Raw genomic sequence first — 144,179 nt, 5'->3', positions numbered from 1 at the left:
TGGTGAGGTATCATCTAGTGTCATCAGAGCAGGAGATACCAAAATATTTTCACCAGGTTGTAGTAGCAGACACCCTTGAGAGCCACTACCTAATGGTTCTGGCTCCCTTTGAGTTGTGGGTGGGGGGTCTCAGGTTTTCTTATGGTGGCTGTGAGCCCTGTCATGTCTATGGATTGTTTGATGGGAAATGACTTGATGGAAGGAAGAAAGTGGAGCTCAGGAGCTCAGAGCACTCCTGGACATTTTGGGGTTACATTTGTGGGTATGTATGACCTAAGCCTGGGCAAAGCACTACGCTACGCTCGCGTAGTTTGCGAAGTTTGCGCTACTTCGCACTACGCGAATTGCACGTAGCACAGTGCAAACACGCGTAGCGTAGTGTTGCGTAGTGCAGCGGTCATTTTTTGCTTGCTCGCGGTCCTCAACGTCAAGTTGGCGACCGCGAGCAAGCAAAATGACATCCCGGCGAGACTTTTTCCGCGAGCATGGAAAATAAACCTTCCGTTGAGATTCCCAACGCGAGGAGGTTAGGTTTCTCATTGCGAGTGGTCGCGTATGCTTGCGACCGCTCGCGATGAGAAACTACCAGTTCGCGTTGAGAAAGCCGCCGCTCGAGTAAAAATCTACTCGAGCAGCAGAAAACTACAGCTCGCACTGTGCAAGATGCCGTTTTCAATCATTGCACAGTGCCGGTTGCTTGTCCGCACTGTGCAATCATTGAAAACGACATCTTGCACAGTGCGAACAGGGTACTACGCAGTTCGCGAAGTGCTACGCGTAGCTCGCGTAGTGCGAAGTGCACTTTGCGTAGCTACGCGAAGCGCTACTTCGCGAACTACGCCCAGGGTTAGTATGACCATGTGGTTCATGGCTTTCCAGAAATGAAGTCAAGGAAGGCTTGAGCCTGGAAGAATTTCCCAGACAGCAGCCAAGAAAGGGAGGGCAGGTGGTGTGGGAAACCAGCCTTTGAAACTCTTATTGTACCTGGGGGTAGGGCACAACAAGAGGAGGCCACCTCAGAGTTTACCAGGGAGGATATTGTCTGCCAAATAAATCTGTATGAGCTTACTGGATTTGCAAGTACAGAGTGAGTCCTCTAGGGAGGAGTTTTGCAAGGTACAGAAAGAGTACGCAGCCCTAGAGGGCATGGGGGGTGGTAGGCTGAAGCCTAGGCATCTGGTGACACCTCTGGAAATCACTTTATTTACAGAGAGAATCACCTTCTTTACAGTGAGCTTTGTTACATGGGATACCAAGGTGCCGATCACGATCCTGCAAAAACCGGGTACGAACCGTCGGACGGAGCACAATCTCCGCCCGACGCGTACCCGGTCGTCAATTTTCACAAACAAGGAATTACGATTCGCACGGGTACACCATTACCGTACGAATCGTAAAAAAGCCCGACCGAACAAAAAAACACCTACCAATGCGATCCGGGAAAGCGCCGACCTGACGTCGGGACGCTCGCAGCCAGCCATTCACGACCCAGGAATCACGATTCGCACCGACGTCACCCCGCACGGTGAATATTTTGCGGCAGCCAAAAACTGCCGGGAAATCAGGACGACGCGAACAAGGACCACCAGTACGCGACGGACAGACGACGACGCGAACAAGGAGGACCAGTACGTGACGGACACACATGACGACGCCACCAAGGAGGACCCGTACGCGACAGGACGACGCGATCAAGGAGGACCCGTACGCGACAGGACGACGCGAGCAAGGAGTACCAGTACGCGACGGACAGACATGGACCCGAACCTACGAGTCATCCCTGCCCTCATAGCAGTACACCTCCTCTACAGGTTACGACGCAGACGCCGCAGAAGGTCAGAATAACTAAGGGAGGGGGGAAAGTGGGGTGGGGTGGGGGTGGCACGACCAGGGCAGGCCACAAAACAACCACATAAGTCACACACCACACATGGCCTGGACATACCTGACTCCCATGCCCTGGTCACCACGAGGGGGTGGGGGCGTGTCCTGATAAGCCAGCGACCGCCACAACGGAAGTCCGTCACCACGCGAACCGGCAACACAACCAGACAGGTACGTCCCGTACCCACGCCTGAAGAGCGTGGGTACGAGTCGGACCACGCCCACACACGTCACCCCAACAATGGCGGGACGGATCGCACCCACGTGGCAAAGGCCTGGGTACGGGCCGCACAAACATCACATAGCGTGGGGACGGATATGTACGGACCCTACCCCCACCCCGTATGCAAGGAGCGTACCCCCAGCCCAACAGTGTAAGTACGACCCGTACCCCCACCCGCGTATGCATGGAGCGTACCCCCCATGCCAACAGTGTAAGTACGACTCGAACCCTCACCCGCGTATGCAAGGAGCGTACCCCCCAGCCCAACAGTGTAAGTACGACCCGTACCCCCACCCGCGTATGCATGGAGCGTACCCCCCAGCCCAACAGTGTAAGTACGACCCGTACCCCCACCCGCGTATGCATGGAGCGTACCCCCCATGCCAACAGTGTAAGTACGACTCGAACCCTCACCCGCGTATGCAAGGAGCGTACCCCCCAGCCCAACAGTGTAAGTACGACCCGTACCCCCACCCGCGTATGCATGGAGCGTACCCCCCAGCCCAACAGTGTAAGTACGACCCGTACCCCCACCCGCGTATGCATGGAGCGTACCCCCCATGCCAACAGTGTAAGTACGACTCGAACCCTCACCCGCGTATGCAAGGAGCGTACCCCCCAGCCCAACAGTGTAAGTACGACCCGTACCCCCACCCGCGTATGCATGGAGCGTACCCCCCATGCCAACAGTGTAAGTACGACTCGAACCCTCACCCGCGTATGCAAGGAGCGTACCCCCCAGCCCAACAGTGTAAGTACGACTCGAACCCTCACCCGCGTATGCAAGGAGCGTACCCCCCAGCCCAACAGTGTTAGTATGACCCGTACCCCCACCCGCGTATGCATGGAGCGTACCCCCCATGCCAACAGTGTAAGTACGACTCGAACCCTCACCCGCGTATGCAAGGAGCGTACCCCCCAGCCCAACAGTGTAAGTACGACCCGTACCCCCACCCGCGTATGCATGGAGCGTACCCCCCAGCCCAACAGTGTAAGTACGACCCGTACCCCCACCCGCGTATGCATGGAGCGTACCCCCCATGCCAACAGTGTAAGTACGACTCGAACCCTCACCCGCGTATGCAAGGAGCGTACCCCCCAGCCCAACAGTGTAAGTACGACCCGTACCCCCACCCGCGTATGCATGGAGCGTACCCCCCAGCCCAACAGTGTAAGTACGACCCGTACCCCCACCCGCGTATGCATGGAGCGTACCCCCACCACACCAGTGTAAGTAGACTCGTACCCTCACCTCGAATGCATTGAGCGTACCCCCACCGTGTATGTTCCAAGCGTACATATCCTGAAATCGGAGGTGTGTGTGCAGAGTCCACCCAGCAGTGCCCTGAGACAGGAGGGGTGTGTGCAGAGTCCTCCCAGCAGTGCCCTGAGACAGGAGGGGTGGGTGCCTATCACTCCCAGCAGTGCCCTGAGACAGGAGGGGTGGGTGCAGAGTCCTCCCAGCAGTGCCCTGAGACAGGAGGGGTGTGTGCAGAGTCCTCCCAGCAGTGCCCTGAGACAGGAGGGGTGGGTGCAGAGTCCTCTCAGCAGTGCCCTGAGACAGGAGGGGTGGGTGCCTATCACTCCCAGCAGTGCCCTGAGACAGGAGGGGTGTGTGCAGAGTCCTCCCAGCAGTGCCCTGAGACAGGAGGGGTGGGTGTGGAGTCCTCCCAGCAGTGCCCTGAGACAGGAGGGGTGTGTGCAGAGTCCTCCCAGCAGTGCCCTGAGACAGGAGGGGTGTGTGCAGAGTCCTCCCAGCAGTGCCCTGAGACAGGAGGGATGTGTGCAGAGTCCTCCCAGCAGTGCCCTGAGACAGGAGGGGTGGGTGTGGAGTCCTCCCAGCAGTGCCCTGAGACAGGAGGGGTGTGTGTGGAGTCCTCCCAGCAGTGCCCTGAGACAGGAGGGGTGTAACACATGTGTGTGAGGCCAGAATTATCCACATGCATACTGGCTACAAGGGAACATGTCCCCATGAACTCATGTCAACAGACTCCACACACAAGTACAGTGATCACCAAGGATGCCACGATTGTTGCAGGTGGAGACATGGCCCTGCATGCATGGCCAAAGTAGAAGGGCTCCGTCACACACACAGCTCATGTAGACACAGCTCTGCGCTAAACATTGGGAACACCCTGCAGGGAAGAAAGCTGGGTACACAGAGGAAGGAATACACCCTGGGACAAGTGCACCATGCAGTAACTGCTTACATGAACAAAGAAAGTTAGCCAACACCTTGTGATGGCACACAGATCCCAGGGTCCCACCAATGAGCAGTACACTACTACACATCCCACACACCCAAACCCTTACACACCACCCAAAACCATGTAGCAGCCCCACCAACACCAATACCAGCATAGCAGTAGTGTGATAATGAAAAAAAAATTAAGCTTTATTCAGCATGAGCACAATGTCCGTGGATCGCAGGCAGTTCAATCTTCACAAAGCCCATAGGGCAGTCAATGATTCTCAGCTGGATGGGGGACACAGTGGGATGCGTGTCCCCTACCTTGCCTGCACAGTCAAATGGCATCGTCTTCCACACTGGTGAGGGCATCAGGGGGGGGGGAAGCAACAGGCACCGCAGGGACATCAGGGCAAAGGGGCGGCGTTGTGGGTGCAGGGATGGAGGACTCCACCACAGGGGGTGGGGCAGGGCCAAAGGCGGAGGCCAGGATGGCACTACACACCTTTGCAAGGTCCTCCAGGGAGTCCCCTGCACCCGAAGGGACCTCAGGCCCCAAGGAGGGGGGGGGGGGGTCGAGGGATGGGTCGCAGCGCCACTGGGGGAGGGTGGAGACAGGGGGGGAGACTCAACCACCCTGACCGGGGACCTCCTTGACCGCTTGCGTGGTGGTGTAACCGTGGGGCTCAGGGACAGAGCGGCCATGAAGGAGTCCTTGGGGGAGATGTGGCCAGGAGAGTTGAGGGGAGGGGATTTGGAGGGAGTGGACTGGGTGGAATGCGGACTCCCACTATGGCTGCGTGTCACACGTTTGCCCCCCGACCCAGTGGGTGTGCCTACCTCACCCTGTGTGTGCGTGTCAGGAGGAGTGCGGTGGACCTTCCCTGCTGGTGTGGTGCCCGTGTCCATTGATGTGGGTGCATGCCGACGTCTGGGTGTACGTGGGACAGGCATGGGAGTGGGAAGTGTGGATGGGGCAGGGGTAGGTGGGGGGAGGTCGCGCTGCAGGAGACCCACTGCTGCAGTCAGTGTGGAGTCTATGGACCTCAGCAAGTTGCGTTGGTCAGCCTGCGATGAATGAATGCCCTCCAAGAAAGCCTCGATGTTGGTGAGGGTTTTGCCGTGGGCATGGAGGACATTAAGGATCGCAGCCTGACCAACCTGCAGTTGCCGCTGGATGTCCACAGACTCTGCATTGGCGGCAGCAGTGGAGACAGGGGCAGGGGGTGCGGTGCCTGGCAGGAAGGAGACATGCTGTGACCGGGCACGCTGGGAAGGGACACGAGCAGGTGGGAGGCGGCTGATGGAAACTGAGGGGGCGGTGCGAGGTGTTGTTCCGCTGTCAGCTGCTGGTGCAGCCTCCGCCCACTCGGAGACATCCTCCTCGGACCTGTCAGCTTCGTAGTCTGATGTGCCAGTCGACAGGTCCTCGGCCACACTCTCCTCCGCCTCTGTCCCACTCGATGTGCCAGACCCGATGTCACGGCTGGCACTGGTGCTCGGTCCCTCCGCCTGGTCTGTGTCCATGTCTCCCTCTGTGTCCCCCGACGATGCTGTGGGCAGGGTGGAGAGACAGAAATTAATCAGACACCTGTACACATCTGTCACATGAGTCCAATCTACATAGGTAACATTGCATAGCCTGAAAAGGAAGATCCCTAACATCTACTGAACAGGGTACCGATGTAGGGCATGAAACACACAGTTGGTTGAGCCACCATGCCACTGAAATACCATGGAGAGCATGAGACAATAGCTAAAGACAGGAAACGGAGTCTGACATAGCACCCAGGCCCTGGGGACAATCCAGCACTGCATCTGCACCACACAGCGTTGGCGAAAATACCGATGACCAGGGACCATATCCATGAACTTGAGACACATGCTGCATAGGTAATGCTGAAAACATGCCCAAGATGACTCGGTCACTGCACATTGCGTGTGTGTCCAGACACATCACACACTGCCCAGACCCAGCAAGTGGAAATCAGGATTTGACACATAGGCATTGCCCGCCCCAACAAGACCCTACACGAGGCAAATTGTTGAGACACAGGTGGCACCTACATCTCATAGTCTGGGTGATACACACAGGGGCAGGCAAAAAGCAAGATTGGACGCCAAACAGCCAAGGTGCGCCTGTACAAATAATGAGGTACCAGTGCCCATCCTCAGATGAGTATAACAAGACACACAGGCACTGGCAACTGTGAGTATGAAGAAGGACAATCAGGTCAGGCTGCACAGTGGACACCTGTACAAAATAGCACGTCAATATACATGGTGACAGGGGACAATGGCACAGAGCACAACCTACGCTGTAGACACTGAGATTGGCCACGTTTATGATGACACATACACCACTGAGGAAGAGCTGCCCCAGGGGACAGTAGTGGGCACACAACTACATGCTACTGAATGGTAATGACTGCAACACACGTCACCATCCCTGCAATATGTGTATCGCACACTCATGCACATCATGTCACAGGCCACTATATAGGACATGCGCGCTGTAAGGCATGACACATGAGAGACCAACTCCCATGTCTGGAGTCAGCATCAGTGCCAACTGACATGGAACCCACATGCAGTGAACTTGACAGTGCACAGGCAAGGTCCCACAACCTGTTACACACCACCCCCACACATGATGCTACAGTCATTGTTCTCGTGGACAAAGCGCCAGCCTACATTACCTTGTGAAGGAGTGACTACACACAGACCAGGGAACACATTGCAAGGAGGGGAAGGGTGGCAGGGGCACAGCGCTATACTGGGGCAAACAGGATCTGCACAGCACCTTTAAACCCTGCCAGTGAATTCATGCTACTGTGCCCTTACAAATGCCGGTGACACACAACAAACACACATGTACCTACCCACTTCCGGCTGCTGCATCGCCTGTAAGCGCCTCTCCAGGTCTGGAAAGACCACCGGCAGCACACGCCTGTGGAGGTGGCTCAGACGGCGGCGGCCGCGGTTCTTGTGGCTCTCAGGTGAGTCCCCCAGCAGGACCCGTGCAATCCTCCGCGTCCAGCACCGGATATCCTGCCAGCGTTTCCTCACCTGGGGCAGGCTCCGCCTCCGACCATCCACACCCCTCACGGCACTGACGGCGGTCAGCCAGATCTGCTCCTTGGCAGTGGCGCCTACCTGTGAGGAGGAACAAGTGACACCACATCAATACACCAGCCACATGTCACAGAGAGACATATGGGTACAAATTAGCTGGTTACAACAAGGCATGTCATGCAGCCAACGCATTGCACCTTTGTCATAGGGACATCATCCCCTGGTGAGGGAAAAAGCAGTACGTGCCACAGTGGGTACACAGGTGGAATGATGGCAATGTCACAATCAATGATCAAGGCTCACACTGTGCATCACACCCACCCCTCCTGTCTCAGGGCACTGCTGTGAGTGATAGGCACCCACCCCTCCTGTCTCAGGGCACTGCTGTGAGTGATGGGCCCCCACCCCTCCTGTCTCAGGGCACTGCTGTGAGTGATAGGCCCCCACCCCTCCTATCTCAGGGCACTGCTGTGAGTGATAGGCCCCCACCCCTCCTGTCTCAGGGCACTGCTGTGAGTGATAGGCCCCCACCCCTCCTGTCTCAGGGCACTGCTGGGAGTGATAGGCCCCCACCCCTCCTGTCTCAGGGCACTGCTGGGAGACATCAGGCACCCCCCCCCTGGGACCCCCCCGACAGTACATGGCATGTGTGTTACACCTGGACGCAATGGCAGAAGTCACAGTCACAACATAGGGACAGTCTGTGGCAGTGGCCTATGCACTCACCTGATACCCTGGTCGCCCATACAGCATGGAGTACTGTGGGAGGATCACATCCAGCAGAGCCATGTTCTCCTCCAGGGTGAATGGCTGTGTCCTCTCCACAGCCCTTGACATGGTTCCAGGGAATCAGTAGCAGCAGCTGGGTCGACGAATGCAAAGATGTGCAGGCAAGTGCTCCCTCATGGGACCTGGCTGCCTTATATGTGCCCTTCTGCCCAGTCTCATGCACAGGAGTACAGAGTGATTGGTCACTCACATTTGCATCCTATGTTTCCACCAATCCCTTCAAACCTAGCAGTCTGTGGGTTCTCTATCGGTTTCATTCTCCTGCATGATGTCAGCCCCACAAACACATTGCAACAAAGTAGAAGAATTCCAACTGACTTCTGCTGTGCACCTTCCAGAACAATTTCGAATTTTGAACTTGGTCTCCATGACAACCAGCATGCATGTAGGCCTTAATACTTGTCCCCTATGTAATTTGGAGCATCACACACAGGTACGGTGCGTTTCGGGGCCCTAGGGCACCCCAAATGCATGGCAACGGCCCGTACATGCATGCCTACGCTCTCCATCACTATGGGTCTGCACGCGTATGCGTACCCGTAGTGCTACGGACCGTACAAATGCCTGTACGCTCGCCATCACGATGGGTACACATACGGCAGCACTCCCACAGTGATTTGGGAACATGCACAGGCCCTCTCAGCAGCAGTACGGCGGTTTTTACACATCACTGTGGTGATAGGCGACACACATGTAGGAATAGGGCGGACATACTTGTCCATGGATGGACATACTTGTCCAGGAATGGACATCAAGGCATCGTCTGTGCATTACTACATGTGTGGGGCACAGGTGTCACAGGCTGTGATGTGGAACATGCCTCCTGAGTGGAGAAGGCACCAGATGTATGATGAGATGTGTACATGTGTACTGTGTGAGGGTGCAATGTGTGCCAGGCATGCCCTTGACTCCTTTGACATGTGTGCATGTGGGACTGCACACTTGGGGTGAGCGTCACTGGCATGGCACGGACACCAACACACGGAAGTGTCCCATGATGCCCGGTACAGGGGTCATGACACATGACTTGTCACTACCCACAGTGCACAATGTGACTATGTCATATATGTGTCCGGGATTTACATCAGGTTGATGTTGTAGCACCCTCAAAAGCTGCAGCCGTTGCAGCAACCAACATGTGGCTGTGTGTAGATTGTCATTGCACACTGTTCCCAACACCATGCCACATGTGTTATCGGATGTGAGGTGCACATGTATGCATGGGACACGGAGTAGCGTGACAAGGCCATGTCAGCAAACTCACAAGGAATGTGTGGTGAGTCATGACATGTGCACCTTCATGGCAAGGTGTGTGGGCTGGACTAGTGTAATGTCATGTGACCTGTGGCTCCAGTGTTCCGCTACCAGTCTCTGCAATCGGCATCACACTTCTGCTGATGTGTGGGTGTATGTCACTCCTGTCTTGCGTCTGGCAGTGCACTTGCACTGGGACACAGCTATTTCCATGGCGTGGCATGGGGAGGTTCTCAATCACCGTGTGTAGCTGGGTCTTGGAAGGAGTGTCACGTTGCATCCATACGTGTCCTGGGCATGTAGCACATGCCTGACTCCCTATGTGGCATGTGTGTATTGCCAGATTTACATGTGCTCAGTAGACATGAGTTGTTCTCGTAGTGCACTCACTCTTCCTTGTCACTTCCAAATAACTGCAGAGCGCCTCCTGTTGCCCGAAGAATTCCAGACTTGGCTACCATGCAGGAGAATGACAGGATCCGGCTCTACCGCTTCACCCAACCGTTGATTCTGGAGCTGACGGCGAGACTGGCACCACACCTGCAACCGCAGCACAGGTATCCTACGGCACTGACACCCCAGCTGAAGGTAATGGCTGCCCTACATTTTCTGGCCACGGGTACCTTCCAAAATACCATAGCTCATGTTGGTGGCATGTCCCAGAGCATGTTCAGCGGTGTGCTGCATGATTTCTTGGAGGCCATGTTGATTCACCTGGATGACTTCATCAAGTTCCCAACCCCTGAACAGATGACTGAGGTCAAGCGTGGATTCTATGCCCTGGGAGGGATGCCCCATGTCATTGGGTCCATAGATGGGACACTTGTAGGTTTGGTACCACCACACGCACGGGAGGTGGCGTACCGCAATCGGAAGCACTACCACTCCATCAATGCCCTTGTGGTGTGTCTGTCCAATATGGTGATTTCACATGTCTGTGCTCGTTTCCCAGGATCAGCACACGATGCCTACATCATGAGGCGTAGCGGGATGCCTGATATGATGATGCAGCTGCGCAACGAACGGGCATGTGTTGTTGGTGGGTACAGTCTGTCTGTCCTGTATTCTGTATAGCCGACCAGCACGACCGCTACACCAGTTCTAATGATGTCCATGTGCTTCCCATGTAGGGGACGCTGGCTATCCCAACATGCCTTGGCTGCTGACACCTCTCCGCAACCCCATCACGCCGGCCCAGCTCCGCTATAACACCGCCCATGGCCGGACAAGGCGAGTGATAGAGAGGACGTTTGGCATGCTGAAGAGCCGATTCCGGTGCCTCCACAAGACCGGCGGTGCACTCCCTTATGCCCCGGCGAAGGTCTGCAAGATCTTCATGGTCTGCTGCATGCTGCACAACATGGCAGTTGAAAGAGCTGTGCCACTCATCCTGAATCAACATGACGAGGACCATCCACCCGTGGAGGACGAAGGGCTTGGCAATGGGGCTAGTGATGTGGAGGATGTGGAGCCGCAAGAGGACATCCGGACTCGGCTCATACGCGACTTCTTTGCTTAGTGGTGAGTACCAGGGTCTGAGTGTGCACGCATTGGTCCCCGTGTGGCATGCGTTGTGATGTGTGTCTCCACCTGCATGTATGGCACGTGGGTCAGAGGTGTGTGTGGGTGTGTCACTGGAGTGATGGTGGCAGTGATGGTAGTATTTCCCCAGTCATAATTGTGACCTAGCATGTTGTCATCCATACATGTGTCGAGTTACTGCACATGCAAGTGGCTGTGCTTTTTGTGGCTGACTTCTTGTGTGTCTCTCTTCCCCAGGTACCTGCGCATGCCGTTTGCTGGTTGCATTGTTGTGGCACTGCTATTCCTCATGGACATGACATCGTGGGCTGACTCAGCGTTACAGGCACGGACACGTTTGGAAGTCTCCATGGGGTAAGGGATGCATCTGGGGTGTATTGGGTGTGGCAGTTGTTCACGATGTGTGCACACTGCCCCGGTCGGGGTTTGGTTCCTCTGCAGACATGTGGCATCCCCATGGGACACGACATGCAGCTGGGTACACCTGAATAGATGGGCTGCCTGGTTGTCAGTCATCAGTGATGGGATAGTGGATTGTGATGATGGCATCAATGTGTGTGACACTGCCCTCGGACACATAGGGTTAACATTGTCTTGACATGGCGTGGGACTTCCACATCAGCGGATGTATGGTGTATGGCAGGCTCTCCGTGAGCAGCTGTGGGTGTTTAGCTGTTAGCCGACGCTTGTGTGCCAGTTCCATGGCTATCACGCATTTGTGCTGCAGAAGGGGGGTGCCAGTGTTGGAGCCACATGTTACTCCACATGATGTGTTCATGTGTACTTCAAGTTGCCTCTGCAATCCCAAAAACATGACTAATAAAGGTGTCCCTATGCCTCCAAGGTGCCTCTTCTCAGTCAATGCTGGTGTGTTGGCACGGTGCATCCTGCATGTCTGGCATGGTATTCCCTGATTGTGGCTATGTGTCAATGTGTCGAGTGGCAAGATGCAAGCTGTGTGTGTGTGTGCTGAGACTGTGTATTGGGCATGATGTCCATGACTGTGTGGGTATTGTGACATGTGCCATCCCCATGCATCCAACGTTGTCCATGACCCCATTCTCTGCATCCACCGGACTCAAGCTTGCAGGACATGGTTCTGCCACCTGTCTACACATACCTGGGTGCCCCCCAGGACACAGGCCAGGATCCCTGACCTCTGCGCATGACTGTTGCTGTACTCAATGTGTCTGTCAGCACGGTTGTTCGGCCACCCCCTCAGCTGGTTCTGACCATCACGGGTGTGTATGGTGCTCCATGTCTGTCTTGCCTAATAAACTGTGACCCATGTGTCCTGTGCCAGACTCAGGCCCCAGGGTGTGGATGGTTGAAGTGAACAGATGACTCAGGCATGTTTAGACTGTACAAGACACATGTTAGGTAATAATGCTACCAGCAGGCATCTACTCTTAATAGTGTGATTTATTATTGTGGGGGGGGGGGACAAAGTGAGGGACTTTCCGGGATTAGGGAATCCAAAGTTCAGTAGGGGAGTTGGTGTCCTTGCCATTGTCTTTGTCAACATTGGTCAGCCAGTGACCAGCAGGGCCATGTGGCAGAGAATGTCTCTTGATGCTGTGATGCTGTTGCTCCAGTGGGCCAGGTGCCAGGCCAGGTGTCCTGGGAGATGGTGATGTAGCAGCCACCCTCACGGTCCTTTCCGTGGACGACCCGGCTTCCTGCGGGGAACCTCAGCAGCAGGCTGTGACGACGTCTGGGATGCTCCGTCGGATGTTTCCTCCTCCTCCTCATGATCCCTCCCTGTGGGTGGTGATGTTCTCCGCCTTCTGGCACAGGGAGGGTCGGCCATGGTGTCGGCCATCCGACGGAGTTCAGCGTGAATCCCCTGGGATGCCGTCACTTGCTCAGCCTGTCTGTCCTCCATCCTCCGTTGGTGTACCTGTAGACAGGCTATTAGCTCCGCATGTTGCTGGGCCTGCTGGACCTTGATCCCCTCGAGGACGGACACAACCTGGGCCATGCCCGTGGTGTCCTGCCGGTATGAGTCCAGGATGTTACGGACATGGGAAAATACCGGATCCCCAGCCAACTGGTCAGGCTCGCGCCTCCGCCGTCCTCCACTCCCACCACCCCTGCCCACTTGCGTCTGGCCTGCACTTGTGGGAACATCGGGTCTCCGGGACCCCTGAGGGGTGGCATTGGCGTTGTCGCCTGCCTCCTCCTGGGTGCCCGGGACACCGTGTCCCTCCTGGCGAGCCTGGCTGCATTGTGGTGTTGGGGCAGGGATCCTGGGTGTCTCCTGGGATGTGGCAGGAGTGGGGGTGGTGGTTGGCACGGTTGTACCTAACGCAGGTGCTGCAGGTGGTTGGACACCAGAGGGGCCAGGTCGGTCGGGGTCGTCCGCAGAGTGGTGAGAGTGGTCGCTGCCGGTGGGATCGGTCTCCTGCAGATCCGGGTCCTGTGAGTGTTCCCCCCAGTGTTGGGGGGTGCAGCACGACGTTGACCTGTGTGTGAGAGAGAAAATGTTAATTTTGATCCATGCAACATCCATGTTTCATCCGTTACAAAGTTGGCACATTTCCTCTTGGAATTAGGATCTGTCTTGCATTCCACTCACAGTGCACTTGTGCATGGGTGTGTCCCTTGGGCACCAATTTGGCCCCTTTAACTATGTGTGGCACAGTCTTACTTGCTGCGTCAAGTGTGACTGCAGTCAGCAGTGGAGTGTGCATGTGTGGCGAGCCATGCATTTGCGCCTTCCTTGTAGCACTGTACATGTGCACATGGAGTGGATCCACACACTTATATGATGCAGGTGGCTGTCCTTGTGCTCGTGTACAGGTTGTGACATGGCCCTGCGTTTTGCCATGATGAAGAGGGGGGGTTCTGGCACTGGCCACCCTTGTCTACATGCACGCAGTCCACCTGCTGACGAGCAGACATTCCCACACACCAAAGGACTGATTTGCTCTCCCTGTGTCTCCCTCCTTCTCTGTCCCCCTCTCCCTCCCTCTCTGTCCCCCTCTCCCTCCCTCTGTGTGTCAGCCTCCTCCCTCTGTCCATCTTCCTGTGTCTCCCTCCCTCTCTGTCCCCCTCTCCCTCCCTCTCTGTCCCCCTCTCCCTCCCTCTGTGTGTCAGCCTCCTCCCTCTGTCCGTCTCCCTCCCTCTCAGTCCCCCTCTCCCTCCCTCTGTGTCCCCCTCTCCCTCCCTCCGTGTGTCACCCTCTGTCACCTTGGCCCAGCTTCCTGGGCACACACTGTTAGCAGATCTTTGAGTGGCCCTTGGCCTGTTGATGTGAGTTTGTTTCTGATCTCCAGGCACCCATTTTGTCTGCTGTGTGTCTGTGCGCTGCTGCTGTGGTGGTGTGTGCTGCCACTCTTTCACAATGTTGGCTGTTCATTAGCTGCTGTCATGTGCAAAACAGTGCCTTCACCCCCATGTGTTGATGCAAGGCGTCCGCCATTTGCTGGCAAGTCATTCCTGTGTTGGGACACAGTGTTTGTCTGGCTGTGACCTAGGCCATATGGGCAGAGGGCATTGTTGTCTGCTTTGGAGTCGCACTATGTGATTCTTGGTGCCCAGCCTCCCGCCATCCGGGTTACCGTGTCATGTGTTGTTGTCTTCTGTGGCCTGTGACTTGACATTGTCCAGCTGGGTGCATGGGGCATGGTGGCAGCAGTGGCATGTGCCTGCTCATGGAGTGTGGTTGAGTCATGCGATGGCTTGTGGTGGTTGCGTGCCTGTTATTAATTTTGGTTGTGGTTGCAGTTCCCCCCATGTGAGGTGCGTTGTTTGTGTACTCACCCGGGTCTCGGAGTCCTTCTACTCCTTCAACTGCCTCCACCAGCAGTATGGCCATCACCCTCTCCTCCCAGGGATGGTACTGTACGGCTCTGCGGGAGGGCCCTCCTCCGGTGGCGTTGGCCTGGTCGTGTTCCTCCTGCCTCTTGGCTCTGACCCTCCTCCGCAGATCGTACCACCTGTTCTGGCAATCCTGCTTGGTCCTCCTGGTGTCCGCAACAGCATTCACAGCATCGACAATGGTCTGCCACATGGCTGTTTTGGCTGCCTGGCTGGTGCTTCTGACCAATGTTCCAAAGATCTGTGGCTCGACTCTGAGGATTTGATCAACAAGGACCTCCAACTCTCGGTGACTGAACTTTGGATTCTTGGTAGTGGGCATGGTGAGGGGTGTGGGTGGGGATGGTGTGGGTGTGGGGGGTGTGTGGATGTTGGGGGGGTGTGGATGGTTGTGTGTGTGTGTGAATGTGATGAGAGGGTGTTTGTGAGGGTGGTCGTGTGAAGGTGTGCAAGTGTAAGATGTGGTGTAGCTTGTAGTCTGGTTCTGTGGTGTCTGGCAGCAGTGAGTCTGTTGCAAAGGCTCATGGTTTGTGTGTGTGGGCCCTTTTCATTGGTCCATGGGTGGGTGTGGCAGTGTTTGAATTTTGGGTGGGTGTGTTATAAGGAGTGGTGGTGTATTGGGCCTCTGTTTGTTTTTGACAGTTGCAGGTCAGTGATAGTGTTATTTTAGTGGTTGTTGGCCATGTTTAGTGGCTGTGTGCCTTTCGAATGGTGTAGTATTGTGTTGTTTTGTTTTGTCCTTGTTGTGTACGTGCGTTTTGAGCGTGTGTACGGTGTGTACATGGGCCATTTGGTTGTACGATTATGTCCTTGTGTGTGGCTTTGTACGACTCGTACATGCGGTTGTGATGTTGGGGCATGGGGTGCGCTCCGTACTTAGGAGGTTGTGTTGGGGGTGCGCCAGGAACGTACTGGGGTGTAGGTACACGGGGGGTATGACACGTACTGGGGTGGGGGTGGGGCTCGAACGTACTGGGGTGTACATAGACGGTGGTACGACACGTACAGGGGTGGGGGGGTGTACATTGACGGTGGTACGACACGTACAGGGGTGGGGGGGTGTACATTGACGGTGGTACGACACGTACTGGGGTGGGGGTACGACTGGAACGTACTGGGGTGTAGGTACACGGGGGGTATGACACGTACTGGGGTGGGGGTGTGGCTCGAACGTACTGGGGTGTAGGTACACGGGGGTACGACACGTACTGGGGTGGGGGTACGACTGTAACGTACTGGGGTGTAGGTACACGGGGGGTATGACACGTACTGGGGTGGGGGTACGACTGGAACGTACTGGGGTGTACATAGACGGTGGTACGACACGTACAGGGGTGGGGGGGTGTACATTGACGGTGGTACGACACGTACTGGGGTGGGGGGGTGTACATTGACGGTGGTACGACACGTACTGGGGTGGGGGTACGACTCGAACGTACTGGGGTGTAGGTACACGGGGGGTATGACACGTACTGGGGTGGGGGTGTGGCTCGAACGTACTGGGGTGTAGGTACACGGGGGGTACGACACGTACTGGGGTGGGGGTACGACTGTAACGTACTGGGGTGTAGGTACACGGGGGGTATGACACGTACTGGGGTGGGGGTACGACTGGAACGTACTGGGGTGTACATAGACGGTGGTACGACACGTACAGGGGTGGGGGGGTGTACATTGACGGTGGTACGACACGTACTGGGGTGGGGGGGTGTACATTGACGGTGGTACGACACGTACTGGGGTGGGGGTACGACTCGAACGTACTGGGGTGTAGGTTCACGGTGGTACGACACGTCCAGGGGTGGGGGTACGACTGGAACGTACTGGGGTGTAGGTACACGGGGGGTATGACACGTACTGGGGTGGGGGTGTGGCTCGAACGTACTGGGGTGTAGGTACACGGGGGGTACGACACGTACTGGGGTGGGGGTACGACTGGAACGTACTGGGGTGTAGGTACACGGGGGGTATGACACGTACTGGGGTGGGGGTACGACTGGAACGTACTGGGGTGTAGGTACACGGGGGTATGACACGTACTGGGGTGGGGGTGGGGCTCGAACGTACTGGGGTGTAGGTTCACGGTGGTACGACACGTACTGGGGTGGGGGTACGACTGGAACGTACTGGGGTGTACATAGACGGTGGTACGACACGTACAGGGGTGGGGGGGTGTACATTGACGGTGGTACGACACGTACTGGGGTGGGGGTACGACTGGAACGTACTGGGGTGTGGGTAGACGGGGCTATGACACGTACTGGGGTGGGGGTGGGGCTCGAACGTACTGGGGTGTAGGTACACGGGGGGTGCAACACGTACTGGGGTGGGGGTACGACTGGAACGTACTGGGGTGTGGGTAGACGGGGCTATGACACGTACTGGGGTGGGGGTGTGGCTCGAACGTACTGGGGTGTAGGTACACGGGGGGTACGACACGTACTGGGGTGGGGGTACGACTGGAACGTACTGGGGTGTAGGTACACGGGGGGTATGACACGTACTGGGGTGGGGGTACGACTGGAACGTACTGGGGTGTAGGTACATGGGGGGTATGACACGTACTGGGGTGGGGGTACGACTGGAACGTACTGGGGTGTAGGTACACGGGGGGTATGACACGTACTGGGGTGGGGGTACGACTGGAACGTACTGGGGTGTAGGTACACGGGGGTATGACACGTACTGGGGTGGGGGTGTGGCTCGAACGTACTGGGGTGTACATGGACGGTGGTACGACACGTACAGGGGTGGGGGGTGTACATGGACGGTGGTACGACACGTACTGGGGTGGGGGGGTGTACATTGACGGTGGTACGACACGTACTGGGGTGGGGGTACGACTGGAACGTACTGGGGTGTGGGTAGACGGGGCTATGACACGTACTGGGGTGGGGGTGGGGCTCGAACGTACTGGGGTGTAGGTACACGGGGGGTGCGACACGTACTGGGGTGGGGGTACGACTGGAACGTACTGGGGTGTAGGTACACGGGGGGTATGACACGTACTGGGGTGGGGGTGTGGCTCGAACGTACTGGGGTGTAGGTACACGGGGGTACGACACGTACTGGGGTGGGGGTATGACTGGAACGTACTGGGGTGTAGGTAGACGGGGCTATGACACGTACTGGGGTGGGGGTTCGACTGGAACGTACTGGGGTGTACCTAGACGGGTGGGGGTATACATATACGGGGGGTACGTGTCGGACGTACGGGGGCTGGGGGGAGTGTTGGGCACGTATGCGGGCACATGTCTCCATGGTTGCTGTAGGAGTTTGGTGCGGACGGTGTTTTTTCCATACGGTTGTAACCTCGGACGCACGGGATGGATCGTGATTCCTCGGTCGGACTTGGATTTTCACGTTTGTAAGGTAAATCGTCCGAGGACGTGTCGGACACATTTTCCGACCCGAGGACGTGTGGGGAATGATTCCCAGTGCGGTTCGTATGGACTTTTTACCATGCGAATCGTGATTGCCAGTTCGTACGGCACTTGTACGATTCGTACGGTAAAAAGACCCGATACGAGTCGCACGGGGGAATTTTTTACCGGATCGTGATCGGCACCCAAGTGTATTGGTGGCCCCCAAGTGTTACACGGCCTTCCTACTGGGCCCGGCTCACTAGATACCCCTGGCAGTACATCCTCAGATATATTTTTCAGGTCATGTCCCACCAGCCAGGCCACTCAGAAATCCGGGGAAAAAGCTGAATCTCCCCAGAATCCCTTACCTGTCATTGAAAGGGTGGGCATTGGAATTGTAGGGACCTTGAACCTGAAAACTGCCCTGGTCAACAGGTTTATCCTGGTTTTGGTGGACTATGCCACTAAATACCCAGAGGCAATCACTCTGAGGACAGTGACTTCACCTGCAGTGGTTAGATCCCTGATGGGGATTTTAACCCAGATGGGGTTCCCAAAGGAAGTGGTGTCTAATAGGGTACCAACTTCATGTCAACATATACAAAGTCTATGCGGGAACAGCGTGCATTAACCTGCAAGTTATACACACGTCAACGTTCCTCAACCAAAGGGCTTGTTAAAAGTTTTAACAAGTCCCTGAAGGGCATGATTATAGGTCTGGCTAAGCCTATGTGGCAGCAGTGGAATGTCATTTTATCATGCCTGCTCTTTGACTATAGAGAGGTACCACAGAAAGGAGTTTGGTTCAGCCCATTTGAACTCCTCTATAAACACCCTATTAGGGATCCTCACAGTCTGGTTAAGGAGGGGTAGGAGAATGTTCCCAAGAAACCCCTTTCCCGCCCCCCCCAGGATGTGATTAGTTACATACTAGCATTCTGCAACCAGATGCAACGGTTCTGGAAGAACACTTCTGAGAACCTAGAAACCAGCCCGGGGGTCATGAAGATCTGGTAGGACCAGAAGGCTACTCTGGTAGAGTTTCATGCTGGCCCGAAGGTATGAGTAATGGAACTAGTGGAGCCTGGGGCCCTTTAAACCCACTAGACAGGGCCTTATGAGGTGAAAGAGAGAATGGGGAGTCCACCTACCTGGTAGACCTCTAAATCCCCAGGAACCCCCTAAGGTTACTCCATGTCAATTGCCGCACACCACTTTATGAGAGGTCTGAGGTCCCCATTCTGCTGGTGATGGATGATGGAGAAGAAGAGGAGAGTGAGCCTCTCCCTGACCTCTTGTCATCCAAAGAAAAAGGTGTCTACCTTTCTCTTCCCCTGACCCCAGGACAGCAGAGGGACTGCAATCAGTTGTTGGAACAGTGTGTCTTCCTGCTCTTCCTCACCCCTGGATTTACACACCTGTCTACCCATGACGTAGACACTGTGGCAGTCAATCTGTCAACACCAAGAATTATAGACTGCCAGACAAGGTGAGTGTCAGCAATAAGGATGAGGTCATCCAACATGCTGGAGTAGTGTGAGATTGAGCACTCCAGTAGTCCCTGGTCCAGCCCAGTGGTGTTGCTTTCAAAGGCACCCCCTACCAGGTGCCACAACAGAATTCACGTTCTGTGGGGACTTCTGTAATCAGGAACAAAGACTGATGGACACCCTAGCTCCCAAGAAGATGAGCTCATAGACTGGTTAGAGGCTATTCAGTTCCTGAGTACTTTTGACCTCACTGCAGGAAACTGGCAGATTGCCCTAACTGAGTTGGCTGAAGAGAGATCAGCATTCTCTACCCCAGAGGGCCAGTTTCAATATAAGGTAATGCCCTTTGGACTCAAGAATGCTCTGCAACCTTCCAGTGGTTGAAGAATCAGGTCCTGTCTGGGATGGAAGTCTTCAGTGCTGCTTTCCTGGATGACATAGCAGTACAAAAGGGGGTGGCAAAGTGAGCAAGGGACTCACGTCTGAGCATACCCTGCCAACTTATGGTGAACAAAGCATTACAAAAGGGGGTGGTGATGGACGGAGCATCAGAACCAATCAAAAACACACACACCCGGTCAACAGATCTGGGTTTGATCCATCACCGTTCTTTAGCCCACTGTGCCGCCCCAGTTCAGACATGGCCATATGCAAAACAGTCTGACCCTGTGCCTCATGGGAACAGTCCAGCCCGAACTGCCAAGCCATGCCTTCCCTAGACCGGAAACAAGCTTCCTAGGACCGGTTTCTGGCATTTCAACCGTCTTCAGCCAGGCTTGCTTGAATCCAGTGGCAAAGTGAGCAAGGGACTCACGTCTGAGCATACCCTGCCAACTTATGGTGAACAAAGCAGTACAAAAGGGGGTGGTGATGGGCGGAGCATAAGAATCAATCGAACACTCACACCCAGTCAACAGATCTGGGTTTGACCCATCACCGTTCTTTAGACCACTCTGCCAACCCAGTTCAGACATGGCCATATGCAAATCAGTCTGACCATGTGCCTCATGGGAACAGTCCAGCCCGAACTGCCAAGCCATGCCTTCCCTGGACCGGAAACAAGCTTCCTAGGACCGGTTTCTGGCATTTCAGCCATCTTCAGCCAGGCTTGCTTTTATCCAGTGGCAAAGTGAGCAAGGGACTCACGTCTGAGCATACCCTGCCAACTTATGGTGAACAAAGCAGTACAAAAGGGGGTGGTTGTGGATGAAGCATCAGAACCGATCAAACACTCACACCCAGTCAACAGATTTGGGTGTGATCCATCACCGTTCTTTAGCCCACTCTGCCACCCCAGTTCAGACATGGCCATATGCAAATCAGTCTGACCCTGTGCCTCATGGGAACAGTCCAGACCGAACTGCCAAGCCATGCCTTCCCTGGACCGGAAACAAGCTTCCTAGGACCGGTTTTTGGCATTTCAGCCGTCTTCAGCCAGGCTTGCTTGAATCCAGTGGTAAAGTGAGCAAGGGACTCACGTCTGAGCATACCCTGCCAACTTATGGTGAACAAAGTTGTCACCCTGAGTGGGACGGGTATGCTCAGACGTAAGTCCCATGCTCTCCATGCCACTGGAATCAAGCTATCCTGGCTGAAGAGGGGTGAAACCCCGAAACCGGTCCTAGGATGCTTGTTTCCAGTCCAGGGAGGACCTGGCCTGGCAGTTCGGGCTGGACTGTTCCCATGGGGCACAGGGTCAAGACTGATTTGCATACCACTGGGTCCAAACTGGAATGGCATGGTGAGCAAAAAAACGATGGATTAAGGCCCAGATCTCTGTACTGGGGTGAATGTACGACATTGTTCTGCATTCTGTCCATCAATAGTTCTTTTTGCATTTTTCCTGGATGACATAGCTGCAAGTCTTACCCCTCCCATCGAATAACATTGGGCTACCTTATTACATTTAAAACATGATAAGTTATTTTGGGAGCAGAGCGATTGTTGAGTTTGGTGAATAAATAATAGCAATTTAAAACCCTCTTTAATGATAAAGTCGAATTTTAAGTTACATTTCTGAAAATGCCAATTTTAGGATGTTGGAATCTTCTTGTCTCAACCATTTGCTGCCTACAGCCTGAATACTGGGTGAAATGACTAGGTGCAGCACTTGGTCTTTGTGTCCTCCTCCCACACAGTGTGACCTAGGTTTTGTCAGGATGGGCCATCTCTGTCAGAATGAGGTTGTAAACATATACCTTACTTAATAATTATGCTTCAGTCATACAATTAACAGAAATAGCGTCCTGACGAATGCTACTACATCTTAATTGAGTGTGCAATGTGGACAGAAACATGTTGACTTTCTAAGTGGGTTGAATTGAGCCCCACCTCCTTTTACCTCTACAATTTCGGAGCTAATAAAAGTTGCTTTATCCACCAATAGATATTTTTAACCTTGATCTATATTTACTTCCCTGGGCAGTCAAGCCCTATACCTTAAAAAAGATTAAAGCTCATCAGGATGCACTCATCCTGTTACCAAACTCAAAAGAAAACCTGACAATCTCCCCTACAGTAGGGCAGCAGTTTGCATTTGGATTATCCAAGACTGATGCAAGGAGGGACCAAGTACTAAAGCATGCCACCCATTGAGTGGATGAGGGCTTTCCATCCTGAAAATTAGAAAACTCTATAGATACAACAAAATCAGTTTCCCCACACCTAAGCAAGGAGTACTCCGTGTGATTACATACCAGACATTCCATGGGCTTGTTTTGGGGAATTTCATTACGTAATGACATTATGTACCAAGAAAGATGTAAAACTTTTAATACTGGAACTACAGTGCTGCATGTTTTTTTTTTAAATTAATGTGTGCTATCAAATATTCCAATGCAAACACTTCCTTGTTTCGTTGTGCAACCATACACATTATGGCGCTCAATAGTGTGACCCAAAATGTTTGACAGAGTTGCCAGATCTGTCAAAAATATAGACCTTGCAGGAACACTGTAGCTCACTAATGGGTGTGTCACTGAGATAATCCACCAAGCAAAGTCTCCTGGGAGAATACCAGTGAAATACATTCACAAATCAGCACAGTAAATCCAATTTCAACATGCATTTCCACACAACTCATAATTCACATTATTTTCCCAACACGGATAGCATGAGAACACATGTGTGTAAAGTTTAAGTCCAGGCCATGTAAATAACAGGAATTATTACTCTCAACTCATAATGAGGGTCTTTACGCTTTACATTTAATAAGCTGTAATTCCAATTAGGAGCAGGTAGCTGTGACGTTTGGTGTTTTGGCATTTTAATGGATAACCCTATTTAATGATAACGTAAGGTTTTTATTAAAATTTTGAAAATGCCACTTTTAGAAAGTTTGGATAAAACTTTGGACTAATGCTGGTTTACATATGAAATTAATGGTTTAAATTGGAACACGTGAATCTATGACAGGGAAATGTTCCCCATTCAGCAGTGCAGCAGAGATGGCGCGAGAGGAGTGCCTTGTTGTCAATACTTGTTGAAAACACTGTGACTGGGACGGATCACAGCATCTGACCGCACGCACTACAGGAAGTTTATTCTAAATTCGAGGTATCCACAGAAGGGAAGGAGTGCATCCTCTATTTCTACATATATGCTTCGCAAAAATTTTCCGCCCCACAGAGATTTGCACCCCAAAATGATCAATCTTTATAATTTGAGTCAAGGCACGCAGATCGCAGCAGAGACAGTAAAAAGTTGGAGTGGACTCCACTGAGTTTGCATCATCATAGAAGATATCTTAAGGAACAGTTCGAGAAAGTACTGATTAGTTAACAATGAACCGGATGGATTTTTGTTTCACAATGGTTATTGGTTTTCACTTTTTTTCTTGTAATTGAAAATGCTTGTCACAGTATGTTTTATGTAAAAGTGTACATTTGGGGTTAGCACGTTTGGGTTGTGTTGCAGAGGTTTTTGAGGGCTGGGAGGAGTTGGCAGGGGAGTGTTGGGTTAGTGGTGCGGATTCAGTGGGTTTAGTCTAGGGCACTGTGGGTTTTAAACTAACGTTTTCTTTGCTTGTACATTCGAGGATTTAGTTTAGTTTCATTACGGATTTACGTGGGAAAGTGCATTGTGGGAACTGGAGTCTCGGGATTGTTACATGGGCTATTTAGGCACAGCTGAGGGGTGGTAGGTCACGTGTTTTGAGAGTTCGAATGATTGGTGAATGGAAGCGTGTGACGTTGGTTTAAAAAGAATGGGAGCAAAGGGCAGTGGAAGATCATCATTTTCGTAATCTACGAGAGAGGCGCATGAGGAGGCTAGATTGCTGATACCACCTTTTTGAGGTAATGCACAGCGTTAGGTTTGATGTGGATGTATGTGGGGCGGGTGAAGAGGGGTTGTGAGATTAAGAGGGGTTGGGTAGTTTAGGTAAAAGGTGAGGGGAATGTTAATGACTCAAACGGGAGTATGGGTGAACTTATTCAGGGTGATGAAATTCATTTTAATATCTCTTTAGGTCTGTTGTTGATTGTCAATTGAGCTGTTTTTTTATTTTTTGCAGTAACCCCTGACGAAGAGTCATATTAGACTCGAAATGCATTGGGTAAAGAGTTATGAGTTTACTTTGGACGGATATATCATTGTTTGGAATACGTGCTACTGTGAAAAGCCTGGATGGGCGCGCAGTATCAATGAGAAAAATTGAAAATAAAAATCCAAGGAGTGATATAACGCTGTCTCTGCAGTGATTGTTTAAGTTTGGATAAAACTTTGGACTAATGCTGGTTTACATATGAAATTAATGGTTTAAATTGGAACACGTGAATCTATGACAGGGAAATGTTCCCCATTCAGCAGTGCGGCAGAGATGGCGCGAGAGGAGTGCCTTGTTGTCAATACTTGTTGAAAACACTGTGACTGGGACGGATCACAGCATCTGACCGCACGCACTACAGGAAGTTTATTCTAAATTCGAGGTATCCACAGAAGGGAAGGAGTGCATCCTCTATTTCTACATATATACTTTTAGAAAGTTGGCATTTTTCTACCCATAGACAGTTTGTGTGTGCAGCCTGACCTGGGTCACATGACTGGGTCTAACTGACAATCAGACTTTGTGAATTCCTCCTAGACAGTCACACAATAGAGGGATTAGGTGCACCTACATGGGCCTTCTGTTGGCAGGATGGGAGGGTGGAGCTGAGCAAAACCCCACTTACAACTGAATGGCCTGTGCTCTGCCTTCAGACAAAGGGCATAATGGCCCCAAATTATCACTTCATCCAGCTTGGAGCCTGGGCATGGGAGTCAGGAGATTCCATGCACTTCACAACCACTGTCTTGAAGCTTCGATCACCTTCCAGAAAGGGGGCACCAGGGTATCAAAAGGGGACCGAAGACAGAAACTCTTCAGTACACTTCGGGACCTGTGGATACTTTGACAGGAAGAAGGACTGCTATGTTGCTGAACGGAGTGGGTCAGGGCAATCATTACCTAGACCATTTTCACTCAAGCCAAGGAATCTTACATTTTTTGGTCAATTCCTATTCTCTAACCCTCCGTTTGCTTCTAAAAACTAATGGCCATAAATAGTCAAGGGACAAGAGTTTAGGTTTTCTTTAATTTCAGAGACTGTTTTGTTCGTAGCAGTACTTCAATCTATAATTTGCTGCAACTTTCATTTCCTTTTGTTTTTGCAACTTTTAATTACATGCATTCATGAAAGGCATTGACTCACTAACCTTGTTAAATATTTTATGGAGGATCAGACAAGCAAAATATACATTTGGATACAGCAGATTCTTTTTGGTTGTTTTAGGTTTTCTAATTTTAGAAGAATCTTTAAATGTTATCTCAGTATTGATAGGTTTGGTTCTTCGAATAGGAGAAGAGAAACAGGGTCTCAAGGTTTAAAAGCATCTAAGCCCCTTAGGGTGCTCTCAAAAATACAAAGTTAAAATGCCTAGAACTCTGAATAAAACAGTTCTATTAAAACAACAAACAACAAGAAAGTGTACAAAATACATGGCAGTCAATATAGAATTTGGAAGCGGCAAAACCTTTAAAGCACTGGTAATGATGTTGTATCAGTAAAATACAACTTAAAGCAAGAAATGGCAGCCAGGTGCAATTAGCCACCAAAGAACATGTATCTGAGATTTTAGCTGTCACTGACAGACATGCAAGTTAAGGACATATTCTTCAATCAAACTCTTTATTTCAGGTCCACTTCATGAGTATACAGATAACAGATGCGAATATCTAATTAAAAAAACAGACCTGCCAGTTCAGCATCACATTAGGTGAGACAACATTCCCTCTCCAGGATGCATGCATTTATTTTTCAAAAGTGGACCTCAGAAGAAATGATGGATGTCTAAGCGCAGCATGTCAGACTCAGTGAAATCATTGAAAAACATCCCAGGCACCGTTGAAGTTTGCCACTAGGAAGCTCCAAGTGTTTGCAGACTGAAAGCAGTGCGGTTCACAAACTTCAATTGAAGGAAGTTTTGGCATTGCAGTTCCACTCCGAGCATGCTGGCTAAGAAAAGGTGAAAGAAAAAAGGGCACCCAGTATTTCAGTGGAACCAGGGTATTAAAGGCCATAAACAAAAAGGTTTTCCAAAAGGACTCATTCAAAAGTAATGTTTACATCACATCAAGGGCTATCTTCTTTACTTGCCCTACAAACTCAATTCATGTGTCAAAGAAATAGTGAAATGAATAAATAAATCATTTATGTGTCACATAAATAGAAATTATACAAATATCAATTCAGACAACAGCAAGTAGGTCAATCAATCAAACAAGACTTGTATAGCATGGCTAATCACCCGTAGGGTATCCAGGCACTGAGGATATTACTATGGAGGTTCAGTCAAACAGCAGGGTATTGAGTCCTTTCCTGAATTCCAGCAGAAAGGGTGAGGTCCAAAGGTGGAGAGGGAGCTTGTCCCTGGCCATGAGGTAGGAGAAGGAGTGATCTCTGCTGTGGCTTTGACTTATGTGAGCTGTGTGAGTGAGGGAAGGGAGGTGGAGCACAGGTTCTTGTGGGTTGGTGGAAGTTCAGGTGGAAGTTCATGTATGCTGGTCCTTGGTTGTGTAGGGCTTTGTATGTGTGAATCAGCATCTTCAAGTTTCATACCTTCTGAATGGGGAACTAGTGGAGCTTCCTGAGGTGGGGGTGATGTGGGCCCTCTTGGGGAGGTTGAGGATGAGTCTGGATGCAGATTTCTGTATGGCCTGTAGTCTCTTCAGGAGAAGTGAGGTGATTTCTGTGTGGTGTGTGTAGCCTTAGGCCAGCGGGCTGGTGACTAGGGCTTGCGTAAAGGTATGTCTTGTTTTGAACGGGAGCCATTTGAAGATCTTGGGGAACATGAGAACAGTGAGGAAAAAGGCAGAGGAGACTTTATTAATCTGGTTTTTAATGGTGAGCTTGCTGTCCAGGATTATGCCAAGGTTACAGGCATGGTCTGTTGATGTGGATGTGGGTCCTAGTTCTGAAGGCCCTCAGGAGATGCTCCATGGGGAGGTGTAGTTCCTCCAAAGATCAATACTTCAATTTTTTGTGTGTTGAGTTTCATGCAGTTGTCTTTTATGCGAGCAGCGATGTTCTTCCTACATCTGTGGAAGGAGGCTCTCATGGAGGAGGGCTCTTTTGATAATGAGAGAATTAACTGAGTCTCGTCAGCGTAGGAAATGATATTGAGGCCATGGGTTCTGAAAATATTGGTCAGGAGGGTCATATAGGTTTTGAACAGGGTGGGACTGAGGGATGAGCCTTGAGGGATGCTGCAGATAATGCTCTTGTGTTCGGAGATGTAGGAAGGAAGGTGGATTCTCTGGGTTCTACCGGTGAGGAAGGAGTTGATTCATCTTTGACATTTCCTTGAATTGGAGTTTCTTGATAAGGATATGGTGGACTTTGTGTCAAATGCTGCTGAGAGTTCGAGGAGGATCAGGGCCGCCATTTCCTTTCAGTCAATGTAGGATCTGATGTCATCCATGGTGGTGATGAAGGTGGTTTTGGTGCTGTGGTTTGCGCAGAATCCAGTCTGGGAGATGTCCAGAAGGTTGTTGTTCCCCAGGTGTTTCATGAGATGGCGGTTGATGGCTTATTCACAGACCTTGGCGGGGATTGTCGATCCCTTGAACCCTTAAACCCTCCAACAGCATCTGGACATAGTTACACACAAGTGGTGGTAGACCATGCCACTAGAAATACAGAAGCCATTCCCCTTAGGACCACCACAGGTCCTCTGGTGGTAAGGGCCCTCCTGGGAATCTGTTCCAGGGTGGGATTCCATAAGGAGGTCTTAACTGACAGAGGTACCAACTCCATGTCAAGTTACATCAATGCAATGTGGAAAGAGTGTGGAGTAACTATACCTTTACCACACCTTACCATCCACAATGCAAAGGGCCTATTGAAAGGTTCAACAGGACCATAAGGGTATGATCATGGGACTACCAGAAAAGCTCAGGCGAAAATGAGATGTCCTGTTACCCTGCCTTCTCTTTACCTACAGAAAGGTCCCACAGAAGGGGGTTGGTTACAGCCCATTTGAACTTTTGTTTGGGCATCCAGTTAGGGGTCTCTTGTGTCTAGTTAAGGAGGAATGGGAGCAACCTCTCAAACTTCTTGAACAGGACATTGTGGACTATGTCCTCGACCTTCGTTCAAGCATGGCTAAGTACATAAAGAAGGAAAGTAAAAACCTCGAGGCCAGCCAGGAACGTCAGAAGGCCTGGCATGACCAAAAGGCTGTGCTGACTGTTTACCAAACAGGACAGAAAGTGTGGGTGTTGGAGCCTGTGGCCCCGGCAGCTCTCCAAGACAAGTGGAGTGGCCCCCACACTATCTTTGAAAAGAAAGGGGAGTTCACTTACTTGGTAGACCTATGCACTCCCAGAAGTCCCCACAGGGTACATCATCTGGACCGCCTAAAACCTTTTGTGGATAGGGCTGACACAATCTTGCTCATGGCAACTGATGAGGGACAGGAAGAAGAGAGTGACCCTCTCGCTTATCTCCTCTCTTAGAACCCTGTTGATGGGTCAGTTGAAGGAGTAGCCTTGGCAGGCAGCCTCATTGCCCAACAGCAAGCTGATTGCAGTTCAAAGGCATGTTTTCCCTGACTCCCAGTCAAACCACCTGATGTAACCATGAAGTGGACACATTTGATAATCTGCAAGTAAAGAACAATATTTACAGACAGTCTGACAATGTCAGAGATTGTATCAGGACTGAGGTCCAGAAAATGTTTTGATTGGGGGTCATTGAGCCTTTAGATAGCCCTTTGGGCTAGACCAGTAGACCTGGTACCCAAACCTCACACCAAAGATGGCAAGATAGAGATGAGGTTTTGTGTGGACTACAGATGCCTCAATGCACTCACTAGGACTGATGCCCATCCTATTCCTAGGGCAGATGAGCTCATAGACACTTTGGCCTCAGCCAAGTTCTTGAGTACATTTGACCCCACTGCTGGATATTGGCAAATCAGACTGTCTGAGAATGCCAAGCCAAAAACAGCATTCTCAACCCCCAGTGGGCATTATCCGTTTACTGTGATGCCCTTAGGTTTGAAGAATGCACCTGCCACATTACAGAAGTTGGTGAACAAAGTTCTCACAGGTATGAAATCCTATAGTGCAGCCTATCTTGATGATATTGCTGTCTTTAGCTCCACCTGGGAGGATTACCTGGTCAACCTCAGTAGTGTTTAGGATACCTTGCAAAAAGCAGGCCTCACTATCAAGGCCACCAAGTACCAGATAGGGCAGAGCAAGGTTGTGTACTTGGGTCACCTGGTAGAACTTAATCCAGACCATCATGGAATGGGTTGCTCCCACTACCCAGACTCAGGTCAGAGCTTTCTTGGGCATGCCTGGGTACTACAGAAGATTTGTTAAGAAATAGGGGTCCATTGTGAGCCCTCTTAATGATCTCACATGCAAGAGAATGCGACAGAAGGTTCTGTGGACAGCAAGCTGTCAAGAAGCATTTGATGACCTGAAGCATGCCATGTGAGCTGCTCCCATTCTGCAGAGTTCTGATTACTCCAAACCCCTCATTGTCCAGACAGATGCTTCTGAGATAGGGGTAGGAGCAGCTGTGTTATTACAACTTAATGCAGAGGGCCAGTACCAACCATTAGCTTTTGTAAGCAGAAGGTTGACCCCCAGGGAGAAACATTGGCAATCTATAGAGAGGGAGGCCTTTGCTGTGGTCTGGGCCCTGAAGACTTGTTTGGCACTCACTTCATTGTTCAGACAGACCACACGTCCCTCCTGTGGCTTAAACAGATGAAGGGTGAAAACTCCAAACTTTTGAGGTGGTTCATTTCCCTACAGGGGATGGACTATACAGTAGAACATAGACATGGGAGTAACCATGCCAACGCAGATGGACTCTCCAGATATTTCCACTTAGAGAATGAAGACTTAACCGGGCAAGGTTAGTCTCATCTCCTTACATTTGGGGGGCTTGTGAAGGAAAGTAGGATCCGCTTCTTTCATGGTTATCCCCACTTTTTGCTGGTGTGATACTGTTGTTCTGACTAGTCTGACTGGGATCCTGCTAATCAGGACCCCAGTCACTGTGCTTTCCCCTTAAATTGGCTATGGTGAGTACCTTGGAACATTCCTAATTGGTTGCTGGTGTACCCTAGTAAGTCTGTAGTGCATGGTACCAAAGTACCTAGGTCCTAGGTATTATGCCACCCATGAGGGACCCTCCATACTCTGACTCCAGGCCCTCCATTACAGCCTGTGTGAGTTTGTGCTTGTTTATGTTTCCTTATCTCTAACAGCACTGCACTTTGAGCCTCTACCTTTCAGTCCTAAAGGTAGGGTGCTTGGATCTAAGTGTGAGGGTGCCCCTGCATGAGGACACCCCTTCAACATTCAGAGTTAATTCTCCCATGTTGCAAGTGAATCAGCCATTATAATATAAAGAGTGGCCATGTCTTATTACGTGATGACCATCTCTAAACTGGCTGTAACGAACCCTGGCATGTTTGGTATCAAACATGTTCAAATCATACCCCCACACCGTAAACGGTGTGGGAGGTATGATTCCAAGCACTGTAAAGCTCCTTCGGGAGGCCCTCAGTGCTTCCGGTACCAGTCTTCCAGAACCGGACAGCAAGCTACAGCTGCTGCCGACCTGAGACATGATTCTGCCCTTCTGCTGCTGAGCCAAGCTCGAGCAGAGCAACGCTGAACAATAGATATTCTGTCACAGAGAGGTGTGACTACCTCCCAGACAGGGTTTAATGTATTGGGACAGGGTGGGGACGCTTGCCTGCGCCACTAAGTCTACTTGAGGGAAACATTTGGGCCTTCCTTGCATAGTTCAGCTCAAACCAGTTTGGGGAGCCATTGGCTCCAGCTCTGGCGCAAAACTGGACAAAGGACATGGGAGTATCCTCCCCACTGTCCAGCCCCTCCTCTTGGAGAGACTCCTGGTGAATCCCAACCCTTTCTTTAGGGTACTTAAGGGCCTACCTAAGAGTGGGTCCCTAGATTCGTCGTAGGATTCGGTTCAGATCAAACTCTATGTACTCTTTAACCGTTTGGATATTCTGACCAAGTCGTGCAGACCACGTCGGACTGACCACAGTCGCCTTTGGAACCGAGACTGCAACCGGGAAGACTCCGTCTGCTCCTGATCTCTACGTTCTGGAAGCCTGCTGCACCATCAGTGTCCGTGCTCCATATAGGTCTCTACCAGGTCCTGTAGACATCCACAGACATCTGAAGGAATCTCCCTTGAAGTGAAGGAGTCACTCCCCTGCATCTGCAGGCACCATAACACAAGCTGACTGATTACTGGTCCTGGGGGCATATGTATCAAACGATTTTTTAATCGCAAACACTGCGATTCGCAAAATAACAGCGTTTGCGATTAAAAAATCGGTAATCGGGATGTATGAGACAAATCCCATCGCAAAATTAAGGAATTGCTAATTTAGCGATTTCTTAATTTTGCGTAAGCATTTAAGAAATCGCAAATTGCGATTTCTTAAATGAGATGTAAAAAGCACCCAAGTTGTGCAAATTACCCTTAAGAAATCGCAAATTACCACCAACTTCCAGTTGGTGGTAATTTGCGATTTCCTTTCAAAATGCACTTTTTTTTAATTTTACAAAGTGCCACGTGGCGCTCATACATGCCCTTAGGGCATGTATGTGTGCCATATGCACACACATGCTCATTTCAGGGGTGCATCAGGGTGTCATCATGACACCCTTGCACCTTTGAAATTATTCCCAAATTGCGATTAGCAAATTGCGATTCGCTATTTGAGAATTACTTCCCATTCATTCCTATGGGTCTCCTGGCCCATAGAAATGAATGGGCAGGTATTCCTTAATTGCGATTTCGCAATTTGCTAATCGCAATTAAGGAATTTTAAGAAATCGCAAAAAGTTTGCAATTTTTTAAATACATCCCGTTTTGCAATTCTCAAATAGCGATTCTTTAAAAATCGCTATTTGAGAATCGCAAATGGTGATGTTGATACATATGCCCCCTGGTCTCCAACCGGGTCGCTAACACAGGTGTTGGTGCTACAACTTCCTTGAGGCTTACACCTTTTCATCTTCCACCACGTGTGGCCCACCGGACAGCGACCCCCTGGATATCGGCATCCAACGCAGGACAGCTCGTACACCATTCCTGGTTGTCCTCAGCATCACCAGGTCCACGTAGCGGCAGAGAAAAGGGCACAGTCAACTTTACAGCAACAGCCGACATTGGTGGGTACTCGACTCCCGTGCCTCCTTGTCACTCCTGAGTGACATAGACGCTGTCCCTTCTGCTTGCAGGTTCTACTCTTTTTGAATCCAGGCTTGAATTCCACCAGACTCTTACAGCTTCTTTGCCAGCAGCATCTTGCTTGAAGTCCTCCTTTGGGGTCTACAGCGGTTCCTGACGTCAATTCGTGCTAATGCAACTGGCTTCCCTATGGCAGGTAACCTGGTCTCCTGGTATCCATGGGTGGGGTGAATCTTGAACCGTCCATCTTCCACGGGGTGTCTTCCAAGTGCTCTGGGAAGGACCTTTTTTCCTAAGAATTGCAACCCCGACTTCCCCATTGACTTACCTTTAGCACACATCTTAGTTTGAGTGAAATAATCAGTCGCTTCAACTAAATAATGAGTGTTATAATACAATTGAAGTCCTAGGATAAATCCAGTCTGATCTTTCCCAATCAAATAGGGAGTGGCCACTGCTCCTCTTAATGCTAAGATTTTCATAAGAATCGTCAGAAAGAATTGATGTCTTATTATCTTGAAGATCACCCCTTTCCCACTGTCCCTAACCCCCCAGCCGTCGCCTTAAGTCACCTGGTCACGGCTTCTCTCTCCACTTCCTTACAGTGCGATGCTTGCACCTTGGAGTCTCAGTTGGTTGAAGCCAGAGCCCCCCCAGACCAGTTCTACTTATAGTTCCGAACTGATTTAAGCTAGTTGTGGCTCAGGCAGCATAAAGTACTTTCTTACAAAGTACTTTAGTTACCAAAAATTGGATTTCAATATTTAATCAGATTTTGAAAAGTAGGGAGATAATAACTTTGAAAGATTTGCTAGCATTTCCCTGATGGAGATATAAAAGTAAATAATGTAATCACACCTAGGCCTGTCTTACGGGAAATTTAATGGAAGTTAAACAATTAAATAATTTTAGATGTTCATTCACTGCGTGTCAGGCACTAACCTGTTTAATGGTGGATCTTCGAGTTTCTTGATCCCAGGTCCCCCTGACACCAAACGCTTTTACTGCAAGATCCACGTGTGCAGGGCAAGGGTGCCTTGAGGGAAAGTAGAATGGGATGGAGAGAGAGAGAGAGAGAGAGAAGTGGCGGGAGGATGCCTGGGTGTCGCGGCTTCTACTTTGTCTATGTCTGCTTTGTATGGGTGGTTTTTCTGAGGCATCGTGTTCTGTAATTACAAGCAACTATGTTAAATCAAAAATGGGTTTCCCTCCTCATCCACTACATTTTCACCTCTTGTCCTTTGTATGTCACCTTTCATACTTTAGGTGGTCTCTCTCTTCCCTCTAATGGCATAAAGCGGTTTCTGATGTGGCCTGTAATTACAAAATCCTATTAGTGTGTGAACGTTCTTCTTTCCCTGTAATAATCCCCTGAAACCATACCTACCAATGATATATGAATGAATGAATGAATGACTGAATAATCTAATGTATGTGTAATACTGTGAGTTGTACCTGCTTTAGCGGAGGAACACTATCTTTATGTTTCATGCAATGCAGCTGTGCTCACAAGAGCTGGGGCTTTCAGAAAACACGGTTGGACCCCGTCAGTTGCTGTATTTGGCTGCGCCGTGTCGCAGCTCAATTTGCCTGGAATAAACTTGCGGTTTCTCAACACTATTTGCCCACGTGTTGTTTACCACATTTCATGGCGACGATTGTATAAACGGAGCTGGAGCTGCACATGAACACCAGCAGAAGGAAGGATTCAGTCGAAATGATTTTGAGAAGAGTGACAGACTTGATCGTTGTTGAGATCTTCATAAAGCGCTGAGCGCAGCTTTCGGATTTCATGCCAACAGTTTTTTGAGGTCCAGGTCAGACTCATTTCTTTTGATTTGTGAGCTGCTCGCTGGAGCGAGGTCTGCAGCCAAAGGGGCGTCAAATGTAAAATTGGGTAACACCCATTTTGGAGAGACTGAACCGCTCGCTGCCTATCAGTGTGAAGGGGGGGGTGGAGGGGGGTATACTGCTGCACTGCACTTCACGGTGCGATGTACATTGCAGCAACGCACAGCTACATTAACGAAAGGTAAAGAGCATTGGCAGTTAGTGCTCTGGTATTATATCAAGTGCACACACACTTTGTACCAGAGTGGTCTGTATTTCAATGTACAGTAACACACACACCTGGGGTTAGCGTGCACTAGTAATGTGAGGAGAGAGAGGGAAAACTATAAACCTCTTTTAAACAACTTTACGGTTCACAGTTGGATTTAACGCACATGTCAAGGCCATCCTGTGACAATTACATGCACACTTTTAAATAGCATGTTACTTTCTGCCATGGTCATAGTGACCTCACAGGTTTTGAAATTACTGTTCTTAGTCAGTACTGTTTCTTTTTGATACTGAAGCAAAATGAATTAGTCACTACATCTATATATTAGGGGGCAGATTTATAAACCCCTTGCACCTCAATTACACCGCCGTTGCGTCACTTTTGTGACGCAGCGGCGGCGCAAATCCTGCACCATGGTGCCGGGTACTTACAAAGTGACGCATCTGGGAGATGCGTCACGTTGTAAAGCCCTGCGCCACATGTAGGCGTTCCTGCGCAGGGCGGGGGCGTTCCGACGCAGGAACGCCACCTAAAAGTGGCTGAGTGAAATCTACAAGATTTCACTCAATCACTTTTAGGACAATGCTGCGTCAAAACCCTGCGCCTGCCTGAAGCAGGCGTAAGGATTGACGCAGCATTAACAAGATAGGGCCCCCCAGAACATTGCTGGAGCTGCGTCGCGCTTGTGACGTAACTCCAGCAATACACCACTTTTACGGCACAGATGCGTCACGCATCTGTGCCATTTTTGCCACATGGTGCGCCGCGTTGTAAATGCGGCGCATCCATGGTGGGGAGCTGTGGCGCACAATAACTGGCGCATCCGTTCTGATATACAGGGATGCGCCAGTTATTGTAAATATGCCCCTAAGTGTGTGTCAGAAATGTTGGGTGTTTCATACTTTTATATTTGATTGTATCATCAATGTAGTTGTGTTGTTTCTGGGTTTTTTCCCCATTTCTTCTCAACTCTTGCTTTTAAAAGTTGGCAATACAGGGGCAAATTTACAAGCCCCTTACGCCAGAATTGCGCCGCCGTTGTGTCACTTGTGTGATGCAGCGGTGGCGCAAAGCCAGCACCATGCTGCGGGCTATTTACAACGTGACGCATCTAGAGAGATGCGTCATGTTGTAAAGACCTGCGCCACATGAGGGCATTCCAGCACGGGAGGGGGCGTTCCGGCGCAGGAACGCCTCCGAAAAGCGGCTGAGTAAAATCTACAAGATTTCACTCAGTCACTTTTACGGCCATGCTGCGTCAAAACCCTGCGCCTGCTTGAAGCAGGAGTAAGGATTGACGCAGCATATTAGGGATAGGGGCACCCCGAGCCTTGCTAGAGCTGCGTCGCGCTTGCGACGCAACTCCAGCAATGCGCCTCCTTTCCGCGGGGGGGATGCGACACGCATCTGCCCATCCGTGCGCCACGGTGCACCGCATTGTAAATGCGGCGCATCAGTGGTGGCGCACGGGTGGGCAGATGCGTCAAACTCTTCTGGCACATCCCTGCTGATTAGCAGTAGTAGTAAATCTGCTCCACAGTATGTAGACAACATTCAGTCAGTGGCTCTACCACCACCATTTTTGGAGTCACGGAGCGAACCACCTGTCAAATGGAGGAATTGCTTTGATGCGTTTCAAAGGTACTTAGAAGTTATTGGAGCATCAAGGTCTAGAGCAGAAAGGAAAAAAATCATTTTTTTGTACATTCGATTCGGTTTGAGGGCCGCTCTATATTCAAACATTTACCAGAGGTGACATGGCCTGAAGGCAAAGTTATCAATGAATACATGGACGCTATTAAGAAACAAGAGACAAGGTTTGATGTACATCCCCGTATAGTCGTGTTATGTTACAAATTGTTTATGAGAAGGCAAATTTCAGGGGAAAATGTTGTTATCCATGTTTCAGCACTTTGAAGGTTGGTGGCAGAGTGTAACTTTGGGAATTTTACGGATAAATTGGTTTGTGATGAAATTATAAGTCATGGTACAAACAAGGCTATCCAACAGAAACTTTTGTCCTTAGGAGATTCAACGTTGGAGGAGACATTACGTATTACCAAGAGCATTGAAACGTCACAGATTTCAGTGAAAGAGATGGAGGATAAAAGTAAAGTTGTGAATGTTGTGAAAAATAGAGAAAGTAATGATACTAGAGCTAATAGCGGCAAAGATACTAGGGAATAAGTTTATCAGGATCTTTGAACAGGAGCAATTTTTTGTCAATATAATATTTGTCATAGAAGTGGCCACTCTGCACATGTTAAGGGAGGTAGAGGGTGCCTGGCTAAGTCTGCCTGCAGCAGAGTATACAATAAAGTTGGTCATTTTGCTAAGGTATGTCAAGGGTACAAGTAAAGCTCAGGAAAAGGGGTTAATGTCGTCATGGACAATTCATTTGACGGATCTGATGGTTTCCTTGATAACATACAGAATGATCTACAGGACATGATAGTGGTTGTTGGTGAGGTTCAGAATCCTCAGAGTGTGTGGATCTCCATGTTGATGTGTTGGTGGGGAGCAGAGTGATGAAATTGTTAGTCAATTCTGGTGCAAGGAAGGAGAACCAAGCTTGCAGGATTCTTTTTAAGAAACCATGGATTTCAGAGGAAGAACCGTTTCTGGGAAGATATATGTGTCAAATAAAGGGTTGTCTATTCTGGGTTGGTATCATTAGGGTCTTTTCAAAATGGTTCTGAGACCTGACACTAAAGACCAGGTGTTAGATATGGGGATCGCTAGTTGGCGGCGGCTGGCGCCGATGTTCAAATGGGGATCCTTCTTCCTAAGTCAGAGTAAGGGGCTACACCATTTGATAACCCCTGCTCAAACCTGTGGTAACGTACCACGAGCAGACAGGCCTTTCTCAGAGGCAGTGTGTGAAGTATTTATGACCATACAAAATAACGCAGTGAAGACACTACAAAGGGACACCACACAAGTAGCTTTAGAAAAATAATTATCTTTATATAGGCTTAACAAAAGCCCAAAAGCGATCAAGAAACCACAATGCACATAATTACAGATTCACTTCAAAAGCAATAGAGGCACTCAAAAAGCGTGTGGAACGAACTTAGTTCGAGGCCTGGGTCCACGTGACCCGGTGATGCACAATGTACCTGAGATTTAAAGGGGCAGGGCACGCAGCCTCACAAGGAAGCCGCAGTGATGACAGGCAGACTCGCAGCGGCCACAGCTCCCAGCTGTAGCGGTCCGCGGCGTGCACTCATGATAATCCTGGGACGGGGCTTAAAGGCGGGCACCTAGCGGCACCCGCAGGTGATAATAAGATCCTCGAAGTGGTTACAAGTGCGGGCACTCAGCAGCACAGCTCCTCAGCTGCAGCGGCCCACAATTGCGATAGCAATGATTCTCGTAGGACGGCAAATGCGGGCACTCAGCGGCACAGCTCCCCAGCTGCAGCGGCCCACAATGGCGATAGTGATGATTTTCGTAGGACAGCAAATGCGAGGACTCAGCGGCACAGCTCCTCAGCTGCAGCGGGCCACAATAGTGATAGCGATGATTCTCGTAGGATGGCCAATGCGGGCTCTCAGCAGCAACAGCTCCTCAGCTGCTGCGGCCCACACTTGTGATCACGATTACTTTGGTAACACAGGCAAATGCGGGCCCTCAGCGACAACAGTTCCTCAGCTGCGGTAGCCCACAATAGTGATCACGATGACCTTGGTAAGACAGGCAAACGCGGACTCTCAGCGGCAACAGCTCCTCAGCTGCAGCAGCCCATCATAACGATGCGATGACTTTCAGCCCGCGTTCCCTGCAGTAGCACCAGAGGCTCTGTACTTCTCAACAGAGGCCTCACCTGCGAGTAGAATCCCTCTCAAATAGGAATCCGGACAGCTGATGGGTGAAGTCTGATGTCCCTGAGACTTCAGCAGGAGGCAAGCTCAAATCAGCCCCTTGGATAGTTGCTTCAGCAAGATGGATGAAAGTTTCAAAGTCCTTTCCCTCTCGTTACACGGACAGAGGATCGTCTTGACATCCAGGAGTAACACACCGTGTAGGGGTTTTAGCACGGATCTTTATACTCCAAAATTCTTTGTTCTCAAAAAGTCATAAGTCACTGAACCCAGCCAGAACCATGTTTGGTGTCATCCTGGAGCACTTTATTTACGAAACTACATCCTGCCTTTGAGGGAGAGGGGGTCTGCCATCAGACGCACAGTGGGAGGGGGAGCCATCATTCACCTTGCCAGGCACAGCCTTGCTCAGATCAAAGGGTCACCCCTCCCCATACTCCAACTGCAGATCTCTCTATTTAATCCAGGTCGGTCTCGGCCTGCCCTGACCCTCCAAAACAAGACAGCCAATACACATAACAGCAGAGCACACGGGAAGGCTTAGGCAATAAAATAACTAGTTCCCAAAAGTGGTAGTTTTCAATACAGAATGTAAAAATAATCATCACTAAAAGATGCACTTTAATATTTGGAGCTCAGGCATACTAAATTCGACTTTCCTATCATGTTCCTTGGGTCAATTAGGATTATACCAATTCATACAGTCAATTTACAATAGGGAGCATTCGCGCTGTGGTACTGAATGGCAGTGGCACAGCGCCCAGAGCATCTAACACCAGCAAACAGACAAAAGTGAAAAATGGAAGGGAGACCCATGCCAATGGTGCCAGGTCTAACACGCGTACCCTCCAGCTGAAATGTGGGGAGAACTGCCCACCCACTTGGGAGTTCTCATCACAAAGGCGGAAAAATCAGGAAAGACCATCAGCATTGGCGTGTTCTGTACCAGGGCGGTGTTCCACCGTAAAGTCCTTACCCTGTAGGGAAATGGACCACCTCAACAACTTTGGATTCTCTCCCCTCATCTGCATCATCCATCTGACGGGCCAGTGGTCTGTCTGAACCCGAAAGTGAGTCCCAAACAGGTATGGTCTCATCTTCGTCAGTGCCCAGACCACAGCAAATGCCTCATGCTCAATTGCACTCCACCTCTGTTCCCGTGGAAGTAACCTCCTACTAATGAAGGCTACAGGTTGGTCCAGGCCCTCCTCATTGATCTGTGACAGAACAGCCCCCACACCATGCTCGGAAGCATCTGTCTGGACAACAAATTCTTTTGCAAAGTTGGGCGCCTAAAGTACCGGTGCTGTGCACATGGCAGTCTTCAGGGCGTCAAAAGCTTTCTGACGGGTGTCAGTCCAGTTCACAATCTTTGGCTGCTTCTTAGAAGTCAGCCCAGTCAAGGGTGCAACAATGTTGCCCTACTCCTTGACAAACCTCCTGTATTAACCCGTGAGTCCTAAAAAGGCTCTCACCTGTGTCTGGGTCTTTGGGGGCTCCCAAGCCAGAATGGTTTCAATCTTGGGCTGTAGGGGCACAACCTGGCCACTCACCACCTGGTGTCACAAGTACACCACAGAACTCTGCCCAATCTGGCACTTACTTGCCTTGATTGTGAGGCCTGCCTTGCGCAGGGCCATCAACACTTCCCAGAGGTGGCGCAGGTGGTCCTCCCATGAGGAACTAAACACTGCACTGTCGTCCAGGTAAGCAGCACTGAAATCTTCCAGCCCAACCAACACCCTGTTGACCAACCTCTGAAAGGTGTCAGGGGCATTCTTCATCCCAAAGGGTATCACCCGGAACTGGTAGTGCCCATCTGGGTGGAGAATGCTGACCCCTCCTTTGCCCCATCAGTCAAGGCGATCTGCCAATACCCAGACATCAAATCAAACGTGCGGAGGCACCGTGCAGCCCCTAGCCGATCTATGAGCTCATCAGCTCTGGGGATGGGGGTGCGCGTCAGTCTTCATGACTGAATTGAGACCTCGGTAGTCCACGCACAACTGAAGTTCTGGGGTGGCACCAGGCGCTGCAGCTTTTGGTACCAGGACCACTGGGCTGGGCCAAGGGCTGTTAGAGGACTCAATCAACCCTAAAGCAAACATTTTGGAGACCTCCTCCTCAATGCATGCCCTGACCCGGTCATTCACTCGGTAAGCCTTGTGCTTCACAGGAGGACTCTACCCAGTGTCTACGTCATGGACACACCAATCAGTGACACTAAGCACCAGGGAGAGCAGATCACTGAATTGCCCCAACAATTGGCGACAATCGCTCTGCTGCTCAGGGGTCAGTGTGGTGGAGAGAACCACACCCTCCACTGACCCATCTTGCTCCTCTGCACGCAGGAGGTCAGGAAGAGGCTGACTCTCCTCTTCCATTCCAGCATATGTGGCCAGAAGCATGCCCACTTCAGACCTCTCAAAGTGGGGCTTCAGGCGGTTAACATGCAGAACCCGCAATGGGTTCCTGGGAGATCGCAAGTGCACCATGTAGGTAACAGGACCCTTGTGCTCCACCACCTCAAAGGGGCCGGTCCACTTATGATGGAGCGCACAGGGCTCCACTGGGGCCATGACCCAAACCTTTTGACCAGGCTGAAACTCAATCAGAGTGGCATTCTGATCGTGCCAGTGTTCCATCTCTTCCTGGCTGGCTTCCAGATTTGCCTCAGCAAGTTTTCTGAAACGCCGAGTCTGGTCCTGAAGGCCAGCATGTAACTAAACACATCCTGGGGAGGTTTCCTGGGAGATTGCTCCCAGCCTTCCTTGACCAGACTCAGAGGTCCTCTTACTGGGTGACCATAGAGCAGTTCAAAGGGACTGAACCCTAAGGACTTCTGTGGCACCTCACGGTAAGCAAACAGCAGGCATGGCAAGAGGACATCCCACTTATGCCTCATGGGCTCCTCTAAGCCCATAGTCATGCCCTTAAGGGTCCAGTTGAATCTCTCAACCAGCCCATTACCTTGGGGGTGGTAAGGAGTCGTAAACTTGTAAGTGACCCCACACTCCTCCCACAGAGACTTCATATAATTGGAAATGAAGTTAGTGCCTCTACCAGACACCACTTCTCTGGGGAATCCCACACAGGAAAAAATCCCAATCAGTGCATGTCCCACCACGAGGGCCGTCACTGTCCTGAGTGGGATGTCTTCAGGGTACCGGGTGGCATGGTCCACCAAGACCAGGATGAACCTTTTGCCTATGGCTGTCTTGGGGTCCAGAGTCCCCACAATGTCAATGCCCACTCGCTCAAATGGGGTACTAACAACTGGAAAGGGCTACAGGGGGCCTTGATCTTCTCCCCACTCCTCCCACTTGCCTGGCAAGTTTTACATGTCCTGCAGTGAGCATCTGAGCTCCTGCGCATCTGGGGCCAATAAAAGTGGGTGACCAGCCTCTCGAAGGTCTTGGTCTTCCCCAGATGTCTGGCCAATGGTACATCGTGAGCCAACCCCAGTAGGAAGGCTCTGAAGCGCTGGGGTACAACCAGCACATGTGCTGACCCAGGCTCAGCAACCTTAGGCTTGCTGTAAAGAAGGTAATTCTCCCAATAGATCAGATGTGACCCTGACTGATCACCTGCTGCCAGGGCTGCAGCATGCTGCCGCAGCCCCTCAAGAGAAGGGCACGTTCTCTGCTGTTCACAAAATTCCTCCCTGGAACATCATCCTGGAACACTGCCACCCCTTTGACTTCCTTCAATAGTTGATACATCACCCTTTGGAAAACCACAGCAGCTGAGGGTAAGCTGAAATGCATTCTACAATATTGGAACATGCCCAAGGGTGAAACAAAAGCAGTGTAATGTCTTGAACTAGGTTCTAATACATCCTGGTGGTATGTTGAAGCAAGATCTAACTTGCTGAACCATCTTACCCCAGTAATGAGTGCTAACAAATCAGATACCTTATATAGGGATGGGAATCCACCCAAACAGCCTTGTTCAAGCTGTGTAAGTCCACACACATTCTCTCAAACCGCCATTCCATGTTCAAGCAACACCAACGGAGATAACCATAGTGACGACTCGATAGGTTCTATGATGCCTCTATCACACAATTCTTTCAACTCCTTCTCTAGATCCCCCTGATGGAAAATGGAACGTTGCATAACTTGTGCTTGATGGGAATAGAGCCCTCATTTACCCTGACCCTGTGGCAAAATTCCTTAATAGTACCCATGTTCTCCGAAAATACCAAGGGAAATTTTCCTTTCAACTCCTGAATATGGTCAACCACAAATGCCTGGAACCTGGTGTTAGACCTGGCACCATTGGCGTGGGTATCCCTTCCATTTTTCGCTCCTCTGTGTTTGCTAGTGTTAGATGCTCTGGGCGCTGTGCCACTGCCATTCAGTGCCACAGCGCAAATGCTCCCTATTGTAAATTGACTGTATGAATTGATATAATCCTAATTGACCCAAGGAACATGATAGGAAAGTCGAATTTAGTATGACTGAGCTCCAAATATTAAAGTGCATCTTTTCGTGACGATTATTTTTATATATACTGTGTTTAAAATTACCACTTTTGGGAAGCAGGTATTTTCTTGCCTAAGCCTTCCTGTGTGCTCTGCTATTATATGTATTGGCTGTCTGGTTTTTGAGGGTCAGGGCAGGCTGAGACCGACCTGGATTAAATAGAGAGATCTGCAGTTGGAGTATGGGAAGGGGTGATCCTTTGATCTGAGCAGGGCTGTGCCTGGCAAGGTGAATGATGGCTCCACCTCCCACTGTGCATCCGATGGCAGACCCCCTCTCCTTGAAAGGCAGGATGTAGCCTCGTAAATAAAGTGCTCCAGGACGACACCAAACTGGTTCTGGCTGGGTTCAGTGATTTGTGACATTTTGAGAACAAAGACTTTTGGGGTATAAAGATCTGTGCTAAAACCCCTACACGGTGTGTTACTTCTGGATGTCAGGACAAACCTCTGTCCATGTAACGAGAGGGAAAGGACTTTGAAACTTTCATCCATCTTGCTGAAGCAACTACCCAAGGGCCTGATTTGAGCTTGCCTCCTGCTGAAGTCTCAGGGACATTAGACTTCACTCACCAGCCTTCCGGATTCATATTTGAGAGGGATTCTACTTGCAGGTGAGGCCTCTGTTGAGAATTCCAGAGCCTCTGGTGCTACTGCAGAGAACGCAGACTGAAAGTCATCGCATCGCTATTGTGGGCCGCCGCAGCTGAGGAGCTGTTGCCGCTGAGAGCCTGCATTTGCATATGTTACCAAGGTCATTGTGATCCCTATTGTGGGCCGCCACAGCGGAGGAGCTGTTGCCGCTGAGAGCCCACATTTGCCTGTTTTACCAAAGTCATTGTGATTGCTATTGTGGGCCACCGCAGCTGAGGAGCTGTTGCCACTGAGAGCCCGCATTTGCCTGTGTTACCAAAGTCATCGCTGTTGTGGGCCGCCGCAGCTGAGGAGCTGTTGCCGCTGAGAGCCCGCCTTGGCCGTCCCACGAGAATCATCGCAATCACTATTGTGGGCCGCTGCAGCTGAGGAGCTGTGCCGCTGAGAGCCCGCATTTGCCGTCCTACGAGAATCATCGCTATCGCTATTGTGGGCCGCTGCAGCTGAGGAGCTGTGCTGCTGAGTGCCCGCATTTGCCGTCCTACGAGAATCATCGCTATCGCTATTGTGGGCTGCTGCAGCTGAGGAGCTGTGCCGCTGAGTATCCGCATTTGCCGTCCTACGAGAATCATCGCTATCGCTATTGTGGGCCGCTGCAGCTGAGAAGCTGTGCCGCTGAGTACCCGCATTAGTCACCACTTCGAGGACCTAGTTATCACCTGTGGGTGCCACTGGGTGCCCGCCTTTAAGCCCCGTCTCAGGATTATCGCGAGTGCACGCCGCGGACCGCTACAGCGGGGAGCTGTGGCCACTGCGAGTCCGCCTGTCATCACCGCGGCTTCCTTGTGAAGCTGCGTGCCATGCCCCTTTAAATCTCAGGTACATTGTGCATCACTGGGTCGCGTGGACCCCGGCCTCGAACTAAGTTCGTTCCACACGCTTTTTGAGTGCCTCTATTGCTTTTGAAGAGAATCTGTAATTATGTGCATTGTGGTTTCTTGATCGCTTTTGAGCCTTGTGTTAAGCCTATATAATGATACTTATTTTTCTATAGCTACTTGTGTGGTGTCCCTTTGTAGTGTCTTCACTGCGTTATTGTGTATGGTCATAAATGCTTCACACACTGCCTCTGAGATAGGCCTGTCTGCTTGTGCTACGTTACCACAGGGTTGAGCAGGGGTTATCAAAGGGTGTAGCCCCTTAGACTGACCTAGGAAGAAGGATCCCTATTTGGACATCGGCACCAGCTTCCGCCAACTAGAGATCCCCATTTCTAACATTGCTGGTCAGCAGTGAGGATCAGGACTTGCACTTATGATCCACATACAATAACTGGTGTACGCTACTAGTGAGTGTAGGCCTAGGCGCAACCACATACGGTTTGATTTGTTCTATTGTTGATTGTAATTGCCAGTTATGTCTACAATGGGTAGGCCAACGTCCAATGCAATCTTTGAGGAAGACAGGTTAGAAACCTACACTTCCAAACAGCTAAAGTCTTTTTGCAAGAGATTCACAGTCCCTGTTGCGGGTCTCTCTAGGAAGGAGGAGCATCAGAAGGCCCTTAAGGCCTGGTTAAAAGCGAAAGAGTCCGCTAGGAATGAGGGAGAGAATGCTGGAGGGCAGCAGGATGATGAAGTGGATTTAGTGGGAGGTAAAGCACTTTCCAATCCAGGTACTAGTGTGTCCTCAAAGGGTCTGTCTCCAGAAGAGATGGAGGACAGGGAAATAGATAGGAGGCATAGTTTGGAGATGGCCACATTGGAAGGTCAGACGGACCTAGAGAGTAAAAAGTTGGATATTAAGAATAACAGGTTGGCATTTGTACTTGAGAAAATGAAACTTTAGCATCAGAGAGTAATGAGGGAGTTGGAGATCAAGGCTAAGAGTTTAGAGATGTCCCCCTCTAGTGGCAATATACCTTTAGTACCTACCGAGAGTAGAGTTTACATACCCAAGGATGTCATCAAGGATTTCCATAAGAGTGATCATATTGGGCAATGGTTTGCCGCATATGAGATATCCATGGTGTCCCACCGGGTCCCTGAGAAGGATTGGGGAGCGGGGTTGTGGGGATGTTTTGTGAGTGAAGGGAGGGATACCCTGTTGGATCTGCCTGAAGAGAAGAGGATGGTGTATGCCCATATGAAAGAGGCCTTGATGACGCGATATTGTTTGTCCCCAGAAATGGACAGGCAGAGATTTAGAACCTGTAAGAAGTTAGAGGGTACCACTTGGGTTGAATATGTGTCTTTTTTTTGCAGAGCAATGGATCGCTGGGTAAAGGGTAGCAAAGTGGAAACTTTTGAGCAATTGTATGATTTGTTTGCATGGGAGCATTTATCTAGTAACTGTTTTCCAGAGCTATGCCAGCACCTTATTGATAGCAAGCTAACTCACCCTAGGAAGCTTGCTGAGGAGGCGGACCGCTGGGTGAGCACCCGGGTCCGCAAGGGTCTGGTGGGAGACTTCACCAAAGGTGGGCAGGGTCCCCAGCAGAGAAGTGGGGGGGACAGGGGTAAACAGAGGGAGTTCCAGAGAGGTCCCCAAAGTAATTTCCATGTATAAATCTGAGTTTGGTGATTGGGAAGTACACCATAGCACTGAGGGGTACCTTGCACATGGGATTCATGGACCTAACGTCAGCCTTTGATCGGGTGAATCGATCCAAATTGTGGCAGATTTTGGGTGATCTGGGTATGGAGCCGAGTTTGGTATCCTTTTTACATTTTGCCCATAATAACACAACAGCGGCAGTGAGATTTAAGGAAGACGGTAGTTTAACGGATTCCTGGGAGGTTAAGCAAGGGGTACAACAGGGGTGAATTCTGGCCCTTTTACTTTTTACACTGTATATAAACAAACTTGAGTGCCACCTCATAGGCAGTACTCAAGACATCCCTATGAGCTGGGACCAAATGGGTCCCAGCACTACTGTACGCAGATGATGCAGTGTTGTTCACAAGGACCGCCATAGATCTCCAAAACCTTTTAAATGTTTTTATTGATTTTATGGAGTCACTTGACTTAGCGACCGATTTTACCAAATCACACACAATTACAATGGGTAGTAAAAAGGCCGCTAGGACAAGCGTTTTCTGTAGAGGGGGGTGAATTTCTCGAAAGTGTCCACTTTTCCTTATTTGGGGTTTTATTTGAGAACAATGGGACCTGGGCTGCACAAAGGCATTAAAAAAGAATACTTTGGCCAGAGCAGTCGGGCCGTATGGGATTTTGCTAAAAGATTGGGGTCAAAACCAATACCTGCCCTACTCAAGTGTTATAAAGAGAAATGTATCCCTATGGCATCATATGGGTGTGATGTATAGGGTTACAAGGATGTGAGGGATATTCAGGGGATTGAGAAAAAATGTATGCGTGGCCTCCTTGCTCTCCCCTCTAGTACCCCTGCCTTTATTTTACATGAGGAGCTTGGCTTGGGGTACATTGCGGATCATATCGCCGCTGCACCACTGATGCGTTGGTTGAGTATCTGGTCTAGTATTTCTACCACCTTGAAACAGATGGTGATAGTGGAGTGTATCGCCCTTGATGGGGCCACCCAAATTCCGTGGCTAAAATATATCAGGGAGCAAATGATGCTGCTTGGGTATATTATACCAAGATCTTTAGGACCAGCAGCAATTAAGGATGGCAAAATAAAGTTTTTGGTTAGGCAGCAGGCAATCAGGGAGGTCCTGGAATTAGCCAAAACCTCGGTGAGAAGGTATGTCACCATAAGTATGACTCCACAGCTACTGCCCTATTGGCTCTAGTACCCAATGTGCAACATCGTTTTGTTTTAACTAGATTCCGGCTGAATCAGATACCCTGGATTTTAGCCTTCCCTAAGGGGTATACACGGCCAGGTACCCTAAAGTCGTGCCCCTGTGATAATATCTCGGAAGCAGACACTTTGTACTTTATTTTCTTCTGTGAATTTTTTGCCACCTTCATAAGAAATTTATATTGCTGCTATTGAGAGAGGCTAACTTTGTTCAAGTAAGGCCTGCTCTACTATTCTTACAAATGTTACCCTCCTCTTTGGTGCGCTTTGGGGTTGCAAGCTTTCTGCTATGGGCTATGAGATCTAGGAAGGAGATGTCCCTGTAGTAGCTACATGACAACCTTTTTAATTTGGTTATTGCACTATATACCCTTCTTAATACTTTTAATTAAGGTTTTTTTTTTACCAAGCATTTACTCCTATGCTACTCAACATGCTGCATTTTTAATGTAGTGATATTTGGCGGACTTTTTATAACGTGTTAACTATTCCAATTTGGCTAAAGTGATTAATTGTTGTACTTGCAATATTTGTATGATGGGGACCCTTGTAATGGATATGTGCACTTTCCCCCTTTTAATGTATCAACTGTTTTGAAGTTTTTATATGTCTTAATTGTGTGCTTTTATGGCTTTTAGTAGCCAAATAAAGTATTTTTGACTTGACTTGACTTGAGAACGGTTGAGGCAGCATGTCAACCATTTTGGAAAGTCACTGATGAGTTGACAGTCGAGGATGGTTTGCTACTCAGGGTAGATAAATAGGTGCCCCCTGTAGGGTTGAGGTTTAAACTTTTCAAATTGGCTCATGATCGACATCTGCGGTGCACATTTAGTAAGCAAAGGCTGAGGTTGACAATTTGGTGGCCGTCAATGGACCGAGAGGTGGATGAATTTGTGAGTAGGTGTTCTATTTGTCCATCTCATCCTTGGGAAAAAATTGGCATTGATTTAGTGGGTCCTTTCCATGTCCTTCCCAGTTCTTGTCACAATGCTTTGGTTATAGTTGACTTGTACTCTAAATAGCCCAAAGTCAAGTTTGTGTCTGAGCCTAATGCTAAAACAGTCATTGAGGTATTGAAGGCCATTTTCATGAGCGAGGGATTGCCACAGTTTTTAGTATCTGACAATGGAGTTCAATTTGTTAATGAAGAAGTGAGTAGATTTTTGAGATCGGGAGATGTCAAGCACTTAACTTCTCTTTATCATCCCCAGAGCAATGGTCAGGTGGAACACATTCATCTAGAGGTGGTGCAGTGCGTTCATTGGACCCTTGCGAACTGCTGTGTAGTGGAGAATGCATTTGAGAAATGAGGTGGTTCAGAGCATAAATGTTTCCAGATGCAGATTGGCAAATGAGTTCAGTATCTATCCCCAACGTTAAGGGACCAGAGTAGCCGATATTCTAGGCCGGGTATGAGATAAAGAGCTTGTTAAAAACAATCAATTTGGTCTGACAAATAAAAGGCAATAATATTATTTTTTGCTTTTCATGCAACAGACTGGATGGCAGAGCCTAGACATTTCCAGATTCAAATTAGCCCATAAGATCAATTTGTTCTTCTAAAGTAGCCGATGTTGTGGGTGAAGGCTAAATTTGTTGAACGATCTGCTGCTCCTTATTGAAGGCGTGGGCAGTGGTTGGTAGTTGGTATATTTTATTCCTGCTACTTGTCCTTCAGCAAGGAGTGAAACTGAAGTTTGAATTTCCAAAACTTGCCAATGTCCGCCACCGTTTCCATAGTGTATAAGAAGTGGAGAGCCTCTTTGGCTGAGCAAGTGCCCTGGTTTAAATAGAATGGCCTTAATAGGGTGTGGCGGAATTGGTGAATAGCCAGGAAACATAGTAATATATGAGCCAGTGATCCCCTTCTGTAACCACACAGTTTGCTGCATATGATGTTTTCAGATGTTTTCCAGGCCAGGTTAGGTTTTCTAATTGGGCGTGCCACCTGTCTTGTACCAAGTATTTGATTTAGGGAGCGTTTTCCCATGTCCTGTTGGAAATGGAGCTTACCTGACTGATTTATTTGAGGTGTTATTAGGGAATGGTGTAAGGCCCTTGCCTGGAGGTCTTTCATGTGCAATGCACATGAGCGGAGGTACAATTGCTTTTGTATTGCCAATTTAATGGCGATGCAAATAATGAGTTTGTATCCCAGTTGTTCAACTTCTGGTTTCTCTCAGCCATGCTCCCAGGTGGTTGTAATTTTGTACGCATTCAAGCCTTTGTAACCACAGCCACCATCTCGTGGCCATTTTTTCAGATCACTATTTTTGATTTGCTTGCATTAGCTGTAAGTTTGTTCTTTGTGTTATATGTATTCATGGCACTGAGCGCCTTTTGGAGAGCGACTTTCGCATGGTCTAAAAGATAGAGATCTGTGTATTTCATGAGGTGAAGTTTGCAACAGATATGGCAGGCTGGGGTCTGCCATGTACAGGTGGAATGGAAGTGGGACCAGCACACAGCACTGTTTTAGCTCTCTGTGAGTGATGATTTTAGCTGTTGATGTGTCCCCCGTGAGCTTGGCCCTTACCCAAATCCTGGTGTAAGGTGATATGGTGGCACAAAGTCATTTGGGGCAGATGTTCCACCTCTCTAATTTCTGCCAGAAGATGTTCCGGACTACTCCATCAAAGGCTGCAGAGTAACCGATAAAACAGGCGAAGATGGGGAGAGATGTATGGGTTACAGCTTGTTGGGCTAGAGGCGAGATGGCAACAATTTTCTTCACTGTTGAGCCTCCAACTTGAAACCCTGTTTGATAGAAGGGTAGCAGCTCCTCGGTGGAAGCCCAGTTTGCTAGCTCCTGCAGTAATATACTGGTGTAGGCTTTGCCCTCAATGTTCAAGAATGCAATTAAGCGATAATTTCAGTTTTGTCACCCTTCTTGAAAATGGCCGCAGGAGAGAGCCCCTCCCTGAATCCCGAATGTCTTCAAAGAGTCTCCATTCAGCATACAGCGGGGGAAGCGCTGAGGCCCAAAACTGTGTGTCTTCTCTAAATGATGACCCTGGTAGACCAGTGGAGTGCCACCCTTTCTGATCCTCTTCAAGAATTTGTTGACCTCAAGATCATTCAATACTGCAAGATCCATTGATGCCGCGATTGTATCAACATCAGCTTCCTCTACTTCTCTCCTGGGATCTAATTTGCTCAGGCGGGGTTTGTCACAGGGCTCAGTGCAGTGGGCTTTGATGTATGCAATCCATTTTCCTGCTAAAACTGAGTACCCTCTATTGCAGTTCCCCAAAATTGCTGGTGTTTTTAGGTCTCGTTGAGACATGCAGTATATACTATTGAGTGGAAGCTTTCTGCACTCTCCACCCTTCTTTTTGATTGGCTTGCATCCTAAATACTGCCTTCTGATTGGTTTTAGGTTTCTTAGTCTTGCCTCCTGGTGGCCATCTTGTCATTTGTATCTTTCCCTGGCTATTGGCCCCTTTACTCCAACACTATTTTCTGCCCTGTGTCCCCCTGCCCCCTCCCGCAGTTCGTCAGTTCTCACTCCCCCATCAGCCCGTCCACTCCCGTTCGTGCCTTCTTTAAGGCCCGCACTCCCATTTGTAATGCAATATGTCTCGCGTATATGCGAGTTGTATTGCATTGCAAATGCTTGTTTTAAAGTAGTGCGCATTATGGTTGAGCAGGAGCCCACCCGCATTCTGTGTTCCTTGCGAAGACCGGAAGTCAGGTGTCTTGTGCCTGAGTGTGGGTGGGTCTCCCGTGCACCAAAGAGAGCCCCGCACACCTGCCAGAGGAAGACAGAGCTCACCAAGATTGATTTGAGATGTTCTGACGGCTGCTCTGAGGGGTTTTTCCTCTCTCTCAGTGGCGATGAAAGCAGCCAATTGGGATTTCTCCTCACGCCGAGTCTCTGCATACTTCAACCATTGTGCGCTGGACAAGTAAAACACCAAGGGGCATATTATCAAGCATGGAGTTAAAATTATCACCGCTTTAGCGGCAGAAAACTGCAGCTAAAGCGGCGATAATGGGCTTGATAATATGCACTTGAGAATTCCCATAGAAGCCCATATTGTCACCAAAACATGGGCTTCTATGGGAATTCTCAAGGGCATATTATCAAGCCCATTATCGCTGCTTTAGCGACAGTTTTTTGCCGCTAAAGCGGTGATAATTGTAACTCTGTTTCTTGATAATATGCCCCTAACTGCTCAACACGGGCTGGTGAGCTTGGGTTGCTGTCCCTGGCCCCTGCAATCATAGCGCATGTTGAGCGCCTCATTTTCGCAGGTTTGGTGAAAGTAATCGTGCTTGATAGCTGCGCACATAATGTTCCTGATTGTGTACAAGATGCGAGAGGTGTATCAGTGGGTTGCAACATCCACATTATAACGCTCTTCTATTTAGATTTTTTCCATTTAGCTCTTTTATATGTAGAAAGTGCCAAATATTGACAGTGATGGCTTGAAGGTGTATGGAATCATTTCAGCACTGCTTGTATATGAAACCGTAAATGCTGAGCGGATTGTTTGCCCTCTGCCTGTTCCTGAGGGGGGACACAGCTACCATGTATTGAACGGAGGGCTGGCATAGATTCACGGCAAGCACCATTAAAACCATGCCCTGGAAAAGCTTTCATTTGCTATGCCTTTGCCTCCTCACCAGATGCTGGCACACAGTCTCGCCACCCACCGTTCACTTTTAAATTCTAGTCCGCACAGATCCGTCGGCTCTTTCCTGCTCTCAAAATTCATAAATTATATTCTAACCACAGGCCAGGGGACCAGAACTGCAGGGCTGTTTTTTCATCTGGCGTGTTCCTGGTCATTTGACAGAAATACTGGAGCTGTGCATTTGTACAGCTTCCACGTCTGGACTTCCGCAGCCTTGCACATCAAACGCAGGACGATGCCAAGTGCAGATCTGTTTGCCTGTTCCGGGTGTCTCTGCATTTATAGACCGTTAAAGTTATTCTAGCGTACAAATACAGGAACGCCTTTGGGGGCATATTATCAAGAAACGGCGTTAAAACTATCGCCGCTTTAGCGGCAAAAAACTAAGGGTTGGCGACAATTTCCTTTCCGCTCGCGGAAATTGCAAAAATGCTACATTTTCGCATTCCGCGCGGAACACGAAAATGTCGAAACTTCCGTGATCTGCGAGGGAACGGAAATTGTCACCTAGGCAGGTGTGCTGCTGTCTCCCCATATCTACCATCAACAATATGCTGTCATCCTTGATGGAGCTCTGTGCATCCAGGAGTTTCTCGAGCGCAATCCCCGTGTAGTTCCTGACACCAAGAGCCTCATCTGCTGCTCTGATCCATCTCTGGCCCTTTATAAACAAGAGGCATGTGAACTGCATGGAAGCCATGCACGTTTGGCCCCACCCCACACACCAGTGGTGTGCAACGTCTTCCCGCCCTTTCCCTCAATATGATGGACAGCTCACTCGAGGGACCCCGGCGCCCGTTGGCGCGGTGGCTACGTTACAGACACACATGGTCGCTGTAGACAACTCTTCTGGCCCTTTACGCAGCTGTAGTGTAGGAAAAGCACATACATTTACCCAACGAGGTAGCACTTACTGATTAGCCAGTAGAAAGTACTCCAGTTGAGTAGAGGTATTACACAAAACGGTGCATCTTCTTGGGGGCCCGTTGGCGCGGTGGCAACATTACAGACACACATGGTCACTGTAGACAACTCTGCTGGCCCTTTACGCAGCTGTAGTGTAGGAAAAGCACATACATTTACCCAACGAGGTAGCACTTACTGTTTAGCCAGTAGAAAGTACTCCAGTTGAGTAGAGGTATTGCACAAAACGGTGGCATCTCCTTGAGTAAATATGCAGGGCAGGATTCATTCTGGCACGATGCTCCTGTCACAAAAATTAAACCCCAACAGGAAGCACTTTTATTTGACCTTCAACTCGGGCACCTGCTTTATTAATATCTGTAAGTCTTACAGATATAATTATAAATAAAGCAGGTGCCCGAGTTGAAGGTCAAATTCAGTAACGCATTAATCAGCATACCAAAATCTCCGCGATCACGCAAAATTTCACGTGTTCGCGGAGATTTTTTGCCGTTTCGTGATATTTTGCGAAAGGCACTTTAGCTAATTCCACCCACCCTTACAGAAAACTGCCGCTAAAGCGGCAATATTGGGCTTGGTAATATGCCCTTGAGAATTCCCATACAAGCCATGTTCTGGTGTCAACATGGGCTTCTATGGGAATTCTCTGCGGCATATTATCAAGCAGTTTTCTGCCGCTAAAGCGGCAATAAGTTTAACGACGTGCTTGATAATATGCCCCTTATTTCTTCACTGTTTGTGTTTCAAAATTGTTAAATTTTTAGGATTGGTTTGTAGAGGTTGTACTCCTCCAAACTATTTGCTTCCCGTACTACCAGTTTATTTCTTTTTTATTTGGATCCACCTGGCTTGCATATTATGTAAGAATTTGTGTATGAAATCACTTCAGATATGCGAGTCCAAACTAACAGTTGTACAAAAATAACACTTTAAATAAGCACGTCTCAAGGCAGTGCTATGATGTGCCTAGTAGTTTCAAAGCTTCCATGTTAAAGAACAGCAGATGTTGTAGCACCAAAGACACTGCCTGCCCCCAACCTGCTTCCCCATTCTTTTTTTTTTAAGCACCTTTGTGCGTCAGCATGCGTATTGGCGTGCTCCTACAAAATAACGCAGTTGGCTGCATAATGTTTTTTTTTTTTTTTAAACAATAATGTAAGTCATGCTGCTCCGCTATGGTGCCCGATCAAAACCGGAGTCCTCAAGGGCCGCAGAAAAACATTGGGGCATATTATCAAGCCAGGCGAAAAAATTATCGCCGCTTTGTCGGCAGAAAACTGCGGCTAAAATGGCGATAATGGGCTTGAAAATATGCTCTATGGAATTCCAATTGAAGCCCATGTTAGATGTCCTTCACATTTAACATGGACTTCAATTGGAATTCCTTAGAGCATTTTATCAAGCTCATTATCGCCGTTTTAGCAGCAGTTTTCTCCCGCTAAAGCCGCGATAATTTTATCGCCTGGCTTGATGATATGCCCCATTGTAACCAACCACAGCGAGAATCGAGCCATATTTAGCATAGCATGTTCTCGGTGCATCTAACAAGTGAATTTTATTTTAGAATGAAAGTCTGTATGGTGTGTGAGTGCAGCACTTGAAGGGCTGAGGATATAGCAAGCGGCGATGGAAAGGCTACGAACATCTGGTGTAACCAAACTTGCAAGGCGGACAGGGCTGGACTGGCCATAGCGGGCACCGGGCGTTTCCCCGGTGTGCCGCTAGGGTGGGGGCCGGTTTTGGGCCCCTGGGGGGCGTTTTTGTTACCGGGGGTCGGCATTATCGGCCCTGTGTAACAAAATCGGCGGAAACCGGCCCTCGCAAACTGCTCGGCTGCACCCCCCCTCACTCCAGGGGGGGCCGGCCGAGCAGTTTGCCAGGGCTGGTTCAGGTTCCCAGTCGCCCTGAAGGCGGAAGTCTGACGAAAAGCACAAAAATGTAGACATGTCTCCCATCCAAACAATCTCGTCTCCTAAGTTTGACTGCACGCCACTACATGCATATGTAGGCACTTTTTGTAAGCAGTTGACTTTCTTGAACTTGAGAGAGCCTGTATCTCTGTGCTTTCCCGCCATTCATCAACTCTGTTTTAAAACGGGCGCATCAAACCACCTTTGTAACACTGCATAGTAACTGGGTTATGTATATAGGCCAGGCCTGAGCTGGATCGACTCTGGGCGCTTCGCTGCTGGTAGTAGTCACTGAACAACTTGCTCAGGAAAGGTGAGCTTTGAAGTTTTTCTTGAAGGTGAGGTCTGGGTTCAGTGTGACGCTCCATGGAGTTGGTCCCTAGACTGAGAAGTGTCTGCTGCCTTCCAAGCTGCACTTGTGTATTGCAGCACGTTCCATAAAATGAGCTCTAGCTCTGTTTTCCCTTGCTTATTTATAATGGTGTCTTCCCATGGAAGATGAGTGAGGCAAAAAGTCTAGAACACGACTGAGCAGGCAGGAGACGGTGAAAGTGTATTCCCACAGCTTCCTTCCCCCTACTGTTTGCTTATGTTATGCCACAGTGTTTTATGAAGCACGGTGCACACAGCCAGAGCAGTCGCCTACCTTTGAGCTGGAACACACCTCTAGAAATGATCCAACGTTTAATGAGTATGTACAGGTGCATATGGACCGTGGCCCCAAAAGGAAGCTAGCTGGAATAAACCTTTCAGCTTGATTGAATACCTCTACGTTATCAATTGCGTTACTGGGGTGGTTTTCACATGTGCAGCTACACACACTGTGAGGTTTAATTGTTCTTATTTCCTCCGTGCACTATGGCCCAGGAAACACTGGCAAAGCTACTGGGTTTTATGTTGCCAATGATGGCCATCCAACGGGCGCACCTTGATCCAACCACATTCCATAACTAATAAACATTCCTTGTACTACCTATAGTCCCTTCTAACCTATATCCATCGACCGCACATCTTGCCACTCCCATGTCAAATAACCTCCTGAACCACTGGTCCACCCTGCCCACTGATTCTTACAATCCACTGACCTGCTTCCATATTCCAGAACTCCTCCATTAATATACCCAGGCCCATTATTTAACCCTTCCTTGTCTTTCATTTCAACCTCTCTCTACCCAAGAACACCTCTGGTCACAGACTTATAATGCAGTATTTCTTTCACAGATTATTTATTTATTCTGCTCCCTATACAAGTTCTTTCCAAGTTGTCAGAGGATGTCTTCGAGAACGACAGTGTCACTGCTGGTGCCTCCCACAAAATCCGACCCAGGCCAGCATGCCACAAACTCAGTAAAAGACATTGTAATTTACAATGCCAATAGCTCAAACTCTAGCAAATGCAAGACCAATTTGCTTTGCAAATGCTTGTTTTAATGCAGTCAATCCAAAGATTTTAACCCATTTGGCCTCTTGTACTTTTCTCTTATACTCCCATACAAGATGTTTATGTTTCTTGGCTGCCATCATTAGCTGCTCCTTTGAGATGCTGGTTTTCAATTTTTTATGTGCCCTCTGTTTTGCCCTTAACTTCTGTGTGCTTTTTTTGATCTCGATCACTGGAACCAGCATATGAGTTGCCTCTTTTTTCACTGTAATTGGGGGATTCCCTTTTAGGAGTGCACACAGTTCCAGAACAACCCAGAGCAGCCCATATTGACAGCTAGTTTTTGATACCCAGCAGGCCAGCCTTCCCTGTTTGCCTTCCAGCTCTCAAACTTCCCTATGGCTATGGTTTAACATTTAATTCTCCAACAGTAGTTTGTAGTGCTCCTTGCTGTTGGTAGTTCCCAATGTGCACATGGGATCACAGGTTCTAGATGATACATCGAGGTGAACCAACAAGGAGGTATGATCCCACTCAATGCATTGGATCACATCATAATTTGTGATGCATCCACTTAGACCCTGGCTCAGAAAGACTATATGCCATGGGCCCGATTCACAAACGTAAACTGAGACAAAAGTAAATGCCCTGTGTAAATACTAAAAGTTGAACTTGACAACTTTCGGTATTCACAAAGGGCATTTACGAGCAATAAATACCGAATACCGAAAGTCCTCACAGCTCCATCAACAAACTAAGAGAGGAGCCCAATCCAGACAATATACCACCGGACAGCGCTAAGGAGGGGTCTTCTCCCTCCCACAACATTATCACTTACCCAGGGAGGGAGAAGAATTAAACGATTAAGGAAACATCAGAAACAATCCAAAAAACTGAAAATGAAAATTGGCTCCTTGAAAGCCTGCAATGAAGTCGCAGTAAGAAATTCAACCTGACAACTACTATTAGGCCAAGAAAACCTCCTTTACAATATTTCAAATAGCATTGCAACACTTGGACTTGCCAAAAGGAACTGTCAAATACCCCATGTCTACACGTAAGCTGGCTTAGGTACAGGCCTCCCAGTGTCAGACCAGTGGCAACATCAATCCAGGGCTACCCAGGGAAACACCGTCCCCACACAGGCATGAAGATAAGCAGGGATGCCTTTACCCAGGAAGAACACTCCGTGACATGGGCATTGGCATTGGACAGCCTCCCTCCCACATTGCAGGGCACATATCCAATCAGCCTAAACCAGGCCCCTGAACACACAGGAACCATGACCCCAGTAATCAGTAAAGAAAACAAAGGAGGGATTATGTGTTTGCCTAAAATGGCCTTAAACTGCGGGGCATGATGAGATCAAAATACATTTCATGATGGAATTCTTGAATTAACATGGCTATCTCAATGGCCGTGCTATTAATAGGGCCAGACGATAGTTCACTTCCGTCAATGGTTCTTACCGATTCTGGCATCACCTTAGCGAGAGTAGGTCTGCCAAGCTCTTTTGAAAAGAGTGATCCCAAACCTTTTCTAGTAGCTCTAGAATCAAGTAACACTTTAGTTGACACTACTGGTTGTCCCACTACCCACTAAAGCTGAATGGGGATATGTGTGTTTATAAACTTGAACTGAACTGGTTTGAGCTAAGATGTGGGAGACTATATGATCTTCCCTTCCCAACAAACTAGACCCATGGTTACTGAGTGTTTTCCTTTCCCACTTCAGGGTTGACTACCTTGCACTCTTTCTTCTAAGGCTTCGCTAAACAATCTTTCAGGAAGTGGCCCTTTTTGCCACAGTACAGGAAATGTTTTTGATCCCTTTACTATTGTCTATCTTCTTTTGTGAGAGGGGATTTTATGGCTCCAATTTTCATCGATTCCACCTCCTCTGAGGTTTTAGAACTCTCATTCTCATATGCTCTGACCACTGGTACCTTGTCAGGTCAACCTATATCATTTGGCCGTTCACTTAGACGATCATCTAATGTTACCACTGGGTCAATCAAGTTCTCACAGGAGTCTGGAGGATTCAATATGTGTGCTAAAAGATCCTTCAAATCCACTCTTACTTCCTAATAAAATAAGTAACTCAGTTTCTCTGTCAGCCATTCAGATTTGGCTATTAATTGGTTAAATGCTGTAATGTAAGTTAGGAGGTCTTTATTGCCGTGACACAAATTCAGTAATTCTGAATCCACAGATTGCATGAATAGAACAGTTTATTCATCTCACATGTAAGGGACTTGTAATCATACAATAACAGCAATAACCGATCATTCTGTTCCACAAGTGGTATAGACCATGAGGCTGTGGTTCCAGCCAAATAGGACTGTAAAAAGGTTGGTTGTTAAAAAGAGGATTCCAGGTTGGATGAGGTTTGCACACAGGAACCACCCCTCTAGCGAGGGTAGGCTAGATACACAATAAGATAACCTGTGCTCACAAGCTGGTGCTTGGCACATAGCAGTCACACTTTTCTATAAAGGCCATGTAAAAAGTATCATTGCAACCCACTCACATAGGAACATAATGAAAACAGCACAAAAAGATCCACATAGGGTTAGAAACATATAGAATATATATCTGAGTAAAACAGGACCTAAACGAGAAAAATCTAATAAGGAGTTCATGAGATATTAATTTTTAAGTAATAAATGCAAATGCAGTGCTTTTCAATTCATGAGTGTTTTTATGATGCAGAAAAGACTAGTTCTCCCAGTACTCCGATATGCAGTAGTTCAGGAGATATGCGTATTACAGGTTTCCAAATAAACTCTGTGCTAAGCAGCACTTGAGATCAATAGGTCATGTTTTAACATTGGCGAGAAATGACATACAGAAAGTAGAGACAAGGGGTGATTGTTTGCCTGTGTATAGTGGCCAAAAGATAGGGTTTTTAAAGAAGGAGCAGCTGCAACGAAATGCACCACTGGTCCCTCGGGACAGGGGAGACCCTGCACTTGACGTTGCAAGGTCTTCGCAAGTCAGACTCACAGTACCTGTGTGTGTGAATCTGGGGGGGTGGGACCATGTGGACCAGCATCAGAGCCACTGGGACTCCTATGCAAGAAGGTGGTGCTGCTTCAGGCCGTGTAGTGGATTCGACTAGCTTCCAGCTACAACACTCTTCCTGGTAATGAGCGGCCATCATTGAATCTGCTTAAGTGAGTGGAGCAGAGGCATTGGTACAACAATGACTCTGGTTACCATGGCAACCTACTGGGACTGCAGTAAGGGCTTCCCCGGGTGCTGCAATGACTAGAGCTGATGAACACCGGTTATTTTGACTGGTGCAGTGTACTGGCTTTCGTTTTAGAATGTGCAAGTCCGCAAATGATGCACTGGACAGTAGTAGAAGGTTGCTGGTCCTAAAGCAAATCACTAGACCGTTGTCTTGCCCCTGGTGCAGCTCAGACAGTGTTTAGGGGTGCCTTAAGAGAGATCCACAGAATGCAGAGTCTTGCAACCACGTCAGGAGAAGTGTGAAGTCCTTTATGGCCCTGTGGCTTCAAGGAAAACAGGGGGCAGGCCAACAAGCTGTTGGAGTCACTCTTGGTTCAGTCCTTGGTTTCAGCAGGGCAGCACAGCAAAACAGAGAAGCAGTTTCTCAGAACAGTCAGCCACAGCCAAGAGGCAATCCTTCCAGTGCAGCAGCCTTTACTCCAGCATAGTTCTTCCCAGGACCAGTAGTGTTCTGATTTGGTAGAGTCTCAGCCCTAGTTCTTACACCCAAAAGTGCAGTTGATGTTGTGGTGACTTCAAATGAGCTCCCTGAAGTGCAAAAGGATCATTTTCAGTCCAGCCCTGGCACCAGACTACCATTAGGGGGTGAATCAGCACTTTGTGTGACGACAGGACACCACCTATTCAAGTGTGAGTGTAAGCCCCCTCCCCCCTTTCTGCCCAGGAAGGCTAACATAATGAAGATTAATCTCCTGTCACACCCAGCTCTTTCTGTGTTGTAGCTGTCACCCAGCCCAGACGTGTAGTGGAGACAGGCTGCAGGCACACAGGGCAAAGTTAAAAGCATAGAAATGTAAACTCTCCACAAGTGGCATTTCTAAAATTGTAATGTCTTATCCAACTTTACCAGTAAAGAGTATTTATCACCACCATTCCAAAGATATTAAACACGAAATAGCTACTCTTTTTGAATCAGAAATTACAGCTTAAAAGGTATTTTAATGAATCCACAATGCTTGCCTATGGAATGAGATGGCCTCACAGAAGTGACAAAAGTATTTAGCTGTTTGTCACAATTAGGACATACAAAACTTAAAAGTACCGTTTCTACCTTTTAGTTACACAGCACCTGGCCATAGGGCTACCTAGGGCCTATCTTAAGGGTGACTTATATGTAACAAGAGGGGAGTTTAGGGCTTAGCAACTGGTTTGAAATGACCAGTCGAAGTGGCAGTAAACTGCACACACAGGCATTGCAGTGGTAGGCCTGAGACTGGTTTGAAATGCTACTTCTATGTGTGGCACAATTAGTGCTGCAGTCCACGAGTAGCATTTAACTTCCAGGCCCTGGGCATATGGTGTACCATCCTACAAGGGACTTACAACTAAGTTAAATATTTCAATCCGATATAAACCAATTACACACATGTTTAGGGAAGAAGCACATGCATTTTATAACTGATTAGCAATGGTAACGTGCTCCAAGTTCTATGGCCAACAAAACAAATTCAGCAACAAGAGGGGAAAGGCAAAATGTTTGAGGTAACCCTGCAAAAAGAGCACCATTACCCAAAATGCAGCTGACACTTATTTAGTAATACTGCAATCTTAACATGATCTTATGAGAAGCATTCTGGGGTGCCAGTAGGACCGCTGCTGAAGTCATTACATGAATGACTGGGTTCCCGTCTTCTGCAATAGTGGGCATTGGCTTAGGAAAGGTAAACTCGATGGATTCACCACAGGTTTGGCCTGTATTTACTGGTAACGGTATGTCACAGGGATTTGGTTTCTGTAGTTATATGGGTTTGAAGGTTATCTAATTGCTGTGACAAGACTTGTGTCTCGCGTTGAAGGTTGCCTAACATGTTGGCCAAGTTGGCCAACAACAATTCTCTAGGTTACATCACATCCAGGAAGGATATTTAATGTGAGCTTGCTGTCTTCTCAAGCACTAACCTGATTAATCCTGCAGGGATGTGATAGAGTTTTGAGTTGCTGGTTCCCCGCTCCCCCTGTATCTTAACACCCAGACACTGCCACTGCAGGGTGCGTGTTTTGGTGCAGAAAAAAGTGAAGAGTCAACATGGCACATATCCCCGTGTGCCATGCCAACCCACTGCCTGAGGCCTAGTAAGTCACAACTCTAGCAGGTTGCACTAGCCCTAAGGTGAGGGTGCAGTGACATGAGCCCTTTACCCCTACAGTGACAGATATTGTAAGTGTAGTAAAGCCATAAAGAGTATATGGTCTGTATGTTGGCCAGTACAAACTCAACGGCTCCATAATGACTTTACTAAAAACCTCAAAGTTTGGTAGGAAACTTCTCAGCAATTTAAACAAACATCATCAAATCTCAGAGATGCCCCATGAAAATCGACCAGCCCTGGTGGGGTTCCTGAATAGCTGCTCACCATTTACCACCCCCAGACAGGTTTCTGGACACTGGGTAGAGAGCCTCCACTCTTTGGGTCCATAAACAAAGCCCATCCTTGGTAGAGGTGTCATGCCTACTCCCCCAGGATGGGCAGGGTCCATGAAAGGGGAAGCTTCAAAGGCCTTCCTCCTTTGGAAGCTGTCCCTGCCTTTTGCTGCCCCCAACAACTGCCTCTGACCGATTCTGGCCCCCACTTTCAGTGGGAGATTCGATGGAAAAACCAAGCTAGGAAGTGAGGTGTGCCCACCTTTGCTAACCCCACCCCTCAGGTGGGGGAGGTGAGGTGAAGCACACATCTCAGTCCCCTCCATCTTGAAGATGGGAGGACTCAGCAATTTGGGAGAGGCTCATGTTCCCTCCCACTGGAGGGTGGCAGAATAGGGGGTGTACCCAACCCAAGTAAGGGACACATTGGTTGTGATCTGCACACCTCTTTAACGCCCTTAAATTTAGTACTTAGGGGCAACCCAAGCCTCCTGAGATTCGAGGAAGTAAAAAGAAGGACCGAAGAGCCGTGCAGACCCAGGAATAAGAAGAGGAAAACAACTGCTTTGGCCTCAGCCTTACCGGCCTGTCCTGTCTACGACCTGCCTAGACCTGGCCCAACGGACGGTTTCCTGGCATCCCCCAAGATCCCAACTTTCCTCTCCAGCTGTGGTCGTCTTCATGAAATCTCCCTGCCCGAGCCAACGGCAACTTTGCCAAACCAAGGGTCTCCATTGAAAAGCACTGCGTTCCGATATCCTCTTTGCACCCTACACCGGGTCTCTCCAGAGCAGCTTGCGGTGCAGCTCCTGTGCTTGTCATTGGCCCCTGCAGTGCTGACCTTAACCTTAGGTGCTTTGCTCCCGCAACCGAGTGGCCAGCTTGTCAGCAGTCCCTACCAAGGGCACCCTTAGGCCCATTGGCTTACATTGGGGTCCTGCACTCTGCACCAGGTTGCCCCAGTGCCACTGGTGGTGCAAATCGAGTGCCCATCTGGACCTCCAGGAACCTTGGTCCTAACTCCCAAAACTCCCACTCGTAAGTCCTGTATTTGCCTGAGAAACCACTAACACTTTTCTCTGGTAAGAACCCATGTTAAGAGATTTTTAGGCCTAAAATGTTTTGCACTGAACTGATGTTTGTATGGGGAAAAGAGAACTAAACTGCAAATGTATACAAAGTCTTACTTACCTGGTATTGTGAGATTCTAAGGTGTGGTATCTAGGCATACCACCCTCAGTACTCAAAGTAATCCAAAAGTAACTAAAAAATAATCTGAATGTAATAACTGCATAATTTAAACTTTTTCCAAAGCATATACACACCTGTAATGATTGCAGCTTCAACCACAACTGTATTTCCTTGAACAGTCTTGCATTTGAGAGTATATTTTACTTACCTGTGCCAAGTCCTGCTTGGTTCTCAAGTAAATCATATATATATATATATCTTTTAATACTAACCCAATTGGTCTGGATTCTGTCTCTGAGTGAGTGTCATCAGTCCTTGATTCAGTGAATACAATAAATGCTTAACACACCCTCTAGATAAGCCTAACTGCTGGCCCACACTACCACAAAGAGAGCTGTTAGTACCTAACTAATTTAGGCTCTACTATACCTCTAGAGACTCCCTGGACTCTGTGCACATTATACCTTACTTTGTTATAATAAATACAGAGCCAGCTTCCTACACCTCGAGACTACCGGTCTTGCTGGTGTTTTGTCTTGCATGTTTGCTTTCCTCATCGTTTGTGAGCATAATAACACTCCGTATAGCCTTCAGATTGGACCGGGGCACCAGGGGGGCATCTAGCACATCTGGATGTTGGGCAATAGCGCTTACTGATAAAGTTGCAGGTCCACAGGCCCGACACTGGGAGGGCACATTTTTAAATATTGAGCAAGCTGCTGCTTACATATGAGGCATTCTGCCCTTTGGACTGACAGGGTAGACTTTAGAGTCAACTAGTAAATATCTGAAAATAGGTTTTTCTACAGGCAAAGGTACTTTTAATTGCTGTGAGTAACTGCAGTGCCTTTAACTGCAGGTAAGTCAGATCACATCATATCATAAATCTGCTTGGCTTAAATGAATCTGCAGTCCACGAGTGACCTGTAACTCCCATCCACTGGTGAATTTTTTGCCCCTGTGAAAATGTGTTTAGTAGCCTCCTACCTACTTGCAACGATTCTCAACAAGCAGAGGTCCTGAAAGGAGCTAGTAAGGCAGGGCGGGGCTATTAGGGAATCTTTATCACTAATTTAGTACCCATCGTGAAGATCTCGATAGTGCCCTCTTGAATTTAAAAGGCTTCAACCTTGTCCTTCCAGCATCTGCATAATTACACAGTATCTTGAACACAATACAACAATTTTGAAAGCGCATGCTATAAATTGTGAAAGCGGCAGATCATCAGTTTACACTCTGAAACATTCAGATAATCCAAAATTGAAATTGAAAAACTCTAGTAAAAAAAAATTCGCTCCACCTAACTGACAATAGGGTAACTTCCTTTTATTTCACTTCATTGCTTTGTTCACCGTTGTTATTTTTTACAGTTTCCAATTAAATTCTGAATAGCGGACTGTGGCTTACTCTGCAGTTGCCTCTAAAAGATGGTGATATACAGATTCCTTGTGCGCTGGTCTATTTTTTCTTTCTTTTGTAGCAATTTAATTGTGTTTCACTCTTTGTGTGTTTAAAAAAGGTATGCTTGTTACTGGGAAGAAGAGAGAGAAAACATGGCTTTAAAGATTTCTGTGGTATTTTCAATAGAGGATGTCTTCTTCAGGGGAAATATGAGACAACGGAATGATAGGACAGCTGCTCCAATTACAGCAGGGAACTTTATTTAGTCATCAGTCACAGTGGGGAGGAAAAGGAAGGCCTGACATCTTTGCTGCGCGTGACCTCTATTCACATTTCTATAGTGGCAGAACCCTCTCATTTTAACCTGTGATGTAGTAGTCAGCAGTGGAAATTGCTTCTGCTATCTCCGTTTCTGGAGCCAGACATCTGTTAATGCCTGCAGAGAATTTTAACTCAAAAGAAAAGAACAGCAGACCACAGATAATGCCGGCAGAAAGTATTAGGTAGGTGAGTGAAAACTATCATCTGGTGTTTCTCAATGTCTTTCATAAAAGATCATGGGGTGAGAGAGCGGCAGTGCTGCTTTTATCTGATCGCTGAGGAGTACAGTTTAAAAAAAAAAGACGACAAAAGTTAGTACCTCCCTCTTGATCTTGAGACTTAGTTATATATTTTCTTTAGGTTCTTTGTTAAAAGGTTTCACAAATGTACAACTTTTAATCTACATAATGGACTTTATGCGCTTTAGAACAAATGCACAAGGGGCCACATTACTCAGCAGCACGCACACCTGCACTTATGCACATATAGCACAACGTGAAGGAGTCATTGAAAAAATGGACTAAAAGGGCACAGATATATATATGCCTATTCAATGAATAAAATACTCTTAGAGGCTCCCATGCACACAAATATCATAAACAGCCACAAGTACAGCGCACATACAGCCGCCAGTGGAGGTGCACTTGGTGAAGTTTGTAAGTAGTGGGACGCAAATGAAGACGTTGAATTGCATCGAGAACTTATGTCCGACATTCCCTCCAGATTATTTGGGGGGGAGGGAGTGCCCCTGTAAAAATGTTGGAAACCAATGCCAAATGGTGTCTTTACGGCATTATGTTTGCATTGTTAAAAGTAAGTCTAGGCAAAGCACTACGCTACGCTCGCGTAGTTTGCGAAGTTTGCGCTACTTCGCACTACGCAAATTGCACGTAGCACAGTGCAAACGCGTGTAGCTTAGCGTAGCGTAGTGCAGCGGTCATTTTTTGCTTGCTCGCGGTCCTCAACGTCAAGTTGGTGACCGCGAGCAATCAAAATGACATCCCGACGAGACTTTTTCCTTGTTCGCGATCAGCAACATCAAGTTGTCGATCGCGAGCGTGGAAAATAAACCTCCTGGAGAGCTTCTGAACGCGGGGAGGCCAGGTTTCTCATTGCGAGTGGTCGCGTATACTCGCGACCGCTCGCGATGAGAAACTACCAGTCCGCGTTGAGAAAGCTGCCACTCGAGTAGAAATCTACTCGAGCAGCAGAAAACGACCTCTTGCACTGTGCAAGATGCAGTTTGCACTGATTGCACAGTGCGGACAAACATTCGGCACTGTGCAATCAGTGCGAACAGCATCTTGTACAGTGCACTACGCAGTTTACGAAGCTACGCGTAGCTCGCGTAGTGCGAAGTGCACTTCGCGTAGCTCCGCGTAGCGCTACTTCGCAAACTACGCCCAGGGTTAGTTATAAGTTAGCAGTATTTTACCCAGCTGCCGCTGCTATTTACCAGGTTGCTGGCTAAATAGCAGAGATGATATCGATAGCAAATTTGATAATTTACGTGGCTGCCAACTAAATAGCAGAGATGATGTACTTTTTGGCTGGCGACCGTGCAAACAGCAAAGAAACTTCACTATTCACCTGACTGCAGACAGGATAGTAGAGATTATGTACTATTTGGCCAGCGGATAAGCAAATAGCATAGACACCAATATTTTTCCAGCCTACGACTAAATAGCAGAGAACAAGTACTATTTAGGTTGATGGCTATATAGCAGTGATCATGTATTATGTGGCTGGCGACTGTGAAAACAACAAAGAGACTTCACTATTTATCTGGCTGCACACTAAAAGATTAGTGATTATGGACTATTTCAACAGTGACCATGCAAACAGCTAGGCAACTACACCATTCACCTGGCCTCTAAATAAATAGCAGATATTTTGTACTATTTACCCACAGCAGTGAAAATAGCAAAGAAACTTCACAATCTACCAGGTCACTAATTAAGTAGTAAAGATTGTGTGCACTTTGGTTAATGGCTGTGCAAATTGCAAAGCAAATTCATTATTTACCCAGATGTCGACTAATGGTAGAAATCGTGTACTATCTGACAGGCAGCCATACAAATGGCAACGTAGCTTCACTGTAGATTAGGTGCACTTGGTGATTACTGTATCAGTAAGTGGGGGGAGGAGGATGTTGTGGGGGGTCACACAGGAATGGTTCTTAACATGCTCGGGCATGATGCATATAGCTGGCAGAATTAGGCTCTTCCTTCCTGCTTGAGTCTCTGCTCTTCCTCTACAGGTCATTGTCAGCCTCTGCTCTAACCAGCCTCTGGCCATCCCTGTACATGGTTTCAATGTCTCAATATCTCGAGGACAGACTTTTGTTTCTGCTTAACCTACACATCTATAAAGAATGTGCCCTATGATTTCCTCAGTGTTTGTTCATTGTAATGTTTTTATAGTTTGGGACGTCTTCTGGCTGCTTACCATCCGAGGCTATCCCTGGCATTCTCTGCATATGATCAGTTCTTAATTTGTAAAAGAATAAATGCTGGTGCCCGAAGTTCTGCTTTGAATCCCACAGCTGTGTATTTAAATCAATGTGCCAAATACCAAGGCTGATAGTCTTAAATCCACTACAAGACACACCCTGCCCCTTTATCTCTCTCTTGCAGGCACCTGCTTTCTCCCTTTATGGTGTTTTTTCTGTTGTTCTCTTTCTCTGTTTTTCTATTCAGTTTTTTTCCTCTGTTGCTTTCAGAAAATGTCTCATACAAAAAAAAAATGCTTTTGCCCAAAAATGATTGCCGCTGACTCCCACCGGCAACCACCGGTTCAAATTAAGCACTGCAGATGATGCTTTTTCACAAGCACAGGCCACCACAAATCCCCTTCAGTTTCCTGATTGTTCCAGACTGTACCTGATCCCCTACCTCATACATTGACTCCCTGTCTTTGTGGTGAGGGTGGCTGGGTGATGCAGGTAATGACTATCCCTGCTGGCCAACAGATGTCCCAAAAACTGCTTCTGTCTTTCATTCTTCCCAGATTGTTCAATTAAGCTTGGTAGTAACACTGGTTATGTAAAACAGTCAGTAGCAGCTACTTAGCCAGCAGCCTAGTAAATAGTGAATTTTCTCTGCTCTAGCTAAATAGTTGACATTATTTACTCTTTGGCTTGTGGTCTTGAAAATAGCAAGGACACTTTGATATCGATCCAGCCACTGGCTAAATATTAGAGATTCTGCACTGTTTGGCTGGTGATGGTGCAGATTGCAGATCAACTTCACTGTTTACCTGGCTACTAACTAAATAGTAGAGATTCTGAATTGTTTGGGCAGCAGCTATGCAAACAGCAAGGAAACATTGTTATTGCCATGGCCACCGGCTAATTAGCAAAGGTTATCTAGTATTTGGCCTACAGTGAAGCAAACAGCAAAGAAACATCAGTCATTGTCCTGCTGCTGGCAAATTGTCAATGCTATAGTTCTGCAGTATTGAATTTCACTGATTTATTTTCATTCTAAATTCTATACTCACGATTATACTTATCCGTTTGTCTTTCTTTTGGTGTCTAAGCCTATGTTAAAATCTGCTTTATTTTTATAAATTGGAGTTGTATTTCTTTTGAATCTCGTCAATTACTTATCGTCCATGTTGGTACCCTGCAATGCTTAACATTTGTTCCTCTAGTAAAGCCCAACTGCTCTTTGCAACATTACCAGGACTGAGCTAAGGATTTATTTTTGTGAATCCAATGACCATCTTTGGGTATTGTGAGGGTATTGCATAGTGAAGCTGTTGGAAAGTCGATTATTGGTAGGGGCAAATGTAGGTCTGCCACTGGCAATAAGGCCACTAACACATGATAGGACTCACCATAGGTCTTAGAAAATGATTCCCATGCTCAACCCTTGGTAAAATGGCTGCGAGCAGACAGGCTTAACTTCAAAGACAGGTATGTAAAGCATTTAAAACCACCAATTCAGTAAATAATTAAGACACAATACAAAATAAAAATCCATCACCAAAGTACAAAAATGGGTAATATTTTTATCTTTTAAATGACACCAAAACAAACAAAATCCACTGTAGGGAGCTAGAGATATGAGTTTCTAAAGATTAGTCACTTTCTAGTGCTTAGAAACCAACAGTTCCCTTTTTAGTCAATTTGTTTTGTCTGACAGGGACACACCTTTAGAAATTGTTCTGGAGAATATTCTCACCACTGTGTTGTGCCGCCTTCTCCAGCAGGTGGGGTCCAGCTTGAACTCCTTCCTAAAGTTCTGCTTGCGGGTCCCAAAGTATCCAACACACAATTCAAGGTTCTGGAATCTCCAAGAGGGTCCTTGAAAGTGTGAAACTTCAATTCCGCATTCCACTTGAACAAAACCCTTACAAATCCACTGGTACTCCAGGCAGGGAACTCTTTGTGGGGATGTCCAGGTGAGCTCTGTTAACCTGTACCTTGCAGGGAGTCCACTCTTTAGCAGCAAGGTAATCCACAGGGCTGCAGTTTCAGTTGGTGCAGTCTTCAGAGGTCAGGTCTTAGAAATCTGTGCACAGCAAAACTTCTCAGCAGGGCACTTCTTGCTTCAGTAGGTTTCAAGCAGCAGATCTAGAGGGCTCTGCCCCTCTCAGATATGTATTAAAAATTCTCTGGGTCAAGCAGCAGGTCACTCCTGACCAATGGGAACAGAGTAACTCTTCAAGGCGATGACCACATGCTGTAGAGTCTGGCATTAATTTGTCCCAGAGTGCATTAAATCTTCCAAATCCATAATGGCTGATTTTCCAGCAAGGAGGTAAGAGCTGGCTAAACACACCCCCTAGGAGGGCTTATTTCCATAGACTCTCCCCTTACCATCTGCACATACCTTCCCTAATCCTGGGTCTGGTGGGGGTCAAAATTGTAAAGTGAAAACTGACATTGTGGCCATCCCTCTGCCTTTGAAGACCATGGTTTACAACTCCTCCCCCTGGCCTGGCATTCCTATTGAACAGCACACTGCCCTGCAAGCAGAGTCAGTTAACCCCAGGGGCTCTTTATCACCTCTTCAAAGCAGCCTGGCTAATCCACTTAACCCTGACCAATCAGGGCAGACCACTGGAATGCTGAATTTGGATCCACAAACAAGAAAATTTAATAACTTCTTGTCTATACATTTTAGAAGAAATTCAACAATATAATATTGTTGGATTTTTCACTACCATTCTAGGAAGTGTTTGAACAGTAGCTCTATCTCCTTCCTATCAGGAATTATTATTTAATAACTCCCTTCAATGTTAACCTATGTGCCATGGGATTTGCAATGGGGAAAATAACTTGGGCCAGTTTTCTAGCACCAGGGCTTATAAAAACATATTTTGTAAGTATTTCCCTAATTTCTACTGGACCCCCACCCCCTGTGCAACTAGGGGAGACTTTAAAGGTTCTGATTCTGCAGAAATATTGCAGATGCTCCTTCCACAGTTCCCAGCATCAAATGCGTCGAATTTGAGCAGCACTTTAACACAATGTTGGGAGTGAACTGTGAAATTTCACTTAACCCAGGCATATAAAAACTAATTTTGTAAGGGTGTACCTTACAGAAACCTGATCCCCCACCCCTGGGATACCTAGGGGAGACCCTGGGCATCCCTAATATGCCAAAACATTGTAGGTTATCCATTTTTAAATGCCCCTACCACCAAAGTCGAGTTTGGGCACAATTTACTTTTTAAAAGCAGTCCTGGCACCCAGTGCTGCTTTAAACCTGATCTCAGGCTTCAGCAGTGCACACATGCAAGTGCTGAAAAAGCTGCTGGCCTCTAAACTGCCATGCCCCAGGGTACAGGGGACTTCTAGGTAGTTTCAATCCCCTGTCCTATTATATACTAGGGGGTTATTGGGTAGGTCATGCCAATTACAGGGGTACCCCACCACATCATAGTGTACCCTAGTGTATGTTAGGTGTTTTAACTGTATGCTAATGTGTTCCTTTCAGCTTGGCACTTGCCCTGGGCCTGGTTAGGTAGAGCCCAGGGTTAGTCAGAGTCAGTTACCACCAGTACCAGTCAGCAAAAAGTTGGAGGGTGCCCAGGGTACAGGATGACTTTGCAACAGAAACCTAACCAGCATCACTACATAATACTCAACCTTCCTGCACTAATCCTCAGCCCACTTCTAACAATCTCTCACAGAATTTCTGTGGTTAGCCTTTTATACATCGTCCCTCACTTTAATGTCCGGGTCTCTGCCTCCAGCCACAAAGATGCAGTCAATACACTTCTACTGTCTAGGGAGGCTGTATTTAATCTCCATCATGTCATGCAAAATTCATCCCACTGGTCCATGCACATAGACTTTCAACACACATGGAGTCTTACTACTACCAAGTTACTACATATCTACCGCACATACAAGCAATGTCAACTTAAAGGCCTGGGAGTCACACAGACTATTCTATAGGTCTTGACACTCATTGCTGGTCTTCCAAACACTTATGCCACATATGTATCTTCACCACTCTTCATTTAGCCCTTAGAGTTTTACAGCCTTGGTTCCCAGTGCTATCACAGATGGCAATCAGCACCCGTTCTCACTCAGAAACCCTCTTTAGGCAATCTGAGATGATCCATCTGGAGCCTACCTCACCCCCTCTTCTGTTCATCTGAGCCTTCTGATCATCCTATTCTGAGCTCCCCTTTGCTGATTGCCATAGCCCTTTGACTCAATATGCCAGCCAAAATCTATGTTTGCTAATTCAGCCATCTGAACCTCTCAAACCCCTGCAACCATTCCTAACAGACCACACTCTTTTTCGCCCATCTATAGACCCCTCTGCCATTTTTCAGTCCCTCTACCACTTGTTCCACCCTCAGAATATTGTGTCCGCATCAGACAGCGCCTGCTATCATTTAGAAGTCAGAGTGTAACAGTCTTGGATTTTTATCCCCTTCGCATACTCTGATAATACTCACCAGTTCTAAATATAGGGTAAAAAGGTGGAGGTTTCAGGGGGTTGACTGCATAAGGAGCATGAATAACAACTGTATACAAAAATGGATATCCTAATACACGCAGGTTACAATTACATAGGTGTCCTCTTGCTCTCATTTTTCTACCTTCTCCTCCAGGTCCTTCTGTGCAATCTGGTATTAGTCCTCTTCCAGGTCCTTTTCAAAGCCCTCATTTTCTGGGTTGTTTTGATCTTCCTGATCCTCACCCTTGTCCAACTAGTTCTGCCAACCTGATATTGGTTTACTGAATCTGACATCCCTGATTCTAGTCCTTCCTGACCCTGGTCTTCCTGGACCTACTCTTAGCTCTTCCTTGAATTAGCCCTTCCTGGGCCCCCTGATCCTGCTACTACTGATCCTCACCCCAAGCCTGTTGGTCTGCTGGATCCTTCTCCATCCAACCCTGTTGTCATGGTTCTCCTGTATCTGACACTTCTGGGGGCATATTCTCAAGGAGCTATCACTGAGTTAACGGTATTTTATCGCAACCAAAGTTGTGATAAACTTATTGTCCCATTCACAAGCTGGTGTCAACAGCCCATAACACCAGTTTCCCCGCGATAGCAGCTGCAAAATATATCGCCACAGATGACCCCGGCAACTTTCGCTATTGAGATGCAGAGTAGGCGTTCCTGTGCCAAAAGTGGTGACAACACCACTCCGCAACATTCTCATCGACCAGACAGATCGGCGATACAAACTCAAAACAGGCGATAAGGCGCATTAGCAGCAGGAAATTAACATCTGCTCTGATCTGGTGTAAAGTCAGACGGCATCCAGCACCACAAAAGGGAGCCCAGCCCAGAGCCACACCTGATGAACAACAGATGCCATGGAGCTACTCATTATTCAGCTCGGAGCCCCAACAGGCCCACAACACCCACCACCACCACCCCCAGGACCCCTCCACCCCTGCCCCCCTGGACCACCACAAAGGCAGAGCAGACACAGACTGCGGACCTTCAGAAAACGCACCAGTCTCACAGACATGAAACCAGAGTATGTAATTGCCCACTACAGGCTCAAAACGACAACCATCCTCTGCATCCTCAACATCATAGCCCACAGGCTGATGGTACCAACACAGCGGACAACTAACATCCCTCCGCAGACAAAGCTGCTGGCTGTGTTGCATCTGTTGGCCTCCGGTACCTTCCAACCAACAACCACCAGAGTCGGAGGAGTCTCACAGTCAGCCCCATCCAAGTTCCTCAAACCTGTCCTGGATGCCATCATCAGATTGGTACCCCAGTACCTATACTTCCCCCACACTGCTCAGGAATAGCTGGAGACCAAACAAGGCATCTACGCCATAGCCACATTCCCACATGTGTTGGTGGCAATTGACTGCGCACATGTCCTACTTGTGCCCCCTGCCGACACTGCACACAATTACCGCAACAGAAAGCACATGCATTTCATCAATGTCCAGGCAATAGTGGACCACCGGGGATTTTTCACCAATGTCGTCGCTCATTACCCAGGCAGTGTGCGTGATTCATGCATCTTCCGACAGTCCATCATCAACCAGCACTTCCAGGATGGCACCTACGGAAATGCACTGCTCTTTGGTAAGTACCTAATGAACACTCCACAGACCTCCATTTCACAATGATGCAACTCCAAACACAGGAAATGCACATGCCACAAGCTCACATACAACATGCACACCCACCAGACGCGACAGCACAACTCACTGTGGGAACCTGGGCCAGCCATGCACATTAGCCATCAACGGCATGGCACCTCGGCCACACAATAGCATAATGTCGGAAGAGGTAGGGACCAGGCATGTGCGAAAGAGGTAATTTGACCAATGAATGAGACTGCACACATTGCCAAGTGTGGCGTGGTTGTGCTGGGCAGACTGAAGTATGCAGACCACACACATATCCATGTCGACACACACCACTAGTGTTTGGAGTGTAGTGGACGGTGGACGCAACCATGTCACTCCAGCCAGTGGGGGAGATCAGGGAAATCTACCTTGTTACATCCCCCCTGTAAGCATGTGCGGAGTGGGCTGGCCCAGCGTACGCCAGGTCAGCGTAGGGGTGTGAATAAAAAGCATGTAGCCCTGGGCGTGGTCTTTTTCTGGAATGCCCAATGTCCCTGCCAGGGCGGCGGCTCTCACCCCTCCATGAGGCCTACGCCATGAGTGGGCTTGCCTGCGAGTATGTGCGCCTGCTGCACCCAGGGACGCTGGTCCCTGTACCAATCCTGCCAGCCCCTGCGCACCCAGGCCTCAATGCCCACCTGCCGGCATCGGCATCTGTCAAAGAGGGCTTGCCACGTTCCGGTACAAGCTCCAAACCAGAGGCCCCCAACCTTGGCAGACTTCTCGAACCATCACGGCCTCCACGACAGAGGCCCGCGGACTCCTTTATCATTGACGTACTCCACCGGCATACACAGCGGACAAGTAGGACACACATTTGGAACTGAGTCTTGATTACACCAATGCAGAGTACATGATTTAGGGCTGAGTTCATGTCATCATACTCCCTCCTGCCACCAAGTCTGTGCATATGACTCCCACCAAACGTGTCTGTGGGCCCCTGCTGACTCAGGTCCTGCATGCCTCACACCAATCCAATGCAGTATGTCATGGGCAGGACACGGCCTCCTCGCCGGCTGCACACACGCTCAGCCCTGGTGCCAATACTAGGAGGAGATGGCTAGACAGCGGTTGGCCCGCGCTGACCACTGCCTCCAGCCAACACTGCGGCCAACTAGGTCACACTTTTGGGACTGAGTCTTGATTTCACCATGGCAGTGTGCATGTCACAGTGTGCAAGGAGAGCAGTAAGAGGAAGACGTGCTTCTGTCCGGAGGAGACAAGGCTCGCCTTTACGGGGGTGATGGGGCCCTACAGACAACTGCACTGGTGCCACTGACTGTGCAGCGCATGCCCACCACACATGGCTGTGGGCCCCTGCTGACCGCCTCCTCCGGCACACACATTCAGTGGAGTAGGTCACACAATATGAACTGAGTCTTGCTCTCTACATGGCATGGCATGTCATTGTACAGGCCTCATCGCAGACGGAATCCCCTTCCAGCTCTGGTGCCACTGAGTGTGTGCCCTGTAATTCATGGGCAACCTCTGTTTGAAGGTCAATAGCGTCTGAGCCCATGGGCTGGAGGTTGTCCTCATCTACATGTAGCTGATACTGACAAGGTGGAAAAGTGGGGTCTGTAGCATTCAACTCCGCCATTAGCCTGTTTCTGCTTGCTTCTGCCCCCTGCATCATGCCCTGGAAGGACACCTTCCACTGTCCACTGCAACCCTCCGCGACATTCCCCTTTGACATCGCCGAGTACACGCTCAGCTCGCGTGGCCCCACCTCAGTTCACCACAAGTCACCGTACCGTGGCTATATGCCTGTGCGGCTGCTGTGCATCTGGGACCACAAACTCTGTACTGCTCAAGTCAGGGACCCTTGATGTTCGTACCTTGTATTGCTGATTGTCTGCTCACTGTTGTTCTTTTTGACAGCATCCAACCAACCCCTGAGTGGTGGCTTACACTACCCAACACCCTCCCAGCACATCCGTCACTGGAGATGTGACCCTGGCAATGAAAGGGGCCAGGCGTACGTGCCTGTAGTCAGTCACACAAACTCACTCAGTGTGTCCTTGTGGTTATTATGTATGCATGAGGGACCCGGGTCATTCCACATGAAATTGTGCTGTGTACAGTGTGCACATCCATGTCACCGCAGGCAGTGGTGTAGACCTGGGACATGACACCGTGTCGTACCTCCCTGTGAGCATCAGCGGGTTAGACAGGCATATGACAGTACTGTGTAGGGGCGTGGCTACTCCACACGTGGATCTGGGTGTGGTGCAGTGTAGGCCTTGCCAAAGATGTGGCTGATGCATGTTTCTCTGTTGTAGTGTCTGCGCCACCCATCCCACAATCGACGATGTTGCTATGTGGCATGCCCCCGGTGTGCGTGCTCGGCCAAAGGAGTACATGGGGGAGGGCATGCCCGCTCGGGGTCAGGGTTCACACATGCCAACTGTTGGGTGTGTCGCTATTAGCGCTGCATAAGCCAAAGATGTACCCTCAACTACATGTCGAGTTCAGCCAGGCCGGTGCTCTACATCTGTGTCAGCCCTGTCCTTGCAATGGGCCTACACACAGGTGGCTGGAAACATTCTGTGCAGCATCATCACTGTGTCATAATCAGGCTTGAGGACATGCGCAGACAGGCATGACAATAGTGTGCCGTAGCGGTGCATGTGATGCTATCTCGCTGCACACACAGGTGTATCTGCTCGGGGGAGGTGCAGCAGTGAGGCTACGTGATACACAGTGATGCCGCCCATTTGCAACACGCAATTCATGTCATACAGGAATTTCAGATTCACACATGTCACACATCAAGGAACCACTGAGACTGCCAACACATCATGCAGTGCGTTGTCTTGACTCTCTGCACTTTCACAGGTGACCAAGGATATGCACTCTGCGCTTGGATGATGGCACCCCTCCAAGACACGAACACACAGGCCCAGAGGCAGTACAATTTGGCCCACAAACACACCATGGACATCATAGAGCGCACATTTGGTGTGTTGAAGTCACGTTTCAGGTGCCTGGACATCGACAGGTGGAAGGCTTCTGTACAGCCCAGAGCTCGTGTGCAAGATGATCTTTGCTTGTTTTGTGTTGCACAACATATGTGTATGCAGCAATGCCCCATGGATATGAGTGCCAAATGCACCGGAAGATGATGATGGAGATGAGGCAGGTGGACACACCCCACTGCAGCAGGAATTGCCCGCATGGACTACATCATTGACAATTTCTTCTCTCGTTGACGTCACATTGTGACGGTCCTTGGCAGTAATGGGACAGTGTGTTTACTGACCACAGGCACTGCATGTGCTAATAAATGCATTCCAATACACATTCCCTGTGTAAATGTTACTCATCTGTACAGGCACTTGACTCAGACAAGTGTGGGTGCGACATGTGCTGACAATTTTGTAATTTGTTGCTGGATGGTGGGTGTGTCACCTCTGGGCAGTGAGGCTGTTTGGGGTGTCACGTATTTGAACTGCCAGTTCTGTGTGTCACAGTTGTTACGGTAACCCACTCTTCGGAGTTTCACATGTGTCCCAATTCATTCCATTTTGGCTGTCATTTGTGGCCTACTGGTGACAACAGGTATTCTTTTGGGCTATGATATGTGCTGCCATGTTGCAGGGATGCACCTTGTGACTCAGGTCCCATGACATGGGTGCCATGTACATAGGGGGATTCACTGTCCCTACATTGGTCCATGCTTTCATTATTGTTTGTTCATGGACATGGCACGTTGGTGTGTAGGGGGTGTTGTTCGTCCCTCTGCAATGTGAAGAGGTGATGCGGTTTCACAGTGTGTTCCATGTTTGTTTCAGCATTGGCGCAGGTTACGTACTGAATGCATGTCCATGTACCTTGCGACTGTTTGTGGGCAAATGCCTATCTGATTTGGACAATGGTCATTTGTTCTGCGTCACAGCTGTGGGGTTGTGCTCGTACGTTGTCATCTCCCGTTTTTTAACTTTGTTTTCATGGTGCATTTTCCCGCAATACGCGTGGGATTTGCAGGCCTGTCGCTGGTTTTCGCAGCTTTTGTATCGCGATTGGCCTCATCGCAGCTTTCCCTGCGTTCGTGTTTCGCATTTTTGCGGTGTGGCATTGTCTTTAACGCGGCCATTTGACGTGTTATCTGGTGACTATTCCATGGTGCCGCCGTGTTGTGAATACTTAGTTAACAAGGCGTTATTTTCCTGCGATAGACTGCGATGTTGAGAGTTGCGTTGTTACTTTTGCGATGGTTATCACACATTCTTGAGAATATGCCCCCTAGTCTTCCTGGTTTGAGTCACCCTGATTCTTCTTGCCCAGGTCCCTCTTTTTGTGGTCCAACAGGTACTGCATCTATGTGTTTTGATCATATTTATTAGGTCCTCTTAAGCAGAGCATGTTCCTTTTGGTCCTGGTCTGGTCCATAGGTGTGCTTCTGGTCATCTTCCTTCTCCTCCTGGACATTCTATGCCTTCCATTGTTAGTCCTCCTCCTGGTCATGTTACAAGTACTTCTCATCCTGCCACTGGTCTAACTAGTTCTGGTCACCCTGGTACTGGTTTCCCGCATCTGGTGCTTCTGGTTCTAGTTCTTCCTGAACCCATTCTTCCTCATCCCTTTGGCACTGGTCCTTCTTGTTACCATGTTGCGAGTTACCCTTTTTCATGTAGACCATGTCACCCTGCTTTAGGATGCCCTTTAATCTCATCCTCATGGACCTTCTGATCCTGTTCTCACTGGGCCAGACTTCCTGGTCTTTTATCTCCCCCTTGGTCATTCTAATCTAGTTTCTCCAGGTCCTTCTAAATCAGGTGCTTTTTGGGTGTGGTCTTCCTGGTACTGGTTTCTATGCTTTTGTCTCCTTGGTCTTCCTTGATCTTATCTCTGTGCTCTTGTTTCTTCTGTCTCTGGTCTTTCCATTGATCTAATGGTACTGATCCTCTTTTACTGTCTACCCGGGCCTTCTACTCCTCACCCTGGTTGTCCTTATTCCTCTGCTCCTACTTGGGGATCTCAGGCCCTCCTCATTGTTATGGTCTAGAGCCTTGTGTTCTCTTAACCCCTGTTACTTCTGTTCCTTCAGGTCATGCCCACAGGGCCCAGATCACCATATTCCACATTCTCCTGGCTTTCATGATCCGTCTTACTATGGTCCCAGTACCCAAGTCCTATTTTAATTTGTCCTGTCTCTTATTGTCTATTTGTTCCTGGTCCCCTCTGACAGTGCTTACCCTGGTCTTCATTGGTTAGGTCTTCCTTATCCTAGGCCTTGTATCTATGGTACCACCTTCAAGCCCTTATTCTCCGACTTATCATCATCTTCCTCCTACAAGTCACACTCCTCCTTTTCCCAGACCCATACATAATGACTTTGGTCAAATGCAGCTTCCAATTCTGTCACTAAGATTTTTATCTGTTTTTGGCTTTAGCTGAGATAGCCTTGTCAAGGACAGAAACGAGGGCTCAATAGAGACAGGACCTTGCTCTCTTAAAACAATGCTCAAAATGTTAAAAATATAAACTACCATTCCCTGGATACAATCTGCAGGTTGACTAAAATGTCAGTGTGACTGAAGGGGTAATTCATGGCAGAGGACCAATAAGCATCTATGCCTCAAAACCACTCTGCTGCGTGAATACTATCAACACGTATGTTTATTCACAGACAGAAGAGTGAACTCTGCATGTGAATTAACCAGATTAATTGCTTTCCTATCTCCTGCTTTCACTTCCCCATTTCAATGAAGCACCATTACTGTGTCTCGTTCATTTCACTGCCTGCAGGTGTCCGAACCACTATGCCCCCAGCCACCAATTGCCTACTGTACGTGTTCCTCCCACTGGGTCCCATATACCACCTATCTCTATACAGTTTCTGTTTGTTGCTGCTTGTAGAGTGCGGCTGTGTTGCCAGGTTTGAGATACGAAACAAGCACAACCCCCCCTAAAAGAGAAGCTTAAAGATAGTGCAAAGCCTTCCATAAGTAGCCTAGAGGGAGACCACCACACAAAAATAATCAAAAGGAGTATCATGAACATTACTAAAACATTGTATTCTCATTAGCGAATAACATTTTTATGTAAAGTTCTACTCATTATTCTTAGCAGACAGTCAAATACTCCTAGATTGTAGCACAAAATATCTGTGTGCCATATCCTGAAGCTTCTGAAATAGATGTTTGATTCCTACATTTTTTAACATAAACCTTTATATTCAAAATTGAGTTCACTGTCTTAATTCATACTCTTAACTTTGTGCAAACCTTTGTTCTTTCAAATCCCTCCCACATGTTGGATAGCAATTACAAGCTGGTCACCACCCTAACATTGCTTGCTGTTCCTTTTTTCCTAATGGCTGGTTAAATACAAGACCTTCTTCACACTGTTTATTCATCTGCCAGTAATATTGTACATCATCTCTGCTACGTAGCCTGTGTCTGGCGAAACAGCACAGCTAATGTACTATTTTGACACCTACCGGGTAAATATCAGAGATTATGTAGTATTTGGCAGGCACCTGGGTAAATAACCACGTGCTTTTGTAAAAGTAATTCCATGCAATTATTTTCAATTATTGTTTTACCCATAGATCATGGAGTTTCCTGCTTTTCCTACAACTATGCATGTTTTAAAATGTTCTCTTATGAGTATAGGTTGGTGGTGGTGACTAGCATATATTTTGCTTAGTTTTTTTCTTTCAAATACTCTAAAACCTATTCTCAGAGGAAATTTGCATGCAAGGGTATACCTTGCTTAACATTTGCTCGCAAATGCCTACCTCTACAAGAAAAAGCACAATTCACAGCGAAATACTTGCTTTTTATTTTATTTTTTGCAAGGTTTGCAAAATGTATGCATAATTTGCAAGGGATATGCTACACAACTTCACATATCTTCGTGAAAAACTCTTCTGAATAGGCCCTTATGAAAATGTTTGTATGTTCATGGTGCACAAAGCAGGTCAATCGGCCTCTCGTTTGTAATCTATTTGGGCATTTCTAGATAGCTACCTGTAAACCAGTGTCACATCTTCAGGAACGTAAGGTCTACATATGGTACTTAAAAAAAAATGGTCATAGTTGGAATGTTTGCAAAAGTCTCAGCCAATGACTTTCATTCATTGGGGCTTCTTTTTACTTCATTATTTCTTGGCCTCTTTACTTCTTCAGACAGAATGCAATTTAGAACATTCCAGCATAAACCATCATGCCAGGTCCCCTCTAGATCTGAACACAAACACCCATAGATAGTTTTAGGCCTTATTGGATCTCATCAGAAAGAAGTAGCTTGAGTCTTGTGGTAGTACTTCAAATGATAAAAATCAAAAGGAAACTGAATAAAGTCTGACAATAATTGGTTATTGGCCGAACCACCGCCCCCCACCACCACCCTCCGCGCCTGGACCCTGGTCAGCACCGAAGACACCGTCCGCACGATGAACTCCATCCACTCCGGATCTCCTACCGACCCCTGCCCTCACCACGTCTTCAACAAGGCCGACGCTGTCATCGCACCCCACCTGCGGGACATTATCAACACCTCTTTCGACACCGCTACCTTCCCGGAGAGCTGGAAGCACGCCGAACTCAGCGCTCTACTAAAGAAGCCATCAGCCGACCCCACCGACCTCAAGAACTACCGTCCCATCTCACTGCTCCCGTTTCCTGCAAAAGTCATCGAGAAGACCGTCAACAAACAGCTGGCCGCCTTCCTCGAGACGAACGGCTCCCTTGACCTCTCGCAGTCGGGCTTCCGGGCCAACCACAGCACCGAGACTGCCCTGATCGCAGCCACCGATGACATCCGAACACTGCTTGACAACGGAGAAACAGCAGCCCTCATCCTCCTAGACCTCTCCGCGGCCTTCGACACTGTCTGCCACCGTACACTAGTGCAGCGTCTCAGCAACGTCGGAATCCAGGAAAAGGCATTGGAGTGGATCACCTCCTTCCTCGCAGGAAGGACACAGAGAGTCCGCCTCCCCCCGTTCAGCTCCGAAGCCACCAAAGTCATCTGCGGTGTTCCTCAAGGCTCCTCGCTCAGTCCAACCCTCTTCAACGTCTACATGAGCCCTCTCGCAGACATCGCACGCCAGCACAACCTCAACATCATCTCCTACGCCGACGACACCCAGTTGATCCTCTCCCTCACCAACGACCCCACCACCGCCAGAGCCAACCTTCACGCAGGGATGAAAGAGGTAGCCGAATGGATGAAGAACAGCCGCCTGAAACTGAACTCGGACAAGACGGAAGTCCTCATCCTGGGGTCCTCACCCTCCGCCTGGGACGACTCATGGTGGCCCCCCGCCCTAGGCAGCGCACCCAAACCAACAGACCACGCACGCAACCTGGGCTTCATCCTGGACTCCTCCCTCTCCATGACCAGACAAGTCAACGCCGTCTCCTCGTCGTGCTTCAACATCCTGCGCATGCTACGCAAGATCTTCCGGTGGATCCACACTGAGACCAGGAAGACGGTCACCCAGGCCCTCGTCACCAGCCGTCTGGACTACGGCAACTCCCTCTACGCCGGAACCGCCGCCAAACTCCAGAAGAGACTCCAGCGGATCCAGAACGCCTCAGCACGACTCATCCTGGACATCCCCCGTCGCAACCACATCTCCGGACACCTGAGAGACCTGCACTGGCTCCCGGTCAACAATAGAATCACCTTCCGACTCCTCACCCACGCACACAAAGCCCTACACAACCAAGGCCCAGGATACCTCAACAACCGCCTCAACTTCTACGCACCCAAACGCCAGCTTCGATCGACCGGCCACGCCCTTGCCGCCGTCCCCCGCATCCAAAGAGCCACCACAGGGGGACGGTCCTTCTCCTACCTCGCCGCCAAAACTTGGAACTCCCTCCCGACCCACCTCCGCCTGACCCAGGACCACCTCGCCTTCAGGAAGCAGCTCACGACCTGGCTGTTCGAGCAGTAGCGGACCTCCCTCCCCCAGCGCCTTGAGACCCTCTGGGTGAGTAGTGCGCTATACAAATGCTTGATTGATTGATTGATTGATTGATTGATGTTGCATATGCACCTAGCTATTTCTGGATTTGCCCACATTTTGAGAACATACTTTTTCTAGGTAAGATACACATGTTTACGGTATTCATTTTGGCCCACATACCTAACTTGAATGCCACAAGGTTTCAAATTCCCATTTCAATTTGAAATTGGCTTAATAAGGGATTTACAGCCTGATTATGACTTTGACGGTCCTCCCACCGGAACCCCACACCAGTGCCCCACAAGAGGACCACCAAAGCCGTACTCACACCACCTGCTGGCTTAAGATTTCAATCCTTAGTGGGCGAGCGGTGCTGCAGCGGTGTCATGACAGTGCCTGTCTAAAGGCCCATAGTTGATCCTCAGATAGGCACTGCCGTGACACCGCCACAGCATGTTCCTGCGTGGTGCGGCATGCACCATGTGGTGCGTGCTGCACCATGCAAGAACTGGGGTGCAATTCTACACGGGGGACATGTGCCCCGCTGCATGCATTCCTAGGCCTGGTGGGTCCCTCTTTGTTGCCTCACCGCCAGCTGTTCCATGGCGGGATCACCGCCATGTAAAGGCCGGTGGTGAGGCAACTCGTAATATGCTCTGCAGTGATCCAGCAGCATCAGGTGTGGCCTGTGCAGGCAAGAGCGGTAGGGCGGGGGGGGCGTCGACTTATGACGATGAGTTTTATTGTTTTTAATTTGAGTTGCCTTCGTTCAGTGGCGTACCTAGGGGGGGGCGGGGGGGGCGGACCGCCCCAGGCGGCACTATTTTTAGGGCGGCGGCGGTCACTGGTGGCCCGTCGCGGCGGCCTTTATAATTTATTTGGGGAGTGGGGACACTCTCTGTCTGACACTTTACAGTAGTGTCAGGTCTCAGTCAGTGTCCCGAGTCCCCAAATAAATTATAAAGGCCTCCGCAACAGGCCACCAGTCAATCAGACTACGGCCCCGGGCCCAGGCCAGACGTCACCAGATCAAGAACAGACAGGCGGGAGACTACCGATGTTAAGGCTAGTCTCCCGCCTCCCGATTCCTGCAAGCAAGATTCCTCGGGGTTTCAGCTGACAGGGCTTGTATCGTAACGTGCTAATTCTTCCACCAATAGTCAGAGTGGCAATGCAGGGGCTCTCGAAGGGGTGAAAAACCAACAAAGCCTCATTAACCATCGAATGGTCTTTTAAAGACCTGTGAAGTACTGGGGGCGGCTGTGTGTGAGTTCACAGGAAGCTGTCTCAGCGAGTCAGCTCCGGGCTGACACACAGGGGGGTGGGGGCAGTGGTGTATGCACTGCCAGCAACCTGTCAGGCCAGTGAGTGCACAACACTTGTATCACGGTCACCCTCTCTCTGCCTGCCATTACGCTCCATGCTTTTGAAAGGTAAGAGAAAAACGTGCATCTGCGTTTCAAATGCCCGATCCTGCAGCAGCACACTTCCAAAGCCCACACGTGACAGTAACCTGATTCAAGGCCCCATTCTCCCGATTTATTTTTTTAAAACTCCCACTTTGCTCTTATGAACACCCATTCCCTATTATGCTACTGACACCTTTTGGCGGCCGCCTCGGACACTATACGCCGAGGATCACAGCTGCGCATTTAGTATCAAATTGGCGCCCTCTGCTAGAGTGGGACCCGAACGCTGGCGCCAGTCTATCAGGTCACGTGAACAGACTCGGACAATGTTGCACTCATCGTACTCAGCGTGAGGCAGGCACCAATTGTGTTTTTTTGTCAATTTCCTGCTAATGGACCTTCCCCCCAGGAGCTGGATTGTCCTCCCTCCCTCCCTGACCTCGACACCTTCAGGGCAGCCACGGCAGCAGGGTGGTGTAGCATGGAGTTGCCACACACTTTCGGCTTGTATTTCCTCGAAGTGCAGGGGCCTCCCTTTCCCAACGTTTTCAGTTGGCTCGCGTTGTAAGGTAGGAAATATTTTTTTCTTTTAATAATAGAATCGCGTTTGTTTCAGCTGTTGTGGTGCAGGGTCCCGCATGTGCAGCTCATGACTCTTCCCTCTGGGTACAGTCCTGGGTACAGTTAGTGATGGGGGCTGCCTCCAAGTAAGTGAGACTGTGCCAGCCTTGCATGATGTCAGCGCGCGTGTAGGAAATCGTGTCATACGCGGTGGCACCGTGTGAGTTGGCAGGTATGAGTTTGCATTGACTCAGGTAGCAACATAATCTTCTATGGACATATTACTGCTAGACTTTCGGGGAGGGGCACGGAAGTGCAGATGTAATGGTGAGAGAGCGGTGGGGGCGCATTGGCTGTGCTATTATGTGCGGGAGGGGGTAGCTCACGAAGAGTGTGAGAGGACCGAAGCAATGAGAATGGGAGTTTGTAGTGTACTGTAATTGCATAAAAAGTGTCAGTGTCCTAGAAGCCTTCCTATATGTTGGACACTATTGTGATATATGTTTCTAGAGCGACAAAGAAAAAAGATGCCCTTATCAAATTTGAGGACCACTGATGTCCCTTCTGCAGAAGTAAACACCTTCTACTGCTTACGTGATATTCTTAAGAAGAGCCTGTGTGTTCTTTTAATGTCAGAAAAGATTTATTGGGATTTTATATGTACAGGAAGATACAGTTAATAAAGTACAGATAGGGCTTGTGTATTCTGAGTGTGAATGCACTACTTACCCTCTGTACTCACTCTGTGTGTCCAATCAGAGATGCAGGGATCGGGGATTTTCCGCAGATTGGGGGCAGGTAGACAGGGAGGAGGCGCGGCGCGATGCAGGAGAGACTGAGAAAGGAAACCAAGGAGAGGGAGAGGCAGTAAACAGCGTTGGAGGAGGGGAGGAACGAATGAGAAAAAGATAAACGAAACAGTAGTAAATTCTGGGAGTTCAGAAACGGTAGGTCTGTCCCATCCTTCCCTGCACGCATGGACAGGAGATTATAGATCGGAGTAGCAAAGGGAAGAGACGAACTAAGAACAAGGAAACATTAAGAAAAGGAGGTGAAAGGAAACTATTTTAGGGGTGTGCAAAATTTACCTAATTTGCTTTTGTGTAAATCGCAAAATATCAGGAACATTCCAGAAAATTAGGTATCATTTAGTGAAATGCAAACCCATCATTTAGTGCTATATTTGAGCGCAAAATGCATCCTAGCCTCAATTTTTGATGCAACAACGTATTTTGCATTTTAAAAAAGTGCAAAAAAAACTGATTACTGCAAACTATAGCTGCTCATGTTGTTGTTGTTCGCATTGTTCCTGTACCCCTCTGCTATAATTTTATGACGATTACACGACATGGTCCAAGTTTGGAAATTTTACATAGCAAGGTTAAGGTGAAATTTCCAAAATGATATAGATTTTGCCAGCATAATTTAAATTTCGCCCAGGTCCAAAGGTATTACAGTACAGTGAAAGAGGTACAGAAGAGAATGAAGGAGACAAAAAGAGCCAGGAAAAGCTGGAATGGGGGTGGTGTAGCGCAAGAAAGAGCTTACAGTTTGAAAAAAGATGACTAGGATAGAAGGGGAAAGGAAAACATTAGAAGAGGGGAGACCTGCCAGGAAGTGTTTAGAGTGCAGGTTGGCACCGTGGAAACCCTATGCTGTTAGACATCTCATGGTGTCCCGTGTCTAGTTTGAGTCTCACATCAGGGCATTTTCTTCCTTGTATTGCAAAGCATGTAATACCTCCTTCCCCACAGATTCTTTAACATTGTTTGCAGTTTCCCACTATTAGCAAAGAGTGGAGTTTTTCGCAATGTAATTCGCAGCACAGTGGTTCTTTTGCTGCAGCTTCCCAGGGCATGATGGCAGATTTAAATGACCTGATACAGGAAATACCAAGGCACAGAAATTAATTCGGTTGGAGTTTTGAATAATCAAATCGGTAACAATTTGTACAAAGCAACATGTTAAACTTTCCACAGTATGCACAAAAAGAAGGAGAAAAATAGTAAGCTAGAGGGTTGGATGAGAGTCCACCCTCAAATCCACCGGCACGTGGGGTCAGCTGAAGCTGCTGGGCAGGAGTAGGTCAGTGATAAGGGCTGGCAAGTACAAGAAGTGAGCTGAGGGAAGTTATAAACAGAGGCCATGTGCCCCAAGGTACAGTCAGCACAATCTCCATTGCAGGGGTCACTTAACTTGCAAAGACATACAGTTTTACAGATAAAACTAATATAGCGCAAAAACTATGTGTGGAAATCGGGTCTCAATCAATCAAACAAACAGGATTTGCATAGCGCTACTTATCACCTGTAAGGGTATCTAGGTGCTGGAGGGTGGGGACGGTGCTGCTGATGAGGGACTTTAATCGAATAACCATGGTTTTAGGCCCTTCCTGAAATCCTGCAGGGTGGCAGTCTGTGTGTTCTCCTTTGTACTGCCTGTCACCAGTGTATTCAACTGTGTAGCCTTGGATCGTGTCATGTATGTGCATGTAACTTGCATGATCAAGGTAACTATTAGCGGCGATACTACGTGTCTCTCGGTCCTTTCCCCAGCACCCTCCTCCCCTTATTCCCCCTTCCCCCCCCAGGGGCGGCAATCTGAGGAATAGCCCCGGGCGCCACAAGCTCTAGCTACGCCCCTGCCTTCGTTGTTGTATGTCGACTCTTCCCCACCCTGCCCCACTGCTCTTACCTGCTGCACCTAGCTAGCGTATTACTTAGCTTGACTGCTGCACCACCGCTGTGGGATCCTACAGCGGTCCAATGATGCTCCAACGGCCAAACTCGGAATACGGCCGGTGGACCGCAAGTCTGGCAGTTCATGGACCGCCACTACAGTTTCGGCGCTCCTATCGGCTGCCAAACTCCTAATCAGCCCCTTAGACCTGTGTATACAATATTCTTAAAAAAATCAAATATTTTCACTAATTGATCATTTCTGAAATTGATATTAAAATTACTGATTGAGTAACTCAGCAAAAAGCAGAAACTTAGATTTTGCATTGTCAATTCTGATACCTAAAATCGTATTTTTGGCTCTTATTAATGTGGCTAAAAGAACCGAAGAATAGGTACTACAAGATATATGGAGGCCCTTAGAATTCTTAGCAGTGATTCAAGTTTAAGCATTACATATTGTATTTTGACAGCTTTAGAGAAAACACTTTACCACTCTCATAGCTTTAGTATACTTAAACCATGGCATACACCCCACAGCAGCTCTTACTCTCACCTAGTCGCCTACTTTATTTAACCTCCACCTGTTGCGCACATTTCTTCTTGTCAAAATAGTACACTTCTTCTGCAGATCAATCTCTCGATCTCACCACACACTAGTACCATTATATTTTAACCCATTGTCCCAATTCATCCATCCAGGACATAACAATGTATTAGGCGCCCTTCCTTCAAACAACTAAAAGGAGACTTTCCAGTGGCAGCGAGTGGTGACATGCAATGAGCCGTTATTCTCTTTTGCAATTCAACTTTCCTGTCTAATGAATTTACCCTTGACAATGGAATGCTCTCCCTAATTATTCTATTGAACCTCTCTATGGCACCATTTGTTTCTGGATGATATATTGAACACTTTTTATGAACAATCGAACAGGAATCAAAAAACTCTTCCATAATCCTTGAGCAGAACTGTGGTCCATTATCAGAGAGGATCGAATCTGGGAAGCTCTTTCTGTAAATATCTCCCCCAGAAACTTCATAACACTGGACGATGTCAGTTCTTGCACACATATGACTTGAACAGCGACCTCAAATGACCAGACTGAACTGCTTGCATTTACTCAACCAATTCACCACCCTACACCAATTTCTCTTTCCAAACAACCTCTGCCAAACCTCCTAATGTTACCTCACACGCATTAATGTCCTCATTCAACAACTCCTCTACCAGCTCCTCTTGATCCGTCTCAGACACAAACCGAGATAATCAATCCGCAGATAAATTGTTAAAACGAGGCAAATCTTCTACTTCAAAATCAAAGTTTTGTAATACAACAACCCACCGTCTACTTCTGGAAGAAATAAATTGCCCCACAGAGGAAATTCCAAAATGTATTCAAAGCCCATAAGATTGCCAGCACCTCTCTTTCAACAACAAAATCGTTCATTTCAGCTCCAATTAACATCTTGACTCAAAAGCAAACAACCGCTCCTTTCCATTCCTTTTCTGCCTCAAAATTGCTCCAAGTCCTTAGGAACTCGCATCCATGACAAAATAATTTCTGATCCTGGAATAAATGCTTGCAATTAAACACATTTTAACTCATTTTTTAAGCTCACAAATTCTTGCTAACAATCTGAACTCCACACAAATTCCTTATTTTTTCCAACAAAAGTCCTTAAAAGTGTACATTTCCTCAACCACATTTTCCACAAACTTGCCATAGTTCTCTACCATCCTTAGAAAAGAAACCAATGTCTTTTTTCAGAGATGGTTCCTTCAGTCCAACAATGGTGTCCACCAACTCCTTTTTAGGTGCTACCCATTTTCCAGAGATCAAACGCCCAAAAATAATAAACCTCTTACACAGCAACTTGCATTTTTCCTTCCTCAGAGTCAGCCCAGCTTCCAAATGTCTTTTTAGAACCATCTTAAGTTGTGTTCCACAAGACTACTTCCATAGATTAACAATTAATCTTGATAACACTTCACTCCTTTGCCTCAACCGGGGTTATTATTTCCTGATCAATTAACCTCTATAACCCGATGAACCTTGCCTTGAACAGCCACGGGAATTTATTGTTCTTTAGCTACAACAGACTTTGCCCATTTTCTGAGCCTTTTGTGGTGCTTATAATCTTTTAAACACCCTAAACCCTCTTTAAAAATTGATGGACACCATATCAGCTTGTCCTGACTCCACCTCTTGTACCTGTACCTGGGGTTCACCATTGGGATTGACAGTGACTCCCAACAAGCACTGATGTGACCATCCAACCAAATCATCCCCTCTCTTTGAGTTGCAGATTTTCCCAATCAAAAACATTTTCCTACCTCAATGCATGCATTCAAGTACACTGATATACTTGTAGGTTGCCCACCATAACCACCTAGACATACATCCATTGCATGCAATTTGTTTTTCTTCTTCCTATTTGAGATGGTCATTAAATGGGGACACTACTCACACGTTATCTTTAGTTCCACTCCATCTATCTTCATTATTCCGCTGACATGTTTCCCATTGACTCTTTGATTTGAAAAACAATTTCTTGAGTTATCTCTTTAACTTCCATACTTTTTAAAACTTGTTTCTGCATCACTCACTAAAATGACCTTTCTTCCTACAACTGTGACAGGCTACATTCAAAGCAGGACACACCCTTGCATTTGCTCTGTGTCCACTCCTGCCAAAGTGAAAACATTCACCTATGTATTTAACCCGATCATATCTCGCCACCTCATTACTTTTCACCACGCATACCATTTCTTCAACATTGTACAGTCAATTATTCGAATGCAGTCTTCAGTTCAGACACATATTTCACCATACGTTCTACTCCCTTTGCTACAATGAATCACCTCCTCTAAAGGTGGTTCATCATTTAGGCATAATTCCTTTCTTTCTTTCTCAGTTCTGCACTTCAGTACAAATTGATCTTCAATCCTTTCTTCTGTAGACCCCCCAAACGTTCATGTGGACGCTAACTTTCTGTAGGCAACTAGAGGTGTGCCTGTCTCTGCAACAGGCTCCGTTTGAGTTCTCCCAAATTAAAAAAAGCTGCGCACCCTGCACCACCAAAAGTGAAATTGTGCAGTTACTACCGCTTTTCCTATAACCATTCAGGTGGAGGGCCCAACTTCCAAAAATGGCTGCCCGCTCATCGCAAAACATGCCTCTCAGCTGGATATTGATGTGTTTTCTGTTTAATGCTAATGCGGTGCGCAACTGCACAAAATGGCGGCACACAAGCTGCCTTGCGTGCCTTTTCAAGGAATTTGCCCTTGTTCCAGCATAATCTAAAAAACCATGACTACAGTGCGTGCTTGTCTCTGGGAGATTGGCCTTGTTCTTCTGGATGCCTCTGAGCTGGTTACTCACCACATCACCCGCTCCTGTTGTTACAGTGACATTCTCACGCCTGCAAATTTCATTGGAGTGTTCCTACTCCAACTTGCTGGTTACTGATGCTGCTAACCCTGCAGGCTTCGGACTCCAGGGGTCATACAGGTCGCATCATGGTCCAACAGCCTCTCTTACTCAATACGTGTGAAATAAACAGCTTTCTGATGTTGAGGTGCTCACGCTACTGAAAAGATCCCATGCTCATTGCCAGTATAACAAGGAAAACATGCAGTAAAACAAGATTTGGGTAAATTGAAGATAGAGCATTTATTGTATCTCATTCATCAGGAACCAGCAGCAACTGACCAGTGGCTCACAAACTGCATTCCATTTTTCAAGTTCTACATTCCATCTTGCATCACACTGCTGTCTGCAGCTAGATACCACACAATTGTTTTATTTATCCTATTATATCGAATCTCAGTTAATGTTTTTTTTTTCTTTTACCTAGGTTAATTAATGAAATTAGACAATATTTGGCACACGTTTTACAATTCTCATGCAGTTTAGGTTCTATTACAGCATTGAAGGCCAGATGTGCAAAAAAGTCAGTTTGCAAATTCCTAATTCCGATTCTCAATTAGGAAATCGCAAACAGCTATGTACAACAGTGTCTCAGACACAGCAATTCCCATTGGGTTGCAAATGGATCAGCCTCATCAATATTCATGAGGCAGGTAGCAACTTGCAACCCATTGGGAATGGCTACAATCAAAGGGATGGTGGCCTTCTGGGGTCAGCAGACCACCATCTTGGTGATAGCTTTTTAAAGAAAGCAATATATATTTTTTTCAAAAATAAAAATGAAAAGATTTATTTTCTTTTTTTATGAGTAGTCAGTGTTATGTGGGACCACTGATTGCTCTTAAATAATGTCTTCACCCACATTCACAAAGGGGTCCCTTGAGGACCCCTTCCCATTTGAATGGGTTACTGCCTCCTCCTCGGAGTCGGTAAATTATGAATGTTTTGTGACCACATTCCAGTCGCAAAACATTCATACATACCAGTGCTATTCGGTATTAGGAAGGGATGCCCTAAACATGCCTCTTCTTAATACCGAACAGCAAAAGCAAAATTCGATTTGGTAACAAGTTACCGAGTCGCATTTTGCCTTCAGTACATGCAAAATGCATTTTACCAGTAAAATGCTTCGTACATCTGGCCCTTAATTCATGCACTGAGTTAGTAAAAGAACATTTTAAGGCAGGTATTAAAGAAGGTAGCAAGTAAGGGACCTAGTTTATCCGTGAAATGTTAGAACTCTCATGTCAATCCCACCAGTGCTTGGTAACGGCCCATTTTTCGACAATTCAATGGAATCAAAGGGCCCGATACACAGAACTAACTTACTACAAAATCCTAAACTTACTACCATTTTGGTATTCACAGAAGGCGCTTACTCATACTAACTTTATGTCCACACTCAGGCCGGAGAGTCCAGCCCAGTGGTGGAGATTCCGGCCCGGTGGTGGAGATTTCGGCCTGATGTTGGAGATTCCGGCCCGATGGTGGAGATTCCGGCCCGGTGGCAGAGATTTCTGCCAGTCTCCACCACCGGCCGGAGTTTCCACCACCGGCTGGAATCTCCGGACCGAGTGATTCCAGCCCGAGTGCGGACATAAGTTAGTATGAGTAAGTGCATTCTGTGAATACCAAAATGAGTAAGTGCCTACTGTGGATACCAAAATGAGTAAGTACCTTCTGTTAATAACAAAATGAGTAAGTGCCTTCTATGAATACCAAGATGGTAGTAAGTTTAGGATTTTGTAGTAAGTTAGTTCTGTGAATCGGGTCTATCGACATCTCCAGTCCTTATATATCAGTCAAGTGTTATTTATTCCATGTTATGATAGGGAGTGGATAATATCTCAAATATTCTTGTTTTCTATTAACATCTATTTCCGTTTTGTATACGATTGCGAATTCCACACCCAGTGCTTCATTTCCCAGTTTGAACATTAGACTTAGAAATCAAACTCATTATTTTGGCGCTCTCTATTTGTTTATGTCTTCTTACTTCCAGCGACAAAATAGTATATGTAATTTGGCCCTTAACAAGTAATTGCTTAACCAGCATAGATAATACACTGGCTAACTCAGCGATTTTCTTGTGGAATTTCCGTCTGCCATTGTGGAAATGTATGACCTTAGCCAAATTAGTGATGGAAGTGTACCTTCATTTTAGTTCCCTGCCAAAGGGAAAGGATATTTAGTTTTAAATAACAGTAGGCAATGAGCATGTGTAAAGTGGACACATTTTCTCTGTAGTTTCTAGTACAGGCCGGAGGTGTTTATCAGCATGTCAGGGATAACATAATACAAATTTGGTGAGAGTATGTCATAATTTCCGTGGAAGTATTCAATTACTTTAACTCAACCTTACGGAATCCATCGTGCAATGGGATTGGGAGTTGAGTCTGGCTGTAAATCCTAATCTCCCACAATCAATAATGTACAGCATAGGTGCCTTCGAACCCACGTTTGCCTTCTTATTTTTCATTGTATGACCGCATTTCTAAAAGGTGAAGGTTGGGGATCTCGAAAATGCCACTGTGACAATCGGTCGGTGCAGACAACCCAGCACTTAGCACTTTGTTGCAAGTTTGACCTAATTCTTAGTAAACCTTTCTTAAACTCCTCTTTTTACAAAAAAGAATTATCCACCATCATGTGGCTTTTAAGCATTTGTATGAACTAGAGGATGTGAAAGTGTGTCATATGGTCACCTTGGGGCATATTAGCAAGGGCTGTATCCCCGCAACAGCTTACAGGCGATAGCGCCCGTTTTTGTACCGCTTTGCATGTCAGCGATATTTATCACAACTTGAAAGCGACTCACAAACACACCTTCCGCCTATTACCAAGGCCCGCAAAGCGATAAAAAAATGCACGCTAACCACGTTTATCGCTTAGATTTTACACCTGGTAGAAGCCTGACTTACCCATTATCGTCAATGGGGGGTGGATTCTACGGTTAGGTCCTCACCTGCCTATTAGCAAGATTTCCATTAGCGATGGGATTTTTATCGCTGGATATCTCACGTTATTGTTGGGATTCGCCGCTATCGCTGGATTTAATATCGTCTTTGGAAAAAACTTTGATGTTAACACGTTATCTCAGCGATAAAATCCAGCGATAGCCGGCGATTAAAAAAACAGTGCTAAGTGCGCTTTGCGATAATTATCTCAAGTCCTTGCTAATATGCCCCCTTGTTTCTTTCTAAAGTGGTCTGTTTTTAGAGACCTATTAGATGACAGTGAATGTAATCAATTACTATGGTTTAGGTCCTCATCGTGCAAGCCAGAGCTTGTTCCGTTCTGTATTTGGTCAAGTGTTTTATTAAATATATTTTAACCGTTTTCGATTAAATATAGTTTTAACTATACTTGTGATCTTATGAACTTGGTGCTATTTTGTGAGATGTATGTTTTTATTGTTTTGATTTGATTATTTTATGGTTCTACCAATAGGTGCCAAATAAAGAATCAGAACTCAATCAAACATCATGATAATCCATCTTCCATAGCAATAACACATGCTTCACCCCCATTGCTGGCAGAGTTGTCATCACACCTTAGTGGACAAAAAAACAAGGTAGGTAGTCTATGGAGCGACCACTTTTTCTTTGGTAGAGTCACTGTTCTCTGTTTTAGGCCCACATCACTCAATATAATATATTAATATCGAAATCAATATTTAATCATTGCTCCCTTTTAAAAATGTGTTAAAGAGATTAAAAAAAATGTAATTCTTTTTTAATGCAAAACATTTTTTTGATAAAGTAAAATTGCAGCAGCGAGATTTACATAAAGACATTACCGAAGGACAAATTTAATTAAGTTATCCAAAAAATAGAAGTCAACAATAAATCAGGACCGAACAGATAAAAAAATTCATTCATACCAGAAGTTACCCAAATACTGTCTCTGCCACCTAAAAAGGAACCCCAGCAGCTGTCTCTTCCACCTAAAAAAGACTCCCAGCAGCTATTTGATCGAAGAGACCCAAGTCAAGACTGCCCCAGATTCTTCTCCCTTTGTTCCTTTCCTTCTTACCCTTCCATTCATAAAGTGCTGTCTCTATCTTATTGATATACAGGAACGCCTCTTCCACTGCTGACAGCTCGGGGGAAGAGGATCAAGCCATGCGGAAGCTACACAAAGCCTAAAAACTGACAAAACGACAAAGATTAGGCATTCCGCTGCCCCTCTGACTCATCTACCCCAGTAACATAAGCTGGGGTGACAGGAAGATGTTAACTTTAAAGTATGTTGCATAGAAATCTTACTATTTCCAGGCCAAGTGGTTTTAGGCTAGGGCAGCTGGAGAATGTGTGGACCAAATCCGCATCCGATGTCTGGCATCTAAAGCCTCGCGGCGCCATCCCATTTAGCAATTTTTGCTGGTGTTATATACAGGTCGAAGAGTGTTTTATAATGTTGTGATTGCAGATTTGCTGAACACAAAATTGACCCACCCAACTCGAGTGAATTGAGAAAACCAGAGTCTGGTATCTCAAGCCTCCCCTGTCACTTTACCTTATGCTTATCCAGATCATCTAGAACCTCATCAAGCCTGTGCCCTTTGTTAGCATTTCTATTAAGGGAATCTGCTCAAAACCTGCCGCTCCACCAGCCTTCCTTAAAAGAAAATCCCTCAGCTGTAAATCTTAAATCTGCCCCTAACCACTTCGAAATACGTAATATGATCCCTAGCCAGGAGATCCCCGATCCTGCCAAAGCCCCCCGTTTTCTATCTTGCTAAACAGCCATCTTTAAAAATCCTTGAGAGCTGTTCATTCCTGAGCAAAGGAGTGTACCTACTGTATCTATCCACCCCCAATTTGTTCCGAACAAATGCCCAGTTACGGAATGCAGTAATCAAAGTCTTGAACCAAGTTCTTTTTTAAGTAGTTCGGCTAAAAAAACTTCAACAGACAGCCATTAGCAGTTGCCCTCTCAGAATTTTGAAAATTGAGGGAACATAGCCTGGCCCTTCTCCCTCCCTTGCCTTGTTATTAAATAAAGGGTGATAATATTGAAACACTGTGGCTAAATAATATAGCTTGAATTTGGGGAGCCCCCATGCCCCCTATCTCTAGGTAGACACAAGAATGCATTAGCCCTTCTAGTCCTCCCGTAGGACCGGATGAATCATCTAGCCACCAATCTCTCAATTAGTTTAAACTTATGTACCTCCAGGGGAATCAAGTGAAAGACATCCAATAGTTTTGGCAGTACCATAATTTTATCAAGGTTGCACCTCACTATGATAGAGAGTTTCAAATGATCCAATCAACAAAGATCCTTCTAAGTTATTTCCATAATAGAGGACAGATTAAAATCAACTATAGCTTCCACTTTTGCTGTGATGCTTATGTCCAAATATATTGCTTCGTCAATAATCCTACTATTGGAGGCAGATGTAAATCTGTTTATCAATCCTTGGATTTTAGCTTTATTCAACAAGAAACCTGATTGATTCCTAAATGCTTCCACTATCTATTCCACAGAGCACAAAGCCCTATCAGGGTCTGTAGTAATTATTGCCACATCGTTGGCATAATCCAACATTTTAGTGTCCCAACCCTGAAAACTAACAGGAGGAATATCCGGTGAGGCTTCCAACCTCCTGAGAAAGGAATCTATGTACAGTGCAAATAACAGGGGATAAGGGACAACCCTGTCTTGTTTCCCACTCAATCAAGAAAGGCTGCGACTCTCCTCCAATAAGTTGTAAATGAACAGTGGGGTTAGAATACATTACCCTAAAGGCATCAATCAATGGAGCCCCCAGGCCCTTAGACTCCATTATCAGCCAAAGATAGTCCCATGACATCCCGTCAAAAGCCTTCTCGCAACGAGCAAGGCAATCCCCATAGGCTTTGCTAGGAACTCAATGGCATCAAACAATGAAATTACCCGCCGCACATGATCTACCGTTCGCCTCCCCTGGATAAAACAGTGCAGCTGAAATAAGACTAAATGCTTTATTATATGCCTAGCCGGTTCGCAAAGATTTTCAAATACAGCTTGACATCACTGTTTAGAGGCATAGGGGTCTTTCCCTTTCTTTAAAATAATAACGATGTTAGCAGTAGCCCAGGAACTTGGGAGAAGAGCCCCTTCTCTAACTTCCTTAAACAGCCCAAGCAATTCCTGATGGATTTCTTTATAGAAAACCTTGTAGAACTCTGGAAGGAATACAATCTGTTCCTGTGGCTTTTTCTGGTAGGAGGGCCGCCTGGAGTTCTTTTAGTAAAATATCTGCCCCTAATGAGAGTCTCTTATCTTAGGTAGCTTTAACGCTAGGGGCTATGAATGCATGTACATCTGAGACCCGAGAACCCCCTGACGATGAGGCTTTGTAGAGCTCAACATAGAATTCCTTAAACGCCTCCCTGGCCTCAGCAGGGTCCGTCACTACCCCACCTTCTGTGTTCTTTATCTGGCTAATGTACCCTGTGGCTTGATGTTCCCTGGCCCTGACTGCAAGGAGCCGACCCAAGCGTTCACTGTATTCATAACATTCCTGACTCTTGACCAGGAACCTCCTACCTTTTTTATTCCACAGTAAATTCATTCAGGCATGCCTTAGTTACGGCTATTGAATTCTGCACTGGGGTCAGATCGCTCCCCCTGACCACAGCACTGATCAATTCTGTTTCTAGGAATCTATGGTTTTGGTATAGTTCTTTAATCTGCCACGTCCCTTCTTTTGTTTAGCCAGACTATACCCCAGGGTTTCCCCACTTGCCGCGGCCTTGGAGGCATCCCAGATCATTCCCGGAGAAGCGCTACCCCGATTAGTATTAAAATATTCCATAATCCAGCCCTTCATATGATTCACATATTCTGGGACAGACAAAAGTGCCCTGTCGATGGACCAATTTCTAGCCACCCTTCTCATTCCGTCAGGTGGAAATTCAAATACAACAGGGTTGTGGTAGACATTAATCCTGGAAAGAATTCCACCTGCGCCCCTTTGAGTAAAACCCGTGAAACCAAAAAGTAAGCCATTCTGGCAAACTTGCCATGGGGGCCTGACTAATAAGTATACCTCAGCTCAGAAGCTTTCAGACTGGGCCAAACATCAATTAAACCAATATCTCTTAAAAGGTTTTTAAAAGATCTTGTAGTTTGAGGTTTGCGTCCAATACTGGAAACAACTATCTCCAGAACCTCCTCTGGACCCATTTAAATTTAAATCCACACATATTGCATATGGTGCAGGCCAAGAAGGTAATTCAATAGCTAAAAAATTCAGGGGCAGATTTATGTTTCCTGGCGCATCCCTGCAAATCAGCAAGGATGCGCCAGGAATGATGCGTCACGCAAGTTTACCCTTGCGCCACACATGATGCGCCACATTTACAATGCGGCGCATCAATGAGGCAATCTAACTAGAACATCCCCAGCCTTTCTCATTAGGAAAGTCAGATCCACTTATTCATTGAACATTCCCACTATTGGTTGCAAACAATCGTTTTTAGATCAGCTCCCACACAGGCATGTAAAACCCAGGACATGATTCAATGTTGATCAACATTGCTAACACCTTATGAAGGACTCAGTTGTGAGTTCTCCTGTCCTCTGAGGAAAGAATACTAAAAGCATGTCGACCATTATCCTTCATGAAGGACTTGCCAGGGAGAATGCTCAGAGGAGGAGTACGAAAGAAACAATATGAGCAAAACAATACTGTGAATTCTTCCTCTTTAAGGACACATTTTGCTCTACCCCCTCCTTTAGGTGCCCCACCACATACAATTCTATACTTGACCTCTTCTCTCTCTCACTTGTTGAGCAATATATTGCAACATCATGTTCTTCCTGACATCAGTAAATGTTTTTCCTTTGATTCTTTGGTTAATTGTGTTCTTATCTATGATTATTGAATTTTATGAATTATGGTCCCTTTGGGAGGACATATTGCTCAAAAAAAGCTATGGGGCGGATTACGAGTCTGGCAGTCTTTGACCGCCAGACTCACAGTGGTGCAGCAATGGCGGTACTCTGGCTGTTGAATTCAGTTGTGGACATTCGGTCTGCCACTGTAGCTCTGGCTGTGCCAGGGAACCGCTGTTCCCTGGTAGTTGGGCAGCGGACAGGGGTATACAGTATTCAAGGTGGGACAGCAGCGGTACACCAAGCATATTATGAGTTTTCCCACTGCCAGCCCTTGAATGGTGGTGAGCCCACCATAAAAAAAGGCTGGCTGTGGGTAAACAAAGGTGGCCCTACAGGCCCCCCTATGCCCCTGCCGCCATGGGAATGCATTTGGGGGAACAAGATTTACCCCCTGTTTGCATGCACCGCAGGTTCCTGCACAGCATCGAATTTGCAGTCCATGCCGTGCTGTAACTGCTTTTACGTTCCCATTGCGGGACCCACTTTCAGGGTACCAATGTGGGAACTGCAAAAGAAAAGCCCGCCAGACACGTGTTGAACTTGTAACCTGGCGGACGGACCATGGACGGCTCTAGCGGTGCTGAGCCTGCACAAAGCTGGCACAGCACTACTAAAGATGTAATCAGGCCAAAAAATCGCAAACCTCCATACACCTCATCATTTATATACTTGGAACCCTGCATCCTAAATATAACTGAGGACACTGCAGGGCTGCACCTACCTGTTGTCTGGTAAGGATCACAACCCTGCTAGACTGTCAGATGCCTGACCCACAGGCTGCACATGTTTAGGCACAGTTTCATCATCAAGACTGCCATGGCAAGATCCTCAACATCATCACTGCATGACCCAGTGCCACAAACTCTAAAGGAGTAATTCCGTGAGCTTGCTGTTGAACGTGATCTCTACTCAGCTATGACAAGGACATGCCAGTTCTCCATGGCTCTTTTCAGTATGTGGCAGCAGAAAAAAGGACTCACGAGAACTTATCAATGCAGAGGAAGGGTTCGATAAGCCTTAGTATTTTCTTTAACTGTGAGTATCCACAACTGCGCCTGAGCCTGATTGACACTACTCCTTTATGCCTTTAGAGAATGGGGAATGCAGATCCGAGGGGGATCACCTGGAAGGAAACAGAGAGTAAGTGAGGTGGGTGGAGCACCTGAATGGCATAGCATTCAGAGTCACTGATTTTTGTATGTAGATTGAAGTGTGTAATAATTACTACAATTGGGTGACTAAAGTGTTTGATTTCCTGCAAAGATAAGCAGTGTGATGAACATGAACTTTATTGTGTCTGTTGCTTGAGCGAACTCACACTACCTCCCTGATATGTCTTGCTGCTCTCCCTCACTACCTTAAGAGTTAACTGCACAAAGGATTGTAATTGGCACAGTTTTCAGCACTCCTGACCCCTACACCAAGTCTTTGAAGTTAACTTTTAATTCTCTGATCTAAGGATACTTTCCTACAAAAGAATATTGACTAAGAAACACTGATTCAATAACCAAGGTGAAATGTTTTACTCACCAGTATCGGTGATGCACCAAATGCTTTAAATTTCAATGTTCACCATGAGGATCACTGGAAGGACAGTGCCCTTTCTGAGACGTTCCCTCAAGGTTAACATCACTGATATCCCTCATCAATATCTTTATGTAAGACGCTCTCTGTACTTTGGGATGAAAATTTAAATGCATGAAACTAAACATAGAAATAATAAATGTCTTAAATTTATGTTCACTTAACACTTCTCCCTGTAAAAAGAATAACTATCCCAATATCTACATGATGAATGTAACACTTAAGCTTTGTCACTTATACATAACATGAGAACATGGCCCTATCTTAATTGTCCTTCCTGGTACACCAAATGAAATCCTTCTAGTAAGATGCAACAAACCCACAGTCTCACATGAGTTCACATACACTTTAAAATTGTTAAAAGTTTGTTCTGGTCCAATTACACCAATGATGAGTGTCCCTATAGTCAAGCACAGACTTACTGTATTCTGAGGGTTAAAATAGAATTCAGGATAAATGTTGATGGAATGCCACAATATCATTAGTCCATGGTGTATATGTTTAAATTATTAAAAGGGTAGCAGGTACTAGAAAGTGATCATCTCCAGTTTCTTGAAGCAGATGTGTAGTTATAAGATAATTATACCACAATGCCGTGCTCTGAGTAAACCATTACCAATCTCATGGTAATGCTGATCCAGTTAGAAATAGGAGTTATTAGCCAGTCTGTGACTGCAAGTTCAGCAGTAACTCCATGAATCAAAAGTATTTCACCCTGAAAGGAGGTGAATTCTCTGGATGATCCTGACCAAAATATGTGGGAATTGGTGTTAAACTACAGTACTGCATGTTATTTTCCAACAGTTATATCATTGATAATATTCCCACTCATGCAAAGTTTTCTACAGACCTGATGATTGTGAACTTCAATGGCTCATTGGGTGAACCATTCATCGGAGTATAAATCACTACATTTCACGTATCTCGTTTTTATTGAGCATTAAACCATCTATTATTGCATGGTTTATTTTTCATTGTTGTATAACATTACACAGATGATTAATCCAGCTTGACTACTGCTGTGCTTCAAACCATAACCTCTATTGATTATGATCTTCCAAACGTTTTAAAAACAACATTACCCTAGATGCTACCCCATTGGGCATTGTGGAGGATTTTGACTATCTGGGGATCCGCATCTCGAAGGATATGAGATGGGGCCCCCACTTAGCCAAGATGCTTTTAAATCACAAGCGGGTATCGGGGGCAATTTTGAGAGAACAACGTCTATCCAGATGCAGGCCTGTTGCCCCAGTGCTTGCTATCTACGACGGAAAAGCTCTCCCGTCAGCCCTCTATGGATCCGAGCTCTGGGGTTTTCAAAACGTTGGTGAACTTGTCAAATCTGAAAACAAATTCATGAGAGAGATGACTTCCCTCCCCATTTCGACGCCTTTGAAACCGCTATTCTATGATGTAGGCAGACACTCGATCTTAGACATAGCACGCCTGCGACCCCTTCTTTTTTGGGCCCGTATTAGAAGGACGGCTGAATTGTCCAACTATGCACTTGCTCTTGATGAATTGATCCTAGCCGACATAGGGAGTAAGATTAAATGGCTATCAGATTTGCGGAAAATTTTAATTGCTATTGGTTTCAAGGAGGCTTGGGATAGCCAGATCCCCCCAACAAAGCAGGTTTTAAAAAGAAATTACTGGGAATGGGTGCAGACACAGGATATTCAGAATCCCAAACTAGGGAAGTTAACAAAGGGATTTTTCCAGTATAAAATTATTCGTAAACTGGAACCCTACTTGGAATTTATCCAGACTCCCAGAGATAGGGCCTTATACATGAAACTGAGATTTGGGATTCTACCGATCAACAGTTTCATCAAAAGCTGGAGAGGTACAAATATGGCATCGATACCCTGTCCAGGATGTGCCTACCATAATGAGTCTACTGCACATTTTCTGTTCGCCTGCCCAGCTTACAGACTCCCCAGAGTCAGGTGGCTTAAACCAGCTTGCCAATTATTAGGGCCAATGAGCCATCGCAATGCACTCCGCATTTTATGCACAGACTCATCATCCTTATCTCTGATATGCAGGGTGGCTAAATTTCTAGGCTGCGCTTGGCTAATAAGAACTAAGATCCTGGCAAGGAAGTCAACCAACCAAGTTAGTGCAGATGTGTACTGTGATTAGTATCCAGTCAATTCAGGGGCTAAATCCTGTTTGTAAATAATCCTGCCTCCTTTTTTAAACAGTTCTAAGTTTTAAAATTTTAATTGTTTTAATTTAAAAAACAAAAACCACGTGATGGGAAAATTTGTACTGTATTAACTGTAGTAGAGTATGATTTAATTATTTTATCATTTTGAAAAAAAAAAATCTTTTTTTTTTCTCTTTTTCTTCTCCGGAATTTGTACAGCTTTTATGATGTTTTAATATATCGAATAAAGCTATTACTACTACTGATTATGATTATAAAGACAATTTTATGGCAAGGTTTGTAGGCCAATATTATACAATCCTCCTTCCCTGCAACTCACTCAGCAGCAATAAGGAAAGCATTTAGAACTTCTCAAAATATTTTTTATCTTTCTATAATTATGTAATACTACAGAACTAACAGCCATTTTCTTTTGTTGCTGCCAAGGCACAGATAAGTACTATGCATGAGATTCTATGCTTTTATATTGAGCATAATTGATATGAATTAATATGCTGCTTTTAAGTAATACTTTTCAAATTGACGGGGTCTAAACAAGTAGGTTGTGTAGACATGAGTTTGACTTTGTCTGGATTTCATGAAGAAATTCAGTTAGAGAATTTGATTGTTTTAGTATTTCATGACATATGTAGATTACCTTGTTTGGCTGATTATGTGAGGGGTGAGTGATCTGTTATGTGTCTGCAAGTACTGCATTAAAATTAGGTCTGGTTGTGCATGTAAAGGCCTTCCATTTAAAGAGCACAAGTCCATTTCATAGACTGCAGTATCAGGTGCTCACACTTTCCTGAAACACACAAAGCTCATGCTCCTTAGCAACCGCGACCCGTTCAGGTAAGTGCGGTGGAGGCCGGTTAGGGGGATTTTGACGGATGACCTGCACGGGCCATGGGTTCTCCTTAGACGCACATGAGAAGTTCTTGCAGCGCTCATTAGATAAAGTGTTTGTTCTCCTTTCAGATAGGGATGAATTCACAGTTTGTTACTGAAAGGCTAGCCAGACATATTTTGGGAATTTAACGCATATAATCTGCCAGTTCTAACTGGCTCCTTACAGGAGTTTTGAGGATGGTTGAGTGAGAGGAAGGTAGTTTAACAGATAAAGGGCCTCATGTAGGTAGCTAAATACCGGTCGGTAACGGACGAAATTCGGTAAATATCCCGTTACCGACCGGTATTTAGCTATTTGAGATGTAGGAGGCATATGTCAGGATTCGGTATTTACCGAATCGGTAGAAATACCGAATCGGTAAATACCGAATCCTGAATCCATATGTAGGGAGCACTCTAAGGAGTGATGTTTAGGAATAAGAATTCGGTATTTACCACCAAATATAGGTTGGTGGAAAATACCGAATACATTGCAAAACGTGATATTTAGCAGATGGACAAGTGCTATGTGGCAGACATACATGCCCTTAGGGCATGTATGTGCGCCACATGTGCACACATGCAAGATTCAGGGGTGCAACAGGGTGTCAATGTGACACCCTGCCACCCTTGTATATGCTCCCCCATTACCGAATCGGTATTTACCGAATCGGTAATGAGGCATACCTTCCCATTGATTCCTATGGGCTTCCAGGCCCATAGGAATCAATGGGAAGGTATGCCTCATTACCGAATCGGTAAATACCGATTCAAAATTACCGATTTTTTCCGAATCGGTAAATTTTACCGAATTATTACCTACATCGCATTTACCGATTCATAAATACCGAATCGGTAAAATTCGGTATTTATGAGTCGGTAAATGTGATGCTACCTACATATGGCCCTTAGTCTGTTAGTGAATTTATTGATTAAGCAGCTAAAAATATAACTAAAAATGCATAGTTTTATTACAATATTTGGTGAGAATATTATTCTTATTGGATAGAGAAGGGAACTACTGTGTTTAATTGTGAAATATAATTTCATACAGGAAATGAATAGTTTGTAAGACACATTTGGAAAAGGCTAATGATTGTGTGGATAATTTTTAGCTAGTGAGCAAGAATCTAAAAAAGGATTTTAGAAAGCAGAAGTATGAGAAAAGATTTTGAATGGTTGGAGAATCAGAGGCTTGTGAAAAGTATGTCAAACTGGATAGCAAGTCTACTCAGAAAAGAAAATATAATGTAAAATGAAAATGCACGGGAAAAAATAAAAAGGTCACAAAGGGGACAAAGGAAACTTTGAGAATGCTTTGAAGGCCAACAAAAAGGTTCACAAAGTGGTGGCATGTGACATCTTATCAAGTAGTGGAGATGTAGAGCTGAGATGCTTTTTTTATATAGATTCAGATTGTGGTCAAGCATCAAGGAAGAATATAGCGAAAGTGACGGAGGAGAAGGGGGCCACTTTCCCCCATCCTCGGTCCCCAGTGGCTCTCCATCCCCAAGGTTAAGGATTGTCTCAGCCTAGCACTGGGCTACCTAATCTATCACGCACCAGCACTGAATTGAATCTGCTTCCAGCAGCACTATCACTGCGCACACAATAACACATCCATGCCCACCCACTAACATACTCACTCATTTCGGGACACTCTCCCCTTCCCCCAGACCCTGCAAGTTAACCAGCCATTTTGGGGACATCCCGCGACTATTACACTCGGTGGGACACCCCGGCCTCTGATGGCCGACACTGTCCACGATACATACTCCTCCGTCTACAGACACCAACCCTACAGACACAGGAGAGATGCTGCATGGCGCAGAGCATACCAAGACAATCTACCCTCTCACCACACATATTTTGGCACCCCCCAAACCACTGTTCCCCCCTACTCCTTTTGTTTCCTGCTAATACAATGCAAGTACCAGTCATCCATGGTTCCTTCCCAATGATGTATATTGAATGTGCAGTATTGATGATAGATGTTACTTATTAACATGTATCCATCTTCAATGTTTTTACCCTGTGAAACTTTAATAAAGAATTGCAACACAAAAGGAATATAGAGAAAGTTACAAAACTGAAAGAGGAAAAATGCCTCAAGGACCCCTGTGATGGGTATATGTTTCGTCCATCTTTGATTCCACCCCTTGTTACCACCCAATGAGCACCAGCCCAGAATGTGGCTCAGTATGTTCAGCACTGGATTAGAAACAGAGGCCTAAAGAGGTCACCACACGTATGAGGTCCGAGTAACCAAGGCTAACTCTTGCAAATAAATTGGCATGCACCCACGGATCCTGATCAAAACATGTTGGTATTTTTAAATACGTTTCGGAAGGACTCTACAAAAGTTCTCAGTAAAGGGTTGAAGAGTTGCCAAGATGTTTTAGACCCATTGACCAAAATGTTTAATATAATTTAGGAAGTTTAATGGGTCCAGAGCACCATATGCATTTTGGGCAATGCAAAAGAGGCTCTTTCTTAGGAGAGACATAAAAGTGGTAATATGAACTTTTATCCCAAATTGGCATAGTTGGCTGGTAAGGAAGTTGGAGCTTCCTGTAAAGGAATATTGTTTGATGAAGATTGTGAGGGATATTCCTTGATATGAGGGTACTTTTGACTCCATTCAAAAGGTCCAGATGAACATTTAGAACATTTTTGGAGAGAGAGATAGAGTTTTTGGTAGGAGGGTCCAAAGAATGTGTGATCGATTATCCAGCTGAGGTCAAGGCAACCAATGATCATCCTTTGCACATGGACATACACTGCATATAGATAACAGGGACTAGTTTGATTCTATCCACAATGGCAAAGACATAGGGCTTGCTATACCTGTGGAGACAGAAGAGCTAAAGGATTGCAAGGGATGTGTAGCAGCAACATTTCCGGGTCTGGTGGCTCAGTGGAATAAAGCGACAACTGCAGGGGCCTGTGTTCGACTTCATGGTCACAGGTTCAAATCCCAGTGGGTCCACTCAGCCTTTCATCCATCTGAGGTCAATAAAAGGAGTACCATTCAGTTGGGTAACAATAAGCATCTGTTATTCAGCGCCAGGACACCTATGGGTAATCGTGCGCTTTACAAATACACCTTTATGTTATGTTATGTTTCTTACATGCAAGTAAATTGGGGGGCACACTAGCTTAAGTTGTTGAAAAATAGAAGAAGAAAATAGGAGATACTAATTCAGCTTCAGAAACCAAACATTCTGAAGTGCAATTCAGGAGAGGAGATTATAGTGAATAAAAATGTGAAAGCTTGTATAAGAAACATGCAATAGAATTGATAGAGAATGTGTCAGGAGTTTTGGGGAGAAATATCTTTTTCATGGAAAAGAAGGTCAGATGTACAAGACCATTTATGAATACCAGGGATCTAAATGTCTAGGTGGTTTACAAGAATTGCAAGATGGAGGGAATCCATCTGTTAATCGATCTCTTGAGTGGAAACAACTGGTTAAAAAGAGTATATTTAAAAGATGCTTATCTGACTGTGCCAGTATGTCGGGAACACAGAGATTATCTCAGCTTCCAATGGCAGGAAAGCTTGGAGGTTCACTTGTCTGCTCTACAGTTTGATGTCAGCCTCCTTGGAGCTTCATGAAAGTGATGAGTCCATCACTTGTTGGCCGAGAATTAGAGGTGTGCATCTGATTGCATACCGAGACGATATTCTTATCACAGCAGTAACAAAGGAACATCCGGAAGAGCATACAGAGCTATTTGGTCGACCATAGAGGATATGGGATTTATTGTAAACAAGGACAAACCATACTTGTTCCCCACTCAGGATTTGAATTTTTTGGGGCAGATTTACAAACCCCTTGCGCCACTTTTGCGTTACTTTTCCCATGTTAAAAATGATGCAAAAGAGGCCAAGGGGCTTGTAAATCTGTCCCTTTATGTCTTAAGATACAGACCCTTTGTTGTGTACCGAGGTTACCTATTGAGAAAGTGAAGAAGGTATGCAGAGAAATAAGGTGAGAGGTTAAAAAGGGAAATTTCCTTGCAGCAGTTTGCAAGACTTTTGGAAATGCTGTCAGCTTAAATTCAGGTCATTTTCTTAGCATTGTTCTATTACGTCATTCTAAAGGTTGAAGGAATATCATTTGTGAATAGGGCTAGAGTTGAATCTAAAAACTTTAGTTGAGTTCGAGTGGTGGTTAGAGACCATAGAGGCTTCAATTACGAAAGCTATTTCTGGATATTTGTGAGATAGAGATAGAATTAGATGCCAGCATGGAGGGCAGGAGAGCGAGATGTGGAACTTTGATGTCAGAGAGAAAATGGACAGAGTCAGAGATGCTGATGCATACACACTGATACACTGCTTGGAGCTTGAGCGGTTCATTTTCAGTTAGAAGCTTATCAAAAGATCAAAGGAATTGTTGTATTCTGCAACAGATGAGCAATGTGTCAACAGTATGATATGTGAACAAATGGGGGGGTGGTATAATCAAAAACGGTATTCAATTTATCAAGAGAATTCCATTAGTATTATTTGGCAAGAAAAATTGTAGTTAAAGTTCAATCTCACTCAAGGGATTGGATGTTAAACCAAGAGGTTTTTGATGTTAGAGAAGACGTAATATCTGTTTAACATAGACTCATTTGTGAACAAATGTGATGCTCTAGTTGCAATATTTTTCAGTTGGAGGCTGGAACCAGAGACAAAAGGAATTGGATGCATTCTTACAGCCTTGGAGAGAAGGAATCCTGTATGCTTTTCTGCTTTTTGCCATGATTCCCCAAGTGCCGTGGAAAGTAAGGGGAGAGATAGTGTAAATAGTCCCTTTTTTGCAGTGAAGCTTAATTCCAGATTTAATGCCAGAGGAAAATCCAGTCATTGTGTTCCGGCCCTACTACATACATAACAGATTAATGGAATGAGTTACTGTTGAACTGTCTGATGAGGCTCATGAAATGGAAGAATTCAAAGACTAGTAGATACCAATATTATTGTTAACAGTTTCTGAACTTATCAGAGGTTCATGGGTACCTGGTACAATGAAGGCATATAGATTGGTCTGGAAGCACTGGATATGTTGGTGAAATGAGAAGGTTTTAGATCCCATTTTAGCACCTGACGTTGAGGTAATCAATTTCTTAACAGAGAATTTAGGAGGAGGAGTTTCCAATAGCACAGTGGAACTTTACAGATCAGCAGGTCATGTTTCCAGGATGTGATACCAATTGGACAAAACATCCTTTTCAAGAGACTCATTAGGAGTGTATGGTTAGATAATCTACCAGTGACTAAATATTCATCTTTATGGGATGTGAATAGTTTATTAAGATAGTTGGATGAATGGGAATAAAATGAATCTTTAACTTTGTGAACTTTATCTATGAAAATGGCTTTAGTACTTTGTTTAACTCGATTTAGACAAATTCCTGATGTTAAAGCCCTTGAGGTGCCTTCTAGAATTTATAAACCAGAGGCTGTTTGTTTTTAAAATTAAAAATCAAAGCTCTATGAAAGACTACTTTTTACCCATGTGCAGCCTCTACACCACTTTAGCAAGATTGGTTGAAGAGGTGATGAAGTTCTTTCTGCTAGAGATGCAATTGCAAGCAAAGCAATCTTAATTGGTGGAAGTTTGAATGATATTCTGAAATCGGTTGATAGGGCTGTTGGTTCCGTGTTTAAGAAGTGTTATTTTAAACCAATTAATTATGCTGTGGGAAATGTTGCACTGCCTTAAAATACAAACCTGCACAATCCTTGTAGGAAGAAAATCATGAGTGTATTAAAAACACTGATGCTAATATTATTCCTCCCATATATATCCCACTCTATATTATCGTTATTTATGTCTTGGGGTCATATGCACAATACATTTTTGCGGTCAGAAATAGACCAATTCACAGAATTGGCCTACTTGTGACTGCAAATAAGCAATTCTAATGTACATTTACCAAACTGATGATTTTTTTTTTAAGATCCTCATATACCTTTGCCATTGACCTCTATTGCCGGGAAAGACCCCGGACCCCGGCACAATAGTGATGGAGAAAAGAGGTAAAAAAAAAGGTGCCGGCCAAAGGAACACCATTCACCTGTTAATATATCTCTCTCAGGCAACATCCGATTTCCCGGAGGCCTGCCTAGAAAAAACTGTGGGGGGGGAGACCATCGCAGCCAAATCAGAGAGCTCTATAGGCATAATCATTGGACAGGGGGTTCATCTCGATAACCTTAAAGGGTGTACATTAAGCCACCCCTGACTACTGTTACCCCCTACCCAGTTATTAAAAGACTCCCAAAATGTTTTCTTCTTTTTGGACCCATTATCCAACAAATCCATTCTAGAAATATCAAACATAGATTCTAGCCAGTTTACGTGCTGTGGTGGTGCTTCACTTATCCAATTGCGACAAATCTCGCTTCTAGTTACCAACAATGCATAAAACAACAAGTTCCTAGATGACCCTGTCACACCCTTAGCAATCCCAAAATATAATTTGTTCAAGGCTTACCTTAATGTGTATTCCCAAAATACCTGTAAATGTTGATTTAACATCCTGCCAGAAGCTTTGTATATGTATGCATTGGAAAAACATATGTACGTCTGTCGCTTTTTCTAAGCCACACTTTGCACAAGCCACCGGCTTTCCATTCCCCATTTTGGACAGCTTCTCTGGAGTGAAATAAAATATGCCCTATGGAGTGAGAAGAAATGGTTCCTTTTAAAAAATGCAGGCTTGACAATAGAATAAAGAGTGTGCATTGATACTTACCAATTATGTTGTAGATTGCAGCTCGGCAAGCATCCCCCAGGTGTCTTCTGCCAAGGTGAATTCTCCATCAAAGTTATCCTGCAGAGCCCAATACCACAGGGATATTTCTTTCCCACCTGGAGATTTATTAGCCAACATCTCCTCTGGTTCTGTGACAACACCCAATGGTGTTTTTTGTGCCTGCGTCCAGCTCTTGAGGTGTATGTATTTAAATAAAGAAATTTTGCTCTTCATTAGGTCCTTCATCTCATTCCATGGTATTATTTGCCCATCTCACCCCACACCAGGACACCTGACTCCCTCACCGACCTCGCCACTTTATCCTTAAGGCGTTCAGGAGTACACGGAAAGTCCCATTAAGGGGCGTGGAATGAATAATAGTCTAATTTAAGCCGCCTACGTATCAAGTACCTCATTCAAGAAAAAGCTTGTAACACTTTCTGCTTAACTTTTAAAGAAAAGATTGGGTCACCAAACTTAAAGAGGAAACCACCATGTTCCCCTCTACTCTCCTTTGCCATTGTAGAAAACATATGTCCAATATCTGAATCATCTGAGGATCTAAAAAGCATTCTAGAGTTGGAGATTTGAAAAGCCCAAGAATCAAGGGGTTGATTCCGATCCTGGAGAAACCGGGTACGAACCGTCGGTCGGAGCGTTTTCTCCGTCCGACTCGTACCCGGTAAAAACACCATACAAACATGCAAGTACGATTAGTACGGAAACACCATTTCCGTACGAATCGTACAAAACGCCAACCGACACAAAAACACATACAAATGTGATCCGGGATGGCGCGTACGTGACATGCGGACGGAGTTAGGCTGCTTTTTACGTACCAGCAAGTACGATTCGTACCGACAGCACTCCGGACGGCTATATTTTTACGGCACACAAAAAGTGCCGGTAAAGCTAAGTACGCTGCGAAGCGTGAGGAAAAAGGGGCCCGGTACGCGCCGGACACCCCCCCAGCTCCCCCTATGTCCGCGACGTCCCCCAACCCCACCCCCCGTATGTACGGTGCGGACCCCCACCCCCGTATGTACGGTGCGGACCCCCCACCCCCTGTATGTACGGTACGGACCCCCACCCCCATATGTACGGTGCGGACCCCCACCCCCCGTATGTACGGTGCGTACAAACGGGGAGTGGGGGTCCGCACCGTACATACGAGGGTGGGGGTCCACACCGTACATACAGGGGGGGTGAGGGTCCGCACCGTACATATGGGGGTGGGGGTCCGCACCGTACATATGGGGGGTGGGGGTCCGCACCATACATACGGGGGTGGGGGTCCGCACCGTACATGCGGGGGGGGGTGGGGGTCCACACCGTACATACGGGGGTGGGGGTCCGCACCGTACATACGGGGGGTGGGGTGGGGGTACGGCGCGGACATACGGGGGGCTGGGGGTACGGCGCGGACATGGGGGGGGGTGTTCGGCGCGTATGCGGGCACATGTTTGGACGTCTCCATGGTTGCTGTGGAGGTTCGCTCCGTACGGGGTTTTTACCATACGGTTGTGGATTCGGACGGACGGGACGGATCGTACTTGCGCGTTCGGACGCCGGTTTACCGAGTCGTACATAAAAACGTCCAGGGATGTGTCGGACACTTTTTCCGACCCGAGGACGTGTCGGGGTATATTCCCAATGCGATTCGTATGGTGTTTTTTACATACGAATCATACTTGCCAGTTTGTACGGGACTTGTGCGATTCGTACGTAAAAAAATCCGGATACGATTCGTACGGGGAATATTTCTCCAGGATCGGAATCGACCCCATAGTTGGATATCTGGTAGTGACAAATTCCCTTTTTCCTTCCGTCTCCGCAACTTTTTCCAAGATATCCGCACCCCTTTATATGCCCAAATGAAAGAGTTTATAGCCTGTTGGATTTTACCGATCGTTAGTTTCTCAAAGTGAAGTGGTATATTGCTGAATAGATATGTGATTTTTGGCAGGATCACCATTTTTACCAGATTAACTCATCCAAAGATCGTGAGGGGGAGATATGCCCAACTCTTCAATAGTTGAACTATTTCCTTATAAATTTTTAGTAGGTTGATTTACTGCATTTTTTTTAATGTCTTTAATTATTTTGATCCCCAAGTATTTCATATCCTTTTTAATCAAGGGTTTATCCATCCTCTGAGTCCAGACCATGATCTCAGTTTTGGCCTCATTTATCTGGTATCCTGAAATACTGCCAAACCTTTTAGCAAGCTGGAGGGTAGGTGTCAATTTAGCCTCAAGGTCAGGAGTGAAGATGACGAAGTCATCCACATATATAGCAACTTTCTTCTCCCAAGAACCCCAATGAAAGTGGGAAATATGGGTTGCCTTTCTCAAATTCTCAGCAAAAGGCTCTATATACAGATTAAATAATAGGGGAGATAGCTGGAATCACTGTCTTGTGTCTCTTCTGATATTAAAAGGATTGGGTAAATTGCCATTTACCAGAACTCTGGCCATGGGGTTTTGATATATTAATTGCACTGGCCTACAGAATTTGTCCCCTAGTTCAAATCTCTCAAAAACCACAAACAAATAGGACCACCTGACCCTATCAAATGCCTTAGTGGCATCTATCATAATAACCACAAGGAGGACAGAGTAAGCTGTTGCCACATCGATTGATCCAATAAGCCCATAAGTTAATTCATGAATGTGGCTTCCTCTAATAAATCCCTTCTGATCTCTATGAATTATCCCGCCTGCAACCTTGCTTAATCTCCCTGCCAATATGGAAGTAAAGATTTTATAATCCGCATTCAAAAGAGATATAGGCATATATGCTTTGCAGTTTGTGGGGTCCTTGCCTAGTTTTAAAATAAGAGAAATTGTCGCTTCATTCCAAGATCTTGGAAGTTGTATCCCATTGTCCAAGATCTCGTTAATTACCACTGTCAAGTAAGGTATTAAAATTTCCCCCAGAATCTTATACAATTCCACTGGAAACCCATCGGGGCCTACAGCTTTACCCCCATTAGATGTTTGTATGGCCTTCCTCACTTCTTCCTCTGTTACCTCCTGATTAAGACTCATTCTTTGAACCTGGTCCAATGGATTTACAGACTCTGCTAGCCGAGCAACTACCTCCTCCTCTGAGACCTTTTCCTCTTCCGAGGAAAGGTCCCGGAAGTACTAAAAAAAAATGTTTCCACCTCAGAACCCCTAGTTAACATTGTACCATTCTGACCCGACTTAATACCATTTATATGGTTTCTGTTTTGGTCAGACTTAATTTTCCAAGCTAGGAGTTTCCCAGCCCCCTCCCCATACTCAAAGTGGGCTAATTTACTTGCTTCCCATCTTTTCTTGATCCTATTCTGCAGGGTTTCTTCCACTTGGCCTTTAAGATATGTCAATCTCCCCTCCCCATAGATACTACTACCCATTGTCGTACCGCTATCTAGCTCTATTTCCTTTATTTCTGCTTCCAAATTGCTAAGCTTTTGTCGATATTGCCTGTTTCGATAAGTGAGTACAATTATAATTTTCCCTCTGAAAAAGGCTTTCATAGTATCCCACTCAATCCCATTTGAGGCAGATCCACTATTAATTTTAAGAAATTCCTCTGCCTCTGCCTTCAGGCCCTCCATTATATCGGCTTCTGCAAGGATAGAGCGGTCCATAGTCCACCTTCTATCTTTATACTGACTCTTCTTTCTAAGTGTTAACAGGACGGCAGAATGGTCGGATAAGTGTGCAGGAAGATATTCAATGCCAACCGCCAATGCCGCGCCAGAGGCAAGCCCGTCTGCACCCGTCAGCGCCAGTTCGCCGCCAGCAGCCAGGACCCCTGGTAGTTTGTCATCATCTACATTACCTACCCTTAATATACCTCGCAGATATTCGCGTGACTCTTTAGTAGACCTTAAGCCTGCCCCCTGCAAATTGCCCTCTCACTTTTACTGTGTACTGGAGGGCCCCTTCTCATGTCGAGCTTGTAGATTCCAGTGCACTGAGTGTCTCTGTCCCTCTTTGATTACTATTCAACAGCTTAATTTTAAAGACCCACCTCACTCTTTAAAGAATACCTTTCCCAATCTCCCATCTCCTCCAGGGAAAAATATCGAGTGGGGCTGTTTTTTGGCTAATGTTAGGTCTCTCCCTAAGCACGCCACAGATATAAGGGAGTTATCCTGACTGATCTAAAACCCGAGATGGGTTTCATTACTGAGACCTGGATTAAACCACCCTCCACTCCTGCCATTGCCTTGGCCTTTCCGGAGGGCTATCGTATTTTGAGATTGGATAGAATAGGCAGAGCGGGCGGGGGTATACCTATAATCTATAAAGAAGCCCTAGCAATTACTATTCTAGATCAAATAGGCACAGAGTCATTTGAATGCCTTGTATTTAGATTAGATCTTCCTGCACGTTGTAGCTGGAAAGGTGCTTTGGTATATAGACCACCTGGCCCGACACTGGATTTTACCAGCCAATTGCAAGACTTAATTTCTCCTTACATAATTGCTACTCGGGAATTTCTTCTGCTTGGAGATTTTAATATCCATAGCGAAGATGCCCTGAATCAGGACGCAAGACTATGTTTGCAAGATCTAGCTGTCTCTGGATTGGTTAAAATTAATTCTGCTCCTACTCAAGTAGCGGGTCACACCTTGGATCTCATTTTAACCAATTCCCAGGATATCAAATGTGGTGATACCTACCCGCTTACTTGGACCGATCATTCACTAATAAATTTCCAATTTATTAGTCCTATTAATTGTATTTCTGATGCATCTACAATTCCAGCCACTCGCCAGTATAGACCATGGCATAAATTGACCCCTGATCATCTTTCTTCGCAATTTTCTTCCTGGGACAGGGAAACTATGTTCTACAATGTCAATCAAGAACTCAACATTTTTAATTCTCTTATTTCCAATCTGCTTGATGAGGTAGTCCCTATGAAGCTTCTCACTCATCCTCCTAAAAGTACCCCCACTGATTGGTACTCCTCTGCTTTACGTGAGGAAAAAAGCTCCTGTAAGAAGCTAGAACGCGTATGGCGATTCTCGCATAATGAGCAAGCTAAATCTAACTATAAGGCTGCAATATCCAACTAGCACAATAACATTAAAAAGGCTCGCAAATTGTATATTGCGTCCGCATTAGATCAAGCAGGAAATAACTCTAGAATGCTTTTTCAAATTGTGAGGGATTTCACTAATCCTAAATCTTGTGAGACCAGGGACATTTCCTCCCAAACTCTATGTGACAATATGTCTTCTTTTTTTATCCAGAAGTTGAAAATATTTATCAAAACATTATTTCATCTAACACTTCCTTTCCTGTCTCTATTGTAGATCTATCAAATTATACTAGTGAAGACTCTCAATTATGCACCTTTCCTAATGTTACTACTATAGACGTATCATCTTTACTGGAATGCACTAAATCTGGCTCTCCTCTTGACATTATTCCAGCTAAAATTGCATCTAAACTTTCGGCTCAACTTGCTTCACCCATATATTCCATTATTAATGGCTCTATAAAATCCGGTAGTCTCCCGCAAAATTGGAAACATTCCCAAATTATTCCTATTCGCAAAAATTTTTAAATTCATCCCTCCGAGTTGACCAATTATCACCCTATTTCTCTGCTTCCTCTACAGACCAAGCTCATAGAAAAATACATTAATAGACACCTATCGGCGTTTATGGAGTCCACTCGTGCACTTGATATCTCTCAATCAGGTTTTCGAGCTAAGCATAGCACGGAGACTGCCTTAGTGGAAGTAACGGACAATATCAGGATGGCTCTGGATAGCGGTCAAGCAGCACTTTTGTTGCTGCTTGACCTTTCAGCAGCGTTCGATACCATTTCTCATCAAATCCTGCTGTCCAGATTGCAGGGGATAGGAATTAAAGGACTTGCACTGAAGTGGCTGTCAGATTTCCTGACAAACAGAACTCAGGCAATCACGATGGGCTCTTATAAATCTGCTCCCTCTCAAGTTACCAGGGGTGTCCCCCAGGGCTCATGTTTGAGCCCTACTCTTTTTAACATCTATGTGACCCCCCTGGTGAAACTTATGAGAAATTTGGAGTTTAGCCCTATTTCTTATGATGATGATACCCAACTCTTCCTCACTTTTGATAAAAAAAGATCAGACACACAACATATTTTCTCCCAGGGTATGATGGCTATTGCCTCTTGGATGCAAAGCAATTTCCTCCAATTAAACTCCAAAAAATCTGAGATTATGTTGTTTGGAGGCACTGCCATCAGTTGATCGCCAAACTGGTGGCCTGAGGAGTTGGGTAAAGCCCCTATTCCTAAAGACGAGATAAAAAATCTAGGCATCAAACTGGATCAAAAACTTAATCTAGATGCCCATTTCAATACAACTGTTGGCACTTGTTATCATGTTCTGAGCCTTCTCAGGAGAATTTTTCCTTTGCTTCCTATCTCCACCAGGAAAACTTTGATTCAGGCCCTGCTTATGAGCAGAATTGATTATTGTAATGCTCTGCTTCTTTCTACGCACGTAGCCTCATTAGGAAAATTGCAGGTTAAACAAAACACGGCAGCCCGTCTAGTGACGGGCTTACCGCCTAGGAGTCCTTCTCTGCCTTTGTTATTAAAGCCTCATTGGCTTCCCGTGAAAAAAAGAGTGGAATTTAAGATAGGATGTATGATCTTTAAGGCCTTAAATAGGCTTAGTCCTTCTTATCTTGCCAGGAAACTTAATATCTATACTCCTGGATGCTCACTTAGATCTGGATTTAAAAGACTCCTTTCGATTCCCAGAATTAAGAAGGCACGTACTGGAGGCAAAGCTTTTTCTTACCTCGCCCCGAGTTTTTGGAATAGCCTTCCTCAATATCTTCGCGCTGAAATGACCCTCCTCCAGTTTAGAAAGCTTATGAAAACATATCTCTTCTAACCCGTTTGCCATGGCCGTATATCTGTTACAAGTGCAGAGATACCTCTCGGGGTGATTCAGCGCTATATAAAATTATAAAATAAATAAAGCACCTCCAGTTTCAAACTTAATTCTACTAGGAAAAAATCAATTCTCGACCTATGCCCATATTTTTTATTATGATTTCGGGGTAGGTATAGCCCTACTACTACAGGATTTATCCACCTGAGGATCTAGAATAATATTAAAATCTCCCGACATTATCATTGGACCTGAGAAATCTAATACATTTGTACAAACAGACTTTAAGGGTCCGCAATCATCTTAGTTCGGGCCATAGTATCCTACTAAAGTGAATGAATGATCTTCTACTTTTAAATCCACTATGATCCATCTACCAGACTTATCCAGTATGGTATTCACTAACCTCATGACAGGACCCTGTTTCTTAATGATGATTGCTACTCCTCTTATATTAGCTGTCTGTTTTGTGCATTCTACCTGCTGAGCCCATCCTAGTTTTTTAAACAGCTGCATGCATTCTTCTCTAACCAGGTGTGTTTCCTGTAAGATGAAAGTTTTTGCTGGGGAATCCTTAAGGTATTGCAAAGTCTGATCGCTTCTACCCCTTGTACGAAGCCTGTTGACATTCCATGATAAAATCTGTAGCATCTTCTACACTTTCTTTCCCTTGTAAAATCTATCATACTGCAACTTAACTGAGGTCTGTTTATTTGAGGTTTCCAAGGATATTTTTATAATTTTTTCCCACATGCTCCCCACCCTTTGCATTCCACCGCCCCACCCCCCTGGAGAACCCCTCCCTACTTCCTTCTGGACATAGCATAGGCCCCCTTTTCTTCCTACCCCCTGTTACAATGCTCCGCAACCTATTAACATAGCTTTAAACACAACCCCCATATATATTTCTTTCTGTACTCCCCCTCCTTCTTGATTACTTCAAGGAGCTCATCAGCTTCATTGAGATTTTCAAAAAGTACATCATATTCTTATACATAACTCTGAGGGTGGCAGGGAACTTCAGCTGTGCTGAGGCACCCAATTTTCAAAAATCCTTGAACCGTTTTTTTCAAGCTCCCACTGTCAATCCAGAGTGAACCGAGCAAGGGCGGACCTGATTTCAAAGGAGAAATCCTTCCTCTTTAGCGTTTTCAATTTCAAAGCACTTAATAGGATTTTTTCTTTCAAAGTATACGTTTAAAAGTTTAACAGAATTTTCCGTGGTTTTACTCTATTCAGGTTTTTACAAAATGGGTCCCTATGTATCCGCTGAATATCGCGTTCAATGTCTCCTTTGCTTTCTTCTATCTGGAGGGAGTCCTTTATTAAAGATACCACAAATGATTTCAAATTTTCCCCCTCCTGTCCTTCAGGAACATTTAATATACGCAAATTGTTTTTACTTGAGCTATTTTCCAGTTGTTCTACATTTTCCTGCAATGCCTGCTCCCCTTTCTGCAGGGCTACAATCTCCTTCCTACTGTTGTTTAAGTCTGCCCTTAATTCCCCAACATTAGTTTCAAGTAGTTGTGTTCTTACTGTCGGAGAGTCGATTTTCTTTTCTAGAACTTCACAGGCACTGCGTATCTTGCTCTGATTTGCTTCTGATACCTTGAAGCCTTTTCTTATTTCTCCGGTCAATGAAGAGAACATGTCTTCCATTGAGCCACCACTGGCCCTAGCAGTAAAAGTATCAGTATCCAAGCCCTGATCTATGCCCTTATTTGCATGCTCAGATATGCCTATTAGGAGAGAAGCCCCCTTGTTACTATCGGGCAGCTTGTGATCATCACGGGCTACTGTTTCCTCTCTTACATCTCTCTCTCTTTCATCCACTGCCACTCTTCCTGACATATCTTCTATTGCTGGCCCTATTACGTACGCGGTTGCCCCCTGTTCCAACATCTCACGATTCTTATTTAGAATAACAACTGGTGGGAGAACCTTGAAGAAGGTCCGTAGGGAAGGAGTTACTTTAAAAGTTTTTTGGAAGATATCTTCTTACCGTCCCTACGTGCTTTCGGGAGGTCGTATTCCCTTTCTCCCTTAATTCTGGGATCTTGTATATTAGCTTTAAGGAAAATGGAGGGAATATGTTCCTTATCTGAAGTGGGGGAGTTCATTCCAATCTCTTGGTGACAATATTAAAAGACCTTTCCTCTGTCTTCCTATTTTGCTCTTGTTTTTCCGCTTGCCCCCCGAAGTCCACCAAATCCGAGTTTACCTCTAGACTGGCCTCCTCATTGGCAGCCTTACCGGCTTTCACTTCAGTCGCCTTTCTTCCTCGGGAGCCTTTCCTACCCCTTGCTGTAACTGCTCCTGGAATCACAGCTTCCTCCACCGTAACTGACTCCCGAGCTACCGCAGGGGAGGTAGCGCTTGTTCTGATGCTGTCCACGCTGTTCCTATGGAGCCCCCGCGCCGCAGCTTTGCGGCTCTTCCGGAGATCTAGGGCGGCACGAAACCAGAGACTCCCACTGCTCCCTCCACTCGGACCAGAAGGCGAAAAACCCGCCAATCGTGCCCCCGTAAAACCCGCCAATCGTGCCCCCGTAACCAAGGCCAAAGTTGACGGCTCTAAAAGGCACATCTAACTTAGGTACGGAGAGGGTAACGGGGGGGGTGGTTATAGTATTTCTCTTATGACGGTTGCTGAGTACTTCACCAGGACTTAGCAACCGGCAAAAGTAACGGCCACCATGTTCTCCTTCCCTTCCACCCCAAACTAATGATTGAGTAACTGTTAAAAAATGAAATTTAAAACTGTTTACATTTATGTTTGAAACACAACCCATTTCACTTTAAGGAATACGGGCTGCATTTCCAAAAAAAAGATAAAAAATAAAGCAGCATCAAAAAGCAGTCAAAGACATGGTGGTCTGCTGTGATGGATACAATGCCTAACGGTCGCAACTATGACATACCTTAATAATATTCAGACTTTAGGTCGATTTGCGACACACATGGAATTGCTATTTATAAATTGTACATTTTTATACATTAGGAATTACAAATTTCTAATTGCGATTCAGTAACAATCGCAATTAGGGAATCACAGGTCCTACATTTTGTAGATATGGCCCCAAGTCTCTAGGTCAAACATGAACAATAGTTTTCAAGTTCCAAAATTTTTTCAAAATCAAGGAATGGTGAAGATGGAGTTTAGATGATCTTCATGGAAATACTAAAGGAATTTTTTCATATTGCAGCAAAATGAAAAGGAAGATGACTGCGGGTTCTATGGTTTTTTGTGGATTATAGAATGACAGAATGTTTTGTGAAGTTCCAATGTGTTTCCTTGGTGCCGCTGTGTGATTTGCAATAAAGGAAGACAGCATAATATTAGACAGTGTATCTGTTAGAATTTCCTTCCCACCAGGGCTGTGAGAAAAATCAGCATTTTCTCTCCATCGACAAGCTATCTATTGTTTACAAATGTTTTAGCCAGTTAGTCCTTCCTTGGTTCTACTTTAAATTGCCATTAGAAAAGATGAGATTTTCTCAAGCAAAATGTTCAAATAACATGCCTCAGTTACAAAGCTACGGGCAACGAAATGGTTAGCCTGAAAACCAAGACATAAATGATGAAAATAGATTTTAGAGCACGTAATGATATAATTGTAGTTTGATGATTACTGGATCAACACCGTTGATCTTATGTGCCCACATAGAAACAGACTTATCTACAAAAACTACAAAAACAAAAATAGACAGAATCCAAGAAAATATCGAGAGGAGACGTGTTGTGCACACTATAACAAAGCATTATACAAAGTGCATAATGCGCCATTTCATTTTACACATGTGTAATGTATTGCCATTTGAATACAGTTTCTGCTTCGTAGAACATGTTTTGGACTCAGCCCTACACCTATAATTAGTGTCACACAGAATTATAATAAGTTGTCCCTTTTATCTACAGCTAGGTATAGCAAGGAGAAACAAAGGACACATTGAGCATCAGAGAAATGATCAGTAAGCTCACTGAAAATGCGAACAAATTTTCAGGTGAGAAATGAAAGCTGCAAATCAGTATACCCAGAACAGAATATTTTTTTTTTATTTTTTTTATTGAAGTCCTAAAAAACAATATAAAATTGTGAATAGTATACAGTTCATCGACAATATTTCATCTCGTTTAACATAGAAAATTACATAAATCTTAAAGAAAAAAACAAATATCATACACCACGCATTAAAGCGCAAATTAATAACATTGCAGTGTACACATAGAATATGCTATAAGGCGTATAAAAACTACTATTTCCCGTAATATCCATAACGACTCTTGAATTTGTAATCCAAAAAGTTCCCCAGATTCTGTCAAATCTTCTAATACCCCCCACTCGTTGCGCGAAAGTCCTTTCACTAGTTTTAACCCATTTCATCTTATGAAGCCAATCATAAAAGAATGGAATCTGCTATGTACGCCATTGTTGTAATAAAAGAGATCTAGCCACTGCCATAGCAATATATAATAATTTAGCCACCTGGTCAGAAAAAGAGAGATTGGGATCAAAGCCATACAAGATTAATTTCTCGTTCACTACAATTTCGATACCACATTTCATCTGGAAGTAGCTGAAAATCTCTTCCCAGAACTTTGCAATCTTATCACAATAGACCATAACATGTGACCAATTGGCTGGAGAATGATGGATACATCTAAAACAATGTGGAGAGTGATTAGGATACATTTTAGTGATAGAAGAAGGTGTACGATAAAGTAACCACTTACTTAAAAATAACATTCTACGGCAATTCGCCCCCCGTAATGTGGTAAAATTAAATCTATTAATAACAGACCAAACATTCAAAGGCATTGCCTGATTTTCCTGGTCCAACCACTTTTTGATTGCCTTTTGACTAAGGTCCAGCTTCCTGCTTTGAGCGAGATGGCGCTTCCATACCCCTGGTTTTCTATCAGACACGTCGACTAATAATTCCTTTATTAACTGACTTTGCTGATCTAACTGAATAATATCCAATTGAACCAGGAGTTTATAAATAGATTTATATGACCCTAATAAGATTAAATTTCGGGTGACTAATTGAGACATTTCCGTCAAGGTAATCCATTTCCCATTTCTCAAAAAGTCTGAGACTTTCGAGAACCCTGCCACAGCCCAATTGACAGCATGATCTAAAACTTGTGTAGCACCTGTCAGTGGAAGAATACTGGATATTAAGGATGTTAAGCTGATAATGGGAATAGAGTATCTTTTAAACAGATTCTGACGTTTTTTTTAAAAACACTGAAGGGACTTATAACGAACAAATTTGGGAGATTTAAACACGTGTAAAGGAGCATGTATCTGATTTTCTTTACAGATTAGATCTATGAGTGTATTAATGAATAATTTTTTTGTGTGAAGTTGAGTTTTGAATCTGGATAGGTACTGGGCAAAATAGGCATAATAGTAGTCTCTAAGATTACTGAGTGCAATGCGAGGTGTTTTCTTTGCCCAGATAAAAGCTGTAAACATTGATTCCACTCGAGCAAAGAAAGATCCTGACAAAAAACATGAAATAGTAGAAAGCAAAAGATTAAAAAGAGGAAGGACAGACATTTTGATCAAGGCTATGCGACCTAAAGTGGATAATGGTAGAGAGTTCCAACGTGAAAACAACTTTTGGACTCTTCGAAGAAGGGAATTAAAATTCAGATCATCTAAAACCCTAACTGATGCTGAAAAAAGACACCCAGATATCTCTTTGGTCTAGAGTTGGTACAAGAGAGAATGTCAGAATGTAACTCCAAAGCTTCACCACCACATTGTAGAATTTCCGTTTTCTTTTTGGTTATACGATATCCCCCTAAAATTTCAAAATCCTCAAAAAGCTGAAATACTTTGGCTTGAACTCTAGGTTCAGGTTTTATAATAAGCATGATGTCACCTGCATATAATTTTAGTTTTGCCATTGATGGAATTTGGGGGGGGGAATTTCTACACAGTTCCTCAATGCTATTGCCAAAGGCTCAATGAAAAAGGCAAAAAGGACTGGCGATAAGGGACATCCCTGTCTTGTACCTCGTTTTGCTAAAACTGACCCTGCCGCTATATTGTTAATAATTAGATTAGCTTTAGCATTGGAATATAAGTTGTGAAACAAAGATATAATTTTAGGTGAAACCCCAAAGTGTCCCAAAATAATAAACAGTGTCTCCCAAACCACCAGGTCGAATGCCTTTTCAGCATAAGAACAAAACCAAAGCAGAAATCCTTCGTGTCTCAAAGTAATCTAAAGCCTCAATTAAATAACGTGTGTTAGTTGCTAATTGTCTGCCCGCAATAAAACCATTCTGATCCGGATGAATCAATTCTGCCGAGATATTATTAAAGCGTACTGACAACAGTTTTGTTACTATTTTGTTATCAGAATTTAGCAATGTTATCGGGCGATAAGAATTTGGATCTTTACTATCCTTCCCCTTTTTCAAGAAACTCACTATGTTACCTTGTCTATAAGAATCTGGTATTGTACCTCCCTCTAACATAGATTTTATTAATATAAGAAAAAAATCACCAAATGCAGAAAAGAAGACTTTAAAAAATTCCAATGGCAACCCATCTGGGCCACAGGCTTTACCATTAGGGAGATCTTTTATAACTCTCTCGAGCTCCACTTTAGAGAATAATCTAGCCATAGACTGTTGATCTACTTCTGAGAGCTTAGGTAATTCATTTTTATGTAAGAAGGCTTCTAGCAAAGAAAGATCTACCTTCTGATGTTGACCATATATATATTCATAGTGTTTAAGCATTATCTCCCCTATTTTAAGCGTATCATCTGTCTCTAAATCAGTAAGAGGACATTTTAGGGTTTTAATTAGATTGGCGGCCGCGTGTTCCTTAGCCTGCCAAGCCAAAAATCTGCTCGTAAAAATTGCTTTCTTCGTATATCTTTTGGTACTGTTGCCGGACAGCAGCTTCGCTCTGAATATAATAATTAGCACTAAGATCACGTTTTGCCTGATCAAGCTGAAATTGGTTAGCTCTGGATGGATTATGAAGTCTTATAGTGCTGAGTACTTGTACTTTCTGCTCTAAGTTTTTTTTCTTAACTCTGAATTCCTTTAGATTGGCCGCATCCTTTCCGATGATTATTCCACGGATGAAAGCCTTAAGCGAGTCCCAAACGATATTTAATAGGGCAGATTCATAGTTTCGGGTAAGAAATTCTTTAATCTCTACCTTTATAGAGTTAACCCAGGACTCATCATTTAAATATTGTCTATTAAAGACCCATCGCTTGGGAAGTTTTACCGAATTTTCTAAATAAATCTCTAAAACTATCATAGCATGATCTGAAAATCCATTATGAAAAAATCTCTGCTGACTGAAACAACGTTTTCTAGAGACCAAAAAAAATCTATACGTGATGAAGACTTGAATCTGCCTGACCAGCATGTAAATTCTGCTTTAGATGGAAAATTCAAACGCCATGGATCATTCACATCAAGTGTAACCCCAAAATTCTGCAGAATTTCCAGTGATTTTGGTTTTAGCTGTTTCCTTGTCTTAGTAAAGGAGTCTATTATTGGATTAATAAGTATATTAAAATCTCCCCCAATTACCACATCCCCTATAACACTCAACAAGGAGTGAAACAATTCTTCATAGATCTTAAAGTTGTCTTCAATCAGTGCGTAAAAACGAACAAAGGGTATATGTCTCTGTCTATGTTTAACTGTACATGTAACCCAGCACCAACGCCCCTGCTGATCCCTTTCTTAGTTTATAATCTCTGCTTGAATATTTTTATTTAAAAAGATAGCTGTCCCTCTATGGGATGCAGGGGTACTGGAAAAACCTCGATACGAGGCCCAGGCCCTAAACATAGAGAAATCTAATATCTTTATAGAAGAAATATGGGTTTCTTGTAACAAAATTACCGAAGGATGTTCAGTTTTAATCCACATCTCTATGGCCCGCATTTTCTTCTGATTATTTAAACCATTTACATTAAATGATACCACTTTCAGTTGCTCCTTACTGGTCATTACAGCAATTTAACAAAATTGTTTCAATCGATTCAGTCCTCATAAGAAGATATAAAAAATCTTTTTTTGATCAAAAGAAAAATAATTCAAGAAAACGGAGGACTTCATTTTTCACTTACTTTTACACCCTATCCACCCCTTGTGCCCCTCCCCTTCTCCATAATGCTCCTAACCCTACCCCTGAGCCCCTCCCCCAAATGTGGTACTTCCTCCCTCCCCCACACCAGCCACACTTCCCTTCCCCCTAACAACCTGGGTGTCTTGTTGTCACACCCCCGTGAACCTTCAGCCCCCTCTCAGCTATGAAGGCTAGTAAAAGGTACAATAATCGACAATCTAATCTAGCTTAGCATATAACTTTGGGCTATCATATCCAGGATAAAGTAGAGTAGAACATATATTTTTTTTTATACTAAACGCAGCCATTTGATTTAAACAGAAGATTTTTGCCCAGTTCCACTTCTTTTCATTCACCCCTTGTGACCCCCCGAAATTTCCTTCAATAACTCCTGAGCTTCATCCAAGTCAGAGAACATGAAAAAGTTTCCTTTCACCAGAACTTTGAACTTGGACTGTTGGGCAATCGAGGCCTGAGCCCCATTAGCTTTAAACAGATGTAAAATTTTCACAAATTCCTTCCTTCTACGTGCCGCCGCTGCACACATATCCAAAAAAATACGGCACTTTGATGTTTCATTTACTGAAAACTGTCTTTGCTGTATAGCTTTAGAAAGTATTGTTTCTTTGATGCGAAAATCAGAAAAGTTTAAAAGTATTGTTCGTGGCAGTGAAGAGTTAGGAAAGGGGTGAGCAGGTACCCGCTGCACCCTGGTAATAGTCAGGTCCCCTTCAAATTCTGGAATAACTTTTTGCCTAATGAATGAGGTGACCCATTGTACTGTATTGGCCCCCTCTAGCCCCTCCGGGACTCCAACTATTTGAATATTGGATCTCCGTGTGTAATTTTCCAGCTCATCCAATTTATTTTCAAATACCTGCCTATTTTTGGCTGCCACCTTAACCTCTTTTTTTACCACTGTCATCTGATCCTCAAGAATAGAAATCCGAGCCTCAGCTTCTTGAAGTCTTAGAGGGAAACCTGAAATTACATCCTCAATTTTCTCCAGTCGCTGATGTATAGAGGAGAGTTCAGCTCTCTGAGTTTTTTTCAACTCCTGAACCTCCTCTAAAATTAAATTTAGCATGTGTTTAACTGTCATCTGGACCTCACTTGCTGACTCAGTGTTCAGACTAAGGACGGGACTAAAAGGATCCGTGGTATAAGGTGGCGGAGTGACCATATGCTCAGCCATCGACAGTGTATCTTCCAATGAGGCTGTCTTCTGTGCATCCAATTGAGACTGTGTCTTAAACTTTGCCGGCGGATATACAGACGAACCAGGGGGAATGGAAATGGGAATACCTTCCATCTGGACCAAGAATTGTGCTGGTATGATATTTTCTAAACGAGACTCCTTTGAGACAGTAAGCAGCGATGAATCAACATCTTGGTGAGATATCGGCCCCAGCAAAGGTACAGTGTTTGAACACGTATTCACTTGTGTGACAGCTTCAGAAGCTCCATGACTAACTAAGGCAGGCTTTGCATATAGAGGAGCAAGTGAGGGTTGAGAATTCTCTGAGATCTCCTCATCGGGTTGCAGATTTAAGGCAGGACTCACAGTAGAGTTTGAGGTTATTTTATTTTTATTTTTTTTAAAAAGGGAAAACTGTCTTGCTTCTTTAGTAACTACTTTCACTTTTTTGGGGCCAGCAGACCCAATGTTATCTGGTTGGGGAAAAACCAGGCAAGCAGTGATTAAGTTCATACCTGCCGTCGTCGTATCTACTAAAGTACTAGTTTGACTTAATGGTTCGGCAGAGGGTGATTCCTGTTCATCTGTGCTCTCAAATGTAGAGTTGAGTTCCGGAGATTTTTCAGAAGATTCCTTATCTGCCGTCAGAGCTGCTTCCTTTGCTTCCTTGACCTGAAGGCGACGAGCTTTAGCTTTAATACGAGCATTCAACAATTTGCCCATTTTACCCCGCTATATCTCCAATACCAGGTAACAGCTTCTTTCCTTAACCCAGGAAAAGAGTATAGAGTAATAACTTTCAAAGAATATTCTTCCTGTTTTCTTGGGTGCTCAAGGACTTCAAGTGAACAAGCACCCCCCTGTCGGAGATTTGCACACACAGGCAGTGCAGACAATGCGGTAGTGCAAAGAGGTACAGTCACACTAGTTTTTTCCTTTTTTTTTAAATTCTGGTGCTTGTCATTTCATTTATTCCATTATATCATAAAGCATTTTCGAGCCAGACCTAAAAAAACAGCTCTGTATGCTCCCTTTGTTGCAGAATTAGGTTTTTTTTCCCTTCCCCCTAGGCACTAGAGGGAAAGCTCTTGTAGCTGATTTTCTGCTGCGACTCCACTAGGTCCGGAAGCCGTCAAGTCAAGTACTCTGCGATACCTTCAAATCCCTCAACCAGGCACAGCACAGTCAATCAAGCGTTTGTTGCCTAACACACCGGTCAGAAACAGCTTGAGCCCTGAAATGCTTTAACTAGAGCCCTCCACTAGCTGCCGAGTGCATAATTAGTTCAAAAAACCTTTCAGCGCTTACTTGGCAGCCATTTAGCCCTTGTAAATACGTGTTTTTCCTCGAGGTAACGTCGATAAAGCCCAAAAGAAATGGGTCTAAACTTTTAAGTTGCACTTAAGTCAAAAAGCCGCTGCTTTCCCCCTTGCTAGAAATTCTAACCACCATTCAGACCTTTTCACAGTAGCTTGTTACCTTCTGGTTCGACTAGTTTAGTTGGTGCAGCGCTAAATCAGGTCCATTCAGTAAAGTGCTTTGATATTGTGCTTTAGAGTCATTTTAAAACGCTTTTCGCATATTTCCACCTCGGAGGGAATTCAGGGAATTCAGCTCGGCGTCCAGAGCTCTGCTTTTCCCTCACCATCTGGATTCGAGATCCACTCCGCCGCTGCACCGCGGCGAAACCGCAATTTACTTTCCTTACACAGAGAAACGTCCTATTCCACGGCGTTTCCCACACTCTTCAAACATTTTGCCTCACCGCGCAAAAAACCAACCGCATCAGCGGGAGCAGCAGCATGCCGAAACCAACCAGCCAGGTACGTGCCGCCATTGCAGATGGTGGGGCCGGGGATCACCTGTGGCTACACGGAGGCGCGGCTCTCCGTAGTCATCCACCGTTCCGGTTGGGACTTCGTACACAGAACAGAATTGATTTATCATTGGTCACATTCCATCTTCAAGAGTGAGGTGCATGATGAGCTGATGAGATTTGCTGAAAAGTTTGAAGAATTCCACAAAACTAGTTTGGTTCTTGCCCATCACATTTCATCATGAACATCCATTTATCATAAACTAAATTGGCAAATATAATTTTAAACATGCAATAAATACCCTAAAAGTAATTGTGAATGTAAAACATTTTGTCATCCACAGAGCAATTTCAAACTTCAAAGGTCCCCAATAAAATCTGAGACGTTAGCTGAAAACTCCAGGAAACATTAGACCAACTGATCCTTCTCTGTGATGAATAACCAATTTAAGACCATGCTCAGCAGAAGAAAGCATACACATAAACCAGTAAAAAGTAGAAATGTAATGAGCAGCTTCCAGCTGCATCAGAGAGGCAATTTTCAACCTGATTATACAAAATGGAGAAATCAAAGACAGATAGATGGCTTCCCTTACTCCTGGACTGGTCTCTAACTGCTGACTGTTACATAAAGAATATTACATGTCCAGGTTAGCGACCTTCCCAACCACACTACAGGAGACACATTATATCCAACTAGATGCAGTAGATTGATATCTTTGAGGTCCTGGATTAATAAATTGAGGTTTTTGGTGCACCAAATTACTAATCTGGTGTATTGGTAGCTAGAACACTTTGAATGAGAAAAAGATCTGGGGTGGATCCCTTGTTAAAACAGCAAGCAGTGTCAGACTTTTGTCAAGAATAACACTTTGAATGTATTTAAGCATCACCAACACAACATTAAGGCCAATAAACTAACTAATAACATTTCCAAACCTAGTTATTAAAAAAGAAAAAAAGTTATTAAGACTAATTACACAAAAAGTGTAAAAATTGGATTAAGTTAAGTGGATTTCATGCTTTATGCCTATTGGTTGCCAAGCCAGTGTACAAGGCCATTTGGCTGCTGTTTGAGATGACTATGCACACTCCATTGCTAGTTCATCACTAGTAATTTCTGAAAAGCTGCATAAAGCTGTTCAAGGCACACATCAAGAGTCTCCTAATGGAATAGAATGGTTGGCATGCAGGCGTCCAGGTCTATATGTGTGGCCCTAGTATTCATGGGCATGGGCATCTTGCAAGTCACAAAAGATTCCTATCATATACCCCATGGCTCCACACTGTCTCCTGGAATCTTGAACATTTACATGAGATGCTTGGTGCTCTACTCATACTAACAGCATCATGATTCTCCGATGTGCAGATGATATACAGCTCTTTTTAAAAGGGGTTCTTCTTGTTAATATAATGTTTTTCAAGTTTTTTTATAACTCTTCTGCTGATCAATTCAGCGCATTTGGCGCTTACTGTTTGTGGTTCAATCACCCATTTGTAGTGTGTTTTTCTTTACGGGCATTACACAAAATAAATGGCACCCTGTTTTACACATTTTTGACACATTTTTATGCATTGTACGTTTAGGTTTTACGCGTACAGTTCTTCTTTTATTGTATGTATTTATACACAGGTCCAAGATGGCGCCCTTGTGGTACACTGTGAACTCAAGGTCCTACTAATACTGCCACAACACAATGGAGTAGGGAGAAAGTAAGTGAGAAGAGATACCTAATTTAACTCCTGTGTTTGGCTCTCAGATAATTTCACCTACTCATGTGCAATATATTTACCATATGGTGTGCCTCTTTTTGTTTTCAAGAAATATAACTTTGCTCAACATCCTTCTTTAATTTCTGAATAAATATGAGGTTTTCTTAGCGTAAGCCCTCTTTCTTTAATCATTTTATATTTTTGATGTAGCGACTCGCTGGATTGTTTTTAGACTCTGTACTTCTTCTCTGATGTATGTTACTGTAATTTTTGGCACATATCAGAGTCATGGGGTGTTTTCGGGCCCTGCTTTTATTCTTCTGCACAAGTCGTTGCTTGTGGTGGTAATACTGTTTCAGTCTTGAAGTCACTGACCATTGTTGTCCTTGAGGAATTTAGAGTTATGGCTATTTACTATTTACTGTAGAGAGTTGAAAAATTCTATTCACTTTCTAATTTATGGATTGTATGATTTCTACCCCTGACAAAGTCTGTACAAGATTAACCATGTATTGGCTAGAGAGGAAAATTTAAGAAATAAACAAACATTATTGCTGACTAAAGCTTGAACTGTTTTAATGAGGCCTTCAGGGGTTTGTTTCTAATATTTAAGGATTTCCTGTTGTGGAGGGTTTGATGGCTATTCCTCCCCTCTAGAAGCACAGCATGATTTTGGGGACAGTGTTACTGATTGACTTTTGATTGATGTAGATATGCAACTGCTGATGATCTGCCTAGCCACCCACATTGTGTTATTGCAATATGAGGGGTGCAATATCAAAGTCAGGCCAATTGGCTTTGTCAAGGTGCGACTTTAACAAAATGCAGAATATAAACTTTAACCATAATGCAATGAAACATTTAGAACCTTCCAGTTGGTACTAACCTTCTTTTGCATGGAGAGAATATATGTAGTGATTTTAATCTTCAAAAATGCTCGCCATTGAACTTTCCAAATGTTGAACAATATGATTTGACAGTTAATCTTCTGCATTCCCAACAAGGTGGCCATTCAAACACAAAACCTTCAGGGCTGCTTGTAAAAATAAGGAATGTTCCCTCTTACCACTCTTCACTGATCTAGGAAACTTAGATCCTGTAACTTTGCACCACAAAGAAAAATTTGTAAATGTTTGTGAAGTACATGTGCTATTTTAGACGCTCCTCATCGCCCATGGGTAACCTCTTGAATCTACCACAGTGGGCCAGAATGTTTCTTTTTTCCTTCAGCACTGCACACTCCAAATGTGGGTGGGAAATATAGCTGATCTCTTTCTACCACCAGCTAAAACAAGCATTGTCAGGGGGAAACTGGCTGCTTTTGATATCCCTAAAAGTTCAAGTCTGGAGTGTCCTTTCACTCTGAATAGGAATTTGTTCACATATGGGGTCCTTCTGTCTTCTTCTGTAGGTCATCTTATTTTCAAAATCTCTCCCTTGAGCAAGTGTTTAAAATGTGAAGGTGGAGTGTTCTAAAAATGTTAGGCCTCCCATTCTAATCCAAGATCCCACATCAATCCTCCACACCTGAGAGACAACCTTTGAGAGCAGCCCGCTGAACTACATCCTGGAATTTCCCAAGACAGCAAAATCAAGCTATGGTTTTCAAGCACTTCTCCATGGGCACTAGTTCTTCTCCTAAGTGGCATAGCCAAATTGGTTCCTCCCCTCTAAAACTGCAAAGGGAACCCCAGGTTTGAAAACCCAGGCTTATCAGCGAGGTAGCAGTTATTCAACCTATTGCAATTTATCCCTTACAGTCTTCTTCTGCCAGGAGAAGGATAATCTCTATCCAATGGACCCATTGTCTGGGGAATAATTACCCCGGCCTGGTAGGGTAGATTGAAGCCTGAATCTTATTAAGGACTTATGTAGGGAAATATTGCAAAAACCAAAGCATGTAGAGCAGCACATATATGGCAAAAATGTATGTTATATTTGCACGTGGAACCTTTTTTGACAATGGGAAAGTTAAGTAAAACATCTTTCTGTGTTGATCCAATCCAAAATTAATATTTTGATGTTGCTTTCACCTCAGGTGTGAGTAGAGTGAAGAGTCAAAGACCTACAGTAAACCACTACTGACACACTCTAGTCAAAAATAAATAAAATGGTAATATCTTTTTATTCAAGATCTGATCTGCAACAGACTATCTGTGCTCAGCAACTGAGTTGAGTTACACAGTAGTCCTGCTCGTTATGCACGGGTATGTCAGTTTATTCATGTGCCAGCTCTTGGCCATTACTGCAACAGTAGCAGCTGGACTTATTTTAAACGGCAGGACCAACTAGTTATCCCTTAATACATTTATACCAGAAGCTTAATTAGTGAGAGACCCTCACACAAGAGGTCCAAATTCTAGAAGTTCAAAATCCAAAAATCTAAAGGGTTTTAAGTGGGTCAGAACCCACTTCTTCACAACCACTGATTGATACCACCACCAATCCCCTGTGAATGCCTGCAGTTGACCTGAGATGGTGGTTTCCCAAAATTGGACCTAAATATTTTATCGAATTCAAAGATTATCAGAAGGAGAAACCTAACTGCAATATCCTGGTGGAATGTGTTGTACAAAATTATCTGCCAAGTTGAAATTTCAATAAACCAAGCCTCTGCTGTACTTCTGACTCAAAGGTCACTTTCTAGTTGTTTATTTGTGGTGGTTGATTTTTTGACTCTGGAGACTTTAAAGTACTGTTTGCTGCAACTGACATATTGGTAAATCTGTATTCATTGATTTAAGTGGCTCCATACATAGGAAAAGCACTTTGTCTTAAAAAGAAATCATCTGTATTTACCACTTCATCTCAGATATGTAAACATCGCATAGTAATAATGTTCACTGCTGAATTTAAAAACTCATTGAACCAGTACAAATAGGTATCTAATCATTAAATATATATCAGATAATTTCAACAGTTCCCATTATCCGCACTACCATTTGCCACGCTGTAGTTATCAGTTTTCATCAGATTCTAACTATGGTGCTAATAAATGATGCTGTAATGGGAGACTGTGCAATACACAGAGTTCAAACACCAACATCTCAATTGACCAAAATCCTCTCACCACCCACATTGTTAAAACCAGTCCAACTTCTCAAGAGATTTCCTTTTCCAAAATGCATAATTGCACACATCAGCTCCATCCGAGGCCCGAGTGTTTGAAAGAAATATTGTCCTTTTTTCACGGTTTCACGAAAGCAAAATGAGCAAACAGAAAAATGGTAATCGGCCATTTTATATATATGTGATTTAACATTTATTTACAAATCTAACAAGCAATTACATGGCATTGCATATTACTTAAAATATTCCCAGTCAATCATAGCTCATAGTTTAACATATGTGAGAAATTAGATTGTTGGTTGAGGGGATGTGAGTGCTTCTCAAGCAGCAGCCACAATTCTTGTCAGGGTGAACTTCAAAAAATCACAAAGTTAACCTGTGCCTAACCCCAGGGCAGTTTGGCATAAAACAGTCAGGCTTAACTTAGAGGCAATGTGTAAAGTATTCATGCAGCACATAAACAGTAATATAGTGAAAGCACAATTAAAGAAAAGTACCACACTAATTTAGAACAAACTGTAATAAATGATTTGACACCAAAACAATAAAAATCCAATCAGTGGAACAGGAGATATGCAATTTCAAAAATGAATGCTAAGTCTAGCACCTAAAAGCATAAAGCAACACTCGCAGGTATCTGGTTGTTCAAGACTTGCCGAAAGTCACAAAGGTAGTGTTGCTGAAAAGTTACCTTGTTTTTTTGCGTTGTAATTTTTTATTGATATTTTGCCAAAGTTCATCACAAGAACAATAATGATAATAACATCTAATATTTCATAATAGATAAATGAATATATTGCAATAAGGAGAAACATATGTGATGAATACTATTTGTTAATAAATAGAATGCATATAAAGATAAATAGTTGAATAAATAGTTGAATAATTAAAAGATTGAATATTTAGATAATGGAGGCAAGTAAAGGAAAGAGAAAGAACAAGTGCAAAGAGTTAGAGAGTAAATCACAATATGACTTAACAAGTACATGTATTAAACCATTATATATATAATTAAATATTAATATATAAAATCCCTTTATTATTCTTGAATTAGTTCATAGAAATGATATAAAGTGAACCAGAAATGCATAGTGAATAGATGAAAGTAAAATATCTGATACACGAAAGAATAAAGCATATTAATATAAGATAGGATAAGAAATGGGGAAGTGGTATGCTATAAAACATAATAAGGTTAATAGGACAAATGTAAATAGAAGATAAGCGGGGCGACAGAGGGGTAAGAAAGAATGAAAGCATTAAAGTAAAAACAATGTTGGACTAAGAGATATAAGTATCTGTATTGGAGGTATTATCATCAATATCGATACCACTATTCATATTCCAGAAAGGTGACCAAACCTGGAGAAATATGTCAGTTTGATTCTGTAGGTTGTGAATTACTCTTTCGTGTAATGCTGTGTGTATCATCGTTGTCAGCCATTCTTCTTGTGGAGGAGGGAATGGGGATTTCCAATGTCGTAAGATACATATTTGTGCTGTAGCCAACGCTGTATGAAAGAGACGGCATTGGGGTTTAGAGAGCTTTGGGCAGAGTCGTAAGTCATGGAGAAGGATATTAGCAGGGGTAAGTGAAAGACACAAAGGCAGTGTGGAATGTAAGGTTTTACCAACATATGTCCAAAAAGAAGGTACCACTGGACAGTCACATATAATGTGTGTTGAGCCACAATTAGTGTTAGAACACCTCCAGCAATTAGCATGAGTAAGTAGTCCAGCCTTCTGTAATTTTGCAGGAGACCAATGCCAATCATGAAGGATTTTAAAGAGACAACATTTTAGTCTAGCTTCACGAGTTCCTTTGTCTAAATCTTCCATCATTTTCTCCCATTCCCCAGCAGTGTAAGATATTGAAAGCCACGCCTACCATTTGAGTTGTAGCATCTGTGATAAGGGTTGAGAATAAAGGTGTGTTGTAAAAACTATGTAAAGGCCAGATATTATTCATTTATGTTTGCCCCAGATATGTAAATATGATACTATATCTGAGGTTTGAAGTGCCCAAGAAGATAAACCTAGTTGATTTTTCAAACATTGTTGAAGCTGGATACATTTCAAAGATTGATCAAATTCTTCTCTTAATTGTGTGAATGATTTAAAGTCACCATTGTGAAAAATGTGATCTAATGTTTGAATACCTGTTGATTTCCATAATGGCCAGGATAATATTTTCCTATTGATACGAACACTGGTATTGTTCCATGTAGGTGCCTTTTTATGAATGTTTTTGTTTAAGGATAATAATCGGTGTGCTCGATGCCAGGATTGGAGCATAGCTGATAAAATTGGGTTTTTGGGTTTCTGACAATTAATTCTAGTACCATATAAAGCGGAAATACCTGGATCTGAGAATAAGAGGTGTCGTTCTATATGGACCTATTGTGGAACATCAGAAATCCCTGGTAACATATATGATAACTGAGAAATCTGTAATGCTAGATTATAATGTTCAATTGATGTAAGACTCATTCCCCCAAAAGAGTGGTGAGCTCTTAATTTCGCCACGGCTAAATGAGGTTTTGCTGACCCCCATATAAAGGTTTTTATTTTGGAGTTTATAAGTCTCAGCGTAGATAAGGGATTGTGGAAGCATGCCTAGAGCATATAAAAAACGTGGGAGAGTAACCATTTTAACAGGTTGAACTCTACCCCACATGGAAATATTTGGGATTTTCCATTTATCAAAATCACGTTGCATTTGGGCGATCAGTGGATTCAAGTTATCTGTAATCATGCATTCCATACTTTTGTTTACTAGTATACCCAAGTACTTAAGGCGTGAAGGTTGCTAATGATAAGGGAAACCATGTATAGCCGCTTTTGCGGTTCCATGGGAGATGGGTAAAGCTTCACTTTTGTCCCAGTTTATTTTATAACCTGAGAAGGAGAAAAAATTGTCTATGATTTGGAGAAAAGATAGTAGGGAACAAGAGAGATTTGTGAGAGCGAGTAGAATGTCACCAGCATATAAATAAAGTTTGGATTCACCAGTGGGGAGATGTATGCCTGTGACTTCATCCGCTTGGCGAATAGTGGCCGCTAAAGGTTCCATTGCCAAAAGCAAAAGAAGTGGGGAGAAAGGACATCCCTGACGAGTTCCTCTTCGAATTGGAAATGGATCAGATAAAAAAAAACAGTTTACTTGAGCAGAGGGATTATCATATAAGAGTCGTACTTTATTAATAAACTGATCCCCTAGTCCAAAGCGTTCCAGCACTTTGAAGAGATATTCCCACTCAATGCGGTCAAAGGCCTTTTCAACATCTAATGATAAGGCTAATTCATCTTGTGAAAGGTTTTTAGCAGACCATAGTGTATATGCCAATGTGCGTAAATGATTCCTAGAGGAACGTCCTGGAACAAATCCCACTTGGGTTTAGTGAATTAAGAAAGGTAGTACCCTCTTAAGCCGAGAAGCTAGAATACAGGCAAATATTTTGATATCGCAATTCAGAAGTAAGATACGGCGATAAGTGGCACAAACGAAAGGATCCTTTCCAGGTCTAGGTAGTGCCCAATGATTGCTTTGTTAGAGAGGGGACCTAAGGAATTATCATGTCCGGCCTCTTGGAATGCAGTATGTAGAGAATCGATAACATTATACCCAGTCCAACGATAGAATTCAGCTAGAAAGCCATCTTCTCCGGGGGCTTTATGGTATGGTAAGTTGGATATTGCATGCACAGTCTCATCCCTGTTAATCTCTCCCTCAAGAAGGGCCCTACCTTCATCAGAAAGACGAGGGAGATCCGCTTTCGAAAGAAAGTTTGTTAGCCCTTCCGAATCTATTTGCGCCCCTGGTGTGGAGAGAAATTTATAAAAAAAACCAAATTAATTTACTATGTCTTGTGGCCTAGTAAGTATACTACCTTGAGATGACCTAATAGCTGGAATGGCCGTAGCTGCTTCTCTTTGCCTTAATTGTGCCACTAATAATCTGCCTGCCTGTTCTCTTTTTTCATAGTGTCTTTTTTTCATTCTTTGGAGGGCAAATTCTACCTTAGAAGTAAAGAGTCCATTTAGTGCCATTCGAGCTTCTTCTAGAGATTTACGATTTTGTAAGGTTTGTGTTGTGGTGTATAAGCGGGAGTACGATATTATGTCCTGCTCTAGTTCTTTTTGTCATGCAGCATTTCCACTGTTAGCTAATGTCGCCTCACGCATTAATTGACCTGTAATAGTAGCTATGAGTTGGAGAAGAGAATGTGTATTCAGTATCAGATTGGTGGGAGAGACGCCAATGGTCAATTAAGCCGTTTTCTGCTAATATGTCATCCATTAGTGCCCTATCTGCAGCATTATTTTGTCTAAAGGGCCTGTTTTATCTAGAATTGGGTCTCTCACTATATTCCAATCACCACCTATGAGATACTGTGAGGCACCTATCTCTGTTAGTAAGTGACTCGGATGGAGGTAGAATGATTTATTTGCTCCTGTTGGAGCATAGATTGAATCTACGCAAATATAAACATCTCCTATATGCAGCTTGGCGAATACATAACGACCATCAGAATCTGTCCATGACTTTAATATCGTAACTTGGAGAGATTTGTGGATGAGGATTGCTACTCCACACTTGCGAGTGGGACCTGTGCATGCAGATTCACCTTTCTGCACACTACTGTTGATCACCTTGCCCATCCAGTCGCTACATAGTTTTTCTGATTCCAATGCCTCTAAATGTGTCTCTTGAAGGGAGGCCACATCCGCCTTTTTAGATTGGAGATAGAATAGTACTTTTTACCTTTTGATGTAATGGGTAGACCATGTACATTCCATGTTATTACAGAAAGTGGGTGTGTGTTTGTCGTGTTGGACATGTCTAAGGACAACAGATGAATTTGAGAAAGCTTTAAAAGTAAGCTTATAAGGTTTTAGAAATGAGAAGGGTGCCCTGAAACGATAAGATTAGAGGATATAGAAAGGTAGGTATGAGGAGGAAGGATAAGCATAGGAAAGGGAACCCCTGGTTTTTATCAGAGATATAGAAAGTCAATTGAACAAAGAGAATCTAAAGTGTTAGAATAAGAAATTTGTAGATATAGTAAGATTGTGAAAGAGAATGTGAGTAGAATACGTAGATTGATATAAAGTAGTTCAAGCACTAAAAAATCCTAAACTGTTAACCGCGGGTCTACTACTCCTAGGGCAACACCACAGAGAGGAAAGCCGAAAAAAGGAGACCAAATACGACCATTCCTAGAGAATATATATATCTTACTATAAAATAAACTATAATAATGCATTAGATCTATTTGAGGTTATGAAGTATAAGTACATATATAATATGAGATGAGAAATTAGTTAAACTATAGTGGAGTTGGCGTCTTGCAAATATAATAAATATTTTATATATCAGATATGAGAGTTTCCATTATGATGTATAAATACCTATAGGTTAGGAATTAGTTGAATAAATAAAATAAATATGCTAAATAGAATACAGTAAGGAATACAAATTGGATTAAATAGTAGTATATAGCATATCATAATATAACATCCTATTAAAATAATATATTCTAATATATAATAATGCAATGTATTAAAAATAACATTCAATTACATGAAATTTGAATACATTTTCAGTTTTCAGTATATAACCTGTAACTGAATAGTCAACCCTACTCTAATGATAGAAATGCAAGTAATTAATACATTGTTTAACTTATTTTAACTTACATAAAATGAATTATTGTCATCAGCTAAATCCTGGTAGACTACTGTGGTCAGTCCGCATCTGAGGCAGATTTAAGAGAACAGCGGGATTTATCTCTATGCAGTTCTTGTGTAAAAGCAGAGACAGTATGCAGCGCTGAAAATTTGTCATCTTGGGTACGAACATATCTTTCAAGGTCTCTTCCTCTGTGCCGTGGATTGTTAAAATTAAGGCTTCTGTTATCAAGTGATTGTTGTGAAGGACCCAGTGTGAGCTTGATCAGTTGAAGTATCTAGTGTGTCCATGTCTTGTATTTTCATCTGATCTAGAAATTGTTGCAGATATACCGGGTCATAGAAATCTCTAGAGTCTACATTCTTGGTAATACGGAAGCGAGCTGGCTCGATCCAGGCCATATTGGATGTCCATCGGTTGTAACTGAGGTCTGATGTCGAGAAATGCTTTGCGTCTTTCATTGGTCTCTTTAGAGAAGTCTGCGGTCACGTGGATGACATGACCATTATGTCAGAATGAACCTTGCAAGCGTGTTGTAGTTAGTAGTTGTCTAACTTGTTCATGCCTCAGGAAACAAGCGATGAGCTCTTTGTATTTCTAATGGAGGATCAAAGTTAATGCTAGTTATTTCAGGAGAACATCACATAGAAATAGTCTAGCATTTTGACCTTCAACGGTTTCCGGGAATCCAAAGAAGCGAAGGTTGTCTCTTTTAGTACGATCCTCCAAATCAACTAACTTACTACGAAGAAATAAGAGCTCTTGGTCCTTGTTTTGTACTGTGTCAAGACAACTTTCCACTGTTGTTAATCTCAGATCTAATCCATCAGTTTTTGTATGAAATCCCACAAGCTCTTCCCTAATAGATTTGGTCTCATCTTCCATGGATGTTATATTAGCATTCTTGTCTTCCAGACGTCGACTGACAGTGGAAATTTCCTATGCAATGTGATTCATTGTATCACCTTGTGGAGAAGCGTTGGTACTCTGAGGCGGTTTTGTGGAGGAAGAAGTCCCTTTCACAGGTATTTTCCTCGATTGTTTAAGAACTTCAGCAAATAGAAGTGCTGTAGAGGGATTACTCCTGTGTTTATTGTTTGACATTAAGATCAAACCCCACAACAATGCATGGATATGTATTTTAGTCCTCTATAGTACTTCTTCAAAATGACACCTTGAAAATTATTGAAGCCAACAATCATAGTAAGCTAAGTAACCAGTACAAGGACTATGGAACTGCGTTTGTAAATATGAGATTTAGATCATCATTCCTTACCCTTGTCAGGTGGTCTCAAATGGTGAGTTTATTTCGGTGAAAATTATTAGAAGATAAACCTTCAGAAGACGCTACGGACAGAAGTCAAGAATGACTATTGATTCTAGTCACGTCGCTTTGTATTATACCTTTCCTGGTTAATTGGAAATGTCACAAATGCCAGGTAACTTATAAAGCTTGCTATGCTGTGATAAACGTAATATTAAGCAATAAAATATGCTTAAAAATTATATTCCACTAAGCAGTAAATTCACCTCATTTTGTATGACACACAGCACTTTAGAAATGCCACATGGTTTTCATAACTGCCACATCCATATTCATGTAGATAGACACACTTTCCTCAAAACTGCACTTAGAAGTGAAGGCGTATGTAGGCGGCATATTCAGAGGAACGGAGGTAGTCACAAGTGCCTTGGTGTCCGCGTATGTGAAGTCTGAGGGTTCCTGGGTTATTAAAGGCTAAATTACTTCACATTCTCCTCAGAACATAACCTCTTCAAATGACTTGATATTCTACATTAAATGTTGTACTTGTCAGCAAAATATATTAGAACATTTTTTATATTGCACTATGCAATTAAATTCACCTCACTTTGTATAATTTTCATTATTCCAGAACTGCTGTGTGATTTTCCGGACCATTGCAGCACTATTTCTTTGGATATACAGGTTTTCCTCATAGCTCCGCCCGAAATTGCAAGCACACAGTGAAGATGCACTCAGAGGAGCAGAGGCAGTTATAGGAGCCTCGGCCTCTGCGCATGCGAAGTCCGAGGATTTCTAAAGCGATGAAGGCCAGCTGATGTCGCGGTCACCTCAGGATACCGCCACAACAAAATGAGACATACCGGGCTTCGTACAGCTTCGGGACCTAAACGAAACATTTCTGCAAGCTTCGGTGATGAAAAGTAGTCAACATTTCAGCCTTTGTGATACAGGTAAATGCATTGCTTCCATCGAAGGCTCCTCCATCAGCAGAGCTCATGACTCAGGCCGCCATTTTCTTCCATGGCCAGACCACGCCCCGAAAAGTTACCTTCTAAAGTCCAGCGCGAAGAGTTCTGTTTGCATTGAAGGAGACTGCAAGGAGAAAGGGGTGCAGTATAGATGGTCATCACTGTAGCGTGATGAGCAGGCCTGGCATTGTGGACAGTTGTTGCTGTAGTACGAAGATCCTGAGAAGTGTCACAATGGTAGTTGCTGGAGATTCACATTGGTAGTCACATCGTGGCCTGCCGATGCTGTAGTGCTAAGCGCAGATCTTGTGTTGCTGGTTGTCGCTGACAGTCGCAGTAGCCCAAAAAGTCAGGTTCAACTGAGCTTTACACTGGCTTTTGGCACGGGTTGCAGATCTTGGCATTACCTGGCTTGTTTTTGTTTGCAGTCACAAAGATCCTATAACTTCAGGATTTCCCATTTTGGAGTTAGAGGAGTGCACTCTGATGCCAGCCTAGAAACCAGGACCTGGAGCGGCACATCTTGTGGATCAGGGTCTAAGTTTTGCATAGGCCAGCAGGTCTCAGGCGGTTCCAGTTGCAGGTCCACTGACAGGTCAGCTGAGCAGATGCAGGGAGGCCTCTGGATCTGTCTATGTCTCTGTAGCTCTGAACAGAAGGGCATTCTGCTGACCCTTGGAGTTACACGGTCTATTTACTGAAGAGTGGATCTGAGTGTTCCCTTTTTATAGCTGGTGCCCACATTGAGGTGGGAGAAGCTTCTGGAGTCCCCCCTACAGAGGTGTCTAGAATGTCTTGCCTTCATGCCCTGGTCCCATTCTGTCAGAGGGTAGACTAGGCTAGTGTGAAGTCCTTTGTGTGTGAGCTGTGCTAGTGCATCTTGCAGAAAAGCAGCAGGGCAGCAAAGCAATCCTTCTTCTGAGTCTTCCAAAGTCTAAAACTGACCCTAATTATACCTGGTGTTAACTTTGAAGCAGTAGAAGCTCTGAAGTTTCCTCCTACAAAGGTGTTTGGCTTTTCCTGTGTCTATGCCCTGGTCCCAATCTGTCTGGGGACACAATAAGGTACTGTAAAGTCCTTTTTGTTTAAGCTGGGCCAGTGCCTTTCAAGTGCAAGCATGGTAGGTGACAGCTCTGCCCCTCCCTTAAGCCAGGGTGATCCATCCTGCCAACACCCTAACTGTCTACTCTGATACTGTCTGGGAGGAGAATACAAAGGAGGTCTACTGCCAGCTACACCTAGTAATGTGACCTAGAAACAGGTGCAAGCACCAAATGGTAAGGACAAGAAAATGCCAGCTTCCCAAACATTTTTGTTATAGTTACTCAAAATGAAGGGACCAATAATCTTATTTTCATTAGCTCTTGTGATTTATTTTACTTTTCTTCTAAATTAGCTGCAAAGTTTCATGTATATCTTATCACATGTCTTATTTGAAGGGCAAACTTGTTTTAGAGAAAAGTTCAAATATACACATCAAGCACATTTAACATTACAACAATACAAATACCATAAAATGACAAAGACAATTAAGTATTCTCATTGAATTCGAAAACACACAGTGTGAATAACCTTTCTTAGACCAGTCCTTCATTTAAACATGATGTCGGTGTAAGCTACAGGGGGCCGCTAACTCTGAATTTTTATATTAGGAGAGTAGATATTCTGTGAACAATATCCAAGAACAATTAACACTGTTTTGAAGATATTGAGAGAATACCTACTCTCCTAATATAAAAATTCAGAGTTAGCGGCCCCCTGTAGCTTACACCAGAAGGATATAGTGTGTTAAAACAGGAACTGAATATTAAGTCAGGTGTTATCATGTTTAAAAATTCCTAACTCCGGTTCTACTGATTAGACTTTTGTCATTTTGGTGCAAAATAATTTAATAAAATGTACTCTATTTTTCTGAATTGGTGAGGGCTTTTTCTTGTGTTGTGCTTTCACTTTAATTACTGTTTGTGTGCTGCATGAATACTTTACACATTGCCTCTAAGTCAAGCCTGACTGCTTTTTCTGCCAAACTTCTCAGCAAGGTCTTGTGGCTGCTGCTTAACCAAGGCTCACACCCCATTAAGCCAACAACCCAATTCCTCACAGTTTCCAAGCAAAGTTGATCACCTATTACAAGAAATTAGGAATCCCAATGTTGTCTTATGTGAGAGGTAGGCCTTGTAGTAGTAAGAAAAAATTAATTTAAGAGTTTTGCACTATCAAGACACGTAAAATTTTAAAATATATGTCCAACGTTTACAAGCACTGCACCCTGCCTTCTCAGGTTAGTAGGGCCTACCCTAGGGGTGGCTTGAATGTATTGAAAAGGAATTTTTATGCCTGGCAAAAAAGTTTATATTGCCAGGTCAGAATGGCAGGTTAATACCACAAACAAGCTGCAATGGCAGGCCTGAGACATACACTTAAATGGGTGGCACAATATGTGGTGCAGGCCCACTAATAGCATTTGATTGACAGGCCCTGGATGAATGTAGTACTACTTTACTAGGGACCTATGAGTAAATTATAGGAGCTCATTAGGTGTTAGTCAATGTTCTCAAGGTCATGTTTGCAATTTTTAAAGAAGAGTGCCCAAGCACTCAAGCATTTATCAGCAGTGGTAAATTGTGCACAGTCCTAAAGGCCGGAGAGGGAATTTAGGACTTTTGGTCTTTATGAACAGGTTGGGATTCTGGATCACATCCTCTGTGAATTTACCTTCATCGCTTGAAGCCCCTCCATGCCCAGCCTATCCCCTTCTTCTGAGACAGTGTTCCCATGGACTTTCAAGATAGTTGATTGTATAGGTGGGATGGGGCAATGCCTAAACTGCCCAGGGGGTGGCCCAACACATTCATAAGACTCCAGGAATTTGAACCCAGGATAGTGCTGAAAATTTGGCTACAAGACTACCCATCTGATCATCGTGGTTGATTGTGTTTCACTAACTTTACTAGATTGGAAGTGCAGACTGCATGTTACAGACACTGGATCAGACTATGAGGGGTGGAACTGAGGCCCTGGTGGTTGATCGGGGCATGGTTTGCCACTTCTAGACGAGGGACCAACTGCTTAGGGAGAGAGGAGGGCAGGGTGTGTGGAGAGTCTGGTTGGAGCTTAGATTAGGGATTGGAACAGAGCAATTGGAATGAGCCTGCAGTGGGCTTTTCAAACTCAATTTTTGAGCAGCAATATAGATTAAATCAGCCGTACCCAGATTTGTTGTTGATCAGACAGATGTACTGGGTTCAGGGTTGCCAAGTGGTTGTGGTACTCATGTAGTCTGCTTCTCGTTATGTTTCAATGTACGACTTGGAGGAAGAGCGAGAAGGGGGATGTTTATGTTTCCTGTATTCAGTGCTTTGTAGCTCTTGTAGACCATAAGTTAAATGATATGAAAAAATATTATATGGCAAAAAAAGCTTCCCCAATAAACATGGAACTTTCTAACTGTTCATGAATAGTGATCTGAAAGAAATTATTAAGTTCATATATCACATATGTGAAGTATAACCCTAGTACTAGAACGTATAAAATCGCATATTAATGTATGACACAAGTCCACAAATAATAATTTGCCAGACACTTTTGTGAAAGGGTTCAGTAGGAGACGTGTGTTTTACTAAAAGCACAAATTAGAGTCTGGCTATGGAATCAGATAGATAACACAATCTTGGGTCAAGTACTCAAAGACATATATGACTATTTTAGGATGTTCCCGTATTACTACAACTACTTCATTGGTTAATTTTAAGTACTATTTGGACAGCTCCCATTTAGAGCCTGGTGAGCTGCCAAAGTGGTAACATGAAATGTGGGGCTGAAGAGTGAGAGAAGGTACACCAAAACTTACAGCGGGTAGATCATTTTCAATCAATCAATCAGAGGATTTATATGGTGCGACTAATCACCAGAGAGAGTATCCAGGCACTTGAGGGTCACAATGGTTCAGGTGACTCAGTTAAACCTCAGGTCTTAAGTGCTCTCTGTAATTCCAGTAAGGAGTTAGAGGTCCGCAGCTGGAGAGGGAGGTAATTCCAGGTTTTTACTATGATGTAGGAG

General features: G+C 45.4%; 1 long non-coding RNA gene across 1 annotated transcript; it reads left to right on the top strand.

The window, feature by feature from the left end:
- The first annotated feature begins 23,878 nt into the window (after positions 1–23,878).
- Positions 23,879–141,741, top strand: LOC146829342 (uncharacterized). Its single transcript, XR_014961963.1, has 3 exons — positions 23,879–23,927; positions 93,546–93,669; positions 139,781–141,741. It is a non-coding gene; the product is annotated as an uncharacterized LOC146829342 (long non-coding RNA).
- Positions 141,742–144,179: the final 2,438 nt, after the last annotated feature.

This window comes from Triturus cristatus, chromosome 5_2 (assembly GCF_964204655.1).
Source record: "Triturus cristatus chromosome 5_2, aTriCri1.1, whole genome shotgun sequence".
In the NCBI taxonomy this organism is placed as follows: Eukaryota; Metazoa; Chordata; class Amphibia; order Caudata; family Salamandridae; genus Triturus; species Triturus cristatus.
This window is presented reverse-complemented; position numbering and strand designations above follow the sequence as displayed.